This window comes from Argopecten irradians, chromosome 13 (genome assembly GCF_041381155.1).
Source record: "Argopecten irradians isolate NY chromosome 13, Ai_NY, whole genome shotgun sequence".
Taxonomy (NCBI): domain Eukaryota; kingdom Metazoa; phylum Mollusca; class Bivalvia; order Pectinida; family Pectinidae; genus Argopecten; species Argopecten irradians.
In genome coordinates, this window is record NC_091146.1 from 30,171,162 (window position 1) to 30,295,612 (window position 124,451).

The following is a 124,451-nucleotide window of genomic DNA, read 5'->3' on the forward strand; positions in this document are numbered from 1 at the left end:
CCTATACCGGCTTCCCTGTTCAATATTTAAATTATAGTGAACAAATCATTTATACTGCAGATATTCTTGCATATGGATTAGCATTAATTGTATTTATGATTAAAGTAAAATTGTAAAAGTGAATTTATCATAACAATATGTCCTATAAAGAAACGCCCTTTGAAGTATCTCGTATTGTACATATTGGAAGATTAGTTCTTTCCTATAAGACATCGTGTTAAAATCTATTCTCAATAATTTTATAAATAACTTTATCATCTACTGTCGTATTATTCCAGAGATATGTTAATCCTAATTTATTTAATTCCCCTCGTATATTTAAAATCCAACTGTCATCAGAGCGTATTCTGTCTTCGTAGCAAGCTCTTAATACACAGTTATTTGAGTTACGAATTTTAAGCCAGTATTTAATTATACGTAATTTTCTTAATGTTGACAATGGCAATCTTTCGAGTTCACAATATACTAAATTATTACAAGTGCTCTTTTTTACCCCTAGTATTTTTTTACAAAAATTTAAATGAACCTTTTCTATATCTAAGACTCAAAAGTGCCCATTATGTGGGAGTATGAATTGATCCTCGGTACTTCGCACCTCGGTCAATCCATTCTCCGAGGTAATGGACACTTTTTTGGCTTCTCTCCATAACATAGAAGATATGTTAACGTTACCTATCCCACTCAGGCTGGCGATATTGACGATACTTTTATCTTATGATAAATGTAATCTAAATGTTTTTGTAAATAGAGGTTTACGTATAATGCTTCCAAAACATGTGTAGAAGAACAAGGAAAATACACATTCCCGTCGAGAACCCCGACCAGGAATCGAATCCGGTCCTCCGGCGTGGAAATCTACGGCTCTACCGACTGAGCCAAAGAAGCATGCTCCGTCAGCTGAGTGACAGAGATGTACAAGTCACACCGACCCGCTCCTTTTACACTACGACCCCCTCCGGTTTTTTCCTTGAGATTACGGTAAATCTCAACCCGAGACTCTTTAACCACCTACCATGGGTTATTTAGTTGGGCGCCAATTTTGTAACGGGAGAGGAGGAAAATGTAGCGGCCAGGCTGGGATTCGAACCCGGGACCCTCTGAACACTAGCCGAGTGCTCTACCGACTGAGCTATAGCTACCTGGTCACCGATGACCGACCCAGTCCAATCCCGCTACACGATGCATTGTTATAGTTTTCTATTCTAAAGAATCGGAAAAACCTGTTTTTAGGCAAGGATCCACACGCAACAAGGAGTTTGAAGTGGTAAAATTGTTGAAAGAGTCGGAACATACGACACGAATGTTCTTGAGAAATTTCCGTTAACAAAATATAAATAAAGCCTGAGTAGTCCTCAGAAATTGGAAAATTGATACATTCATCAAATTGAAGAAGACGCATTTGCTTCTCGTTTTTAGATTGACGCTTAAATCCGTAATTCGAAAAACCCTCATTCAAAGGTGTTTGAAGGTAATGTCTAATTAGTTTCGCTCTTAATCCCACTTCCGTGCAGTATATTATTGCGCTCCGGAGGTTATGAGTTTATCATTGAAGTTTTCGAAATAATTGTAGTCGCTCGGATGACGCCCGTCGCGAAATCGATTGAAAACTTGTGGAAAAAAAACCTCGGGGTCGTTGTTTTTTCTCATAGCGTTTGAGACAAATGAGAACCCAAAAAATCGTTGAAAAACTGGAAACAATTAAGCGCACTTTTTTCAAACACCGACCCGTTGGAAAATGGACCTCGTTGAAAGGTGACCAGTGGGGACCCCATAAGAACTCGTTTTTTATTATTATTTACGTAACCAAACTTTCCCGATGACTGGCCTCAGTCGACTATCTGTCTATCTTGCTTTGGAAAAAATGAATGATTCAAAATTTCCTAATGTCTTTCATTTTTTATCGAAAGCCAAGATTGATTTTTTTGTACATTTTTATCGTTTTTTTTTTGCGGATATGTAATGAGAAAATAAGTGCGAGAAATGAGCAAAAAAAACGATGTTCGGAAAAATAGCATAGGTCTGGGTTTGGGTGGTTTATTATGTCGCTTATAATGTCCTATTAACTGTCAGGGTCATTTTCAGGATGTGCCAGGTTCATGAAGGTAGGGGAAAGCCAGAATACCTGGAGAGAAAAAAAACAACACTACACCACACCACACACCACACAACAATACCACAACACACAACAACACCACAACACACAACAACATCATAACGACAACGGACAACACATCAACACACAACACAACATCATACAACAACACAACATAAAAATACAACAACAAACAATATCACATACACAACAAAACTTACAATAACACACAACAACACGACACAAAACAACACACAACACCACCACCACAACACACAACAACAATGCAATACCCAATGACACAACAACACCATACCACAACACATCAACATACAACACAACATCATAACAAAAACACAACAAAACATTATACAACAACACAGCACACAACAACACCACAACACACAACACAAACAATACACAACACAACACAACAAAACCACAACACACAACAACAACGCAATACACAATGACACAACACAACACATCAACATACAACACAACATCATAAAGCAAAACAACAGCACAACTCAACATCACACAGCACAACAAAACATCACACAACACAAAATACGACAACACCACACAAACACACATCGCACAATTCAATAAAACACAAACAACACATGACACAACAACATACCAAAACACACAACACAACACCACACAACACTACAACACCTCACTACACAATATTAAACACCACAAAACCCAACAACACACTACAACACATCACACAAAAACAACATACAACCCAACAATACACAACACTAACAATAAATTAAATGAGGTATTTTGTTACGATGATAACATTTTATACAAAATTTCAATTCGAGAATTGTTTGCGCAACAGCTATATATGTGTTTGTACTAAGGTCATTTTTCAACAGACATCCATTGAGACTTTGTATTTGCCAAGGTCACTTTTTCAACGGTCATTTTTTCAACAGTACCTGCTGTTGAGAGAATTGACCCTAGACGCTGTCAATTTTCAAAGGCAAGGTTCAATTTTCAACGCCATTTCGGGTGTCCGTTTTCAATGTTGAAAAATGATCCGAGGTCAATTATCAACATGTCCATTTTCAACGTTACACCGGCTTGAAATAATTCAACATTTTAGTGCCAAAGTCATTCAGGGGTTTCCTTTAAGAACTAGATCGGACATGGCACTTGGTATGTTGGGCCTTATTTCTTTGAAGGCAAAAGTCGAACAGTCTAAACTTCATTTTTTTGGTGCGATGTGTCGTCTGAGATCTTCGGCTTCTGCTGTTAAGGTTATACCAGAACACCTCGGTGTTCATAAAAGTACTAAAGGTGTCATTAACGACATCTGGGTTATCATCTTTAAGTACGACCTAGAAGAAATCTCGAACATATTTCTCGAAGACGGATTTTTCCCTTCCAAATAGTCTTGGAAATTGTTTGTTAAAAATGCTATTTATTGGAAAGAACAATTTGAATGGCATGTGCGCCTTAGCAATTGTGATAATTTTAGTCGATTTAAATGTTTGCATGGATCACTTCGTCCGTCGTCTCTTAGTTTCTTTGGAAACGCTTATCTTCTTTTCATGCTAATATTTGCAGTAGAGTATACGTAGCAGGTCTGTGGTTGTTAAGCCCACGTTGTAAGCTGTTTTGTGAGAAAGATAATGTGATATCTCATGATGCTTTAGCCCATTGCATACTTGATTGTAAAAATTATGATCTATTTGATCTACGTGATGAATTTGTGTCCTATTAGGGTACATTGTACATCCCTAATTATATACAGGAACTATTACCGGATGATGGGTATTCTATAAGATTTGCTTACGTTTGTTGTTGCTTTTCTGTGAAAGCTGCTGAATTCGCGTTTCAGTAAATATGTGTACATTTTTACATTTATATCATTATGTCTTTGAAGATGTCAGATTTTATTTAATCATTTTTTCTTGTTGATGTATTGAATCTTTTATCCCTCTATTATATATGTTTTCCTCTCAATTTTCTTATAATAATTTCTTTTTGTAATTTTTTGTTTTAAAGTTTTGTATATTAAACTCTTCATTTATGGAGAAATAAAGAAGAAGAAGAAGAAGGAAACACAAGCATTAGTGAAAATGTTGAATAATAAACATGTAATGGAACAAAAATGTCACACAGCGTAGTTAACAGGAGATCCCAGAGGGATCTTGGCACCCACCAAAGAGTGATTATGATTAAAGTTTGGATTTATTTTTTTCTGTTTTACCCTCCAACATGAATATTGATACTGAATTCACACAGGGAACCTTCACATAAAGTCTGCAACACATTTGTATTGTCAAATTCAATATGGCTACTGTCCAACATCTGTTTTGGTTTGTTCCTTCAGTGTTTTTCTAGGAAATATCAGTAACAAAGTTTAACTATCAAATCCATGATGGTGGCCTGTCAGCCTTCTAAAATGATCCTACACAGGTAATAATTCACAATTTGTTACACACTAAGTACTTTAGTTTTTGTTTTACATCCAGTTTGCTACTTCTGCATGTTTACTATGGACAGGTAAGGCTGCAGTGGAGGAGAAGGGAGAAAGTGATGGTCCCAATGGAAATAAAATCATCCAGGAGAGAGCATTTATCAATTCCCTGATGTGAGTTCTACCATTTGTACCATTTTAAACCCTGGGCCTCCCCACATTGTGATCAGTTACATTATCTAAAACAGTAGTTACAATAAGTGAATTGTTGTTGGACAGATGTGGAATGATAATCCAGTATGCTGGGTTATGTAACTGGACCAATTAGAGAGCTACACAACCAGACCTATGACTAGTAACTATAGTAACTATCCCTTATTGTCTCTAAATTATAATTTAGAGGAGGAGGCCAGGGCTACAGGTAACATCTGAACCAATAGCAATAATCTATTGGGTATATGATTCTACTCTTGGAGCTACATGTCAATATGGCAATCTTCACAAATAAGTTCATAATAATGCTTTGTTTGAAGAATCTTCCAATATGACCAAATTGAATCTGAGCACCACAAATATGATAGGTCGCACATAATTGACGACTACAGATACGTCCGAGATTAACGACAATGTCCAGTTGTGGTCATATCTTTTTTGTGGCCAAACACTGATTGACCACCTCCAAAAGATGACTGTTTTCTAAGGCAGCTGTCACTCTCTCTTTATCTGCTAGCTGTTTATTAACTGAAACAGAAAATTAAAATAAGTCATATAAATCATTACAAATATAGGTACCCATAAAATCTTTCCTTTGTTAGAAACTAGAATCAGAATTATCATAGTCACGAGAACAAAACTGTAAAACTTCACTCATCCCAGGTATATTATAAACAGAGAGTGGGTAGGTGTGTAGGGACAGCCTTATACTATTAAAGGGACATAACCAACAACAAATGAATGGTCTAAACAACAATTTCCATTATGTTCCATCAACATTTTGGAAATCTCTTAAGTTAAAAAAAAATTCAAACATTACTCATAAGAAGAACAAAACGGGCACAGGATTTTGAGCTTGGATTTATCTACATAACAATAAAACATGTTTATAACAAACGCCCCGCTTACAACAAATTCATGGTTCAGTAACTTTGGTTCCCCATCAATATTCCTATAAGATGTCTGTACTATATGTAAAACAAACTATGCATATATTGAAGTTATTCTGATTGTCCCCAGACTTTCTTTACATCTGTGTCTTACTGTAACAATCCTACCTGCTTCCTCTGATGCATGACTGCCAGGTGTAATCGTCACATCAACCTTAAACAGAAAGATTCTTAGTTTTATAACTTATATAATTTACCATACATCATTAATCATTCACATCAATATAAGTCAATGTGCTTTATTTGTATATCGTGTCACTTCATCAGTGAAAGATAGGATTGAGTTATAAACAATTTATTGCAATATCATATATCATATAATTGTGTTCATTTATTTACTGTTTTATGTTCTTTTAACAGACAGGATCTTTTAAAATGTGCCAGGTTTAAATGGAGGAAAGTAGGAGTACCCAGAGAAAAAACACTGACCTATATAATAGTTAGTACCTGGACTGCTCCATATGAGATGCAAATTCGAAACCAAAAGGTCAAGGGCTTTTGTCTATTAACTAATTAATAAGAGGGGGAGGGGTTTTAACATACTTATGAAACTTAATAAGAAAGTAAGGAATTGATTTTTTCCTGTGAATCTGAATAAGTAAATATGTAGGAATCATTTGTCTGTAAAATTAACAAAGACAGAATTTCTTATTCCAATAAACTTCTGTACCTTGAATCGTGATGGTAAAGCACGAAGGAGTTTCACCCTGATAGACAGACCAATCAGTGTTGCCATACTGCAGTGTGGAATTGTGGGAGTAAACTCTATCTGGACGAGATTGTTTTCATCGTCAACCTACAAAACAATATAGTCCTATAGTCTACTCTCTGGAATAGATTGATCAGATCTTCTATCTACATTAATATAAAGATCTCTTGATTATAATGCTACTTTATTAAAAAAAATACTCAAAATCATAGTAATTGTTATAGCATTGTTCATATGGGCTGGTTTGGTAAAAGTATGACTGTAGCCTAGAAAACTAACATACATAAAAATAATGAAACATCTTTTATGTCAAAAACATGTCACTAAGTGAATAACAAGATCCTGACAGCCACCACTGATGAAAGCTGGATCCTTTCTCTGCTTTTCTCTTCTTTACTTTTTCATTAAACCTTTGATAACATACTAAATACTAATAATTTTTTTCAATTTCTGCTTTTCCACCAATAAGGACCAAAAAGAACTCATATGTGCAATAATGAGAACTATCCCTTAGGTATTCTGTGAGAAAGATGCCTGCAATGCTTTCCTAGAAATATGGTAGCAATTATAAACCATCAAAATCCGACACAAACTTGCAATAAAACCTTACCAATAGTACTGTATTATACTATTTCGGCCCAAAATGTCTCTTGGAATTCTCAAATTTCCTTGTTTTCTCTATCAAATTGATTGCACATACTCAAAACAACACATATAATCCTATATCAATGTAGATTAAGTCAGTTGTTACAATAGCAGTATTTTAACACTGGCGTCAAAGTCTTAAAAGGCATTGAACAGCATGCACACACTCTTCTATCGAACAGACTGAATGTGCATCGACAATAAAAATATCTAACAACTGTTTTATTGTTAATTACAGCTGAACTTTGTCAATCCATACTTATTACTTATATTACTGAGAAACATTATTTGATCCAGTTTTAGAAACAATTTGAATGTCTCACCAGATCTTTCAAGAAGCACTCACTATAATAGTTTTTTTTTTTTCAAATTTCACCCTGGTCCCGTTGACATCATGTAAACAAAGTTTGACAGTACGATAGTAGACAACATCCTTCATGTAAGCTAAAAAAAAACTTTATCTCTCACCTTTACTTTGGAGTTTTCCACAACATTTAGCTCTTCTAAAGTCAGGGGGTGCTCTGGATCATTGATGTTTCGAATCATGTCTAGAAGGAAAACAAAACATTACAACAACTCAAAATGACCACATATGTACACTGATTAAAGGATAATAGACAGCACAGCTCAAACAGCCCACTTTCATTTATTTATCTATATCTTAAGATAGTAAAATACTGATTGACTGGTTTACACACACAATTAAATGAAAACTAATTATCCACATAAATAAAATCTATAACCTGTATGTGATCAAGATGCCAGGATTATCTCAGTCGAGGGCAAGATTTTGTAACATAATCCAAACTGAGGTATTATAATTTGGGATGGGACAAAATCTTAGTCGAGACTGAGATAACCTGATCTCAATCACATACATAATTAATTTTTAGATATATCTAGCTGTAAAATAAAACCCCATTTTTATTTGTGTTCAGAGTGTAAGAGTATCCTGTCTGGCGCTCTCAAGAAAGCTAATTGTAAAAAGATAATTGCTTGTGTAATATATGGTCCTACAAGTAGGGTGTTAGAATTGTACTTGCAGGTACCCCTATTTTGTTACACAAATGCAGGATTCTGTGAAATGAAAATGGAAAAAGTTGTTTTAAAAATTGTATCAAATAAGGGCATCATAATTTTCAGATAGCCATATAACTGATTGAAGACTTTGTATTTTTGTGTATGAACTATTGAATTCTATTATCTCCCTTTGTTAGAAAGTGACAATTTATTAGAATGAATATACGTACCTGGCCTACTATACCTTTCGGCCGGGTACGAATTGGTACCTATGTGTGGTAGTGGATCATAAGACGTCAAATTCATAATTTGTAGACTTTCCGTATAGTTTTCCTTCGAAAGGACCATCATATATATGTGAGAAAAATATTTCTCGCTGTGAATTTGATATTTGATATGGTTCAGTTTTATTGCCTCGTGGGTAAGTGATATCAAACAAGTAAGATAAAATACATACAGACATTTTAATAATGGTTTGCACAAGCATTTCTTTGCTCCATTAGCAGCAATACATGTAGGCACCAATTGTAGCTCTAAAGTTGACACCATTATTGGAATAAAAGTTTTTTGAGCTACAATATTGCAGCTAACAATTTATGTGCTCTTCATAGACTAGAGTGTATAACCATCAGGGAAATTTAGTGCAAATGTCATGGTTGATTGACTTTTATCTGCATTCTATTTTTAGCCCCATAGTAAGCAATAGAGGTGATTTTGTTTGTGACTTTTACAAACATTTAGATAATGAAATTTGTTTCCATTTGAGTAATAATGTGGAAAGTTGTATTAGTGATGATGTCATGTAAAAATCATCACACCCTTTTTTCAAAACAACTTCATCATTTTTCATTTCACAGCATACTGCATTTGTTTAACAAAATTATCCCTCAAATATAGGATTGTTACTCAAATGCAGGACTATCCTGGCAATGTCCCCAAACTGTTAAAGTAAAATTGTAAAAGTCATTTTTCAAGTATAAATTCTGACTGACCTACAGTTTTTGATACAGGCTTGTGAGGGCTTTGTCAAGGCTTGTCTGAAAGCAATGTAATATCACCTTGTCTGTCTTTAATTAATAAACGAACAACTAGGAACAACCAGTCAAACTGTATAATCACAGGAGTTTGATGTTCTGTCAATAACATATATATAGTATAAATATGGTCAAGTGCCCTAAATTCGTCAGGGACCTGTTTTCGTCATGTTTACAATTTTGCTTATATCTCATGAACTATCGCGTGATTTCATAAAGAGTGTCGTCTGCCAAAGCAGATTTGATCAAGGAAGATTTGTCTTGCTTAAAAAAGATTGTGTGCTATAACCAAGTGATTTTATAAAAAACGATGTAGCAATATACCCCAAAATGAAGGTATTTTCTTAAGTCCATTTTCAATGAAATTTTAAAACCCTGCCATCAACGTTTGACTGTCCATGTGCACTGATCAGCAGAATGTCAACAAAGTACCGGAAATCACATGTCTGATCATGTGATTCGTAGCTCAGATTTTGGGTTATTACAAATTATTTTGGCGATTCAACTTACCCGAAATTTTTGGTGCGGTAACTGTTGAAAACATAACGTTATTTTATGTAAACAGAGGTTGTTGACCACTTTAAGGACAAAATATTATATATTTGTGTTTGAATAAAAATGGTACTTTTATATTTATCTTGCTGCGGTTTGTCGATATACGGTAGATTTGATAACCCCTGGACTAATATTGGTCTTTATATTCTTAATGCGTATTTGAGCAAATACAACTATATACAATATTCATGCTATATAATAGGGAACCCCAAACCTGGAATGAAATTCATTTGTGGCCAAAATTTTGTTTTTTATATTGTAGATAGGGGCATATTTCTGTATATTTATTCTAAAGCATTGATACTTATATAGGTCTATATTATTGACAAGAAAGTCAAAAATCCTTGTGGTATAATCGTATAAAGGACACCTGATGTTTGTGTCAGTGGTTTCCAAATGCACTTACATTTTTACGATATATTCTAAAATTTATACACACTTCAAATTTATACTAGTAGGTCTTTATTATTGACAGAACGTCAAACTCCTGTGGTATAATCGAAAAAGGACCTGATGTTGTGTCAAGTGGTTACAGAACGTCAAACTCCCTGTGGTATAATCGAAAACGGCCCTGATGTTGTGTCAGTGGTTTCCTAATGCACTTACATTATTCGATCATTCTAAAATTTACAACACATCATATTTACCGAATACTTCTCTGTCATCAAACTTGTCCACTATATCGTCATCTTCCTTCGTCTGGGGTGACATGTCTTTCCTTAGTTGGCCTCATAAACAGTCGGATTCGCATTGTCTAACGTGCCAGTCATTTTTTTCAACCGGAAGTGGTACAGGAAGTTATACTTGTGGTTTCATATAAAATTCCTTGCGTTAACAATAAGGTAATTTATATTAATATAAATAATAAGTAAAGCCTATTTAGCCTTGTATACAAGCTTATATATTTCATTTTAACTGATTCATATTAACAAAAACTCGTATAATTCTCTGTACTCTTCCAATTAAGAGGTGTAACTCACATGGAAATCGTTTCGTTTTATTATATTACGAAATGTAATATTGGATAAACTCGCGGGAAACAAAGTGAAAGTAGGTACGATACTATCTATGACTGAGGATCTTACAGTGCATGCTTTTTAACAACCTCCTGGGGCACATACTACCTTATCCTCTAAATGGTTCCAGTCAATGACTGTACGCACAAAGAAGGCTCACAGGTGTGTGGTCGTTACCGTGAGGGGTTTTGAATTTCTCGGTGACATTTTTTTTTTTGTGATGAGATTATTTTGTAATACTTCGCTTTAATTTTTCTTTTGGGTCGTTTGTTTTTGTAGCTACTCATCTATGGGGTATGTTGGCCCGGTAACGCCACACTCTCCTCCACACACTTAATATAGGGATGGCCTCTGATGTTCACAGTTTCAGTGTCTGAAGCTGATGATATTTTATCAGATCTCGTGCATTCTTCTGCTGCATCTAAAAAGAATTAAAAAACATGTTAGGACACAAAGCCAAAATACCTAGTCATTACAATATCATTCAAACATGATAATGGGAAATCCCATATATCCTACCATCTGTGGAAAAAAGCCTATTTCCATCCTGGGCTTGTCTCTGTAGAAACCTCAAGTTCGCTTTAACCACCTATGTTAAAGACCAGGCCTATCACGACCCTGTGTTAAACCAATCTCTAGAGTTCGTTTTGCTCAGTATGGGACCCTTGAAATAATCATAGGGACATCCAGTAAAATAGGAAATGGTACAAAGTTAAGAGCAGCAAGATTTGTCACAAACAAACAGAAGAAACAGCCGTCCAAGTATTGGTGGACATGATATATTTACATAAAATTAAAACTGGCACGACTCTCTAGAACACAGTAATAGGAAAGGGACTTGTTGGCGACTCACATACTCCTACAATGTAAGAGGTTTATATGCAAGACGAGACACTTTGGAAAACATTACATCGTGTCTAACCTCTAACTTTCCGTTAGGCCTATTAAACCTGATGCAGAGTGGTTAACGATTTTCAAATTTTGGATTGTGACAATATAAATCGTATTAAATCATATTTAATATGTCATCAAAGTCAAATACCTACCTCCTTTTACATAAATCCAACATTCTCTTTTGACAAGAATCAGGCCGTAAACATCCAATCTAAAACAATATATTACAACTCACTAACGTAAACTTGTCATAACCCAGACAAAACTTCATGATGAAAAGCGATCCGCCCGGTAAACAGAAAAAAAAAAAACGAATTGCAAAGTCCCCAAAATGCTTGATCTGCCTTTACTTCTTACTTGTATTCTGCCCGCTTGAATTCACGTTCCCCGTTTTTTTTGTAGTAACCAGGCCGGCCATATTTAAAACTAGGGTCAAAATGTTACGGAAGGGATTCGATCATATTATAATCTGCTTAAAAATGAGAGTCGTACAGTCAGCAAAATAACGTCCTGACAAAAAAACCAGGCTGACCAGTCGACTCTCATGTTATGGGAGATTAGCGACTAAACCAGGGCCTATCATTTTTTTTTTTTTTTAAAATAACACATGATAAAATAAACATTAGAAAAGAATACTCGTTCCTCCATTACGCAAACACAAGACATGCACATCCGTACACATATCAGACTTCCTCATGCAGAACAAACTAAACACGTAAATAATCCATTTTTTCCTAGAACCATAACAGACTGGAATTCCTTACAACCACAAATTCTCTCAAAACCCTTCAACTACAGCATCAAATCAGCAATCATTTTCTGCCTATTAAACTTCTTTTTTTTTTTTAAACTCACTCCCAATTTGGACATAAACTCTCAGCTTGATGAAGGTGGTCAATAATAAATATTGATGTAGAATGTAGATGCATCCTCCCTCCCTTGCATTGTAAGTTGTTGATAATGATCTGGCTGCCAGTCTTTGTATTCTTAGGGTCCCAAATTATTGCACTATACTCTAGAATTAAGTGTAAGAAGAACAGTGGGAAAATACACATTCCTGTCCGAGTGCCGGCCGACCAGGAATTGAACGCCCTGGTCCTCCGGCCGTGGAAATCTACGGCCTCTACTGACTGAACCAAAGACAGCATGCTCCGTCAGCTAGCTGAGTGACAGAGACCATTATTTAAACGCTTAATTTACAAGTACACAACACGTAACATACCGACCCGCTCCTTTTACCGAAGCACACAAGGTAAAAAATATGTTATTTTGTATGCAGGTAGTTGGGCTGTGTTTCAGGTTCCTTGGTTTCAGGAAAGCCACAATATGTTGAGATAGTTTTTTATTGCCAATTTTTGATACAACGCGACTAAGCATTTGTATTAATGCTAATCGGTTTATTATTGATGATGTAGGATCTGCAATAGCGACTTGCACCTTACAATGACATCTAGTGGTGACCTCTTGTTGTTATATGAGTGTCCCATTTCAAATCTTCCGAAATAGTAAGACCAAGATATAGAATGTTTTATTTTATTTGCTCCATGATTTTTCTTTTTTATGTTCATGATGTAGCATTTTTTTTGCATTAAATTCCATTCCCCCAATTAATTGTTTGCCCATTTAAACCAGATCATGTAGGTAATCTTGTAATTAATTGATACAGTTGGTAGTAGACTAATGGTTACACATTGTGCACACGGTGTGAAACTACGACGTGGACACGGAGTGCACGAGATTTAGACTACAGGTAGACACGGAGTGCACGTGAGGTTTAGACTACAGGTAGACATGGAGTGCAACAAAGATTTAGACTACAGGTAGACACGGAGTGCACAAGATTTTTCGACTACAGGTAGCACAGCGGAGTGCACAAGATTTTCGACTTACAGGTAGACACGGAGTGCTACTATGTGTGAACACGGTGTCCACTACAGTTGGACATCGTGTGTCCAGATAATATGTCCACTACATTCTGACCACAGACAGACTAGTATGTATGTGATTACAGAGATAGTCCTATATGGAACTAAATGGAAATATTTATTGCGATCAGAAACATACTATTTATTGCAACATAAAATTGCCATTAATTACTGAAAAATCAATCGTACTGTAATGTTTATTTGAATTGATACATTTAAAAAGTATAAATGTTTCAGATACATATCATCATACAATTTAATTTAATATAAGGATGTTTGAGTAGAAGTTTATAAAATGCAAATTAACTGCAATAGCAAATTAACTGCAGCATAGCAAATTAACTGCATGCTTACAAGGTTTCACTAGTGAATATAAAACTAACGAAATTTCCTCGTTTTTGGTAGTTTTTAAACCAACAACTCTGAGTTTTTCAGCGTGTCACGATTATATTCAGAGTGGTGAGGTTATAATTCAGTATGGTCAGGTTATATTCAGAATTGTAAACCGAAAAACTCAGCGCTTTATTTTATTCAGAGTGAAGACCGAAAAACTCAGAGTGGAAGATTAAATTCAGCGTTTGTGTCAGATTAAACTCAGCTATGTTCGGTCCTTATACATGTTTTCAGTATGAAAAAATCGTAATCTCATCCAGCGTGTGCCGAATATAGTCAGCGTGTCAGATTAAACTCCAGCATGGTTCGGTTATAATTCAGAGGGAAGATCGAAAACTCAGAGTGGAAGATTATATTCAGCGTGTCAGATTAAATCAGCAATGTTCAATTACTTTCAGTGTGAAAATCGTAAACTCAGTGTCCGATTATATTCATCGTGTTCTGTTAAATTCAGAGTTGTCCGGTTCATTAATGTTTCATAAATGTGTTTTTTCCTATATAAAACTAAAGTAAACTTGACCCCCTCCCCAGTGGGAAACATGAGACCCCCAGGGTCCTATTATTCACAAGTTTTGTTAAAGGACTTTAAAGACCTTTTCCATCTATGCAGAGTATTTGATTCAACCAGTTCCAGAATTTCAGAAGAAGATTTTTGGCGAGGGTCACCTCGCCATTGTGATCGTGGTTGCAAAATTCTCAACACAGTCAATTTCCTCAATATGATTGGCTTAGAAATTGCTCGCAGATACTAGCGCTCCCTAGCGGCAGTGTATTCAACAACTTTGATTTTACCGGGAATTTTAAATAGCAAATTTTGAATATGAAAGTTACTGAAATAAGCATATCTGTAACGTTGAAATAGGAATAGTATATTACGGCTTTTCATATCCTTACTATATACACTATCCAAAAGATCTTCTGTTTGAAAATTTTCACACCTGATTGTTTACAAAGTATCTAGACTTTTCGTCCCCAAAATGGTCGTTTACAATGAATGAAGACGTTTCGTCCCAAAAATGCTTCGCTCCGAAGCTGGTTCCCCCCCAGACGTTTACTCCCTATTAGAGACGGTTATTCCGCAACGGAAAAAAATGAAATCAATATTTCACCTCGAACATCAAAATTGATACCATAATGAATTTTGTAAATTGAAATCAAATTTGTCTCGGAGCAAATACATTCCATGGCGAAATGGAGATGCATTTATCACGGCTGTGTTATGGCACATGGCCTTACTACAATGGAAGAAAGACAACTCTAACAAAATTTTGGACAAAAAACTTTGGTCTACTGATAAAATAGCACGTGACAGACGGTGTACATTTTGTAAATGTACCCAAGGTGGCATAATCTTGAAACTAAAGGCAGTTAATAAGGTATGAATATTAACCACATGCCATAATTATCGATAATTTCATAAGCACATGTAAAAGCACGTTCAGAGATTACCACTAAACCATACTTTTAAAACATTTTAGTTATTTTCACCGCAGGAGCTTGATGTTCTGATCATATACATACAGCATATTCATTAAACTAGATAATACGAAGTAAAAATTTTTGGCCGAATGACATAAATCATAGTATGGAAATGTTCATATAACTGCGAAGTGTATAATTTTTGAACTACTAGATCGACGAAAATGTCAATTTCTTATTTTTCATAATTCTTTCCTGATCGTAAAACCTCCGTAAAACAGCACTTAAAAAAGCTGTTATCAATTGTAAAAATGTAGAGAAAAACTGTTAATTGTGATTAGCAATTTATCTGAGTTATATTTTTACCAACAAGCATCAGAGATTAGCAATCAAAACTTACATAAACATATTCCCGACTCTCACTTGCATTGTGTGATCACTCTAGCGGAACTAATATCTCTACCACCTGGCACAGTCTTACAAATGCAATCGTCGACGAAAAAGCCCAACATGATCACTGTTTTTTAGTGCGATTTACATCATAGGGTGTGAGCAATGTAATTTCAGTAATTACTCTGTTAATACATTTATTGTTTCCTTATGTTTTACAGAATGTCAGCATGCATGTATCACTTTTTCAACTGGAATCAGTCTAGGAGAAGAATTGTGTGAACAAAAAGAAGTAATTTTCAACTGTGGAAGCTTAATATATGTAATCATTTTCAATCCGAAAATAATTACTATCATCATCTTCAAATTCCTTATTTGTGAATTTAACTGTAATATGATTTAAGCATATACCTGATATTTGTTTATATTCTTTGACATGTACATGCTTTGAAATGAAATGAATAAATAAAAGATTATTTAAATTTAAAACACAATATGACATTAGCTGTTTTATATTTTTTGTCAAAAACATATTAAGCTTAATTATCGTTCATAACACACTAATCATCACCTTCGAGACAATTTAATGAAAATCAATTAAACATTAATTTGTATAACACAGGTGCTTCTTATGTTTTCCCCGCCTTGACTATCAATGTTCCCTGATCACTCTGAAAGTATGATTTTTACCTTTTTTTTTCGGTCACCACATGAACTGCCTTTAAATCAATCACACCAATGAGACATACATTTACTACATTCATTATAACACTGTAAGGCAATTCATGCAAGATCAGCGAACATTGTTGATTTACCTTGAATATCTACATGCACAGTATGGTACCATATGTAACAGGAGAGGAGAAAATGTAGCGGCAAGACCGGGATTCGATCCCGGAAACTCTCCGAACACTAGCTTATCATGAGTGCTCTACCGACTGAACTACCTGGTCATCGATAATCGACCCAGTCCAGTCCCGCTACACTCCTCCCTCCTTTTTTGAATACATACGAGACCCTTTCAAACACCACAGCCGTTGGTTTATTTAGTTGGATGCCAATTCTGTAACAGGAGAGAAGAAAATGTAGCTCTTCCGACTGAGCTACCTGATCACCGATAATCAACCCAGTCTGATCCCGCTACAAATATTTATCTGGTTATTTTATCTCCCTTCCTATTTTCAATCTACCTTTATGACATAGAATCTTACCTGGTGGAAAAGAATATTTTGTCTTACAAATCTTGACAAATTATGCACACTGTGATTGTTGGAAGCTAAACTACGTATCCGCTAGCTGATTGCTGTTGATTGTTAATGATCTCTAAAACACACTAATTACTTATTGTGCCAATTTAAGTAAATATATTCTTCTCTTTTCAAATATTTCTGATTACTATTCATGTGTAATATCTTAAACATTGACATGTGCAAGGAGAACGGCGGTCCAGAACCGCCGATGTTTTGGACATCTGCTAGATATTTCAGTTTCAGGTTACGGTGGCCAATAAAAGAAAACAAACACAATGCAGTTTTTCATATGTTATTTCTTCTAAATACAACATTTTTTGTGCAAGTTGTCAAGCATTTATGGGGAATATTTTGCATTGAAATTGTCACCTTCATACATCGGTTTTGGGACTCCCTGGACATTGTTTTCCCCCATTTTTTTGATGCGCTAAATATACTGATAGTAGATTTTTTAAGCATTTTCAGCCCTAAAAAGTACCTGCACAAATTATACCAGTTTTTACGGTATATGATATTGGAATATATCCCAAACTTTTTATCATATTATTTGCCAATAACACTGTTATGATATCAGAAATATCTGATGGTCTACAACAAATGTTATGAATTTTAACAATATTGCATAACGTGGAAAATTAGAGCTTAATATCAGAAAGATAAAAATTGTGATATTCTCAAGACGTAAATCGGTACAACAACACCAGTTGATGTTATGGAATACAGAATTAGATTTATAAGAATTGTTTACATATCTAGGTACAGAAAATAATGTTAATGGTAGCGTTTTTAAAGAAAAGAAAAAAACCTGCTGAACAAACAATTAAATCGGTGTTTGCTATTTATAAGAAATAAAGGAATGCATCTCTTCCTGTTCATCTTAAACTGAAAATATTTGATTCACTTGTAATGACAGTTTTATTTTACTCATCAGAGGTATGGGGGATTTGAAAATAAAAAGTGTAGAAAAAATCATTTGTAATTTTGTAAAACAATCCTGAAGTTAAGAAAGTGTACAAACAATTTCATGGTCTATGGTGAGCTAACAAGTTATCCGGTTTGAATTGAAGTTCGGATACAATGTATATCAATCAACTTGCTGTTTTACAAAAGAATAATTACAAAACTTGTAAAAGTAGATCAATTCACCAATTTATTCAAAAGTCACATGGTGATATTGACAAGTCTTCTAGAGGACAGATATTCTATATCTAAAACATTTTGACATAGAAAAGTTTGCCTCTTGTCTTTCTCTGCTGCAAAACAATACTTGTTAACTGATACTGTACGTGTCCCAGGAACTTGATGACAATAGTCATTAAGAATGGATATTTTCATTAACATCAAATTAACAAGGAAAATGCTAAAGGTGTTATAAAATCATTTGACATATAACATCATAGGAAATATTAGAATGGGCTTCCAAGATTTTAGTATGTGTCTCTTATTTTACACCTTGGTGTCCAAGGAATCCTCAAAAGTCCAAACTGGAAGGAACACCAGCCAAACTTATTTCTTATTGAACAAAACTACAGTAGTATTGACCTTAGAAATATATTCCTCCTATCCTCGAGACCGAGCCATTTAGTACTTCCAGTACTTTGATTAAGGTTTCTCATGTCCTTTTTGTGTATCTATCATGAAAACTAAATTTCTGTCTGTTTTCAATACGGAACTAAGTGTAAAGTGTAAACAAAGTGTCATAATCGCTTAACCTAGTTGTAATCGCTGTAAACCTTGATGGTAACCGCCACTAAGACCTTTTCTTTACCTGGTTATAGCTAAATAATTTGAGGCAGTCACTATGAACTCAACAGTTAGATTTAGGGTTAGCACTAAAATCAGTCCTATTGATTTCTAAACTTTTATTTCTTAGTGGTGCGATTTTTGTGCCGTCAGCATAGGCTGCTAGTGTCACTGTATATCTTTTGTTTTTCATGTCCCGTACTATACACCCTAACTTCCTTTTCTCCCTTTAGTTCCAGTGTTGATTTCCCTGGTATGTCAAACCACACCGGAGTTTCATCCATGTTTGCAATATGCATGTCGGGATACTCTCGAAGCCGCCGCATCCTGATTACAAATTAAAAAAAACTGTCAATACGGTTATCAATTAATGACACGGCTATCAATTAATGACACGGCATGTTGGGCGACGTGTGTTGATCTCCTAAATGAAATATTATGTCTTTTTTGAATTTTGCGAACCATCCATATGAAGCTTTGAAGGACTGACTCCCGTTTGCTTTGTGCATTCGTAAGGCCTCAAACCGTAGCGCTTTCCGGTGACCCGGATACCTGCCTCTCTTCGGTCGGTTAGCCATTTCATTAAGTTTTTGTCTATATCTTCATAATGAACATGCCTTCCACCTCCCTTGCAACGCTTAGATCTTTTAGTCAGAGTTTTTAAATTATCTTTTTTTTGGCACCAGTCCCGCACTCGTTTCCTGTCAACGTGAAACACCTTCGCGGCAGCATGTTTGCGAAACCGACTACCTTTAGTTTAAAGGCAACGTCATAATTTCGCTTAAAATTAGCTCCCGACATGCTGATTACAAGGTAGGGAAACCGACTACCTTTAGTTTAAAGGCAACGTCATAATTTCGCTTAAAATTAGCTCCCGACATGCTGATTACAAGGTAGGGATGTGTTTGGAATTAAACTGACTAATGCTAGATTTTATTTCACAATTTTTGTGACGTAATGCAAGTGGTGAGAGAACACGTTTGACATAACCTAATTACCCGAGTACTGCAGACGTCTAGCCAGAAATTGACACGATTCACACACAAGAACAGGTTACCGGAGTGCAAATGACAACAATGTTCATGCTAACATCGAGGCCATGTAATGTCTTTGTTTGTTTGTTTAACAATGTTTCAAATATGACCCACAAGAACAGGTTACCGGAGTGCAAATGACAACAATGTTCATGCTAACATCGAGGCCATGTAATAGTCTTTGTTTGTTTGTTTAACAATGTTTCAAATATGACCCTACAACATTGATGGCTGTGTGTGAAATGGTATGTGACCTGACGAACTTATGAGTCGGAAATTTTGTGTTCTATTAAACGCCCCCTTTGAAAAATTTCACGCCCCCGGGGCGTTTATTGGAATGAATACGGTACTCCATCTTAGTTTACCGGTGTGGTATATACTCCATCTAAGTGTACCGGTGTGGTATATACTCAATCTATGTGTACTGGTGTGGTATATACTCCATCTTAGTGTACCGGTGTGGTATATACTCAATCTATGTGTACCGGTGTGGTATATACTCCATTTTAGTGTACCTGTGTGATAAATACTCCATCTTAGTGTACCGGTGTTGTATATACTCCATCTTAGTGTACCGGTGTGGTATATACTCCATCTATGTGTACCGGTGTGGTATATACTCCATCTTAGTGTACCGGTGTGGTATATACTCCATCTTAGTGTACCGGTGTTGTATATACTCCATCTTAGTGTACCGTTGTGGTATATACTCCATCTATGAGTATATAGCTCCATCTTAGTTGTACCTGGAGTGTGGTGCTTCAACTCCATCTATGTGTACATAGTGTGGTATATACTACCATCATAGTGTACCGGTGTGGTAGAATACTCCAACTATAAGTGTACAGATGTGGTATATTACTCCATCTATGTGTACAGGTGTGGTACATACTCCATCTATATGTACAGGTGTGGTATATACTCCATCTATGTGTACAGGTGTGGTATATACTCCATCATAGTGTACCGGTGTGGTATATACTCCATCATAGTGTACCGGTGTGGTATATACTCCATCTATGTGTACCTGTGTTGTATATACTCCATCTAAGCGTACTGGTGTGGTATATACTCCATCTATAGATCATCCATAGATCAAAATTCATAATCGAATGAAAATAACCAAATCAGGTTGAAATTTCCATCTAATATAGATCATGATAATAAAGCTTTAGTAACTAGGAAACAAAAATCAACATCTAATATTCCATATATACTTTTTATTAGATAGAAATTATGCATACATTCAAATATACTCCCCCCCACACACACACATCCATCCCCCCCCCCACCTTCCCCCACCCCACCACCCACACCACCCCCCCCCCACACACACACACCAGCGTTTTACATAGATAAATCAATTCTTCATTACTCGGATCTTGTCCTTAATTTGCTGACATGTGTACTTCATCCTGATGTTAATGGGTGCCTTTTCTCTAATACACTGTATCGGAAGGCACAGACCAATTTAGCCATATGCCTTCCTCAGTTCTTCTTCCTGTCCCGCGGACCACCCCGCACGCCTACTGCTTACTGTAACTGAAACAAAGGTAATGGAACTTATTTTTTCTTTCTAGATGTATAAACCGTATTCTATTCTGTGAATTTATTCTGGAAATTGAGCTGGATATGACATAGAATAATAGACAATGGAAAATTGAATCCAGATACATCAGTAAGTGGCATAGTGATTCATAGCACTATAAAAAGCTCAGCAGTTTGGAGATATACAAAAGACACAACATGAATATACCGCAGTCTCCCAAAACAATACATAGCATACAAGGGCGTCCTTACATGAAAAGCTTGTCGTTAATCAATCAAACAAACAAACAAAAAAATCTTCTTTGCCGGGCAGTTTGAAACACCAACAAGGAAGCTGTCATCCTGTAGTTTCTGCATCTGCTTCATCATCCTCTTCATCCTCATTAAGAGGCCTCTTGACAAAGGATGATAAGCGTAATGTCCATGAATCATCAGGATGATCATCTTTCACCTTCTCAACAAGATTTTCTTGGTCGATGAAGCTATGGATAGTTTTCCGTCACTAATAATAGATAAGTTTTCGGATATCTTCCTTGCTAGGAAAGAACCTTCGGTTGATTATCAGGGAAAAGCTCAGTCCTCACAAAGTGTTTAATATGACGTTGCATTTCCCTGGCATTGAAAATCCCCTCATCAACAAGAACTGTTACAGAACAGAATATGCGTATAGGAGGGTTGTATACCCAATTATGGGTATGGTAGAGGGGAATATTTGGTTGTATCTGGTGTGGTATTGGTATCTGAAACCAAGCAGGGGATAGCACCCATAATGTAATGGTAGCATCCTATTAGGGTGGGGATTCAAAATTGTACAAATGATGGGGCTGACCCCCCGGGGGCCTGAAGGGTGGGGTCAATTTGTATATTTCCATATAAACGACTTCTTCTCTGAAACGCATGATATAGCACTCATAAGGTGGGGAATCAAACTTGAACAAATGATGGGGTAACCCCCGGGGTCCTGAGGGGCGGGGTCAATTTGGCTATTTCCATATATATGACGTCTTCTCTGCAACTAAGCATGTGATAGCACCCATAATGCAATGGTAGCATCCTATTAGGGTGGGGATTCAAAATTATGCAAATGATAGGGCTGACCCCCGGGGGCCTGAAGGGCGGGGTCAAAAAATGGTCAATTTGGCTATTTCCATATAACCAATTTATTCTCTGCAACTAAACATGGGATTACGCTCATAATGCAATGGTAGCATCCTTATAGGATTTGAAATTGTACCAATGATATGGCTGACCCCCGGGGCCTTAGAAGGCAATAGAAGCGGGATCAAAAAGGTCAATTAGGCTACTATTTTCTTATAAATTACTTCCTCTCTGAACCTATGTATTTAAGATAGCATATTTGTATAGTATCAATAGCATCGTTATATGGTTATGATTAAACTTTTATGGTTAAACTTTTGGAGTCAATTTTCCAAATTTTTCTAATTGTCAGAGTCTGTGATGATTACTAAAAAAAACAGTTGAGCGATACAGGCCTCTTGTTCAATGTCCTGCCATTGTTGTAAAAGTCGTATGACAAGTATGATGTCCAAGTAGGGTGAAATGGTGTAATGTCCAATCTGATTAAAACACAAATCCTTATTATCACTACGTTGATAAGAGGATCTGACAACATTCCTTTAGAGGTCACATTCCGGTGACCTATAGAAATGGCCAATCAAATTGCTGCTGTCTGAATCTTGACTGGGGACGATATAGTTTGAATGTAGTGATTTCGCTCAAATAGCACAATTAAGCTAAATGTATATATGTCATGGGACAAAATGGAGTTATCAATTGACATAACAATGTGTAGAAATGAAGGACAGGTGGCAAAAAGGTCATCCGAACATTCCCTTATGGGATGTTGTCAGTTCATCTATTGAATTAATCAGATAGTGATATTTCGGACACTTCAACACTCGATTTGCTGCATACTTATCTGCCCTGCAGGTAGGGTATTAGTTAGTTGACCTTATTGGATGATCGTGAAAGGCGACTAAAATTAGGATATTATCTTTTTTCTTCGTAACTGACTTTATCTTTCCTAATGCCTCCCTTGGCACCGCCTCACTTTTGGCCTTTTCACACACTCTACACACTGCATACATGGGAGGCCGTCCTTACATGATCCTGGCTGTTAAATTATCAAACAAAAGTAGAATGGGAGTGCCTGTATTTCTTATGGGTTTTGATGTCATGTCCCAGATATCTAGCAAGCATTTGCAGTCATATCCAGGATCCATTCTGAATAAAATACAGATCCTTATAACCTCTCTGTTAAATATAGGATCTGAGAACATCCCATAAAGGGTCACGTGTACTCCAGATCACATACATTTTCTACACATTGCTACGTCAATTGATAATTTTGTTCGAGTATACATATACATTAAGCTTTGGGCGAGATCACTACGTACACGAGAACAATTCGGACAGCTTTTTTCAAACTATTTAGTCCCCAGTCAAGATTCTGACAGTGCCAATTTGATTGGCCATTTCCAAAGATCATCTTGCCGTGACCCCTAATGAGATGTTGTCAGATAACGTAGTGATAATAAGGGTCTGTATTATAATATACAGGGAGTAGGACGACTGGTTCACCTGTTGTCAGTATAATGTGACCGGGTGGGGTGTGTTGATTGGTGTCTTCGGCGGCATGCTTCAGTGATATAGCACTATAAAAAGGGCAACGGTTCCACTATACAAGAAGACACAACACGAACATACTGCAGTCTCCCAAAACACGCACCTCGCACAACATACATGCAACACACCGCATACACGGGAGGCTGTCCTTACATGACCATAGCTGTTAGGAATGAACACATAAGGCTAATGATTTTCGGCGAAAATAATTTGCCAACCTGATCATCACGTATCCTTGTAGGGATACACAAAAAGTGAACTTATGCATCTCACATTCTCAGTGTCTGCATTGTCATCATCTTCTAAACAAACAACACAAGATTTGTTTTTTTAGACTTCTTTTTTGATTGCAGCCTTCTCGTTTTGTTTCAACTCGCGTTCTTTCTTTCCTCTTCTGTTTCTGCTGTTTTTCAACTCTCTCTTGGCTTTTTTCCTCTACAATTGCATCTGACGTAAGTAATCTATATACTAAATTTAGGATCTTATCTTTTCTCTTCTTCCTAACCGACTTTACCTTTCCTAATGCCTCCCTTGGCACCTCCTCACTTTTGGCCATGAGTTGAGCGTTCGCCCCTGTGAGGAAGGCTCTGGGTTCTTTCCCCTAGCCGAGACACACCAAAGTCTATAAAAGTGGTAGTTTCTGCTCCTGCTTAGCGCTCAGCATACAGGGAGTGGGAAGACTGGTTCGCCCGTTGTCAGTATAATGTGACCGGGTGGAGTGTGTTGCTGTGTCCTCGGCGGCATGCTTCAGTGATATAGCACTATAAAAAGGGCAAAAGTTCCACTATACAAGAAGACACTACATGAATATACCGCAGTCTCCCAAAACACTCACCTCGCACAACATTCACACAACACACCGCATACATGGGAGGCCGTCCTTACATGACCCTGGCTGTTAATAGGACGTTAATTAATCAAACAAACAAGTAAAGCAATAGACAGGTCAGAAGATCTAAACTGATTGACTGTTGTGACGTCAACTCAGCTAAAGTCGCCAGAGGGACAGTCTGTGAGCTAGCCAGAGCAACATCAACGGGTACAGATCTGCCGATTGCTGCTGCTGGTACAGCATTTGAATTAAATGAAAAATGCCACATGCACGAAAACCACTCATAACGCTTTGCATGGAAAGGTGTGACAAATAATTCCGGCCACACTGACTAAGAAATTGTATTTGTGGGCGAAGCAGACATGAAATTTGTACATACGCTGTTGTACGCCTTAAACAAAGGGCCAAAATAAATTCTACCTAAAGACAATACATGAACATTTTCAGTTTTGGGTCTCTCGGCCCTGCAGGTAAGGTCTTAGACGGCATGTTTCAGTGATATAGACCTATAAAAAGGGCAACAGTTCCTACTATACAAGGAGACACAACACGAACTTACCGCAGTCACACTACATACACGCAATACACAGCATACATGGGAGGCCGTCCTTAAATGACCATAGTTAATAGGACGTTAATTAATCAAACAAACAATCATATATACCACAGTTCACTCTGAAACAGTACATAGATAACATAGAAGTTCCTAGCAAACACAAGATAGTCTTACTTGGGTCAATACCATGAAATCACAGGAAATGGCTAACTAGTAAGGTCTTAAATTTCACACCTTTGAAGTGTGATAGTTGGTTTTGTGGAAAGCTGATAACAAGAAGTAAAAAAAATGTAGATATTAACTTTTTGGTTGTTTGTGTGTGACTAAATTTTAGTTAAATAACATGAATTCTTGTTGGCGCTATGATATATTACGTTTAAGAAATTTACCCACCTTTAGATTCTCATTCTAAACTGCTGGCTTGCTACTTGCGTTTCCTCCACATTGCTTCTGCCATGTAGGTTGAAACTTCCTTCTGCCCACTATACAAGAAGTAGGTTGTCTCCCAAAAAACCTCGCACAACATACACGCAACACACCACACATACATGACCATATGTCACGTTAATTAATCAAACAAACAAACAAACTTACATACTTCTCAAATGTTATTGCTGAGTAGGCATAATAAATGTTCCAAACCTTGTTTCTGAAAATATTGTGAAAGAAAAAAAAAAAGAAAATTTCTATTTGATATTTTATCTTTTTTTTCTTCCTAATACTTTCTAACGTCTCCCTTGACACCACCTCAAGTGTCCGGAATTGCTCCTGGTCAGGCCATGCGAAATACAGGACATTTTGGTCCAGTTATCTGTCAATTTACTGCTGTGAAAATTGAATTGATATCATCGCCCGTGGTCAGTATAATGTGACCAGGTGGGATGTGTTGCTTGGTGTCTTCGGCGGCATGCTTCAGTGATATAGTGAAAACCTCGCACAGCATACACGCAAAACACCGCATACATGGGAGGCCGCCCTAACATGACCATAGCTGTTAACAGGACGTTAAACAAACAAATCATCGGATCGTCCTCTCTATAAAGCGTAACATTGACATGATGACTGCTGGAAGTGTAAAAACATTGTGCATGAGTTTTCTCATGTGTTTTAGCGAATATTATATATTATCCTATTCAACTCTTTTTATTTAAATCAATATTTACAATATGTGTTTTAGTTTTTACTTGAATTTTTCTTATCACTTAGATACACTATTCGTTTATATCTTGATATCAATGCCTGCCTTGTAGTTTGGCCCTAAATGACCTTTAAATGAAGTTGTCGATGGGCCGTAAAACTCAAACAAACAAACGAAAGATTGAAGGCGAGTGAATTCCTCAACTTCCTGGCATTACGACAGGCTCACTCTAAGGGATTCAAACAACTTTGTTTGTTCTCCTTTTAAAACAATATTGATATTGATAGTCATTATATTTCTCACGAGTAATTCTGGGAAAGTGGCCATATCAACAAAGGTCACAAGGTATTCCAATGATAACTTATGTTGGTAACTGAGTACGCATCCTTTTTGCTGTCTCCCAAATTTAGTCTGGACTTTTTCTGATATGTTTACTGTTACTGTGTTAAACATAATATTCATATCACTGAAATGATCGAACACTGCACTGTTGGAAATCAGACGGTAGGGGGTTTTACAGGGTGGATTTGATTCCTCTTGTTGCACGATGAGGGATCTCCCGATCAAGGCCGTAAACAACAAATTCATCTGCTTTGCTTCCATGAAGTTTTTCTCCGCTTGGAATATGACATGCCTATGGAAGCGAAGTCCAGGTGTGTACAGATCGTAAGTGATAGGAACCCCTGGAGTATCAAGGATGGTTTATCTTTTGAAATTCATTCGAAAATAGGAAATCTAGATTAAAATATTCTCTGACCCTTTTGATATAATTGATATCACTATTACAGTACTAAAATCTTATTAAAATACAGATCCTCATAACCATTCTGTTTAATATAGGATCTGACAAAAATTCATAGGGGGTCACGTCCAGATGATCTTTAACACCCTGACCCTTTTGATATAATTGATATCACTATTACAGTACTCAATCTGATTAAAATACAGATCCTTATAACCACTCCGTTTAATAGAGGATCTGACAAAAATTCATAGGGGGTCACGTCCAGACGACTTAATAGCACGTGGAACTCGTACCAAATCGATTTTCTACACCTTGATACAATTGAAAACGATATTTCGTCTCACAATTAGCTTTGTTGTGCTCTTTGGGCGAGATGACTACGTAAACCTAAATAATTCGGACAGTACAAGTAGTAGTAATCAGATTGGCCAAAACCGAAGGATATATTGGGAACGCTCGTCAGATCGCTGGTGTAGTATGTAGGTCTACTTACGGTAGCCATATTTGTTTACCTTCACTCCAGCCTCTGTTTGCCTCTTTTTTGGTATCTCATTAAAATTCACGAACGTTTCATTAAGATCAGTCTGTCTATATGTTGAGGCAAACTGGGTAATAGCTTGGATAGTCCATAATAGAGTTCCGGTCTTTTTGAAGCTTTAGCATTTTCCATTTTCTGACATACCCTATCTATCACATTGCAACACTGGCTCTCTGCTACAGTTAGCATGGGTACACTTTAGTCTGTATTTGATAATGCCTCGTCATTTATTTTTACTTGTTAATATCAGTTCCAACTCGGTCACCAGCTGGAGGGAAGCAAATTTAGCATATGCTAATAGGGTAGTGTGCATAAAACCTGAAGTCCTGCGGTATGTTAATATATTCAACCAAACCTGCCTGGATTTTCTATTACTTAATTGTGACAGAATTGGAAAGATGAGTTTGAGGATTTACACTTCAAAAATGAAATGACCTAATTCTTTGGAGTAGGCCATATGCTGTTGTGTTATTTTCGTCGAATAATGTTCAATGTGCTTAGGATTGGTATTAAATCCTCGTAGGCAGGTTTAAAGGACATTTCAAATGTATCCAACTTATTTCCTGGGGTTTTTTTCAGACATCAAAATATTCTCGTGTTATTCTCCCAATATCACTTTCAAATGAGTTTTCGCAATTGGCTTCACGTCTTCGGGTTTGCTCCCAGCATACTTTTGTGGAATGATCGACCTTAATATATTGGATTTCTCTGTTATTATCCCAGTCACCAGTTGTGTTCCCCAAGTAGAATAACACGGGTCCTCTGCGATACAGAAACCTATCACGCTATTGGCATCCATAGCAAACGTGTTGTTACCTATATCAAAATCACTAAATTAGGCACACCATGTAATGAGTTTATTTAACTGATCACATGTTACTGTATGTGATGCAGGTTAATAATCGACCTCCCAAGACATGTTATTAATTATACGTTGGTTTGAATTCCTATAAACATACCATAATGATACACTTTAAATATAAATAGCTAAATTAGTTTACTGTGTAAATGTCTCAAATTGTTCAATCATAAATTAATTTTGCTTACAAAAACGAAAGATATGCAGGTATCATATATAGTAAAAGTTTAATCTTAAATTGGTATGCAATATATAAAATAACTATAGTCTGATGTAAACCACGGTTATTATGGAAAATTCAAAATAGCTGCTTTCATATTTTTGCAATACCATTTTGCGTGGTCGCGAAATTAACCCCATATGCGTCCAGGATATCAAGTCCGTAACCCCCGTAATTTCCAATACTGAAAACTAGGTAACTAAGCTATTTGCTCTTTTAGATATTTATTGTCTCTTTCACCTTTTCTTTATATAATCGATGGAATCGTCCTAGTAACCTGTCGTGGAAGGAGCTGTAGAATTGTGACTCGTACGTTATAATTGTTACTACACATGGATAGGAACATAAGCAAGCCTAGAACAACAGCATCATCGCTTTCAGTGGAGTCAATGTCATTGTCCCCCACATATTCAATTAAATGGGCTCCCCTGTGTTCCGCTATTGTAAATCGAAAGCGAATCAAATCTTGTCCAACTCGACTACCGCAAATACCCAAAAAGAACACTGGCGAGCCGTTAGATATATCAGAGTCAGTAAGTTTGCATACATATTTCTCAAAGCTGAACATTATGATAAGTGTAGAAATGTTATCTGGGAGGGCAGGTGATAATGTTGACCATCTATAGAAAGGGGAGGATCTTTTGTTTTAGTTTGTACGTGCCTTTGTCTTATCTTGATATTTAAGATGAAATCATTATTTACCTTCTATTTGGATCCCCTGGCCGGGATACACCAAAGTCTATAAAAGTGGTAGTTTCTGCTCCTGCTTAGCGCTCATTAATCAAACAAACATGGCCCTGCAGGTAGGGCGTAAGAATTGTACCTGCTGCCCCTATTGCATGATCGTAAAAGGCGACTAAATTTAGGATCTTATCTTTTCTCTCCTTCCTAACTGACTTTATCCTTCCTAATGCCTCCCATGGCACCGCCTCACTTTTGGCCTTGAGTTGAGCGTTCGCCCCTGTGAGGAAGGCTCTAGGTTATGTCCCCTGGCCGAGACACACCAAAGTCTATAAAAATGGTAGTTTCTGCTCCTGCATAGCGCTCAGCATACAGGGAATGGGACGACTGGTTCGCCCGTTGTCAGTATAATGTGACCGGGTGGGGTGTGTTGCTTGGTGTCTTCGGCGGCATGCTTCAGTGATATAGCACTATAAAAAGGGCAAAAGTTCCACTATACAAGAAGACAATACATGAATATACCGCAGTCTCCCAAAACACGCACCTCGCACAACATACACGCAACACACAGCATACATGGGAGGCCGTCCTTACATGACCATAGCTGTTAATAGGACGTTAATTAAACAAACACCAAGCAACACACTCCACCCGGTCACATTATACTGACAACGGGCTAAGCAGCAGCAGAAACTACCACTTTTATAGACTTTGGCGTGTCTCGGCCAGGGGACAGAACCCAGAGCCTTCCTCACAGGGGCGAGCGCTAAACCAAAGGCAAAAGTGAGGTGGTGTCAAGGGAGACTCTAGGAAGAACAAAGTAATATAGGGAGAAAGAAAATATAAGATCCTAAATTTAGTCGCCTTTTACGATCATGCAATAGGGGCAGCAGGTACAATTCTAACGCCCTACCTGCAGGGCCTCTTCGTTCAAGTTCAAGTGAAAGTACGTTAGACAAAATGGAGAAGACATTCAAATTGTTGAGTTTCCGGGTTAGAAACACAAACTTGTTGTTCTTCAAAACAAATTCTTGGAATACAGTTTCTACCATAGAGATTCTGTAGTAAATTGTGAGAAAGTTTAATGAAATTTTGACAGTGAAATTATTCATGAATATTGCAAGTTAAAAGATTGTCAAGTGAATTGACTTATTATATTATTAATGTCATATAATTAAACATTGCTTGTATCATGATGTCTGTGTGACAGATGCACAATGAAGCAATATCTGAGAGAAAAGACTCCATCAAAACATTTTGAATTTCACTGGATGAAATTGAATAAGAATGATTAGCTATACACTCTGATTTCTTATTTCCATAATACAAAACAAAATCTGTTAAACAAATCCTTCATTACTTTTAATTGTATACAATTAAAAAAAAAACGTCACTGTTTTGTTTCTGCTGAAAAGTCCATTAAAACGAAAGAATGGAGAATGTTATCAATACAATACAATCCACCTTGTTCTTTTATGGCATTCAGGTAGCATTCCTCAATGATGAAGGAAGTAAAAAAAAATCAACATCGGGCACTGGGATCTTTGGAAAATTTGGTGTAAATGTAATGAAAAAACAATTATGTTTTTGTTTGTATTATATGGTTAGGTGGCTAATATAATCTTTCACCTTCCTTGGGGTGAGACAAGAGAGTATCAATTCTTATTTTTAAGTTGTCAAACATGAGGCTTTGCCGAGTGTTTCACAGCTTCAGAATCATATACCAAGGGTTGGGATTTCTTGTATTACCATAGCTGTTAATAGGACGTTAAAGGGACAATTCGGTCTAAGAGTACATTAAAACTTGCACATATTTCGGAAACAAACCAGTTCTAATGGAAATTAGATTAGTTGTTTTTACTGTGATATGCCAGAAAAGCCCACTGTAGTCAATTGTATGTGAAATGTTCAATCGCCATTACACATAGTCTTGTATGCCGAACCCTGACCCTTGCCTGTAAAACAGATTTTTTTTATCTAGAACTAATCAAATCGCTCTTACCGTTGTGTTGACATTATATGATGCATGCTCTTGTCTAAAAATAATTTTATCAACTCCTCAGTGCTTATGTATTGCATTTGTTTAACGTGCGTGACTTTGGCTCTGGTAAGGGTACAGCGTACATGTTGTACTTGCTTAATCGTATTGATCAACGATTTGGAATTTCAATGGTATTAATCAAAATACTAAACAATGTTGTGGAATTTGTCACTATTTCTTGTCATAAGTTTCATAAGGAACGTAGAACAATACATTTATGTCACATTTTGCTTCATGGTTATGTAACTAATTAGCCTCACTGAATTGTCCCTTTAATTAATCAAATAAACAAACAAAAAATGTATCACCACAAAAGATTGAATCATTCTTTTTTTCCTCCTATATGAGCACATGAAAATATCTCATAAAGCTTGTCTTTATCCTAGAACCTAGAGTAAGATAAACAAAAAATATATCAACACGCACCACTGGATATGCTAGAACACCAAAGTATGTTACACACCAAAGCTTATCAAAGTGTCTGCTGAACGTAACTTATTTTAGGGAAAATAATTATATATAATGTCAAAATCTCGAGATCATAAGTAAATGAAAGTCTACTTACTGTAACAGATTCATGTACAACTGCAGAAGTTACTTCTTAGTCCTCATCAACTTTCCTTTTGCGTCGAGAAACCTCTTCTATATCATGGGGGACGCCCTTTTAGGGTTCTATTCCTTTTTCCTTTTAGAAGAGGAATTTTGGTGAAGTCATAATTTCCTTCATCGTGGTGTTTAATGTTTTTAAGTAAGTTAGGTGTTCTTAATGTTGGCTGAATTACAAGTAAGATATACATGTAATATCAAATGTGACTTTTTGACAATACGTGGAAAAGGACTGGTTCGCCCATTGTCAGTATAATATGACCGGATGGGGTGTGTTGCTTGGTGTCTTCGGTGGCATGTTTCAGTGATATAGCACTATCAAAAGGGCAACAGTTCCACTATACCAGGAGACACAACATGAACATGCCGCAGCCTTCCAAAACACACACCGCTCTTCACACACGCTACTAACTGCATACAGGGGAGGCCGTCCTTACATGACCCTGGCTGTTAATACGACGTTAATATAATCAAACAAACAAATTATAAATGTAAGTCGTTTTCACTGTACGACAACGCCAAACACGTTTCCCATGACATTTTACGACATCACTTGCCCAGTTCACAATTAAGATAGAAATGCCGTTTGATGCAATTTTATTCAATGAACGCAAACCGGAGTTTACGTTAATAACTATGGTGTTGTGATTGGCATGGAATTGGGCATTTTCATCGTCAGTATGTCTTATTTCTGAGGTTCAACATGCCGTTGTGACCGGGTGGGGTGTGTTACGTGGTGTCTTCGGCGGCATGCTTCAGTGATAAAGACAACCGTTCCATTATACAAGAAGACACAACATGAATATACCGCAGTCTCCCGAAACGAGCATCTCGCACAACATACACGCAACACAGCATACATGGGAGGCCGTCCTTACATGATCGTAGCTGTAAATTAGTCCAGTAAAAATTCGAAAAATAGAGGCCTAACCTCCGAATAATTGCAACAGAATTTGTTTTCTAGATCTGCTTTTTGGGTTGGAGGGTGTTAGTATTTTACCATGAAAAAAGTTCGGAAGTCGTGTTTTCAAAACCCGAAAAATATGAAAATATAAAGAAATCACACTTTTGACCACTTTTAAAGTACAATATCTGCTATTTTTGCAATACTTGAAATATGGAATCGAGTATACAGTAAGACAAACATTAGGTTAGTACAAATAAGTTGAAATGATACAATAATTCCAGTCAATCAAAGAAATAAAAAATAAGAAAACGGCTCAAAACCTTTTGAATTTAGCTAGCATTACCGTTTTTGTTCTTTTTAGATGCAAATATTTATAAAAACTTACCCTGAACAATATCAGTTTATGTTTTATGTCTATGTTTTTATCTTAATAATCCAGTAAAAGCACATTTGGCTGTTACAAGGACATAATTATGTAATTTTCATGTTTTTCCCTGTGTTGATTTCAACTTATGTTTGTGGCAATATGTGCTGTCCTTATAACGTTCTTGCCATACAGTAACTTTCTAGTATCTAATGCTAACCATGTAAGTTTATAATTGGCTTCAAATTTAGCAAATTATGCAAATATCCTTATTTTTCTGATTTTTTGGGGGTCAAGAAAAACACTTTCCCAAATTTTTATTTCTGGCGACTTTTTTTCTGGTATAAAACAAAGTCAGATCTGTATGAAAAACAAAGAAAAAATTATTTTGCAATTATTTTGGGGTAACACCCTATCTTTACTGGACTAAATAGGACGTTAATAAATCAAACAAACAAACCTTACACGACCATAGCTGTTAATAGGACGTTAATTAATCAAACAAACAAACCTTACACGACCATAGCTGTTAATAGGACGTTAATTAATCAAACAAACAAACCTTACACGACCATAGCTGTTAATAGGACTTTAATTAATCAAACAAACAAACCTTACACGACCATAGCTGTTAATAGGACTTTAATTAATCAAACAAACAAACCTTACACGACCATAGCAGTTAATAGGACGTTAATTAATCAAACAAACAAACCTTACATGACCATAGCTTTAATAGGACTTTAATTAAAACAAACAAACCTTACACGACCATAGCAGTTTAATAGGACTTTAATTAATTAATAGGTCGTTAATTAATAACGACATATGCTGTTAAAAGGGTTAATTAATCCAAACAAACCTTACACGACCATTAGTTGGTTAATAGGACGTTAATTAATCAAACAAACAACCTTACACGACCATAGCATGTTAATAGGACTTTAATTAATCAAACAAACAACCTTACACGCCCGTTAATAGACTTTAATTAATCAAACACACAAACCTTACACTTCGACCATAGTCAGTTAGCACATAGGGCAATAGTTAATACAAGAAGACACAACACGAACAACCGCATCAAACAAACAAACCTTACACACCATAGCTGTTAATAGGACTATTAATCAACAAACAAACCATAGACCTTAATTAATCAAACAAACAACCTTACAGTTAATAGGACGTTAATTAATCAAACAAACTTACACACCTTAGGACTTTAATTAATAACAAACAAACCTTACACGACCATAGCAGTTAATAGGACGTTAATTAATCAAACAATCATAGATAACACAGTTCACTTTGAAACAGTACATAGATAACATAGAAGTTCCTAGCAAACACAATATAGTCTTACTTGGGTCAATACCATGAAATCACAGGAAATGGCTAACTAATCGTCAGGTCCAAATCCCTTCGCTGTCGAAGAGTATGATATGTGCACGGGTAGCGTCGAGCGTCTTCTGTAGGTCTCTGTCTATCTCGGAGATGTTGAGGCCCGCATCCTCATACAGTCGTCTGGATATTGGGTCGACCTCGCATCCAGACAGGGAGTTGGATAAATAACATCGCAGGAACGCTGCGATAAGGTTGGCTGGCTCCACACTCCGACATGTCTCGCTGACCCAGTCGATAATGTGTTGTCTCTTCGGTTGTATGTAGTTCCCCCTCGTGTTTCTCTCGGCATTCTCAAACCACCGCTATTTGAAAACCTTGTTCACATGAGTGTCTATGGGCTGAATGAGTCCAGTGAAACCTGAAAATAGAAATGGTACATTAGAAATGACAAACACAAACAAAAAGTTTGTTTGATTAATTTACGTCCTATGAACAGTTATGGTCATGTAAGGACGGCCTCCCACGTATGCAGTGTGTAACATGCCTGTTTTCGGAGACTGCGGAATATTCATGTTGTGTCTTCTATAGTGGAACTGTTGACCTTTTTATAGTGCTATATCACTGAAGCATGCTGCCGAAGACACCAAGCAACACACTCCACCCAGTCACATTATACTGACAACGGGCGAACCAGTCGTCCCACTCCCTGTATGCTGAGCGCTGAGCAGGAACGGAAACTACCACTTTTATAGACTTTGGTGTGTCTCGGCCTGGGGACAGAACCCAGAGCCTTCCTCACAGGGGCGAACGCGCAACTAAATGCCAAAAGTGAGGCGGTGCCAAGGGAGGCATTAGGAAGAATAGAAAAAATTTAGTCGCCTTTTACGATCATGCAATAGGGGCAGCAGGTACACTTCTAACGCCCTACCCTGCAGCGTCATCCATTTTACACACTCCGATAAATAAATAAATATTGCGTCATTTACCTTTGACCAATCAGTATTCGAGGAGTAAAAAATGAGTTCAGATATTTACATTTCACACTGTAAACAAAGGTGAAATTGATACGAATACAAACTTCCAATAATTCGCGCTACCTAGTCTACCAGCCCTTCGTTATTTGTTACATTGTATACGAATTTTATCTTGTTTCATTGATTATTATTCCAGAGCCATCCTCACATGGGCGAACGCTAAACTTAAGGCCAAAAGAAGTCAGTTAGGAAGAAAAGATAACATCCTACATTTAGTCACCTTGTACAATCATGCAATGAAACAATACATAACATATACACAGTCACATATGCTTAGCTACATATGTATCGGGGAAATATTCAGGACAAGTAGATTTTAGAGGAGCACTTGTCTGATGGACGACCACATTTCACATTTGAGTCAGTGTTATAGACATTATCTGCTGCACCTACAGATCCTTATTATCACTACGTTTGATAAGAGGATCTGAGAAAATCTCATTAGGGGTCATGTCCAGGTGACCTTTGAAAATGGCCAATCAAATTGCTACTTGCAAAATTTTGACAGTTGAATTTCAGGGACGAAATAGTTTTGAAAGAACTGTCAAAGTTATTTTGGTTTACGTAGTCACCTCGCCCAAAGAGCACAATAAAGCTAATTGTTTATATATACTGGGACGAAATTTCGTTTTCAATGGATGTGACAGGTGTAGAAAAAGTATCCTTTATGAAGACCACGTGGTATAAAGGTCATCTGGACGTGACCTCCTATGGGATATTGTCAGATCCTTTATATAACGGAGTGGTCATAAGGATCTGTATTTTAATCAGATTGAGTGTTATAGACATTATCTGCTGCACCTAGCTGTTGGACAGGGTTTGGCTGTTGATGATGTGGCTGCTGTTATTGTTTGGGGGGGGGGGGGACTGATGTGATATGAAGGCACCAGACAAAGAGAACAAATATCACACATATTCAATAATTGAATCTGTCCCTTACCTTTGAGAGTGTGACAACAAAATCAAAACCCGAGGGTAATCTATGAAAGTCCATTGGCATTACTGAAATAGCCTGAAAGTTGTTATTTCATTGTCACTACCTCATAGGCAGTGGTTCATTCTTTTTCTTAAAATATACAAAAGAAAAATATGAAAAAATATATAGCCTTAAAAAGTATTTTCACGTGGTTCCGAAATCAACTGCACACATACCAAAATCGTTCAAAGTGGTTTCGATGATATATGGCGGAAGTGGTTTCGATGAAGCGGGGCATTGTTGGAATGTGGACACTGAAATAACAAGCAAACAAGAGTTTGGCTTCTGACATGCTCAATTATGTATAATGGAAATCTGTATCAATCTATCTTAAGATTAGTTTTTTCTTGAATTTCTTAATTTATTCACCCATTCAGACACATTTGAACTCTAATTCAATGCCTGCCTAGAAGTGCTCATGATGATTATCCACTGGTCACTGCGTTAATTGCCAGCAACCCCTATGATAATTTAACTTGGCTGTCCTGTATCATCCTGCTGTTGAGCTAAGCTTGGAGATCTTGCTCAAACAGAGAAATGTTGATTATTCATTAACTCATAATTCAAAACAATAAAACGTCTCTTTGTCGATAGCCCGACATATTAACATAAGTGTTCCACCAAAGAGTCGCGAGTTTGAATCCCATGTCAGGTACACACTGTATCGATTTGTTTGTTGGCTGTTTTTCTCTGTGTACTCCGGTATTTCTCCAAGTTTAACCTGGCTCACCCTCAAATGACCCTCACCAAACCAAACTTTATCTTCTGTACACAGTATGTAGACCAAGTGGTCCTTAACCAAGTTTCAAAATCAAACAGAAAACAGTTAATGTAATATAATCTGAAAAAAACTTCTTTGATATAAAAATAGAAATATAAGTCCCATGATGAAAGAGACATTGTTACCTATGTGAACCTGTGTTCCACATGTATATATAAAACCATCAGCGTTCAGCACACAGCGAGTGGGACGACTGGTTCGCCCGTTGTCAGTATAATGTGACCGGGTGGGGTGTGTTGCTTGGTGTCTTCGGCGGCATGCTTCAGTGATATAGCACTATAAAAAGGGAAATAGTTCCACTATACAAGAAGACACAACACGAACATAACGCAGTCTCCCAGTGCACTCACCTCGCACAACATACACGCAACACACCGCATACATGGGAGGCCGTCCTTACATGACCATAGCTGTTAATAGGACGTTAATAAATCAAACAAACAAACAAACAAAAAAACCATCAGTTTTGTTTTAACATGTAGCATCAGATACATTTTTAATTTACCTTCAAGATGTATCCATTTATCGATTGCAATTGTATTGAGAGGCTATGTCTGGGTTGTTGGACTGCCAATGAGTAAGTATAGTTAAACATTAATTATAAAAACATCTTCAAACCCAGTGAAATATCTTACAAAATATCTTGTTTTTGATTAATTGATAAAATATTCAGAATCAAATTTTATTTTGCTATCCTTAACATATCAGGATGGAACTGAATTTTTGCACTTAAAATTTCTGGTTCTGGGTTCTGTTTGTTTGTTTGATTAATTAACGTCCTATTAACAGCTATCGTCATGTAAGGACGGCCTCCTGCCGCCGAGACACACCAAAGTCTATAAAAGTGGTAGTTTCTGCTCCTGGTTATCGTTCAGCATACAGGGAGTTGGACGACTTGTTGGGGTGTGTTGCTTGGTGTCTTCGGCGCCATGCTTCAGTGATATAGCACTATAAAAAGGGCTACAGTTCCACTATACAAGAAGACACTACATGAATATACCGCAGTCTCCCAAAACACGCACCTCGCACAACATACGTGCAACACACTGCATACATGGGAGGCCGTCCTTACATGACCATGGCTGTTAATAGGACGTTAATTAATCAAACAAACAAATTAGTTTTGGAAATTCCTTTGCAGCTGAAGTTTTAATTAGTAATCATCTTTTTTGGTGGTAATTTCTTTCGCAGAATACTATACACTGGCAAGGATTTTGGGTTTCAATGGTTTTGCTCACGAGGTATGTCTTGGAACACCCACAATTTCATCTCCTTCTTATTCTAGTTTGAAATGCCCGGGTGTTCTTTTGTCATATTTTGCGTGTGCTAAGCAACACTCACACGGAAACCATACAACATCATTTGTTGGAGCATCATATTTGCACTATCCGTTTAAGCCTCTCAAAAATGCCGATTTCATTGTGGGTTTTATAACAAGCTTAAATGTCTGTCCACTTATTGCCATGTAAGCACTGTCAGTGTCCATCTCGCAATAGTCATAGTCTCCACGTATTTGTCCATAAAGTCATGGTAAAATTGGAGCATTCGTAATATTGCGTATTACAACATGAAGAAACCCAGCTGGATCATTCGTGATTTTGCGTGTTGCAATATGAAGAAACCCAGCTTGAAAAGTAGATTTGATTCTTTGACATCTCTACTTCATAGTACTCGGATTCTTTATCTAAACATGTGAGATTCCTTAATTGTTTGCTATTTGGCATAACGAGAGTCCCTATCTCCCATGCGCCTCGCGTGACTCGCATCCTCCACAACCTCGGAAAATGGACTATCGGAGCTATATTCCACCGCTTGATATATTTTACTCACGCGCATGCCATGATCTAAATACCATTTAAGTAATGTAGACGAGTGTAAAATTTGTTCTAATTTGTAACCTCCAACCAACAGTGTCCTCGGTTTCTCTGACAAACTACCTGCATGTGACAGCCGATTACTTCCTATGGAACCTCTGTTGTACAAAACAATGGGCTCATTTCCGAAAAATATTGTATCTAACTTCTTGTGATCATTGTTCCGGAACTTCTTTATCCACTTCAACCACCATCCCATAAAACTCACTGGTACGTTAGCCCACATGGCCTGTAAAATTGTGGCTGTCTCGATTTGATGAAATTGACTCATTCCATATCTTGACGTTTCATTTCACAGAAATCACACTCCCAAATTTCTACCACTTTGTATCCACGTGATTGAAGAAATGATGTCGTTTCTTCTGTTCTTTTATATTTTTTCTCTTTTCTTCTTCCATTTTTCAGTGAAGATATTTTTCGTTAGTGGACAATTGTGATGTCATGGAAATAACACCCATGAAACTGAAAGACGGTGTTTTTTTTTCCCAAAAAAATAATATTTGGCCGTCAAAAAAATAATATTTGGCCGAAAGTTAGAATCTTTCTCTCTATGAATGTAAGGGCCCATGGGCATTGACTGACCTAACGCCCACAGATAGATTGTGTTCGCATCACATCCAACGATTTTACGGCATGGCTTCTGCAGATTTTCGCGAATGAAAGTTTCGCCAACCTTACTATATCGATTAAAGATTATTGACGGTCTACCTACGATTTTGTTTCTAACTGTTTGAACAAACGGCTCCTCGTCCTGTTTATTAAAAAGCGAAAATGTGGTACTCGCTTTTCTTCCCGATGCAAATAACATTTGCCGCACAATACCAGGTACGGACATGGTTTCTTTGAAAATGTCTAAGCCCTTATCAAAATAAAAAGTTTGTAGTTTTGTAGGTCCAACGTCTTAATTCTTGTAGAAAATCTCAGAATGTTTCCATTTGTCGCTCCTGCCATATTTCTGGAAAAAAGAGTATTCTTCCAGTGAAAAAAAAAAAACTAACTTTTTTTTAAAACGCTATAGAACTGTTGATGAGCTGGGAGAGCTTTTTTCGGCCAGTTTTTTCTCGCAGTCGAACCACTCCTAAGGGAAATATCCCTTCTGTTCCTGTACTCCGTAAGCCTTGAGAAACTTGGCGTATGATGAGCCAGGGGCAAGGTAATTCGAAACATCCAGGAATGTTAAAGTGTTTGTACTCAAACAGCTGTAGGCATTACATTTTTTCACCGTGAATGGTCTCATTGCGGAGTCGTGTTGACCTAGATATAAGGCTATTTTCCGTTTTACTATATTAAGATCATATTTTGAGGAATTGAAGATGAGAACTGGAGTCTGTTGACAATATCCCAAAGTCTTACCGAGTAAGTCTCCATAAATATTTTTCATGACGATCTCTTCTTTATAACATGCTATAATTTTCCCTCGAAGCTTTGAATTAGCTTCGGCAAATAATTTTACTTTTGATGAAATATTTTCCAATTGTTGATCAAGTTATCTAGGTTTGTGTCGATGAAGCACTTTGGTTTGTTGAAATCTGGAACATTTGAAGATATACTGGCACGTGCCCTCGCCCACGTCAGCTTCCCAGTATTTTTATTCGAGGTGTCCGGTTTTATAATCGTCTTGAGGTCGTAGACTATAAACCAGGGAAAATGTCGTCGTTCCACCGGCAAAACAATGTCATATACTTCCAATTTGTCAAAGAGAGGGTCTCTCATTTTATAACAACCACCTGGACGATGAGTTTTGGTTATCTGGGAACACGTCCGCTGATGACGCAGGCATTTAAAAGAAGATGAAAAAAGTTTTTCACATGTTTCACACTGAAACTTTTTGGAGTAGGCCCGAATATTGGTAATGTACGAAAGGTGGTTTTCAAAAAGATTTAAATTCATAATGTCAGAGAAACGACAGGTACGTCGTCTATTTTGAAAATATTTATTCCGATATTAAAACAATGCTCAAATTCTGAAATTTCGTTTAGATTCACTCTCGTATAATTTGATAAATCAACCAAAGTAAAATCTCCTAAATCCGTTTCTTTTTGATGCGCAGTCCATTTCTTGTAGTACTGTCGAACAGACATTTCCATTTTCTGTTGTCCTTTGTGGATTGCGAAGCATCTGAATAAACACAAATTGTCACTATATGGTGTTCCGTTCTGTTTATGTTCTCTAAAGCTCTAATGATGCGGTTTTCGCTGCTATATTGTGTCAAAATAGTGTTGCCAGCACCAAGAGGAAAGTTTGTTCTATATATAAATATATATACATTAGTAATAAAAAATGGTTTCCACATACTACATATATATTCCTTTGTCTTTTCTTTCTCGTCCATAGCCTCTATAAACTTGAGGTCCTGTGTAGTTATCGGTTCCTCAAATGCCACCATGTTATCGATGATGTTGTCAACGATGACAGAATCTTCTTAAGACTCTAAATCTTCTATTCTAGTTTGAATACAAGGTAAATGTAAAATGTCCAAGTGTTAAGCCCATTCCATGCGTTCCTCTACTTTAGCAAACATTCTGTTCCTGTACTCCGTAAGCCTTGAGAAACTTGGCGTATGATGAGCCAGGGGCAAGGTAATTCGAAACATCCAGGAATGTTTAAGTGTTTGTACTCAAACAGCTGTAGGCATTACATTTTTTCACCGTGAATGGTCTCATTGCGGAGTCGTGTTGACCTAGATATAAGGCTATTTTCCGTTTTACTATATTAAGATCATATTTTGAGGAATTGAAGATGAGAACTGGAGTCTGTTGACAATATCCCAAAGTCTTACCGAGTAAGTCTCCATGAATATTTTTCATGACGATCTCTTCTTTATAACATGCTATAATTTTCCCTCGAAGCTTTGAATTAGCTTCGGCAAATAATTTTACTTTTGATGAAATATTTTCCAATTGTTGATCAAGTTATCTAGGTTTGTGTCGATGAAGCACTTTGGTTTGTTGAAATCTGGAACATTTGAAGATATACTGGCACGTGCTCTCGTCCACGTCAGCTTCCCAGTATTTTTATTCGAGGTGTCCGGTTTTAGCATCGCCTTGAGGTCGTAGACTATAAACCAAGGAAAATGTCGTCGTTCCACCGGCAAAACAATGTCATATACTTCCAATTTGTCAAAGAGAGGGTCTCTCATTTTATAACAACCACCTGGACGATGAGTTTTGGTTATCTAGGAACACTTCCGCTGATGACGTAGGCATTTGAAAGAAGATGAAAAAAAGTTTTTCACATTTTTGGAGTAGGCCCGAATATTGTTAATGTATGAAAGATGGTTTTAAAAAAGATTTAACTTCATAATGTCAGAAAAACGACAGGTACGTCTATTTTGAAAATATTTATTCCGATATTAAAACAATGCTCAAATTCTGAAATTTCGTTTAGATTCACTCTCGTATAATTTGATAAATCAACCAAAGTAAAATCTCCTAAATCCGTTTCTTTTTGATGCGCAGTCCATTTCTTGTAGTACTGTCGAACAGACATTTCCATTTTCTGTTGTCCTTTGTGGATTGCGAAGCATCTGAATAAACACAAATTGTCACTATATGGTGTTCCGTTCTGTTTATGTTCTCTAAAGCTCTAATGATACGGTTTTCGCTGCTATATTGTGTCAAAATAGTGTTGCCAGCACCAAGAGGAAAGTTTGTTCTATATATAAATATATATACATTAGTAATAAAAAATGGTTTCCACTTACTATTCTCTCTTTGACGGAGCATATATTCCACCAAGTCCAAAATTTCCAAACGTAGGAGGAGTTTTCGAATTATATCCCTCCTTTTGTTAATAAAAAGAGGCTGATCAAATAGAGTTTCGTTTCCATATGGACGAAAATAACGGTACTCTCCTGTTTCTACATTCCTGAGAATTAGTCCAAAGGAAAAGTTTATCCGAAAAGATTGTTCCTCACGTTCGTAAATTTCTTCTATTCTCCCCAATAGTTGGTTGATGCTGAAATCGGGTCCGAGCGGAACGTTGAATGTTGATGATGCTATCCCCGGCTTGTTGGTTTCCAGAATTAAGGGAGAGTTCACATCATACGCCTCCCGAAATGCCTCATCTATATCTCCTCCCTGTCTCCACGGAGCTTGCTCCTCTGTAAAGGGGACGTTTTGAATGGATATCCCGGAGCCCTCCTGTTTATGACGCATTTGATGTTTGTAAAGGGTTTTTTCTGTCGGGTAGTTATCGTTGCATATTGTACACTTAAATGTCTTATTAAATGACGTCTCTCGCTGATCACGTGAATGCCCTCGGGTTGGTTCGAATGTTGTCTCGGGTGGGGATGTTTCGTCCAGACGCCTCCTTTTTGTCGGCTGTTCTTTTTCAACGGAGTGGACATGGAAATGCTGTTGTAAATTTTTAATTGTCGTGAATGAAGCCTTGCATTGATTACACTCAAATGATCGCAGTTTCAATGATGGACCGGTACATTTGGTCTGGTGTCGAATCTTGTTGAAATTGGATGGGAAACTTTTTTCACATTTGTTACATTGAAAGGTGTTTTTTCTGGTGAATAGACTGTATATGTCTGTTTAGGTTTCCTTTCTTATAAAACACTCTCGAACTTTCACCACATCTATATTCCTTTGACTTTGCTTTCTCGTCCATAGCCTCTATAAACTTGAGATCCTGTGTAGTTATCGGTTTCTCAAATGCCACCATGTTATCGATGATGTTGTCAACGATGACAAAATCTTCTTAAGACTCAAAATATTCTATTCTAGTTTGAATACAAAGGAAATGTAAAATGTCCAAGTGTGAAGCCCATTCCACGAGTTCCTCTACATTAGCAAACATTAGGCAATAGCCATAATTACTTCGTTCATATCGGACATAATGAAATGTTTTAGATCTGTACTCAACAAATGTCAGGGTTAGAATGATTGTTTGTTTGTTTGATTGAATGATTGTCGCGAAACGAATCTTACATCGTGGAAAGCAATTATTTCCGTTTAAATATTTGCCAGACAAACGTAAATAGTCTGTTTATCTTTCTTTAAGAATAATAATGGTCACACTTCTCTCCGCCTGTGTCATTTGCTACGCGGATTCACACAGTTTGCAAAATTTTTTTCATATCCCGATAAAATTAAAAAATAGTGACATCAATGCTTAAATATGATTAAAATTCATCAATATACACGAAATGCATTGAATGTAATATTCAAATTCAACAATTTTTAAACAGTTTTTTCGCATCTCTTTACATTCAGGATGAGTTCATTCTGCTGGCCATGAAAATCGCTACATCTCATCGGGGAGCTATCAGTCTGTAGCCTCTCCAATTTTATTGTCAGAAGCTATATTTCAAAGTTTGCCGTTTCCAGATGCAAAATCTTTGCCCCGAGTTTGTAGAACTTGCTTCTCAAACCTATGGCATCTTTCTACTTCGCCGGCATTCTTGCAATTCTTCCTTTCTGACATCACCATCCCAAAAACCATCATCATCATCTTGTCAGTCATTGTTAATGAGTGTTTACACAGTGTCCGCTTCAGAGTGGTCACTTTGATAGAAGAGGCGCCGAAGGGGTTTCACTGAACCGTATTTAAAAATATTTATAGACATAGGTAAATCCCATTCTAATTTTATTCTTATTAACATCGTTTTAAAAAATACACATGTCAAATGCTATACATTGGCTAACCTTTATTCGATGAAAATACGTTAAAGGATATAATTTTTCCCGTGGTGAACCCCATAGAAGTTTGGGTGACCATCGTCTATTAGCGGCGGGTTCAATCGGGGGCCCCCCGAAGGGGATAATATATGTAATTGTATAAAAATAACTTATCGTGCTAAGTTTTTCGTATATACAAATGCAACTTTTGTTTGTATATAACATTTAAAGAGATATATGTGTTGCATTACAGTTTTGTAAAGAGTTAATGAATTATGAATATATATTGTAACTGTTATCGAAATCGTAATGGTTCCTTAGCTCAAGATGAGTACAATTCCTTTTGTGTTTTCTCAGACTTGCACACAATTTTGTTTTCCTTGAGTTTATTCCATTGATTTTTGTCCACTATGTTTACTGATGCTCCACTGTCGACGTTAACATCAACAAATTGTTCATCAACTTTGATTTTAACTACATCTGTAGATTTGGCATGACTGTTTACTTGAAATGCATGTACCTCACCTTCTTTATCAGTCTGTGCATGGGGTGTTGGTCCAACTGCATGTACCCTTCCGTGTCCCTTGTTCATGCTTCCAGATTTTCCATATTTGTGTTGATATCCTCTCTCTTCGTTAGAGTTAGTTCCCTTGGACTTGTTCTGCTAAAATTGGTTTCGCTTTCGTTTTACACCTCGCTGTGTAATGTCCAATATTGTCGCATTAATATTCTTTACACTCCTACTCCTTGCTTGGCATTGGAAATCCTTGCCTATGTGACCTGTGTAACCACATCTAAATCATTCAGGGCCATTTGCTGTACGCGATTTATCTCGACTGGTTGTAACACTGTGAACCGATGAACTAATGTTTACACAATTCTCTTCGCCTTTTACGATCATGCAATAGGGGGCAACAGGTGCAATTATAACGCCCTAGCTGGCAGGTTATGACCTAAGTCGTACCACACAGAGCCACCGTGCAACCTGTTTTTGCCCCTCCTGTGTTGCTGATGCAGACTGTTTTCTCCCCACTCATGCCATTTGTTGAGTTGGTGATGAGTCGAAACGTACAATTATCTGATCCATGTTGGCGGTGCTGTACGTAGTATAGTCATCGCGGCGTCGTAGGACCTCGATACTGTCGAGGAAAGCTGTGATCTTCGGCAGGGAGCTTCTGGCAGTCATTAGTCTCTCTGCGGATGAATCATTGCTTCTATTGTCGAAGCCACCCATCTGACGCCATTACGTTCTCTACCCGGAGCTTACTTGCGAGTTCTTTGCCCTTGGCATTGAGTTGATAGTTTGCGACGGCTCGTCCCTCAATCACTGGTTCGCCCGTTGTCAGTATAATGTGACCAGGTGGGGTGTGTTGCTTGGTGTCTTCGGCGGCATGCTTCAGTGATATAGCACTATAAAAAGGGCAACAGTTCCACTAAACAAGAAGACACAATAAGAATATACCGCAGTCTCCCAAAACACGCACCTCGCACAACATACACGCAACACACCACATACATGGGAGGCCGTCCTTACATGACCATAGCTGTTAATAGGACGTTAATTAATCAAACAAACAAAATGACTGTATATCGTTTGCATGAAGGAGGCATGATGATTAGATGACGTATAATTGAATTTAGATTCTTACCTTCTATTTAACGACACAAAACATCTTGGATTGAAAGTATCTCATTACGTCAAGGCTACGCCGTACACTGGACCAAATAGAAAGGGTCATTAAAAGTAAGTGTACATAATTTGTTGACGTGATTTTATATCCGCGACTGAAAAAAAATTTCTCAACCCAGCTTCTAGAAAAGAAGAATGGGGGATTGGTCAAACGTGGCATTGATATTTAATCGGATAATTAGACAGATCGACAATGCATATCGTCATAAACATCTGGAAATTATGTGTGAGGTAATTGTTTGTTTGGTAATAGACTTTCTGGATCCACATTTAGTCATTTCAATCTGAGTAAAATACAAATCCTATAACCACTCCGTTCAATACGTAGTGCTCATAAAGGATCCGTATTTTAATCAGATTGGAGGAATTTTATACCATTTCCATATTTAGGCTGGAGTACTTGGAATAAAATTCATACATAATTCATTTGGATAGATCTAGAATATACAGGCTTGTTTAACACTAGATTGATTTTGTCGTTTTGATCGGCTATTTTTAAGTCATTTTCTAATGTGAAGGTTCAAATTTAAAGTTTGCGTCAAAACTTTACAATTAAAATACAAAAAAGACATTTAAAAATAAATCTGCATATGGCGAAATTTGAACCGACTTTGCAATGTTCTTTCTGTATCAGCACTCATGTGACCGTCGATGAAACTAATCTAAACCACAAAAATTCATACGGCATAAGTCTATGAGCCCTGCAAGGCCTCTTTATAGGCAGAATTCCTAACTGACATTAAATGCCTCCCTTGAATAAAAATTCCAGTAGTTGCGCCTCACTGTCCTTTTTGGCCTTGAGTGCTCGAGCGTCTGATTGGGGTGCGCCCCTATCTACCGAGCACGTTATAGAGGAAGGCTCTATGTCGCTATGGGTTCTGTGCCAGAATCCCTGGCCGAGCTTTTCGACAACACCAAAGTCTGAAAGCATAAAATCTTCTAGACGATGGAGTTTCAGAAATCCCAATGCATTCCGATCTGCACTGCAGAATTTCAAACAGGGACGTGGGATCGGCGATCTTTGCATGGTTCGTACCCCGTTGTCATTAGTATTTAATCTACAGTGACCAAAAGGAATGTGGATCAATGTGGGGGGACGTGTGTTGCTTCAGGTGTCTTCGGGAAGCATTGCATCAGCGCTGACCACTCAGTGGATATAGTTCTCCACTATAAAAAGAAATATAAACCAAAATCTTTTAATCCGGGTATTTCCCAGACAGTTCAGATTAGACAGAAGACATACACCGACATCAATCCTCAATTGATTCGATATACCGCAAGTCTCACAAAAACGGAGAGACTCCGCAGTTGTTCAATACACGGCTCGACACACACCACATACAATACATGGGAGGCGTCCTTACATGACCGTGTGCTGTTAGTAGGACGTTAATTAATCATCAAACAACAGTTATCCTAGTGTGTTTTAACAATGTCTGTGTACAATCGTCTGTTTCCAGTATACTCGATTTTCAATTGTTTGAATTTGTATTAGGCTGATTTACCTTAATGTTTGATGTCAATGGAATGCTTTAGATTCGTTGATCCATGAAATAAACCGCTTTAATAATTTAAATGTCCCTGACTTGAATAGCGGCATATTGTTGCACTACTGCACAATAACGTAAACACCTGACAGGGGTAAATTAAAACTTCCTGGTCTACACAATTGTACTACTCGACTGGAATCATAGCCATGTAAAATCGATGGTTCTCATTATGGGATGTATTCCATATGGAACGAGTATTAGTAGGATAAACTAAAACCCTATAGATACTCTTCCTTTCGTACAGTTCATTGATTTATGTCTTCAATTATGTACGACTTCGACAATAGCAACAATATACCTGCCTTTGGGGAGGTAAGTCATTACATTTATATCTTCAAATATGTACGATTTCGATAATAGCGATCTGATTAAAATACAGATCCTTATTATCACTACGTTAGATAAGACGGAGTGGTTATTAAGGATCTGTATTTCATGACCCCTAATGGGAAGGATAATCAGATTGGATTTCGATAATAGTGACAATTATCAATACATTTGTATATGCTATTGAATTTTCTTTTACGTACTACACCAATCTGATTAAATACTGATACTTATTATTATAAAGTTTGATGTTCGGATGACCTTTATACTACCGGTAGTTTATAAATAAAAGCCACTGAGGAGATAAAATATGCAGCGTCAAAATGCTGTTCAGCGATCTATAGTGTTATATAGTCTACACATACTTAATGAGCCAGACGACTGGCTTTTGTGACTATATCACCTGGGGTCCAATCTCACTGAGCCGACACTATCAAGAAGTCAGGGTTTCAATACAATACAATACATGTATAATCAGAGGTAACAAAGACATGTGCACGTACAAGGTTAAGCAGCATATCAATGATAAGATCTGTTAAAAAAACACAAGAAGAGCCATTTTGTCCCACCGTGTGCGAAATCCTGGACGTGACGTTTGAAGTTTTCCCGAGGAACACCAACCAGTTTATCAAAGTGTGAAAAAACTAACTTTGTTTATACAATAGCGTATCCCCTGCTTTGAGCGTTTTATTGCACTCCCGAAATAGGACTTAATGCAGCTGGAGTGGGGACATCAAACATCGGTTTGTTCCTCTTTCTCCCACTTTTTCAGAGATCAAAGGGAATCATACAAACACTGGGGAACAATGGTACACCAACTAGTCTGTTCTGATAAAGTACTGACTTACAGGTAGATTTTGACCTGTAATTTTACAAATAGTCATAATTCTATTTAAATGTTAATATACCTATTCTGCATTTTATTCCCATTTCAAATGTTTCATGATATTTTTTCACTCAATACTTCTTAAAATGTTAAATGTAGAGAAAACATTATCGTTAAGAGATAATTAAATTAAACTTTAAAACATTTAGATTATATCCAAACATAAGGAAACTTTAAAGCACTACACTTCGTCCATTAATGAGAGATTATCCAATTAAAGTTAAACTTAATATATGTCACAACAAAAAGAAACGTAAAGCACTACACTTGCCTGGGCAATAAACTGTTAGACTAGCGGGTTACATTTGATGATCCTATCTTGGCATGAAAACTTGTGTAGTTCAGGTGTAACTGGGTCGGACAGGTGTAGAAAGTTTCATCACAGAGGAGAGGAGTATGTGGTGTCTTAGGTGACATGCTTTAGTGATATACCACTATAAAAAGCCAAGAGCTCCACTAAACAAGAAGACAAAACACAAATATACCTCAGTCTCCCAAAACACACACCCACACTTCATACACGCAACAGTCGTGAGTTCGCAGTTTGGTAACCTCTTCTTCGTAGACCCTTGGTATGGGTTTCACCTCCACGCAGCGGATACGGATGTTCTCCATAATTTCCAGGGCGATGATCTTGGCGTGGTCCTGAGGATGGTTGTGGGGGTGACGGCCATTTGCAGTAGGGATGTTGTTGCGGGTGCTCAGTGTGGTGGGGCAATCGGGTATGGTGCATCTCAAGTAGGTGCGTTCTCCTCTGTTGTTCTTCACACAGTAGATGTAACCATTATAAGCAATGTTCTGTCTTCCAAATTTCACACTATATGTCTTGATTATTGATTTTGATTACTGATTCTTCACTCATCAATTAAGAAGTCAGTCGATGGACCCAAGCCATCAGGTGTTAATTAACATATGTAGCAGTGAGAGCAAGCCAAATTAAGTCTGAATAATCAAATAATTCAATCCTATAATTTAATTCTCTATTATGTATTAATTCAAAACTATGTATATTAGTATATATTTTGTATATATTTTTTTTTTATTTTCTGATTTAAAATTCAAAACTATAAGACCTTTCCTTATATATAGTATAACTGTCTTCTATAGACTTAGCTGTTGCAAATGGTATATGATATGTAAATATTGTTTAAATAATGATAAAATTAGATAACTTTAAACATTGTGTAAAATCCAGGTAATGTGGGAAAACACAGGTAAAATCCAGGTAATGTGGGAAAACACAGGTAAAATCCATGTAAGGGATATGTGAAGCAGACTGTAACTGTTGTCACAACATAACTGCCCCTATGTTATTATAAAAAAAGTGGAGAAAGATGGGAGTAACAAGAACACACCGATAAAACTATACCTTCCTAATAATAATACACGTATGGGTACGGGTAATTATCAACGTTTACATAATAATTGGTAAGCACTCTACGGTGTGATTGTAAATATACACGTGTGTTTAAGAGCTTAGTTCCATTCGAGTGACCACACAGTACAGGTGAGTGTCTTCTCGGCGAATTTAAATGCCAAAACCTACGTTGGTCGCATCTCATGTTTCATTTTATTCGATATATGATTTGTGTTATACGTAATGCCCATTTATTATACTTTCAGTGCTCTCTAATTAAGACTAATTACAAAAGGAATCTACACAGCAAAACAAAGTTAATACAAATGTTTTAATGGTAATATCCACCGTTAATAATCATGTCGCAGGTCTATAAATTATATTATAATCCGTTACATACCATGAACTGTAGGCCTTCTGTTGAGCGCTCAGGTAGGCTATGGGTTTTGTCCCCTGGCAGCCGAGACACACCTAAAGCATCATCAGGGAGAAGGGCGACTGATTCTCCAGTTGTCGGTTTAATGTTAAAGGGTGGAGTGTGTTGCTTGGTGTCTTCGACAGCATGTTTCAGTGATATAACACTTTAAAAAATAAGAGTTCCACTATAGAGGAAAACTATACCTCAGTTTCCCAAAACACGCAACATACAGCATACATTTGAGACTGGTATCCAATGTATATATGATCTTACATAAGTATTTATTTCATGAGATTTTATGAACGATTCTAAGACGTTTTTATTTTTGCGAGACTTGGCAAGAAGAGTTTCATAAAATCTCGTATGAAATGAACACAAATTTCAGATACTTTTATCACATAACAACAAATACCTACAAAACAAAGAATTTCAAGTCAAAATGTATTCCGAAAATTTAGCAGAGGCCGCCATTTAGTCCCGCCATCATAATAGTCCTGACGTCACGTCATTTTTCCTGACGTCATTTTCTTGTTTCTGTCTGACATCACAATAGATTTTCAGCCAATGAAAATCGCTTCAGGTTATATTATACTAGTGACATACGCAAAAATATTACACGTGCGAAATCACTGAATATCAGGCTGCTAATGTGATATATATATATATATTATTCATAAATATTAATTGATATTTTATACAGGACATACGAGATGCCATTGATAACGGAGACATTGTGAGGCTAAGACGGACCCTGGACAATGGAGCAGATATCAACATGCATTTCGGAAAGGTAGATGCTATATTATTTTCTAGGATAAAAAGAAACATCCCCAAAAATGTTTTACCTGTTCTATATCAACTTCTATCCTAAGATTGACTTATAATGAGATAAGCACTGTATAATATATATAGTAATAATCCGAAATAAAAGGCAAAATAAATTCAAAGTAAAACCAAAAATCATTTCTATGGAATATATATTCAGCCACTGTAGGACTTTCTATCAGTCCAAAATAACATTATCACAACGTGTTCTTCTACATGTTTGTTTACATCTACTGTCTATGATTGACTTACTGTGGAAATTAAAAAAAAACGCCCACGATGTTTTGCATTAGTACTCCATTATAGTTTTGTAATATTTTCATTTGTAAAAATGCTTACTATTGGCTAATGATAAACCTTAAAGATGCTCCACCGCTGACAAATGGTATTTTTTCACTATCAAAAACAGGAGAAAGATGATTTAGTATTTGTCTTCAGTTACAAAAGTTACTTACTTTACACCATTACCACCGTTAAAAACTTTGAGCTTCTAATTTTAATTCAAGTTAAAAATACTTAATTGCATCCCGAAAAAATTCCGTGGCACTATATCCTATATGGAATGAAGTACTGATAGCACATGCACCAAAGGCGAAATAAATTGTTATATTATATTTTGTTTTAATTATGCATATATATACACGATTAAACACCAATTATTGTTCAAATGAAGAATATCATTTATGCTCTGTCGGCGATGGAGCATCTTTAAGGCGAAATGTTTGTTTTCGTTTTTGTTTTGTAAGGACGGCCTCCCATGTATGCGGTGTGTTGCGTGTATGTTGTGCGAGGTGCGTGTTTTGGGAGACTGCGGTATATTCATGTTGTGTCCTCTTGTATAGTGGAACTGTTGCCCTTTTTATAGTGCTATATCACTGAAGCATGCCGCCGAAGACACCAAGCAACACACTCCACCCGGTCACATTATACTGACAACGGGCGAACCAGTCGTCCCACTCCTTGTATGCTGAGCGCTAAGCAGGAGCAGAAACTACCACTTTTATAGACTCTGGTGTGTCTCGGCCAGGGGACAGAACCCAGAGCCTTCCTCACAGGAGGCGAAATGTAGTAGTCAATCAGGTTTGTAATAAAGAAATAGCTGGATAATCCGTGAATTAGCGTTGCTGATGTCGCACACATCAGGGCCTCTTTGTTTACACTTGTTCGTCAACTGATAGATGTTGCTAGGCCAATGGATAATCATCTTATAATTTTGCTACCAGTGAACCGGAGGGGAATATTGTGTTGGTCTCCGTCTATCTGTATGTTGGTTTACAGACGATTAACCGTGAACTACTTAGACGTTACATAATTGGGCATTATTATATCACACAGTTCGGGATTGAGGTCAAAAAGGTCAACTACAGCGCTTCCTGTCACTATAATTGATGTTTTCTATCGTTTTGTTTATCACAATGGTGTATATGATTCTACTAAATAAAGTAGAGCGGTTTTATTTTGGAAAATAAGACTTATATTAGGATAGCACTGCCAAACCGGTAATAAAACAACATGTACTAAACAGCCCCATGTTGTCGGTTTGTTTGTTTGTTTGATTAATTAACGCCCTATTAACAGCTAAGGTCATGAAAGGACGGCCTCCCATGTATGCGGTGTGTTGCGTGTATGTGTGCGAGGTGCGTGTTTACGTGTTGTATACATGTATCTATATATCTAATATGCATTGTTGTCGAAACTGAATATTTGAACAATATTTATTAAATATATTGCATGTAGAACATTTATTTTCATGGTGTTAAAACATAATTGGACTTATTATATAATTATATTGCTTAAAAACTATTCCGAAAGTATTTAGAGTTTTTAACTATACTACTATTATTCCGATACTGCCCTGCAGGTAGAGCGTAAGAATTGTGCCTGCTTCCCCTATTGCATGATCGCAAAAGTGACTAAATTCAGGATCTTATATTTTCTTTCTTCTTACATTACTTTCATCTTGCTAACGTTTCCCTTGATACCACCTCACGTTTGGCCTTCTGTTGAGCGCTCGCCTCTGTAAGGAAGACTTTGACTTTCGTCCCTTGGCCGAGACACACCGTAGTCTATAAAAGTGGTAGTTTAATCAAACTAACAAACACTATTCCAATATCATATCATTTCAGTATAAGGCAACACCGATACACTTCGCCAGCAAAAAGCAAAACCTGGAAATCGTGGAAGAGTTATTTAAAAGAGGTGCTAACATCAATGGTACAGATGGCGTAAGTTCACAGTCATTAATATCCTTTGTAAATATATTTTGAAACTAACGGTAAATGTATTTAAGAACTAATGAATAGCTTTGTAAATGTATTTAAGAACTAATGAATAGCTTTTTAAATGTATTTAAGAACTAAAGAATAGCTTTGTAAATGTATTTGAGAACTAATGAACAGCTTTGTAAATGAAGTTCACGGCGTCATTTCTTTCTTTAATACAAAATATTACAAGATACACCCTATTGTTTTAACCATTCACTTTTACTAAGATACTATTAAAGGGATTAGACATCATACAATGCCTGTATAACTCATTAATAGTTTAAAACACACAAAAAACAAAAAGTCATCTAATATCAAATGAAGGGAGAAATATGATCAGCATTTTAAATAGATAATTGATGAGAGCAAAAGACAATAAATATTTCATTACTCTTTTATCAAGTGTAAGTCGTGAACGCAGTAAAGTTACACTATTTTCAGTCATAAATATAATTTGCAACAATAATTGTATTCTCAAAGACATAAAGGTCATAGACAGCCCGTCATATTAAATAGTCTATCCATTGAATAGTTTGCCGAGTTTCTTTTTTAGGTAGTTTTTTTTTAAAGATTTCAATGTTTTTTATTTTCAAAAATGAAATCCATAGTGGAGTCTAAATTAATAGATGAAACACAGGTGTTCGTTTCTAATATAAGTATAAGAATAATACTGGGTCAAGGTCTATAACTCGGCCGGCCATATAACACTACCCAATTTCAGAAAAAGTATGATTATTAACCAACCGTATAGGATATAATAATAGGAATACTCTCAATCGACAGCCAGATAATTTATCTTTATTTTGGTATATGATACAATATATATCATGGTAAATGCCGTATAAATGTCACTAGGTATCCAAAAACATCGGAAAACAGCCAGATTTCAACTGGTCGGACACCGTGGTGTCCTCCGATGAACACGCCAGGGCTCTAATGGGTAGCTCAAAAACCCACTGCATGTCAACACTTCAGCGTCATAAGAATGAAAGTTTGGTAGAAAACAAACTTACCGGTTAGTAAATCCCTGGAAAAATACCATCCATTTGCCTAACGTAGCCCTTTGAAATTTCCGATTGAAAAAAAATTATGTCTCTAGCCGCCATGTAAGTATGTGTGCAGTAGATTTGTTTTGTCGGCGTTGATTGGCTCTCGAAAATTAATTGACCAATCAACGCCGAGAAAACAAATGTACTACACACATATCAACATGACGGCTAGAGACATAATTTTTTCAATCGGAAATTTCAAAAGGCTGTATTGCGCAAATGGATGGTACATAGATAAACACTAACATACCGGTAAGTTTGTGTTTTACCAAACTTTAATTCCTATGAAGCTGAAGTGTTGACATGCAGTGGTTTTTGAACTACCCATTAGAGCCCTAGCGTGTTTATCGGAGGACACCACAGTGTCCGACCAGTTGAAATCTGGCTGTTTTCCGATGTTTCTGGATACCTAGTGACATTTATACGGCATGATATATATTGTATCATATACCAAATTAAAGATAAATTATCTGGCTGTCGATTGAGAGTATTTCTATTATTATATCCTATACGGTTGGATAATAATCATACTTTTTTCTGAAATTGGGTAGTGTTATATGGCCGGCCGAGTTATAGACCTTGACCCTGTAGTGTATATTATACTTATATTAGAAACGCAACACTGTGGATGAATGGTAAGGAATAAACAACTAGATATCTGTACTGTTTAGAACATTAAAGTGCTGCGTTAAACTACATTCCTAAACACTTAATGTGTCCAGTATGAAATACTCCTCGGCTACAGATGTACGATTCAGCCACTGTCACTCTTTACTCCCTTCCGGGACTACTTGCAAGGGGAGCTGGTTATTACGCCGCTTGGTGTATTTGTAATAAATACATTCCATTTACTTCTCCAGAACTTTTAACTGTGAATTTATACTTTGATGTACGTTCTCGTTCCATTAACGTGTTTTTATTATTCCTATTGATATTGCATAAAGATACTATTGCTCTTACGCTGTTTCAATAAATTTGACACTGATAATATCAATTTTCAGACGTCCGGCTAGTGCACAGTTCGCCATGTCTCGTGGCACGTGGTGTACATACTTGTTTCATGTGTCCATGCTTGAAAACGCCTTTCTGGGGTACATTTTATAATGTGTTTTTTTTTATTCTGTTTCTCTTACGCAAGGCTGTGTAATATTATAAATATTTATTCATCAAATGCGGTCTATGGTCACAGGGTTTAGTAAGCGATAGTGCAACATACACATAGGACCTAGGATGATGGGGAAAAAAATTAATATGTGATCGGTACTAAAAGTTATCCGTTTTATCACTTTCTTTTATTGACTAATAAACCTTATCTGCATTGTATTGTTCCGGAGTTTCCAAAGTCGCACAGATGCTTAGAATATCCTGACCGATGCATGAAGTTTACACAAAACAAATGCGTTTAGCACTTTTTATTGTTATTGTTGTTATTTTTAGAAGATTGTCGCTGACAAGTATATTTTAGTATATGTTTTTGAAAGGTTGGTGTCACTAAATCATGGCGAAATTTATTAAACGGTATAAGATACTGACTTCCGGTATCGCGTGCGCAGTTGTAATCTGCGCATAGCGTATGTACACAGACTCTACACCCGACAAGGAAAATTAAAGTGCGAGTACGCTCGCACTAATTAAACATGTATCTCTCTTTTACACCAGATCAATGACCGACCATTGCACGAATCGGTCCGTTTTGGATCTCAACATATTTTAACATTTCTCCTGGAGAATGGAGCGGATCCTAACGTCCAAAATAGTGTTAGTATTCTCGTTAACTTCAATAAGTCAATCATGCTATTAAGAATAAATTTTATTTGTTGATTACAAACACATTTCTTGATAAAGGGGATCTCTTCGATCATTTTGACGAATTGGGAATGCTACGTCGTTATAACCGTCATGTTGATTGATCGATCTACTATCAGTTTACATGCATATGAACTGCTAAAATAAATGTTCTCATTTAATGGAGGGAAGTAATCAATATTGACAAGCAGATTTATTCATTTCCACGTAGTATGAAGATACTCCGTTGCTATACTGCTTTGATACAACGAGATTTAGAGCAAAGGGATGGACGAAAAAAGCCATGACTCTGATGAGGCACGGAGCAAGGAAAGATATCAAGAATATGGTACGTGTTTTCTTTGGCGGCATGATTCAGGAAGAAAGTTCTACGAAAGGGCAAAATGACAACTATTATTAAAAAGTGAACAGAAATATACTACAGTCTCTCAAAACATAATATACATTCATACACGCATTATATTTGTCTAATCTGTTAACATTATGTTAAGGGTATAGCTCCAAACGGTGGCGTAGTGATGCGATCTTACTTAAACTATAGTTAACATGACCTCTATGGTTGCCCAATCAGCGTGTCGCATAACAGCTAACAGTACTAGTACGTCCCGAGGTATTCCGATTCTAGGCAAGGGGTCATGTTGAGGTGACCCCGAAAGGGTGGTTTTTAAAGTTATATGTGCCGTATTTTTCATACTCACGAATCAAGATGAGCTTTAAATATGTTATTCAGCACCAAAAATTACTAACTTTTTGAAAATTACAGTGCTTTCAATGCATAGGTTTTAATTTTACATGTACAAATAAGAACTGAAATTGCCAAAATTCATTTATTTACATCAATAGTGAAGTGGAATGAGTACATACGGTGAGACCATGAAGTCAAATTGTGGTCTACAATTTCATTACACATTTTTACAATGTTTTTAGTAATTGTAAAGTGACTTCTGCAGGTTATGTTTTCATTTAAACATATTTAAGGCATAAAAACAACAATTCTACACTACTAACGTTTATAAGTCATCTGAAACCATTTGAATGATTTTTACAGCTTTATTCATCAAACCTTATGGTTTTTAATACATTAATGATGAAAAAATAGCATGTCAAAATTAACGCCCAGTTACGGCACATGTAACTTTAAATCTTGTATTTGATCGTAACGTCTACCAAAGGTAGGTAGTTGAGCGGAATTACAAATTACAAATCTAATTTTAACTAGATTACTTAGAATTTGTAAATGAATTTCAAGAACCGTTAGAATTATTAACTCACCTGGCTTATGTCATGGCGCGGCGTCCGTCCGTCTGTTTGTCCGTCAACATTTCCTTTAAATCGCTACTAGTCATAGAGTTCTGCATGGATTGTAACCACATTTGGCCAAAAACATCCTTGGGGGAGGGGGAACAGAACTTGTATAAATTTTGGCTCTGGTCCCCCGGGGGCAGGAGGGGCGGGGCGTAATAGGGGAAATAGAGGTAAATCCTTTAAATCGCTACTAGTCATAGAGTTCTGCATGGATTGTTACCAAATTTGGCCACAAACATCCTTGGGGGAGGGGGAACAGAACTTTTATAAATTTTGGCTCTGACCCCCCGGGGGCAGGAGGGGCGGGGCCAAATAGGGGAAATAAAGGTAAATCCGTTAAATCGCTACTTGTCCTAGAGTTCTGCATGGAATGTAACCAAATTTGGCCACAAACATCCTTTTTGGAAGGGGAACAGAACTTGTATACATTTTGGCTCTGGCCCTCCGGGGGCAGGACGGGTGGGGCCCAATAGGGGAAATAGAGGTAAATCCTATAAATCGCTACTTGTCCTAGAGTTTTGCTTGGATTGTGACCAAATTTGGTCATAAACACCCTTGGGGGAAGGGGAATAGAACTTGTATAAATTTTGGCTCTGGTCCCCCGGGGGCAGGAGGGGCGGGGCGCAATAGGGGAAATAAAGGTAAATCCGTTAAATCTCTACTAGTCATAGAGTTCTGCAGGGAATGTAACCAAATTTGGCCACAAACATCCTTTTTGGAAGGGGAACAGAACTTGTATACATTCTGGCTCCGGGGGCAGGACAAGTGGGGCCCAATAGGGGAAATAGAGGTAAATCCTATAAATCGCTACTTGTCCTAGAGTTTTGCTTGGATTGTGACCAAATTTGGTCATAAACACCCTTAGGGGAAGGGGAATAGAACTTGTATAAATTTTGGCTCTGACCCCCTGGGCGCAGGAGGGGTGGGGCCCAATAGGGGATTTAGAGTTTAATATTAAAATTACTTCAGAAAAGAAACAATGAACCTGTATTCAGAACATTACTTGGCATTACAAACCAGGTGAGCGATACAGGCCCTCTGGGCCTCTTGTTTTCTTGTATGTTGTCATTTCGCCCAAGGACAAAAAATAAACTAAAATTGTGTATGTAGACTATATCGTTCCCAGTTTGAACTCTGACGTAATGTAGTATAACGGTCAAAGGGCTTAATCGCCTGATGCGATATTGTCGGATCACCTGTCACATCAATTGAAAACGATATTTCGTCCCAGTATACATAAACAATTAGCTTTATTGTGCTCTTTGGGCGAGATGACTACCTAAACCAGAATAATTTTGACAGTTTTTAGCTCACCTGGCCCGAAGGGCCGGTGAGCTTATGTCATGGCGCGGCGTCCGTCGTCCGTCCGTCCGTCGTCCGTCCGTCCGTCAACATTTCCTTTAAATCGCTACTAGTCATAGAGTTCTGCATGGATTGTAACCAAATTTGGCCAGAAACATCCTTGGGGGAAGGGGAACAGAACTTGTATAAATTTTGGCTCTGACCCCCATGGGGCAGGAGGGGCAGGGCCCAATAGGGGTAATAGAGGTAAAACCTATAAATCGCTACTTGTCCTAGAGTTCTGCATGGATTGTAACCAAATTTGGCCAGAAACATCCTTGGGGGAAGGGGAACAGAACTTGTATAAATTTTGGCTCTGACCCCCTGGGGGCAGGAGGAGCGGGGCCCAATAGGGGTAATAGAGGTAAATCCTATAAATCGCTACTTGTCCTAGAATTCTGCATGGATTGTAACCAAATTTGGCCAGAAACATCCTTGGGGGAAGGGGAACAGAACTTGTATAAATTTTGGTTCTGACCCCCAGGGGGGCAAGATGGGCGGGGCCCAATAGGGGTAATAGAGGTAAATCCTATAAATCGCTACTTGTCCTAGAGTTCTGCATGGATTGTAACCAAATTTGGCCAGAAACATCCTTGGGGGAAGGGGAACAGAACTTGTATAAATTTTGGCCCTGACCCCCTTGGGGCAGGAGGGGCGGGGCCCAATAGGGGTAATAGAGGTAAATCCTATAAATCGATACTTGTCATAGAGTTCTGCATGGATTGTTACCAAATTTGGCCAGAAACATCCTTGGGGGAAGGGGAACAGAGAACTTGTATAAATTTTGGCTCTGACCCCCAGGGGGCAGGAGGGGCGGGGCCCAATAGGGGTAATAGAGGTAAATCCTATAAATCGCTACTTGTCCTAGAGTTCTGCATGGGTTGTAACCAAATTTGGCCAGAAACATCCTTGGGGGAAGGGGAACAGAACTTGTATAAATTTTGGCCCTGACCCCCTTGGGGCAGGAGGGGCGGGGCCCAATAGGGGTAATAGAGGTAAATCCTATAAATCGCTACTTGTCCTAGAGTTCTGCATGGATTGTAACCAAATTTGGCCAGAAACATCCTTGGGGGAAGGGGAACAGAACTTGTATAAATTTTGGCTCTGATCCCCCGTGGGCAGGAAGGGCGGGGCCCAATAGGGGAAATAGAGGTAAATCCTAAAAAATTCTACTTGTCTTAGAATTTTGCATGGATTGTAACCAAATTTGGCCAGAAATATTCTTGGGGTTAACAGAATTTGTATAAATTTTGGCTTTGACCCCCCCTGGAGGAGAAAGAGTGGGGCCCAATAGGGGAATTAGAGGTAAATATCCAAATTTCTTCAGAAAAGAAACAATGAACTGATATTCAGAACATTACTTGGCATTACAAACCAGGTGAGCGATACAGGCCCTCTGGGCCTCTTGTTTTAAAACTATTTCGTCCCTGAAATTCACTGTCAAAATTTTGAAAGTAGCAATTTGATTGGCCATTTCCAAAGGTCACCTGGACATGACCCCTAATGGGATTTTCTCAGATCCTCTTATCAAACGTAGTGATAATAAGGATCTGTATTTTAATCAGATTGTCAGACCCTCTTTTCATGGTCTTCTTTTAAATTCGATTGATAATAATCCCAAAAACATATTATATGTTTCTATCAGCATAGCAAAATGGCATTGGATCACTTGCAATCGTTTCTAAATGCTATTCGGAACGGCAAAAATATCGAAAAAGAGATCCGGAACTCGGAGGACCTGGCTGAAGCCTATCACTTGTATGACGTTCTTAGTGAGGTAAGTATCAAAACTTGCGGTTTTGATATTTAGAATAATTCATTCAAACTTTTCATTTATAATGTAAAATGGCAATATTCTTGAAGACCTGCTACTTTTTCATAATAATAACATTAACAATTTATAATAATATACAAGAATTTATGTCGATGACCTCAGATGAGGTCAAAACACCAAAAATATGCAAGAGTCCCTATGCACACAACGTTCGAAATCTGCTAAAGAAACCTTAAAGTGCTCCATCGCCAACAACTGGTATTTTTTCTCATATTTTACGCCATTACCACCATTGAAAAATTTGAGCTTCTAATTCTTCAAGATAAAAATATTAAAAATAATTAATTGCATCCCGAAAAAAAATCAGGGCACTATGTCCTTTATAGAATGAAGTACTGATTGAGTATGCATCTAAAGCAATATGAATTATTTCATATTATTTTTGGTTTACTTACACGCATATATATATATATACACACCAATTATTGTCAAAATTAACAGTATTGTTTATGCTGTCGGCAATGAAGCATCTTTAATTCTACACACAAACTGTTAAAATTTAATAATACAATTAAACATTCATGAAATCATATCTTATGAATTTACGCTTAAAGGAACAAGGGCAAGGAAAGAAGTTGTTACAATATGTTATACAGTCTCTGAAACACAAGCAGGACCACCCACCAATGTGTCATGGACGGAACATGAAGGAAATGTGTGAAACCGCTCTATCTATTTTAGAGGAACGGGTAAATATTCATTTTTGTAGAAAATAGTTATTTTCATTTCACCGCTTTGATATCCAAACAATTTTGAATGTGATCAAAATTCAGATATTAAAGCTGACAATGCAAGTTAAAATTATTAAAATGATTTTTTTTTAAATAAGTATACTCGTTCTTCAAGAATTGTTTATGAGACATTCCCCGGTTGAGGACAGCCATTTTTGTTTTACATTCCGACGACTTACCGACCCCTATATAAAGCGCGTGAATGGACACACGTGCGCTCATTCATGTACCTTTACACCTAGCAGTCCACAGTATATATCACCAACAAATAGGTAAACAAAACCCTAACCTGTAAAACTATATGGGACTTTTTTTTAGCAAGAAAACATGTCAACTCCTCTTAGTTATCATTTAGATGTTTCTCAAAATAAAATTTCAACGCAAGTGAATAGAAATCCAAACAATAGTCCGTCCACATATCTCCACGTATATCATCGTACTCGATGCACTCAACTGACCATATACACGTGACTACGTACCTGACCCGAATGAGCGACAACTATCAAGGACACACGTGTCGTTGTACATGTACGTGTAAAACTTTGTGTATATTGAAGTGTTTTATTAGTTCGTATTGGACATATGTTGGGATATAGCCGACAACACATCCATCTATTACTTCAATGAAATGTTGTCAGGTGAGTGCAGTGTTTATTTTCAATTTGACATTGTTATTTGCAGTATCGGGGCATGTGTGTCTGAGACAAGACATTTTTAGAATGATACACGTGTGTCAAGCGTCACGTGCTTTATATAGGGGATTGGCCAGTGAAGGTTACTAAGCAGAGCAAAAGAAAAATGGCTGCCACTTCCTTAGATACCACACTGTCATAACTAGGGGATGTCTCAGAAACAATTTTTGAAAAAAATATTTCGTTAATATATTTTTTTAAAATTTAAATTGCATTGTCAGCTTTAAGTCTCTGCTGTGTGGAGGCCGTCCTTACATGACCATAGCTGTTAATAGGACGTTAATTAATCAAACAAACAAACAAACAAATTGCTGGACAGACGACGTAGAGAGACTGGTAAACTGTAAACCCAGAAACAAGGCTATAGTCCATATCTTTAAAACGTCTTTAGTCTATTTCATATATAGTCATGTAGCTGTAGTACATATCTATATTGATTTCTATAGCTACAGTCTCATTCAGTTAAGTATAACTTACACTCGTAGTATGTTTTCTAATTTTAAATATTGAATACATCTCTATCTTCGTTAATTTCTGTATCAACGGTGCGTAGGTGGACATTACTTGCGACCAATCCAGTCAATACAGTAAGGATATATTAATCAGCTTTAGAACAATTAAAAATAATGCATTTTTAGTTAGATTTCTATTGTTATGATGCACGATATCTCAGATGTGCTCAATTACTATGATCTTATATTAATATTCGCATATAAACGTTTTAGGATTGGAACCAGGCTTGGGAAAACTTACAAGGTAATATCAAATTTCCTTTGTTTTCAGAATATTTTATTGTAGTATTACAATTGGGATTGGCAACAGGCTATGCCTATATTAGCCCTCTCTCAGAATCAAATTTTCTTATAGGTCTCCCGCAATTAAATAAGCTACTATATTCTATTACTATTAATATGTGTCTATAATATATTAATTTGAAGTTTAACGAATGTCAAATATGTCTGGGATCATGGATACAAACCTAATACACAGCATAAAGCCCACTAACTGACTGAGTGTGACAGAGCTGTCATCTGTGACACCAGATGTCTACAAGCACAACCGGTACTATTTAAGGGGAAAACTCGGTCATGTGTATCCGTCAGGAAGTACATCTCAATATACCAAAATCAGTCGCTGATAGTTTGAATTATATGCTTCAAATATATATAATATATGGCATCACTCCACAAAAATTGAATCCTTTCAAAATAGTGAGTTTGGTTTTCTCACTAAACTGCATTCGTATGAAAACACTTTTTCGCCTGATTTACGGACTTCTGTATTAGTAACTTTTAGGATGTTATTTTGATTCAACACTTTGGTAACAAATTTAGTAAAATCATTCGTAATAGAGTATTCCGATTTTTAGCCCACCTGCCCGAATGGCTAGTGCATTCATCATGGTGCGTTGCCCGACATTGTTGTGTCACCATTTCCTTATAATCGCTATTTCTGCACCACAAAGGTCGAATTGCACTGTATAATTTCCAGACATAGCGATTGTCGAAACATGAGATCATCTTGGAGAAAATGAAATATATGTGCTTATCATACTACATGAGGTCAACTATCTCGCTCATTTATGTTAATAATGTACTCAAATACCTAAAACAGGTATTCAAAGATAATATTAGTTAAGTATAAGTACTAAAACGTGGATAGATTTTGATCAGATTTGGCCAGAAACATCCTCTCTGTGGAAGGAGTCACAGTTTGTATACAACTCGGTTCGGATTTCCCTGGGATATTTCGAAAAAAAAACGATGAACTTGTATCCAGAACATGACTTAGCATAACCAACCAATCGAGCGATACAGCCCTTCTAAGCCACTTTTATTTTCTCTCGATATATATGTTGATATCATTAAAAGTTAACCAGAGATAATGAATACCGTAAAAGTAGTACATGTATACTTTAAGCTCAAAACAAATTAATCAATTAACATGAAATTAGGGTTACCAATGAGACTTATAATGTGATGTAATGTAATAGCTAAAAAGAGTTTCCCATGGTTTGCTTTTAGATATTCCAAGTGAAATACGTCAACTTGGGACAGTCACGGAGGATGAATTTCTGCGTTCATTAAAGATGAAACGCACAAAGGCGAAATGTATTCGGTTGATGATTGTTGGAGATGTAGGTGTCGGCAAAACGTCACTCTGTTTGAACCTTATCAACGAAGAGAAACCAGCAGTCCCTACCGACGGCATAAACGTTTTTATTCAAAATTACACCGTGGATATGAAAACTGGAAAATGGCGAAGACTATCCGATAGTGACATTAACAAACTACCTACAAAGGTGTTGTCTACTGTATGTAGAGCTGAGGTGCCATCGGAAAGCGACAAAACAGAAACAATCACAAACAAGAGGGATGAGGACAGGAAAGATAACGATCAGGCCGACACGACCAAAAGGACAAGAGGAAAGAAGGGTAGTGCCAGACGGAAACAGAGGAAGAAAAAGGGTGAGAGTGATGATGGATCCTCGGTCATATACTCAAGAGAAACACCGGAAGATCAGACCCAAGGTAAGTGTAACGAAAAAATTCTAAAAAACGAACACACGAACACACGTTTATGCCATGAACTCATATTTCTCAAAACATATGAGAAAAAAGTTTTACGAGACAATTGACTTCCATCCATTTAAGGGTTTATTTCTGTTGCTAATGAACTCATATTTGGCGGCAGCTCAGTGACATAGCACAAAAGTTCCACTATATATGAGAAAAAAGTTTCATACGAGACAAATTGACTTACCGCTCGTCCATAAATTAAGGGTTAATCAAACAAACATTTTCTGTTGGTAAAGCATCAGATTCTTCATCTCCTTCATACAAAAGAAAAAGGAATGATTCGGAGAAAATGAAGAGCACACTTAGAGATGTAAATTGCGTAGACGTCCTCAAAGACGAGGAGGCTCTCCTTTCCATTTGGGATTTCGCTGGCGATGACGTTTATGAGGCGACTCATCATATCTTCATGAGTTCTGACGCTGTCTACATAATTGTTTTCAACGCAGATGATTGTCTTCAGGACAAAGCAAATCTAGGTTTGTTCATTTTTAATAAAGATGATATACAGCCATCAATTACTTTTTGCTATTAAGGCAATCTTGACTTGTGTTTTGTTTGTTAAAATCACAACAGCTTATAGCATAATAATAACATACCGAGTTTGCTGTCGATCTGATTAAAACAGATATGTATTCTATAATACAAAATTAAAGAGTGATCAATTACAATGTGCAACATGCAAGGAAATATGCAGAAATGAGGATTGTTTACAAAACCACGCTTGATTATGTTAACGATAACAGGCACTGTATTTAATTTTTTAAAGAATTATCTTATTGAGATTGTCTTTATTGGTTACACAGCACACCATCTTCTAACAGAAAAAGACGATTTACAAAATCGGGCAGGCTGGCAGATTGGGCAGAATCGGGGTACAAAAAAAAAGTCGTTAAAAGGATCATTCAATCCAAGAGTATATTAAAAGTTGCACATATTTCGGAAACAAACCAGTTCTAATAGAAATTAAATTAGTTGGTTTTACTGTGTTGTGCCAGAAAAGTCCACCTAGTGAAATGTATGTGAAATGTTCAAACTCGTGGTCGGATGCCTTTTATGCCGAACCCAGGCCCTTGCCAGTGTAGTAAAAGAATTTTTTTCGTCTAGAACTACTCAAATCGCTCTTACAGTAGTGTGTTTACCTTATTAGATGTATGTTCTTTTGTCTAATATTTCATGTTATATGTTTCATAAGGAATGTAGAACAATACATTTATGTCTTTTTGTTTCGTTGTTATGTAATATAATTAGCCCTGCTAAATTGTCCATTTAAAAGGATAATTTATATAAAATTAAAGTGTAGATATCAATATTATCAATTTGTTAACCTATTTTGACCACAAAGTATCAAAATCATATTTTTCATGCAGGTCGGACAGAAAATTACCGATAAGGATCGATCAATTTTATAACTGATAGACTAGCTAATCTAAATTCGAGAAGAAAAAAAAATCAAAACAATGAATTATATAGATATTTTCACAAAATCTATTTATTACTAATGGTGTAAAGTCAATTGCAATTTGCGGTTCGGATAAAGTGGACTCTACATATACTACTGTTAATAAGATTTGATAAGAATAACATTATTAGTATTAGTTAAGTAATTGATATATGTATGAACTGAAAAGGGACAATTTATCAATGTACATTGCGCTAGCTTAGATGAGTGTTAAATGATCTTAATGACGATTTACATGATCGAGCAGAAATAGACTTTTTAATGGTTTTTACTGATATATAGATTTTGTGTGAAACACTTAATTATTACCTCTATTACACGTTATTTTATACAACCAATACCATTATATATGAAATATGGCAAGAAGTTTAATGTACTAAACAAGGTAAAAGTAGCGTGGCTCAGTTAAAAAAAATACGGTATACAAATTTCGCCAGGATCATTTATTTTCTATGTTAATATATCAGTAATAATTAGTATTATTATTATATCTTTTACTCAATAGGTTCCATTATAGGTAGGCAGGATTTGACTTTATTTCGGCAGGATCAGACTCTAAAAAGGTAGCATTGGATCCTTAAAAGACAGGATCGGACCCTAAAAAGGCAGGATCGGACCCTAAAAAGGCAGGATAGGACACTTAAAAGTCAGGATCGGACTTTATTTCGGCAGGATCGGAATCAATTTGACAGACGGTTGTGTATTGAAAGATAGTGCAGAGTATGGAGAAACAAGAGAGAATGAATGTGGAGAGAAAGGGGAGGGGAAGTGTTGTGAGGTAAACATGAAAGATAAGAGACAGGCAGGGAGTGAGAAAGTGGAGAGAAATAGTGGAGATAGAGAGGAGACAAATGGGATAGCAATGGCGGAATGAATGAAAAAAAGGAGGTTGCAGGAAACGATGGAAGGGATATGGTGCAAAATTGGAGAGGGACGGCGGCTTGAAAGAGAACTGTGATAGCGAAGTGAAAAACAATGACGTCAGAATGGAGGAAAGCAAAGGAGAGAAGGGCAAAAGAAAAGAAAGAGGGAAATAAGAATGAGCTGAACTTTGGGAAACATGCAAAAGAGAAAAAGAAAAAAAAGTCTTTTGTGAGAAAGGGAAGTACTTGAGAGAAAGAGGGGAAAAATGTACAGAAAAGAGAAAGCGAAGGAAATGACGAAGACGGTGATGCATTTTAATGCATTTGAAGACAGCCGTGACTGGACAGAAATGTTTAAGGAAAGGGACATAAATGACAGTTTAGGCAGTAAGGATTGTAACTTAGTAGAAGAAACAAATTTCAAAAACGGACAAAAATATGACTATTGCATTTTCTAACGACTGTAGGGTTTGGATACTAACAGTCGGTATTCACCAAAAACGACGTATTCCATTATTGATGACGGACATGACTTGAAGAAACTGTTTACGCGAACGATTGACGGACAAAATATGTACTGTAAGGAAGCCGTTGCGAAAGGAACTCGTTCCTATACACCATTTGACCCCCAGCCACGGCCGGATGATTTGATATAGGTTCAAAGACAATATCGGACGTTAACACCTGACAATAGTTACAAAAAACGCGTGACATGGTCGGGATCACGGGGTAGAATCAATAGTAACAGACACTTAGCAGTTGTAGAATATTGCGGTATATATCCTGGACTGGTATCCCATGAGAACACGAAGACAGATACAAATGACTACGTATGGACGCCGACTGACGTTTTGGGCGAAATGAACGAACTGGTTAGAGACGGAAATTCCAGACCTAAAAAATCTATACCAAATTAACAATTGGCAACAGTTCCACTCTACAAGAAGACACAACATGAACATACCACAGTCTCCCAAAACACGCACCTCGCACAACATACATGCAACACACCGCATACATGGGAGGCCGTCCTTACATGACCATAGCTGTTAATAGGACGTTAATTAATAAAAAAAAAAACAATTAATCACGACGTATTGTCAGGTCCAAAATCATATAAACAAGAAAGAGACGCTAAACGACGACAGTAAATACGAAACCGACAAGATCAGACTGGACAGTTGACATGTGGACGAACAAACATTGTCGACAACATAATTCAACTTCAGAATTTTATAAAAGACAATCATCCATTTGTAAGATCCGTTATACATTTTTCAGGCAAAACTCCAGGTGTTGTCCTTTTACACAGACGAACACTTGACAGACAAAGAATTTATGTTGTGCTGGACGAACAGTTCTAAGGTTTGACAAGACTTTTTGTCTGTGCGATATACATGTGACGGCTTCATGCTCTAAACAGTTGACAGTGACGAAACAAGATACTATCGCCGAGCCCATGTTTATACATGACAGCAGTGACCACGAAAGCTACAGCAGCTTTTTCGCACACATTAGGTGTAAACTGACTGGTACTGACCTATCAAACTTAGTGATCGGGACTGATGACGAACGCACCATGGTTAAAGCTATCAACTGTGACGAATTTGAGACATGTCAATCTACAGCTCCAAATTTCTTGACATACTTCAAAAGACGTTTGGAGGACATTTTACAGACAAAGGTTAGTGAACCGCAACGACTATGTAACAACCAGAGACGTTTGGGTTAGGAAGACCACCGACGAACGCAATAGACATTTTCACAGATTCAGACGTTACTGGGACAGGTAAACCGAAAAACTGCTGTAAAAACGACATCGACTGAACGACAAAAGTAATAACTTTCCTAAAAAATATGCAAATACGATACGTGAAGTGATAGGTAGCGCGATAAGTAAACCGCCACCATTTCCTTACTATGGAATACCTAGAAATAGGTCGGGGCGGTGAACGACGACATAGTATAAAGTGTGCCAGGGACCGGCGAAAGATCGACAATTACGATACAGGACGTTATTAAGAGTCTGATCTTGCCTAAATAAAGTCTGATCCTGCCAAATGAAAGCCCGATCCTACCAAATTAAATGCAGACCTGGGCAATGCGATGGTATAAAACACAATTATTATCATTATATCATCGTAGCTGAGTCCTATCCTATCCTATCCGATTTCCAGCCAAAATAAAAAAAGAACAAAATTTCTACCTTTTTAGATTCTGATCCTGCCTTTTTCAAGTCCGATTCTGCCTTTTTAAAGTCCGATCCTGCCTTATAGTCCGGTGGCGTATGTCGGGTTTTGGGGGCTCCGTGTGCACTTCTTGATTAAGTTTTGACACCATATACCAAAATGTTCAGTAGGTCATCCTCTTTCGGCATAAGTTTTCGACCATGCGGTGAGGTCAAAGTAAGGGGTCAAAGGTCATATTGTCAAATATGCAATAATACCTCCTTTGGCATCCAAAACTTCAAGTTTAAAGGTAGATCACCTTTTAATTCCTATTATTTTAGCATTTAGTATGTTAATTAACAAGAATGCCTTTTGAAAATGTAATATAATAAAACATTGCTTTACCCCACCCCATCCCGCACAACAAAGAGTTCAGTCGCATATTGAATTGGCTTGACTGTCTGTCTGCTTGTCTGTCGAAGTGTCCCATTCTGCCTTTTTAGAGTCCGATCTATTCTTATTTGAGTCCGATCCTGCTTTATTAGAGTCCGAACCTGCCGAAATAAAGGCCGATCCTGCCTATAAAGGAAGCAAATTACATCTCACAAGTATTGTTCTGCTTAACTGTTATGGAACCTATTGGGTAAAAGACATGATAATTATATTAATTATTATTGACATATTAACGTAGAAAATAAAGTTCAAATAAATGATCCTGGCGACACGAAGTCAGTTTCTGGGCAAAGTGTTCATGTATATATAAATATCAACTTTTTGTATTCAAGCCACCTTACTTGTGCAGTACAATAACTTTTTCGTTATAGTCCATACATATTGGTTGTTTAACAATATGTTCAAATTGAACGTAAAATAAGCTTTTATAGAATATTTAACGGTAAAACTATATTATTTCTCTGATTTAGATGATGTATTTGTTTTAAAATTGACCGATCCTGCACTGTAAATTTCTTTTAGACTATGCGAGAAAAATACATATATATATATTTATATTTTATTTTTTTGGTCAAAATAGGTTAACAAATTTATAATATTGATATCTACACTTTAATTTAATACATTTGTATCATTTTAATGACTATTATGTACTCTGATCCTGCCCGACTCTGTCCGATTCTGCTCGATCCTGCAAGATCCTGCCCGATTCTATAAATCGGCTTTTCGGGTAGGAATATCTTTTTTCCCGCCATTTAGATTGTAACGGCAATTATGTATATGACAAAGTTTCCATATCGTGTATTTTTTTTACAAACTTATATTTATATAAATGATTTCTTTATTACAGAAAAACTGTACACGTGGCAAGATTTGATAAAGACCTATTCAACAGAACAATCGGAAACAACCACTTCCAAACTCACGCCACCGATAATACTCGTCGGCTCTCATTTGGACAAACTAGGAAACTCGGTATGTAATGTAAATTTAAATTGTTTATATCAACGATATGTTAAATGCTGATAGCTAAAGATAAAAGTGTTAATTGAAATCGTTCCGATAAAAACTTATCCGTTTTCTGTAGATGCGTGCACATTCCAATGCCGACTTCCGTTGTTGAGATTCGATATCAAATATTCCCGAAATAAAATTTAAAAAAGTAACTCAACTCATTTGCATATCAGTTAATCTAAAGATTTCAAAAAAAGTTTAAAAATACATGTAGATATTTTTTTTATTTTGAAAATGGACTAATTTGTGGTCTTGGCAGTGTTTGAATGATTAATTAAAATCCTATAAACAGTCAATCTGATTAAAATACATATCCTTATTATCACTACGTTTGATAACGGAGTGGTTATAAGGATCTGTATTTTAATCAGATTGATAAACAGTCAGGGTCATGGCACTGCAATGGCTATCGTTCGACAAAGAGAACACAAATCGCTAATTAAAATGTCACTTTTATATCTTTAAACTTTAATTCGTAAATTCAAACTTCTTTTGTGTGACATCATCGCCATTTTTTCGTAAATATCTATATGCGAGGGATACCCTCCTCAAATGACTTAGGGTGTTATGCAAAAGAGACCGTCCTCAAATGACCTAATGTGTTTTGAAGAATTTTCGCTAACCAACTAACCATTATGACAACCTTCTAAAACACAGAAAAATCTTATGGTGATTAAATCAGATAATTCGTCCATCATTCCAAACCGTTATCCACACCGACTAGGTGTACTGCTTGCAAAAATGTGAATAGGCGTCTCACGGCAAGGTATAAAACTAATGTTGTATTGTTTGTTTGCTTGTTTGATTATTTTAACGTCCTTTTAACAGCCTGTGTCTTGTAAGGACGGCCTCCCATGTATGCAGTGTGTAGCGTGTGTGAAGTGCAAGGTGCGTGTTTTGGGAGACTGCAGGATGTTCGTGTTGTTTCTTCTTGTATAGTGAGACTTTTGCCCTTTAAATATTGTTTGTTTGTTTGACTGATTGATTAACGTCCTATTAACAGCTATGGTCATGTAAGGACGGTCTCCCATGTATGTGGTGTGCTGTATATATGTTGTGCGATGTGCGTGTTTTGGGAGACTGCGGTATATTCATGTTGTGTCTTCTTATATTGTCTTCAGGAAAAAGAAAAGAAAGAAAGTAAAGACAAACTGTTTGATTCGATGGGAGGAATATCTAGCGATACCAATGTGTATCTCATAGACAACACAAACAAGGATGAGCCTGGTTTTCAACAAATAAGGGATCACATTGTCGAAGTTGCTAAACACCAGAAGAATTGGGACAAGATGATTCCAGCAACCTGGTTAAACCTCGATATAGATCTACGAAGTTTGAAACAACAAAAGCGATACATCGTCAAACTATCTGAGGTTATAGATATTGATTCAAGGAATGAAGTCTCTATTGGAGACTCGGATGAAATAAAGACTTTCTTGCGGTAAGATTACTGAATATAGATGCATGCTGTATACATATATGTCAATTATATTATATAATTAGTGATTTTTCTTAGCACAATATTAGCAGGATTTGTTTACCTGAAAAATATATTATTACCAGAAGTGGCAAGTTGTACACATGTTATCATACTCGCTGAAAACTTCACTGGTATGAATGTTTTCATTAACGTTTTAATCATAGTGGAAGGGTTAAACATCTTGATTTCTTTTTCGTCTGAGCGTACAAAGTAATGGCGCAATTAGTTTTGCCTTTTTTAGGTCATCTGACCCGAAGGGTCAGGATGACCTATTGTCATCATGCACCGTCCGTCGTCGTGCGCCGTGCGCCGTCCGCCGTCCGCCGTGCGCCGTGCGTAAACTTTTTATTCAAACGACTTCTTCTCAATAACCGGAAGGCCCAGGGTACTCATATTTGGCCTGTAGGTTGCTGGGATGGAGGGCTACCAAGTTTGTTCAAATGAATGACATTGACCTTCATTCAAGGTCACAGGGGTCAACAAGGCTAAAATCTTTAAACAACTTCTTCTCAAAAACCAGAAGGCCCAGGATACTGATATTTGGCCTGTAGGATGCTGGGATGAAGGGCTAACAAGTTTGTTCAAATAAATGACCTTGACCTTCATTCAAGGTCACAGGGGTCAAATAGGCTAAAATCCTTTAAACAACTTTTTGTGAATAACTAAGAGGCCTAGAGACCTGATATTAGGCCTGTGGTATGCTGGGATGAAGGGCTACCAAGTTTGTTCAAATAAATGACCTTGACCTTCATTCAAGGTCACGAGGGTCAAAAAGGCTTAAATCTTTAAACAACTTCTTCTCAAGAACCAGAAGGCCCAGGGTACTGATATTTGGCCTGTAGGATGCTGGGATGAAGGGCTACCAAGTTTGTTCAAATAAATGACCTTGACCTTCATTCAAGGTCACAGGGGTCAAATAGGCTAAAATCCTTTAAACAACTTCTTGTTTATAACTAAGAGGCCTAGAAACCTGATATTAGGCCTGTGGCATGCTAGGATGAAGGGCTACCAAGTTTGAGAAAATAAATGACCTTGACCTTCATTCATTGGTATCGGGTCAAATAGGCTAAAATCTTTAAACGACTTGGTAAAAACTTATTTTTTTAAAGCAACATACAATGGTCCCGTCTACTTTCAAACTACAAGTCCATCAAAGTGTTACATTCACACTGATACTGGTCCCCGATTGGTCAACCAATCAAAAACTTTTTTGCAAACTGATCGTTCGTCGCCGAACTGTGCGGAAATCAAATAGGCCATTGGCTAGGAGGGTCCCACATGCACACCCCCCCCCTCAAACCTCCGAACCAATATTTGTCTTAACCCTTAAGACCCACTGATCACAAATCAATATGTTAACATTGAATAAGTTGGGATGAACTTCCGGTTATGACGTCATTAAGATGGCCGCCATCTCAAATTTCACTAAAAAAACGAAAATTAGTCATAACATTGACATTTTTTAACCGAAGTAGACAAATGAGGTATCAAAATGACCACAACAGAACAATAAAAACATATCGGGACCAAATAATCCAATATATGTAGTGGTTTCTACGCAGGAAATTAAAACATCGGATTTAAATCTCAAAGTGGTGATTTTTCAGCAATTTTTTCATATTTTGCTTGACGCAGAAAAAATGTTTCCCAACAGCAAACTATTACTTCTGATCAGTTTTTTGACCACTTATCAATCAGTTTAAACAACAACAAAAACCAATTTTAACATTCCATAAGTTTCGGTTATTACGTCATCAAGATGGCCGCAATCTCGAATTTCACTAAAAAGTGAAAAATAGTCATAACATTGACATTTTTCAATTGAAGTAGACAAATGAGGTATCAAAATGACCACAATAGAACAAAAAAATACATGTCAGGACCAAATAATCCAATATATTTAGTGAATTGTACGCAGGAAATGAAAAAAAAATAAGATTTTAAGCGCAAAAATGGTGATTTTTCAGCAAATTTATCATATTTTTGCTTGACGCAGCGAAAATGTTTCCCAACACAACAAACTATCATTCGTAATCGGTTATTTGATCTCTTGTCAATCAGAATAAACAACAAAAATATTTTTAGAACTCCAAATCGCTGACACTACAGTTTCCTGATGTATTATAATTTCCTTAAATAGAACATTGACTAATGACGATTTATAAGTAAAAAAATAATGTTAAGTTGACAGAATATTTAGGTGGGACAAGGTAGGGTTTAACATAATCCATTTTCATGTTTGAAATTTTTGAGATTAGCAGCGTCTCAAAAATAATTATTACAGCACAACACCTACTGATAGCGTAACAAAGGGTAACTTAAGCTAATCCTGTGTTTCCCTTAATATCATCAACAGTTTCCAGAACGTTTGTGTCTTTGAAATTAAGCACATTGATTGTTTATTTCCTATGCATAACATAAGCAAAATGTCAAATGGTTACTACAGTGTCACATATTTCTTTCACTGGCTCTTAATGATAACCATTATCATTGTGCGTGCTTTCTCGCTTCACTGCTCTTTCCACTGATGAAGAGACTCGGCATATCTGGTAGCTGGTAGCCAAATCAGAGTAATCGAGATATCAGTATCAAATTCGTCGAACGCCAGAGCGTCGTCTTCAATGTCGATGAGCTGATGTGACACTACATTACCAGTGTTGTTCTAGCCTGTCATCTTTCATAACCCATCCATGGCCAGAGTTCATATCAGGAACAACAGATTAAGAGATGTGGGATTTCCCTCAGATTCTAACATATCGTATATGCTGTTTCAGACTTCTCCGGCATAATGGAAATTACACCAGATACACATTCTTCGAGTGGTGGAATTGGTTCTACTTAGCACAACATTCGTATAAAGTACCATGCATCAATCTTGTGAACTCTCGTGCGACCATAAACGGTACAGGTGATATCCTCGAGGTCATTAATGAGGTCATTAATGTTAAATGTTTTTCATTGGTCTGACTTTTCCCACTCCCTTGAAGGCGCTGGTTTGTGTCACATCTTGTGTATGCGTAAATTTACATGTAAGAGACCATTGAAGACTCTCCAGAAAAAAATTGTCTACAGTGCTTTCCAGACTTGGCAAATAGTGGAACTTCAGTGCAGACCTCATTTATGACCTCAAAGAATCCACCTGTGCCATCTATGGTCACTGAGGGTTCACAAGAATGAAGAATTGTGCTTCATACGAATTAAGGAGAACCAGCAGAACCTTTGCAGAATGTGGATCTGGTGTCTTTTCCGTCATGCCGGGAAAGTCTGGAACATCATATACGATATCTGAATCACTACATGTAGGTTGGAAAAAGGAAGAACTCCAACATCCCTGAAACCGATGTTTCTTATGTTAAGTCTGGCTATGGACGGTTGGCAAGTTAATTAGAACCATGATGGAAACCCGGTAATGTAATGTCACATCAGCTCATCAGCTCATCGCCATCGAAGACAAAGAACTACATTAACCATCTGACATTTCCTTACGTTATACACAGGAAATAACAATGGATGTGCTCATTCTAAAAGGCACAAAACGTTTGGGAAAGTGTCATGGTATTTACGGAATGACAGGCTCACACTAGATTTAATTTGTTACCATATAGCTATTAGTTGGCGTTTTGTTGTAATAATTCAGTTTGAGACGCTACTAGTCTACAAAATTTCGAACATGAAAATGGATTTCTTTGAAGTCCCACATAGATATCCATGACACAGCCAACTTTAAATTCAAATTTGTTAAGATCTAAATCGTTAATAGCCAATGTTATATTCAGGAAATTCTAAGACACCAGGAAACTGTAGTGTTGACGGCTTGGGAAAAAACCCATTACGCATCCGATGATGTTTTGTAAACCAAATGATGATATAACAATAATTCTCTTTTGCATTTCTATATATTTTTGTTATTGATTTTACTGTTTGACAAGAGAGCAAATAACTGAATAAATAATAATTTGTTGTTGGGAAACATTTTTTATTGCGTCAAGCCAAATATGAAACAAGAGGCCCAGAGGGCCTGTATCGCTCACCTGGTTTGCAATGCCAAATAATGTTTTGAATACAGCTTCATTGTTTCTTTCCTGAAAGGAATTTTAATATTAACCTCTAAATCCCCTATTGGGCCCCACCCCTCCTGCCCCCAGGGGGTCAGAGCCAAAATTTATACAAGTTCTGTTCACCTTCCCCAAAGGATGTTTATGGCCAAATTTGGTCAAAATCCAAGCAAAACGCTAGGACAAGTAGCGATTTATAGGATTTACCTTTATTTCCCCTATTGGGCCCCACCCGTTCTGCCCCGGGGGGCCAAAGCCAAAATTTATACAAGTTCTGTCCCCCTTCCCCCAAGGATGTTTCTGGCCAAATTTGGTTACCCATGCAAGCGATGTTTCCTGCCCCCGGAGGGTCAGAGCCAAAATTTATACAACTTCTGTTCTCTTACCCCAAGGATGTTTATGGCCAAATTTGGTTACAATCCATGTAGAACTCTAGGACAAGTACCGATTTATAGGATTTACCTATAATTCCCCTATAGGGCCCCGCCCCTCCTGCCCCCCGGGACCAGAGTCATAATTTATACAAACTCAGTTCTTATTCTCCCAAGAATATTTCTGGCCAAATTTGGTTACATTCCATGCAGAACTCTATGACTAGTAGCGATTTAAAGGATTTACCTCTATTTCCCCTTTTTGGCCCCACCCCTCCAACCCCCGAGGGGCCAGAGCCAAATTTTATACAAGTTCTGTTCCCCTTCCCCCAAGGATGTTTCTGGCCAAATTTGGTTACAATCCATGTAGAACTCTATGACTAGTAGCGATTTAAAGGATTTACCTCTATTTCCCCTATTGGGCCCCACCCCTCCTGCCCCCGGGGGGTCAGAGCCAAAATTTATACAAGTTGTGTTCCCCTTCCTCCAAGGATGTTTGTAGCCAAATTTGGTTACAATTCATGTTGAACTCTATGACTAGTAGCGATTTAAAGGATTTACCTCTATTTCCCCTATTGGGCCTCGCCCCTCCTGCCCCTGGGGGATCAGAGCCAAAATTTATACAAGTTCTGTTCCCCCTCCCCCAAGGATGTTTGTGGCCAAATTTGGTTACCTTCCATTCAGAACTCTATGACTAGTAGCAATTTAAAGGATTTACCTCTATTTCCCCTATTGGGCCCCGCCCCTCCTGCCCCTGGGGGATCAGAGCCAAAATTTATACAAGTTCTGTTCCCCCTCCCCCAAGGATGTTTGTGGCCAAATTTGGTTACAATCCATGCAGAACTCTAAGACAAGTAGCGATTTATAGGATTTACCTCTATTTCCCCTATTGGGCCCCGCCCCTCCTGCCCCTGGGGGACCAGAGCCAAAATTTATATAAGTTCTGTTCCCCCTCCCCCAAGGATGCTTGTGGCCAAATTTGGTTACAATCCATGCAGAACTCTATGACTAGTAGCGATTTAAAGGAAATGTTGACGGACAGACGGACGACGGACGGACGGACGGACGGACGACGGACGACGGACGACGGACGCCGCGCCATGACATAAGCTCACCGGCCCTTCGGGCCAGGTGAGCTAAAAATTGCTGAAAATTTACCATTTTTGAGCTTAAAATCTGATTTTTTCGATTCCTGCGTACAATTCACTATACATATGTATATATATTGAATAAGTTGGTCCTGATATGTATTTGCTGTTCTCTTGTGGTCATTTTGATACCTCATTTGTCTACTTCGGTTGAAAAATGTCAATGTTATGACTATTTTTCAATAATTCAATGTTGCTTGTTACGAGCATTTCCATTGGCTTAAAAATTTACTTTATCAGCCCATAAAGGAAAAAATGACGTCGCCGTTTGTAACGTCGCTTCTGATTGGCTGAGATGACGGCGTAATAATTTCATAGACAAAAGAGTCCCAAAATGAATTTTAAATGTTGAAGAGATTATCTTTAGTAAATTGAATTATAAGGATTAATTTGAATAGATTTTTTATGTTATGGAGATATAACATAAAAATCTGAGTGTACTCTCATCATAAACCGCTTCGCGGTTTATTTAGAGTACACTCAGATTTTTGTGTTATATCTCCATAACATAAAAATCTATTCAAGTTAATCCTTAATTTTTAGTGAAATTCGAGATGGCGGCCATCTTGATGACGTCATAACTGGAAGTTCATCCCATCTTATGCATAATCGGTCTGACCGTCTAATTTCGCACAACTAAGGTTCTCCCGGCTAAATTCGTAGAATTCTAAATCTATATTTACATGTACCTACTTTTGGTTTCAAATAAATGATTTATTTTTTGAAATAAAAGTAGTGTTTTATTATTATATCATAATAAAATTGATTAATATCGCATCATATAATAGTAAATACGTTCGTTTTTGTTGTAATTTCAGTCAACAACTAACAACAAAAAATATGTTGTCAATATGTGGTCATAATACAATAACAAATTAAAGCAATCATAGCGAAATCATCCTCGATACTCTACAGGGGTTCCGATCAGATACGAAGGCAGCCTACAACTCTGTAACATACTGTATGCCGAAGCCATTTTCTAGAATGCAAACACACACACACCCTCACCATCACACACACACACACCACGTAAATCATGTTTACCGCTAATTGTATGATTTTTACCGATTTTTGTGTAAATTCTGCAATCTTCTAGGTGTTTCCGGAGTTATCGTTCTTGTACACATAGTGTAGAACTGATTTTCCGGAACTCAAAATTCCTTTTGGTTAAAAATTAGACAATGCGAGGGAGATGTACCGGAAGTAGCGACAAAGGGATGCTGAACTCTGCTGGAAAGTTTACTTTTTGTTGTGGCAGTTTTGTTGTGGCGGTGTTTCTCGGTACATGATCGAAGTGTTGGGTAAGATATTTATTTGGCTTTTTGATCTCTTTTGTTTAGACTTTGAAAGCAGAAGTAACTAACTGGCGAAGTGTACAGTTAGTACATGTGTTGTGATACGACTGTAACCGTCACGTCTCAACTAGACTGGCCACCAGACCCTAAGTTGTTGATAAGACTTTCTCAGCAGAATTCTTTACTAGATTATCTCCCCCTAGTTAATCAGTGCATGTAGTAGAGACAAAAATAATCAAGCCAAATTTTAGTGATTTTTTTAATATTCTAGAGACAGGTGGCCAGTCTACGTCTCAACATTAAAGCTCGACAACGTAACACGACCGTATAAACCAGGTCGGGGGGAATCACAAACTTACTTATTATACGTAAACTAGTCCAATAAGAGTATGAGTATGGATTTGTTACTAAAAATAGCCTAAATCATATACACACATAGACAAATAGCTGCCACCAATGACTTATTCAAACATCCTCCCGGTGGCTACAGTACAAAGCACTAATTAGAGGCACATATCCTAAAACTAATCCAATAATATTAGATCTCGATATTGAGAAAATTCTGATGTGCAATATCGAGATCTAATGCCCGAACCCTATACGAGTCTTCGCAAGTTCCGCCCTCGAATTAGAGCGGAACTTTGACGCTTAATTACCAAGTGAAAAACTTACCAGAATGTCAAAAAAACATGTATAGCGTGAATCAGTAGTTATCCATGAACACATCCTGGTATAAGAATATGTATGACATAACATTAATCCACGGAATAATCACACATTTAAGAGCTGACCCATAGCATCGCTGTATAATCTAGGTTAATTCCTATTCAAATTTTCGTCACTTCCGGTTTATCAAATTATAGTACGGTGTATAAAATGGAAAGATAATATTAATAGTGGTAACCAAGGTTGTTTATATGCACGAAAACAAGTATTTTTTGGCGAGGATCACCTCGCCATTGTGATAGTGGTTGCAAAATTCTCTTTCAGTCAATTTCCTCAATTTGATTGGCTTAGAACTTGCTCGCAGATACTAGCGCTCCTAACGGCAGTGTATTCAACAACTTTGATTTTAACGGGAATTTTAAATAGCAAATTTTGAATATGAAAGTTACTGAAATAAGAGTATCTGTAATGTTGAAATAGGAGAAGTAGATAACTGCTTTCATATCCTTACCATATACACTATCCAAATGATCTTAGGTTGGAAAATTTTCACTTGAATTGTTTACAATGTATCTAGACTTTCCGTCCCGAAAATGTTGTTAACAATGCATGAAGACGTTTCGTCCCGAAAATGCTTCGCTTCGCCCCACGCGTTTTGCCCCTACTAGTGACAATTATCCCGCAACGGAAAAAATGAAATCAATGTTTCACCTCAAACATAAAATTTTTTACAATAATGATTTTTGTAATTTGAATCATATTAGTTCGGGAGCAAATAAATCTCAGGACGAAATGGAGATTTGTTTATCACGGCTGCGCTATGCCACATGTACGTGTAAATCCACAATGGAAGAAAGACAACTCTAAGAAAATTTAGGATAAACTTTGTAAACTGATCAAATAGCGCGTGAGAGACGATGAACATTTTCTAAATGTCCAAGCTGGCGTAATCTTCCAACTTACGGCAGTTAATAAGGTATGAATATATTTACCACATCCATAATTATCGATAATTTTATAAGCACATGTATACATTATCAGATTATATATACATATTAAAGCACGTATAGAGGTTGTCACTAAAAACATTTTAGCCACTTTCATCACATGTAGGCCTACAGGAGCTTGACGTTCTGATAATATATATAACGTATTTTTGGTCCGAATGACAAAAATCATACATAAAATGTTCGTATAACTCGAAGTGAGATTTTTTTGGACTACTTCATTTGTAGATCGATGAAAATGCCGATTTCTTTTTCATAATTCTTCCGTAGAACGGCACTTAAAAAGCTGTTTCAATCTACAACAAACGTGGAGAAAACGGTTAAATGTTTAGCAATTATCCTGAGTTATATTTTATCAACAATCATCAGAGATTAGTAATTAAAACTTACATAAACATACTCCTGATTCTCACTTGCATTTTATGTGTGATCACTCGAGCGGAACTAATCTCTACCACCTGGCACAGTCTTACAAAGGGGTGTTCTCTTAACGCCAACATATTTATCAACAACAGGTAGGTGTTGTTTTAGGAAACAATAGGAAGGCAATTATATACTGTTTCATATAAGCTGTCTTTATTTTCACCTGTAAAGTCACTTGAGATTTACCTGTATTTCAATCAGTATCATAGGTAACATTGGTGGGTTTTGGATAAAAATTCCTTCATTACGTATTATATACAACGTAAATTATTAATCAAAGATAATCGGTGCTTTAATATGCTAAGAATTAATATGGAGCTACATGTGGATTATTAAGAACGATGCATTTTGAGTTCCAGGTGAAATATTTTTTTACAAATCATATCTCAATTTTATCAGAAAAACAGGTTTCTTGATCAGTGTATATTCTAATGTAACAGTATTCTGTTTTGACATAGGAGTTCCAGTAGGGCTACATTCTTAGCCAACTTTCATTTCTTGTGACCGTGCATAGTTGCGCATGATTTCTCTTATCGCATAGACGTACACCGTGAAGTATTTGGTTAGAAAATGAGTGGAGAAAAACAATATCACAAAAGTTTAAATTAATATTGTCGGAAATTTTGACCTGTTGATTATAGTTTAAGTTGGTAATCTATTGAAGCCGACACAAATACACATTATGATGTTTTATAAACATTGGTAATAATATATCATTGGGGTTTAATGCTCTATATGTATTTTTGATACAAAATATTTTTAGAAGTCACTTAATAATGTAAAAATACTAAATGAAATGAGATTGAAGACTGTTACTTAGGGTCTTAACCATATTCATTTTAATACACATTATAGATGTTAATGTTGCAATACTGGCAAAATTATTTCAAGTCCATATGTTGAAGGTCTTGTAATTCTCAAGATGTTGCAAACTTTTAGTGCTCAGAATACCGAATTAACAGTTTTCTAATTTTATCTGTTTAAAGATTATAGTACATATACCAATTTGTATCTAGTAACAATGTTTGACCGAAATTCAACCATAGGAAAGAAATTTATATGTTATTTCTAACATGCACAAAAATATATAATTTTACTGCGCTGTTAACGGACAACAGTTTAATTATTGGGTGCTCTTTTGCTATAATGATATACAAATGTACATGTACATTTACATTATAATGTAACATCACGCTGATCTAGAAATACCATCTTAGGATAAGAAAGCAGGAAAATTATATAATTATGATAAATGATGCATCCTAATGCAACTTTCAAAATATATTGTATGTTCTGTTAACTTAAAAAGGTCAGTCAAGTACAAGTAAAATTTGGAAATCATATTTGACATAAATTCACTTACTCTTTGGTAGGTTATTAACGCAGATGTTACATGTACATGTACTATATATATGTATATAAGGTCACTTAACAGACATATATGGAAGACCTTGTGGAAATATATCACTTTTCAACAGGCAAAAGGCTTATATTATTTCAAACTTTTAATCAAATTAGTGTTACACTAAGTTGAAACTGGATAATTCCTTTTTGGATTTTTTCTTTGATATTACTGAATGGTAAAGTTACTGCCATGTGAAATAAGTTTCAAAGAATTTTGCTTGATTTTAGTATCAATCTATTGAAAATCTAATGAGATTTATACCAGAGACTTTAGATATATCAAGGAAATCTTTAAAATTCTTGAAATAAAATCATTGTGAATTTAATTTAATTTCATTCATAGATTCTATTGTTATATTTTCATAGATATTAACAGAAACATATATTATGTATATATGTATCTGATATTAAATATGAACACTTATTGAAATGAAAATTAATCAATATACACTTAGATAAGTATCCTGTGGCATTGGGTCTGCCTTTAGGAAAAAGACTATAACCACTGTCACAACAAACTACCCTACAGCTAAATCCAAAATGTTGGCATTCAGAGATACACCCCTTACAAATGCAATCACACAAAAGCCTACACGATCACTGTTTTTAGTGCGATTACATCTTTGAGTATGAACAATACTAGTTCTTTGAACTTTTTACTCGGCAAAATAAACTTATCACCGTGCCCATGCACACATGCATATGCATGTACTTATACTTCTGTGTGCACATTATCAGATACATTATATGACAACTGCTGTATTACAATCAATTTATGAAGGACAAAACTCCAAAGAACAGGAGGACTAAAGAACAACAGAAAATAAATTTCAATAATATTTACTCTAAACTGGTATTGTGATTTATAAAAAAAAAAGTTTAATTATATGATATTAGCCTTTTCGGTAATTACTCTGTTAATACATTTATTGTTTTCTTATGTTTTACAGAATGTCTACATGCAAGTATCATTTCAATTGGAACCAGTCCAGGAGAAAAAATGTGTGAACAAAATGAAAGAAATCATTTTCAACTGTGGTAGCTTAATACTGTAATAGTTTTTGATATGAAAATAATTACTATCATCATATTCAAATTCCATATATATAATACATTTAATGTTGTAAACATTTTTGATCCAAATAATTACCATCATTATCTTTATTCCATATATACAATACACATTAGTGTTGTGATTTGTGAATTTTACTTTAATATGCATATACTTAGTATTTGTTTATTTTCTATGACATCTACATGCTTGAAATAAAAAGAATAAATAAAACATTAAATTTATAACACATTATGACATTAGTTGTTAATATTTTTAGAAAACATATTAAGATTATTGTTAATAATACACTAATCATCATCTTCGGCATACTTTATTCAAAATAAATTAGAAATTAATTTGCATAACACAGGTTGTCTTATGTTTTCCCTCCTTGACTATCAATCTTCTCTGATCACTCTGAAAATGGTGATTTTACCTTTTTCGGTCGCCACATGAACTGCCTTAAATCAATTATATCCAATGCAATGAGACAACTGCATTTATTATAACGCTGTAAGGCAATTCTGCAAGATCAGCTTACATTGTTAATTTACATTGAACATATACATGCACAGTATGGTACCTTATTTATATCTCCTTTCCTGTTTTCAATATACCTTGATGACTTGGAATCTTATCTGGCGGAAAAAGAATGTTAATTGTCGGACAACTATTGACAAATTATTTACAGATAATATTGAAATGTATCCCAAACTTTTATCATTTTATATGGCGATGACACTGTTCTACAACAAATGTTAAACGGATTTGAATAATATTGCATTACATTATTGCATTACATGGAAATTATAATCTAATATATCAGAAAGATAAAAGTTGTAATATTCTCAAAACGTAAATTGGCCCAACAACACCAGTTTACGTTATGGGATATAGAATTATTTTGATAAGAAGGGTATATATATCTATGTATATTTTTAGGTCATCTGACCCGAAGGGTCAGGATGACCTATAGTCGTCATGTTTCGTCCGTCGTCGTGCGCCGTCCGCCATCCGCCATGCGTTAACTTTTCACATTTTGAACTTCTTCTCAAGTTTGACCAGTGGGATTGAGCTGAAACTTACCTGAAATGATCCTGAGATGGTCCCGACAAAGTGTTGTTATTTTTCGGGTTGATCCGAAATCCAAGATGGCCGCCACAGCCGCCATCTTGAAAACACATTTTGAACTTCTTCTCAAGTTCTACCGGTGCGATTTGGCTGAAACTTGCATGAAATGATCCTGACATGGTCCCGACAAAGTGTTGTTATTTTTCGGGTCGATCCGAAATCCAAGATGGCCGCCACAGCGGCCATCTTGAAAACACATTTTGAACTTCTTCTCAAGTTCTACCGGTGCGATTTGGCTGAAACTTGCATGAAATGATCCTGACATGGTCCCGACAAAGTGTTGTTATTTTTCGGGTCGATCCGAAATCCAAGATGGCCGCACATCCGCCATCTTGAAAACACATTTTGAACTTCTTCTCAAGTTCTACCGGTGCGATTTGGCTGAAACTTGCATGAAATGATCCTGACATGGTCCCGACAAAGTGTTGTTATTTTTCGGGTCGATCCGAAATCCAAGATGGCCGCCACACACGCCATCTTGAAAACACATTTTGAACTTCTTCTCAAGTTCTACCAGTGGGATTTGGCTGAAACTTGCATGAAATGATCCTGACATGGTCCCGACAAAGTGTTGTTATTTTTCGGGTCGATCCGAAATCCAAGATGGCCGTCACATCCGCCATCTTGAAAACACATTTTTGAAACTTCTTCTCAAGTTCTACCGGTGCGATTTGGCTGAAACTTGCATGAAATGATCCTGACATGGTCCCGACAAAGTGATGTTATTTTTCGGGTCGATCCGAAATCCAAGATGGCCGCCACAGCCGCCATCTTGAAAACACATTTTGAACTTCTTCTCAAGTTCTACCGGTGCAATTTGGCTGAAACTTGCATGAAATGATCCTGACATGGTCCCGACAAAGTGTTGTTATTTTTCGGGTCGATCCGAAATCCAAGATGGCCACCACAGCTGCCATCTTGAAAACACATTTTGAACTTCTTCTCAAGTTCTACCAATGGGATTTGGCTGAAACTTGCATGAAATGATCCTGACATGGTCCTGACAAAGTGTTGTTATTTTTTGGGTCAATCAGAAATCCAAGATGGCCGCCTCAGCCGCCATCTTGAAAACACATTTTGAACTTCTTCTCAAGTTCTACCGGTGCAATTTGGCTGAAACTTGCATGAAATGATCCTGAGATGGTCCTGACAAAGTGTTGTTATTTTTCGGGTCGATCGGAAATCCAAGATGGCCGTCACAGCCGCCATCTTGAAAACACATTTTGAACTTCTTCTCAAGTTCTACCGAAGGGATTTGGCTGAAACTTGCATGAAATGATCCTGACATGGTCTCGACAAAGTATTGTTACATCTGTGGTTGATCCCAAATCGAAGATGACTACCATGACACTATATCTAATTAATTTCCTATATGTTAAGGCCCTTGGGCCTCTTGTTTGAAATAAAATTTGTTGAAAGATATTGAAAACGATCCTGACATGATCCTGACAAAGTGACACCATATATAATTAATTTTACTATTGTCAAGGTAGTCAGATGACCGTTAAGGCCCTTTGGGCCTCTTGTTTAACATTAATGGTAGCGTTTTTAAAGAAAAGGAAAAAACTGCTGAACAAACAATTTAAATCAGTGTCTACTATTTTTAAGAAACAAAGGAATGTATCCCTTCCTGTTGATTTTAAACTGAAAATATTTTAGTCACTTGTAATGCCAGTTTTATTATACTCATCAGAAGTATGGGGATTTGAAAATACAAATATTGTAGAAAAAATCATTTGTAATTTCCTCAAGTTAAAAAAGTGTATAAAACAATTCATGGTTTATGGCGAGCTAACAAGATACCCAATTGATATTGGAATAAAATGTAGAATGATTACTTTTTGGCATAATGTATACTTAACATGAAAATAGACCCAGACGTTTTTAGCTCGCCTATTTGAAGAATAGGGGGAGCTAATGTTGTCACCCCCCGGCGTCGGCGTCAGCGTTGGCGTCCCATTTCACGTTAAAGTTTTTGAGCAAGCTTCTGTTTCGTCAATTGTTTAAGCTTAAGTCATCATAAATGTTTCTGATTTTATTTTCCTAATGTGTATGGATGCTGAACGTGATAATACAACCAATTTTGGGCCCTTTAGGGGTTTTTTGAGTCTGTTAATTTGTCATATTTCACGTTAAAGTTTTTGAGCAAGTTTCTATTTTGTCTATTGTTTAAGCTTAAGTCATCATAAATGTTTATGATTTTATTTTCCTAATGTGTATGGATGCTGAACGTGATAATACAACCAATTTGGGGCCCTTTATGTTTTTTTTTAGTCTGTTAATTTGTCATATTTCCATGTTTAAATAGTAAATACTTGAACAACAACTTCTTCTGAATAGGCGAGCTTTGCTGTTCTCCGACAGCTCTTGTTTAAATGGCTGTAAGATGTTTAAGATATTTTATCAGAGCTAGTTTAAATCATGTTTGGATATATCAATCAACTTGCTGTTTTACAAAAGACTAATTACAAAAACTTGTTAAAAGTAGACCAATTGACCAGTTTATTCAGAAATGGTATGACATATATTGATAAGTCTTCTTGAGGACTGACATATTCTATATTTAAGACATTTTGGCATAGAAAAAATATGCCTCTTGTCTGTCTCTGCTGCAAAACAATACTTGTTAACTGATACTTTGGTCCCAGAGGAACTTAATGAGAATAGCAATTCAGAATGGATATTTTAATTGACATCAAATTAACAAGGAAAAGGTTAAAGATGCTATAAAGTCATTTGGCATATAACACCATAGGAAATATTAGAATGGGCTCCTAAGAGTTTAGTATATGTTTCTTATTTAACACCTTGGTGTCCAAGGAATCCTCAAAAGTCCAAACTGGAAGGAACACTAGCAAACTTTATTTCTTATTGTCCAAAAAAATGTTGACTTTAGAAATATATCCTCCAATCATTGAGACCGAGCCATTTAGTACTTTCAGTACTTTGATTATTAGTTCTGATTGATTTTTGAAATATTTAAATAAATTAATGCATTTTAGTCGAAATACTGCAAAATATTTCATAGATAATGATACTTTTACTTTCCGTCACCATTCCGTAATTTGTAACAACCGAGTAAAAATGGCGACCGGGTAGACTTACAAATAGTGGTGGGGGTATAGAAATGTCTAAATTCGGTATAACAGTGCAATAGTGACGTTTTGAATTTTGGATTTAACATGATTTGGGATAATTCTTTCAGGATATAAAAGGTTAGTGTAAACACAACTTGAAATTTTGAATTTATATTGAGCCCATTTCTGCGCCGTGTGAATCCTGTCTCGATTGTTAGAGGTTAGACACGACGTAATGATCAAAAGTGTCTCGTCGTGCTATACCTCTAACATTGTTGGAGTAATCCTAAAACCAGAACTTGAAGACCTAAACCCCACTCCCTAGGCCTAAACTCTATCATATTTTTATGTTATAACTATAAACTAAAAAAAATAAATAACCACCTTTACAATCACTGTAAATAATTTCACTCCACACAATATAATCGATATCATCGTTATCAATTTAATACATACACAAGCTAATGGTTTTCCCCAACCTATAAATTCTAAAATATACTCGTCAGGTACCAATTCTCACCATTGCTTGTGTATCTGTATGATTTTTATGCAATTTTATGTCAATAAAGTCATCATCTGATAGAATATACTACCATGCTGATTTCAGACATCGCAAAAGTTGAAAAAAATGGCCGGACATTCGGACCGGCAATGACTGTGAGTAAAGCTGGACCAAACAAGATTTTGCTGGACCAAACATTAATGTGAATATTTGAAGGAAACATAACCTCCTGCTATTAGTGTCCAGGCAGCTGCTTACATGATTATCTTGTGCAGTTTGAATTCTACATTCCTTTTGCCAGGTTTACCTACATTATACTTTAGACTTCTAGTACTCAATAATTACCGGACCAGATTCAAAATAGGTGGTTCGCTCAATTTTTTTCCGGACATGTCCGTCGGAGCGGCACATTTCACGATGTCTGTGATTTCCAGGAAAATTATCTGAAAATTTGTGTGCGATCATACAAATATACATGTAATAGCGAAAATTGGTAGGAAAACTTGTATATTAGACATCAATCAGCGTTCATTCAGCGTGCAATGACATAAGTATTAGGTACCTTATATTAAAAATACAATTTCCATAGGTTCACGTTCATATTTCGTTATAGAATGAATAATCACTCCGTTCTCGGCAGGGTATAAATTCCACCCCATTACCAATAGCCAAGTGTTGCAAGCCCCGATGTGATCCACATCGGGCATTTTTAGGCTGATAAAAATATATTTTTTTCGGATAAAATCCTTATGTAACTGTATTGTTCTGGCAACAACTATGATCAATATTCAATTCACAAACCTTTAGATTATGATATAATGTTTCATAAAAAATTAGCGGTAAAATGCAAGGCAAACACAGCACACATGTAATGCTGTTTAAATACGCCGCCATGTGTGTTTTACCTGAGAAACAGTGACAAATGACCCACATACTCCACAAGTTAAAGTGAACAGTCGGGCAAGGATGGCTAAAGTCGGTAAAAATGGTGTAAATGTATCCAGTATAATTTCTTATGAAAAATGGAAAAATAAAATCTCTCGTCAAAATCTGTCTGCGTACGAAGAAATTAATTTAAAGTATGGGAATTCTAAAACGTCCTCCCGGCTCACTATGTCCGTGGTTACATTTCCACACAGCCTCACTTTTCTTTTCTTTACTTAAATGGTCCAGAACTGGGAAACTAAGCAGAACTTGACCTTCGTATTAATATGTGAGAGAACTTTTGGAAGGCCAATGAACCCATTTAGACTGGTTTTCTTTGCCCGACTATTCACTTTAAATGTTTTGAATAAACATTTTGAAACTGAACAAATTAATTATCATTTGGAATTTACCCAAAAAGAATTTTTTTAAATTCAAGTAAAAACATTATATTTCTGTCGTAAAAATATGTAGGTCGTTCCATATATGGTAATATTGCCATATGGAGCACAGGGCTTTCTAACGAGAAGCATCATAGCACCAAGGTGAATTTAAGGGGACAATTCAGTGAAGCTAATTCTGTTACATAACCACAAAGCTAAATACGACATAAAAGTATTGTTCTACATTTCTTATGAAAACATATACAAATGACAAATTTCACGACATTGTTAAGTATTTTGATTGATACAGTTGCAATTCCAATCGTTGATCAATACGATTATAAACAGGTACAACATATACGCTGCACCCATAGTCACGCAGGGTTAAATAAATGTAAATATATAACCACAAGGAGTTGATGAAATTATTTTTAGAACATTCATATGCATCGATATCTTATAAGGTAAACACACTACTGTAAGAGTGATATGAGTAGTTCTAGACAAAAATTTTCTTTACTACACTGGCAATGGCCAGGGTTCGGCATACAAGACATCCCGAAACACTATATATGTGACGGCGACTGACAAAATGGGCCCAATGAGGAAAAAATCACATTTTCATTTTTTCACATTTTTATTTACTTCATGGTGTGTAAATCACGTTTACAAAATATTAAAGCCGTAGGATAAAGCATTTAAGAGCTATGCGACTTTGAATGAGGCACCATGTAGATTCATTAATGACAAAATTAGCGACGTCAAATCATCACGTCATGGACATCGACGTCATGTCACAAGGCTGCAATGACGTTACATAAAACATACAGGGTGCATATGACTATTAGGTTTTGACTGGTCTTTAAACACCTGTAATTTATATTAAAAAGTTTAGCTCGATCATTTGGTGTGTTACATGAAACTACACCGGTACATTGTCCCGTTCTATCAAAATACAAGATATCTGTGACACGTACATGTAACAATCTAATTCTACGATGTGACGGGGGTGAAACACTGCGTTGCTATGTGTAACAAAATATTTTCGCGTGTTAATTTTAGTTCATGGTTTGGAATTTTAAATGTTTTCGTTGGTTAGAGGATATTCATGGTTCGACAATGATACCATTAATAAATCTGAAATCACTAGGATTGATTGCACTTTTAGCTCACTTTATAAATAAAATTGGCTTCTGGTCCCCGGGGGGCAGGAGGGTCAATACGTGAGATTGAACGATAGAGTAAATTTCTTTAAATCGCTACTAGTCATAGATTTTGCATGGATTGTAACATATTTTCCCACAAACATCCTTGGGTACATAAGGGCACTTTTTAAATTTTTGGCTCTGACAGATGGGGCAGGAGCCTTTCTGATATGGCCATTTGTTAGGGGAAAAAAGGTTAAATCCTAAAAAACATTTTCTATTGTACTGAAATCCTAGAGTTCATGCATGGAATTTAAACCCTTCATTTGGCCAAGTTGTCATCCTACTTTGGAAGGTCACTCAGAAACTTGTGATTTATGCATTTTGGGCTCTGATCGGTAAACTCCGGGGGGAGGAGGGGGGGGCCAATAGGGGAAATAGAGGTAAATCCTCAAGATATATCCTTGTAAAGTTCGCTCAACTATGTCCTGGAATAGAAACTTGTATAAATTTTGGCTCCATTCTGGTCCAAACGGCGGGCAGGAGGGGCGGGCGCAATAGGGTGAAATAGAGGTAAATCCTTTAAATCGCTACTAGTCATAGAGTTCGCATGGATTGTAACCAAATTTGGCCACAAACATTCTTGGGGGAAGGGGAACAGAACTTGTATAAATTTTGGCTCTGACCCCGGACGGGGCTGGAGGGGCGGGGCCAAATATGGGAAATAAAGGTAAATCCGTTAAATCGCTACTAGTCATAGAGTTCCGCATGTAAAATTGTAACCCAAAATTTGGCAACAAACATTTTGAAAAGCATAAAGAACTTGTATAAATTTTGGCAAGTGCTTATGGTATTGACACACCCCCTGGGATAACCAAATGTCAGGCTTAACAGGACAATTCACTAAGGGGTGGTAAATACCAAGAAGGGATATAGATTAAAAATGAATTAAAATTCCTTTATGAAAAGATAACAAATAAAAACTTGACTAAAATTCAGAACATTTTTAACTAAAATCATTACAACCCAGAATTCACGATAGTTTCATTTCACCCTCGTTGATCAATATGATGTTGTCAATTGCCCGCCATGATACAAGCCAAAATCAAACTAAAACTATTGACACTACTTGAATTCGTTTCCTTCCCATTTTGAACTTTTGTACAATGAAATAAATTCCAGAATTTGTACGTAATGTAGAATAACGGATTTTCAAAGGGCTTAATCGCCTGATGCGATATTGTCGGATCACCTGTCACATCAATTCAAAACGATATTTCGTCCCAGTATACATAAACAATTAGCTTTATTGTGCTCTTTGGGCGAGATGACTAACCTAAACCAGAATAATTTTGACAGTATTTTTTAGCTCACCTAGCCCGAAGGGCCGGTGAGCTTATGTCATGGCGCGGCGTCCGTCCGTCCGTCAACATTTCCTTTAAATCGCTACTAGTCATAGAGTTCTGCATGGATTGTAACCAAATTTGGCCAGAAACATCCTTGGGGGAAGGGGAACAGAACTTGTATAAATTTTGGCTCTGACCCCCATGGGCAGGGGCCCCAATAGGGGTAATAGAGGTAAAACCTATAAATCGCTACTTGTCCTAGAGTTCTGCATGGATTGTAACCAAATTTGGCCAGAAACATCCTTGGGGGAAGGGGAACAGAACTTGTATAAATTTTGGCTCTGACCCCCTGGGGGCAGGAGGAGCGGGGCCCAATAGGGGTAATAGAGGTAAATCCCTATAAATCGCTACTTGTCCTAGAATTCTGCATGGATTGTAACCAAAATTGGCCAGAAACATCCTTGGGGGAAGGGGAACAGAACTTGTATAAATTTTGGCTCTGACCCCCAGGGGGCAAGATGGGCGGGGCCCAATAGGGGTAATAGAGGTAAATCCTATAAATCGCTACTTGTCCTAGAGTTCTGCATGGATTGTAACCAAATTTGGCCAGAAACATCCTTGGGGGAAGGGGAACAGAACTTGTATAAATTTTGGCTCTGACCCCCTTGGGGTAGGAGGGGCGGGGCCCAATAGGGGTAATAGAGGTAAATCCTATAAATCGCTACTTGTCATAGAGTTCTGCATGGATTGTTACCAAATTTGGCCAGAAACATCCTTGGGGGAAGGGGAACAGAACCTGTATAAATTTTGGCTCTGACCCCCAGGGGGCAGGAGGGGCGGGGCCCAATAGGGGTAATAGAGGTAAATCCTATAAATCGCTACTTGTCCTAGAGTTCTGCATGGATTGTAACCAAATTTGGCAAGAAACATCCTTGGGGGAAGGGGAACAGAACTTGTATAAATTTTGGCTCTGACCCCTCGGGGGCAGGAGGGGCGGGGCCCAATAGGGGTAATAGAGGTAAATCCTATAAATCGCTACTTGTCCTAGAGTTCTGCATGGATTGTAACCAAATTTGGCCAGAAACATCCTTGGGGGAAGAGGAACAGAACTTGTATATAATTTTGGCTCTGACCCCCTTGGGGCAGGAGGGGCGGGGCCCAATAGGGGTAATAGAGGTAAATCGTATAAATTGCTACTTGTCCTAGAGTTCTGCATGGATTGTAACCAAATTTGGCAACAAACATCCTTGGGGGAAGGGGAACAGAACTTGTATAAATTTCTGCTCTGATCCCCCGTGGGCAGGAGGGATGGGGCCCAATTGGGGAAATAGAGGTAAATCCTATAAATTGCTACTTGTCCTAGAGTTCTGCATGGATTGTAACCAAATTTGGCCAGAAACATCCTTGGGGGAAGGGGAACAGAACTTGTATAAATTTTGGCATTGCCCCCCCCCCCCCCCCCCCCCCCCCCCCCGGGGGCAGGAAGGGCGGGGCCCAATAGGGGAAATAGAGGTAAATCCTAAAAAATTCTACTTGTCTTAGAATTTTGCATTGATTGTAACCAAATTTGGCTAGAAATATTCTTGGGGTTAACAGAATTTGTATAAATTTTGGCTTTGACCCCCCCTGGAGGAGAAAGAGTGGGGCCCAATAGGGGAATTAGAGGTAAATATCCAAATTTCTTCAGAAAAGAAACAATGAACTTATATTCAGAACATTACTTGGCATTACAAACCAGGTGAGCGATACAGGCCCTCTGGGCCTCTTGTTTTAAAACTATTTCGTCCCTGAAATTCACTGTCAAAATTTTGAAAGTAGCAATTTGATTGGCCATTTCCAAAGGTCACCTGGACATGACCCCTAATGGGATTTTCTCAGATCCTCTTATCAAACGTAGTGATAATAAGGATCTGTATTTTAATCAGATTGTCAGACCCTCTTTTCATGGTCTTCTTTTAAATTCGATTGATAATAATCCCAAAAACATATTTTATGTCTCTATCAGCATAGTAAAATGGCATTGGATCACTTGCAATCGTTTCTAAATGCTATTCGGAACGGCAAAAATATCGAAAAAGAGATCCGGAACTCGGAGGACCTGGCTGAAGCCTATCACTTGTATGACGTTCTTAGTGAGGTAAGTATCAAAACTTGCGGTTTTGATATTTAGAATAATTCATTCAAACTTTTCATTTATAATGTAAAATGGCAATATTCTTGAAGACCCGCTACTTTTTCATAATAATAACATTAACAATTTATCATAATATACAAGAATTTATGTCGATGACCTCAGATGAGGTCAACACACCAAAAATATGCAAGAGTCCCTATGCACACAACGTTCGAAATCTGCTAAAGAAACCTTAAAGTGCTCCATCGCCAACAACTGGTATTTTTTCTCATATTTTACGCCATTACCACCATTGAAAAATTTGAGCTTCTAATTCTTCAAGATAAAAATATTAAAAATAATTAATTGCATCCCGAAAAAAAAATCAGGGCACTATGTCCTTTATAGAATGAAGTACTGATTGAGTATGCATCTAAAGCAATATGAATTATTTCATATTATTTTTGGTTTACTTACACGCATATATATATATATACACACCAATTATTGTCAAAATTAACAGTATTGTTTATGCTGTCGGCAATGAAGCATCTTTAATTCTACACACAAACTGTTAAAATTTAATAATACAATTAAACATTCATGAAATCATATCTTATGAATTTACGCTTAAAGGAACAAGGGCAAGGAAAGAAGTTGTTACAATATGTTATACAGTCTCTGAAACACAAGCAGGACCACCCACCAATGTGTCATGGACGGAACATGAAGGAAATGTGTGAAACCGCTCTATCTATTTTAGAGGAACGGGTAAATATTCATTTTTGTAGAAAATAGTTATTTTCATTTCACCGCTTTGATATCCAAACAATTTTGAATGTGATCGAAATTCAGATATTAAAGCTGACAATGCAAGTTAAAATTATTAAAATGATTTTTTTTTTTTTAAATAAGTATACTCGTTCTTCAAGAATTGTTTATGAGACATTCCCCGGTTGAGGACAGCCATTTTTGTTTTACATTCCGACGACTTACCGACCCCTATATAAAGCGCGTGAATGGACACACGAGCGCTCATTCATGTACCTTTACACCTAGCAGTCCACAGTATATATCACCAACAAATAGGTAAACAAAACCCTAACCTGTAAAACTATATGGGACTTTTTTTAGCAAGAAAACATGTCAACTCCTCTTAGTTATCATTTAGATGTTTCTCAAAATAAAATTTCAACGCAAGTGAATAGAAATCCAAACAATAGTCCGTCCACATATCTCCACGTATATCATCGTACTCGATGCACTCAACTGCCCATATACACGTGACTACGTACCTGACCCGAATGAGCGACAACTATCAAGGACACACACGTGTCGTTGTACATGTACGTGTAAAACTTTGTGTATATTGAAGTGTTTTATTAGTTCGTATTGGACATATGTTGGGATATAGCCGACAACACATCCATCTATTACTTCAATGAAATGTTGTCAGGTGAGTGCAGTGTTTATTTTCAATTTGACATTGTTATTTGCAGTATCGGGGCATGTGCTGAGACAAGATATTTTTAGAATGATACACGTGTGTCAAGCGTCACGTGCTTTATATAGGGGATTGGCCAGTGAAGGTTACTAAGCAGAGCAAAAGAAAAATGGCTGCCACTTCCTTAGATACCACACTGTCATAACTAGGGGATGTCTCAGAAACAATTTTTGAAAAAAAATATTTCGTTAATATATTTTTTTAAAATTTAAATTGCATTGTCAGCTTTAAGTCTCTGCTGTGTGGAGGCCGTCCTTACATGACCATAGCAGTTAATAGGACGTTAATTAATCAAACAAACAAATTGCTGGACAGACGACGTAGAGAGACTGGTAAACTGTAAACCCAGAAACAAGGCTATAGTCCATATCTTTAAAACGTCTTTAGTCTATTTCATATATAGTCATGTAGCTGTAGTACATATCTATATTGATTTCTATAGCTACAGTCTCATTCAGTTAAGTATAACTTACACTCGTAGTATGTTTTCTAATTTTAAATATTGAATACATCTGTATCTTCGTTAATTTCTGTATGAACGGTGCGTAGGTGGACATTACTTGCGACCAATCCAGTCAATACAGTAAGGATATATTAATCAGCTTTAGAACAATTAAAAATAATGCATTTTTAGTTAGATTTCTATTGTTATGATGCACGATATCTCAGATGTGCTCCATTACTATGATCTTATATTAATATTCGCATATAAACGTTTTAGGATTGGAACCAGGCTTGGGAAAACTTACAAGGTAATATCAAATTTCCTTTGTTTTCAGAATATTTTATTGTAGTATTACAATTGGGATTGGCAACAGGCTATGCCTATATTAGCCCTCTCTCAGAATCAAATTTTCTTATAGGTCTCCCGCAATTAAATAAGCTACTATATTCTATTACTATTAATATGTGTCTATAATATATTAATTTGAAGTTTAACGAATGTCAAATATGTCTGGGATCATGGATACAAACCTAATACACAGCATAAAGGCCACTAACTGACTGAGTGTGACAGAGCTGTCATCTGTGACACCAGATGTCTACAAGCACAACCGGTACTATTTAAGGGGAAAACTCGGTCATGTGTATCCGTCAGGAAGTACATCTCAATATACCAAAATCAGTCGCTGATAGTTTGAATTATATGCTTCAAATATATATAATATATGGCATCACTCCACAAAAATTGAATCCTTTCAAAATAGTGAGTTTGGTTTTCTCACTAAACTGCATTCGTATGAAAACACTTTTTCGCCTGATTTACGGACTTCTGTATTAGTAACTTTTAGGATGTTATTTTGATTCAACACTTTGGTAACAAATTTAGTAAAATCATTCGTAATAGAGTATTCCGATTTTTAGCCCACCTGCCCGAATGGCTAGTGCATTCATCATGGTGCGTTGCCCGACATTGTTGTGTCACCATTTCCTTATAATCGCTATTTCTGCACCACAAAGGTCGAATTGCACTGTATAATTTCCAGACATAGCGATTGTCGAAACATGAGATCATCTTGGAGAAAATGAAATATATGTGCTTATCATACTACATGAGGTCAACTATCTCGCTCATTTATGTTAATAATGTACTAGAATACCTTAAACAGGTATTCAAAGATAATATTAGTTAAGTATAAGTACTAAAACGTGGATAGATTTTGATCAGATTTGGCCAGAAACATCCTCTCTGTGGAAGGAGTCACAGTTTGTATACAACTTGGTTCTGATTTCCCTGGGGTATTTAAAAAAAAAACAATGAACTTGTATCCAGAACATGACTTAGCATAACCAACCAATCGAGCGATACAGCCCATCTAAGCCACTTTTATTTTCTCTCGATATATATGTTGATATCATTAAAAGTTAACCAGAGATAATGAATACCGTAAAAGTAGTATACTTTAAGCTCAAAACAGATTAACCAATTAGAGTTTCCAATGAGACTTACAATTTTATGTAATGTAATAGATAAAAAACAGTTTCCCATGGTTTGCTTTTAGATATTCCAAGTGAAATACGTCAACTTGGCACAGTCACGGAGGATGAATTTCTGCGTTCATTAAAGATAAAACACACAAAGGCGAAATGTATTCGGTTGATGATTGTTGGAGATGTAGGTGTCGGCAAAACGTCACTCTGTTTGAACCTTATCAACGAAGAGAAGCCGGCTGTCCCGACGGACGGCATAAACGTTTTTATTCAAAATTATACCGTTGATATGAAAACTGGAAAATGGCGAAGATTATCCGATAGTGACATTAACAAACTACCTACAATGGTGTTATCTACTGTATGTAGAGCTGAGGTGACAACGGAAAGTGACAAAACAGAAACAATCACAAACAAGAAGGACGAGGACAGGAAAGATAACGATCGGGCCGACACGACCAAAAGGATAAAAGGAAAGAAGGGTAGTGCCAGACGGAAACAGAAGAAGAAAAAGGGTGAGAGTGATGATGGATCCTCGGTCATATACTCAAGAGTAACACCGGAAGATCAGACCCAAGGTAAGTGTAACGAAAGAATTCTCAATCGAACACACGAACATATGTTTTTCCTCCATTTTCGTTTATGCTATGAACTCATATTTCTCAAAATCTATATGAGAAAAAAGTTTCATACGAGACAATTGACTTCTCATCCATAAATCAAGGGTTTATTTCTGTTGGTAAAGCATCAGATTCTTCATCTCCTTCATACAAAAGAAAAAGGAATGATTCGGAGAAAATGAAGAGTACACTTAGAGATGTAAATTGCGTAGACGTCCTCAAAGACGATGAGGCTCTCCTTTCCATTTGGGATTTCGCTGGCGATGACGTTTATGAGGCGACTCATCATATCTTCATGAGTTCTGACGCTGTCTACATAATTGTTTTCAACGCAGATGATTTTCTTCAGGACAAAGCAAATCTAGGTTTGTTCATTTTTAATTAAGATGATATACAGACATCAATTACTTTTTGCTATTAAGGCAATCTTGACTTGTGTTTTGTTTGTTAAAATCACAACAACTTATAGCATAATAATAACATACCGAGTTTGCTGTCGATCTGATTAAAACAGATATGTATTCTATAATACAAAATTAAAGAGTGATCAATTACAATGTGCGACATGCAAGGAAATATGCAGAAATGAGGATTGTTTACATTTTTGTTTGTTTGTTTGATTAATTAACGTCCTATTAACAGCTATGGTCATGTAAGGACGGCCTCCCATGTATGCGGTGTGTTGTGTTTACAAAACCACGCTTGATTATGTAACGATAACAGGCACTGTTTTGAATTTTTTAAAGAATTATCTTATTGAGATTGTCTTTATTGGTTACACAGCACACCATCTTCTAACAGAAAAAGACGATTTACAAAATCGGGCAGGACTGGGCAGATTCGGACAGGATCGGGGTACAAAAAAAGTCGTTAAAAGGATCATTCAATCCAAGAGTATATTAAAAGTTGCACATATTTCGGAAACAAACCAGTTCTAATAGAAATTAAATTAGTTGGTTTTACTGTGATGTGCCAGAAACGTCCACTGTAGTGAAATGTATGTGAAATGTTCAAACTCGTGGTCGGATGCCTTGTATGCCGAACCCAGGCCCTTGCCAGTGTAGTAAAAGAATTTTTTTCGTCTAGAACTACTCAAATCGCTCTTACAGTAGTGAGTTTACCTTATTAGATGCATGTTCTTTTGTCTAATATTTCATGTTATATGTTTCATAAGGAATGTAGAACAATACATTTATGTCTTTTTGTTTCGTTGTTATGTAATATAATTAGCCCTGCTAAATTGTCCATTTAAAAGGATAATTTATATAAAATTAAAGTGTAGATATCAATATTATCAATTTGTTAACCTATTTTGACCACAAAGTATCAAAATCATATTTTTCATGCAGGTCGGACAGAAAATTACCGATAAGGATCGATCAATTTTATAACTGATAGACTAGCTAATCTAAATTCGAGAAGAAAAAAAAATCAAAACAATGAATTATATAGATATTTTCACAAAATCTATTTATTACTAATGGTGTAAAGTCAATTGCAATTTGCGGTTCGGATAAAGTGGACTCTACATATACTACTGTTAATAAGATTTGATAAGAATAACATTATTAGTATTAGTTAAGTAATTGATATATGTATGAACTGAAAAGGGAAAATTTATCAATGTACATTGCGCTAGCTTAGATGAGTGTTAAATGATCTAAATGACGATTAACATGATCGAGCAGAAATAGACTTTTTAATGGTTTTTACTGATATATAGATTTTGTGTGAAACACTTAATTATTACCTCTATTACACGTTATTTTATACAACCAATACCATTATATATGAAATATGGCAAGAAGTTTAATGTACTAAACAAGGTAAAAGTTGCGTGGCTCAGTTAAAATAAATACGGTATACAAATTTCGCCAGGATCATTTATTTTCTATGTTAATATATCAGTAATAATTAGTATTATTATTATATCTTTTACTCAATAGGTTCCATTATAGGTAGGCAGGATTTGACTTTATTTCGGCAGGATCAGACTCTAAAAAGGTAGCATCGGATCCTTAAAAGTCAGGATCGGACACTAAAAAGGCAGGATCGGACCCTAAAAAGGCAGGATAGGACACTTAAAAGTCAGGATCGGACTTTATTTCGGCAGGATCGGACTCTGTAAACTTTAACACTTCTATACTTTTACCAACAAGAGAACCTGACGGTATCAATTTAACAGACGGTTGTGTATTGAAAGATAGTGCAGAGTATGGAGAAACAAGAGAGAATGAATGTGGAGAGAAAGGGGAGGGGAGTGTTGTGAGGTAAACATGAAAGATAAGAGACAGGCAGGGAGGGAGAAAGTGGAGAGAGATAGTGGAGATAGAGATGAGAGCAATGGGACAGCAATGGCGGAATGAATGAAAAAAACGGGAGGTTGCAGGAAACGATGGAAGGGATATGGTGCAAAATTGGAGAGGGACGGCGGCTTGAAAGAGAAGCGTGATAGCGAAGTGAAAAACATTGACGTCAAAATGGAGGGAATCAAAGGAGAGAAGGGCAAAAGAAAAGAAAGAGGGAAATAAGAATGAGCTGAACTTTGGGACAGAAATGTTTAAGGAAAGGTACATAAATGACAGTTTAGGCAGTGAGGATTGTGACTTAGTAGAAGAAAGGGATGACGAGGTTAGCATAAATGACATTGAGGATAACGAGACGGAAGGTGATGTTGACGGTAGTCCGCAGGCTGCCACTCAGGCTGACATAGGTGTTTAAACAGGAGGACAGTTAGATGACGGCACATTCCTTGATTACCCGACTGTGGTTGACTTACTGCTGAATTCGACAGATTACTCAGTGCCACCAGGTACCAAACAAAATGTATACTTCGTACTTGACAATCAGAACAAATTTCAAAAACGGACAAAAATATGACTATTGCATTTTCTAACGACTGTGGGGTTTTGGATACTAACAGTGGGTGTTCACCAAAAACGACGTATTACATTACTGATGACATGACTTGAAGAAACTGTTTACGCGAACGATTGACGGACAAAAGATGTATTGTAAGGAAAGCCTTTTGAAAGGAATTCGTTCCTATACACCATTTGACCCCCAGCCACGACCGGATGATATGATAGAGGTTCAAAGACAATATAGGACGTTAAAAACTGTCAATAGTTACAAAAAAAGCGTGACATGGTCGGGATCACGGGGTAGAATGAATAGTAACAGACACTTATAATTAGCAGTTGTAGAATATTGCGGTATATATCCTGGACTGGTATCCCATGAGAACAAGAAGACATATACAAAAGACTACGTACGGACGCCGACTGACGTTTTTGGGCGAAATGAACGAACTGGTTAGAGACAGAAATTCCAGACCTAAAAAATCTACACCAAATTAACAATTGGCAACAGTTCCACTATACAAGAAGGCACAACATGAACATACCACAGTCTCACAAAACACGCACCTCGCACAACATACATGCAACACACCGCATACATGGGAGGCCGTCCTTACATGACCATAGCTGTTAATAGGACGTTAATTAAAGATGCTCCACCGCTGACAAATGGTATTTGTTCACTATCAAAAACAGTAGCAGACGATTCAGTATTTTTCTTCAGTTACAAAAGTTACTAACTTTAAACCATTACCACCATTGAAAAATTTGAGCTTCTAATTTTATTTCAAGTTAAAATTACAAAAAATAATTAATTGCATCCCGAAAAAAATTCTGTGACACTATATTCTATATGGAATGAAGTACTGATTGCCCATGCACCAAAGGCAAAAATATATTATTTTGTATCATTTGTGTGTTAATTTGACATATATATACATGATTAAACACCAATTATTGTTCAAATAATGAATATCATTTATGCTCTGTCGGCGGTGGAGCATCTTTAATAAAAAAACAAACAAACAATTAATCACGACGTATTGTCAGGTCCAAAATCATATAAACAAGTAAGAGACGCTAAACGACGACAGTAAATACGAAACTGACAAGACCAGACTGGACAGATGACATACGGACGAACAAACATTGTCGACAACATAATTCAACTTCAGAATTCGATAAAAGACAATCATCCATTTGTAAGATCCGTAATACATTTTTCAGGCAAAACTCCAGGTGTTGTCCATTACACAGACGAACACTTGACAGACAAAGAATTTATGTTGTTCTGGACGAACAGTTCTAAGGTTTGACAAGACTTTTTGTCTGTGTGATATGCATGTGACGGCTTCATGTTTTAAACATTTGACAGTGACGTGACAAGATACTTTCGCCCCGCCTTTATTCTTGGGGCCCATGTTTATACAGGATCAGACTCTAAAAAGGCAGGATAGGACACTAAAAAGTCAGGATCGGACTTTATTTCGGCAGGATAGGACTCTATAAACTTTAACACTTCTATACTTTTACCAACAAGAGAACCTGACAGTATCAATATGACAGACGGCTGTGTATTGAAAGACAGTGCAGAGTATGGAGAAACAAGAGAAAATGAATGTGGAGAGAAAGGGAAGGGGGAGTGTTGTGAGGTAAACATGAAAGATAAGAGACAGGCAGGGAGTGAGAAAGTGGAGAGAGATAGTGGAGATAGAGATGAGAGCAATGGGACAGCAATGGCGGAATGAATGAAAAAAAACGGGAGGTTGCAGGAAACGATGGAAGGGATATGGTGCAAAATTGGAGAGGGACGGCGGCTTGAAAGAGAAGCGTGATAGCGAAGTGAAAAACATTGACGTCAAAATGGAGGGAATCAAAGGAGAGAAGGGCAAAAGAAAAGAAAGAGGGAAATAAGAATGAGCTGAACTTTGGGAAACATGCAAAAGAAAAAGAGAAAGTCTGTTGTGAGAAAGTGAAGTACTTGAGAGAAAGAGAGGGAAAATGTACAGAAAAGAGAAAGCGAAGGAAATGACGAAGACGGTGATGCGTTTAATGCATTTGAAGACAGCCGTGACTGGACAGAAATGTTTAAGGAAAGGGACATAAATGACAGTTTAGGCAGTAAGGATTGTGACTAAGTAGAAGAAAGGGATGACGAGGTTAGCATAAATGACATTGAGGATAACGAGACGGAAGGTGAAGTTGACGGTGGTCCGCAGGCTGACACGCAGGCTGACATAGGTGTTTAAACAGGACAGTTAGATGAAGGCACATTCCTTGATACCCCGACTGTGGTTGACTTACTACTGAATTCGGCAGATTACATTGACTCGGTGCCACCAGGTACCAAACAAAATGTATACTTCGTAATTGACAATCAGAACAAATTTCAAAAACGGACAAAAATATGACTATTGCATTTTCTAACGACTGTGGGGTTTTGGATACTAAAAGTGTGTGTTCACCAAAAAACGACGTATTCCATTACTGATGACGGACATGACTTGAAGAAACTGTTTACGCGAACGATTGACGGACAAAAGATGAACTGTAAGGAAACCGTTCCGAAAGGAATTTGTTCCTATACACCATTTGACCCCAAGCCACGACCGGATGATTAAATAGAGGTTCAAAGACAATATCGGACGATAAAAACTGACAATAGTTACAAAAAACGCGTGACATGGTCGGGATCACGGGGTAGAATGAATAGTAACAGACACTTAGCAGTTGTAGAATATTGCGGTATATATCCTGGACTGGTATCCCATGAGAACATGAAGACAGATACAAATGACTACCTACGGACGCCGACTGACGTTTTGGGCGGAATGAACAAACTGGTTAGAGGATGGAAATTCCAGACCTAAAAAATCTACACCAAATTAACAATTAATCACGACGTATTGCCAGGTCCAAAATCATATAAACAAGTAAGAGACGCTAAACGACGACAGTAAATGCGAAACTGACAAGACCAGACTGGACAGTTGACATGTGGACGAACAAACATTGTCGACAACATAATTCAACTTCAGAATTTTATAAAAGACAATCATCCATTTGTAAGATCCGTTATACATTTTTCAGGCAAAACTCCAGGTGTTGTCCTTTTAAACAGACGAACACTTGACAGACAAAGAATTTATGTTGTTCTGGACGAACAGTTCTAAGGTTTGACAAGACTTTTTGTCTGTGCGATATACATGTGACGGCTTCATGCTCTAAACAGTTGACAGTGACGAAACAAGATACTATCGCCGAGCCCATGTTTATACATGACAGCAGTGACCACGAAAGCTACAGCAGCTTTTTCGCACACATTAGGTGTAAACTGACTGGTACTGACCTATCAAACTTCGTGATTGGGACTGATGAAGAACGGGCCATGGTTAAAGCCATCAACTGTGACGAATTTGAGACATGTCAATCTACAGCTCCAAATTTCTTTACATACTTCAAAAGACGTTTGGAGGACATTTTACAGACAAAGGTTAGTGAACCGCAACGACTAGGTAACAACCAGAGACGTTTGGGTTAGGAAGACCAACGACGAACACAATAGACATTTTCACAGATTCAGGTGTTACCGGGACAGGCAAACCGAAAAATTGCTGAAAAAACGACATAGACTGAACGACAAAAAAGTAATAACTTTCCTGAAAAAATATACAATTACCACACGTGACATGATAAGTAGCTCGATAAGTAAACCGTCACCATTTCCTTACTATGGAATACCTAGAAATAGGTCAGGGCGGTGAACTTATCACACTGACGAACGACGACATAGTATAAAGTGTATCAGGGACGGGCGAAAGATCGACAATTACGATATATGACGTTATTAAGAGTCCGATCTTGCCTAAATAAAGCCCGATCCTGCCAAATTAAACCTCGATCCTACCAAATTAAATGCAGACCATGATTATTATCATTATATCATCGTAGCAGATGGCTTTCATTTTATTTTGTATGAAATGTAAATAAAATTTGCTTTCACTTCTACAAACTTCTACAAACAACAGAGTCCAGCCTATCCGATCTCCAGCCAAAATAAAAAAAAAGAACAAAATTGAGTAAGACCATTTAAGGGTCCGTCCCTACGTTTTTAGATTCCGATCCTGCCTTTTTAGAGTCCAATCCTAACTTTTTAAAGTCCAAACCTTCCTTTTTAAAGTCAGATCAGAGATATTGAAACGCATATAGAAATGCTTAGGATTACATGGGTGAAAAGACTATTTGACACAAAAAATACTTTTTCGAACTGGACAATAATACCTAAACTCTATTATGATAAATTTGGTAACAATTCACTAATATTCAGAATGAATATCAAATCACTTAAAAAGATACATAATATTGAAGAGGTCCCAGCTTTTTATAAAAAAAATACTACAGTCTTGGATTAAATTTAGATCACAAGAGCGAAATGCTTTACCAACATACGTGCATAATGAGATAATATGGGGTAACTCCAGCATTACTTACGAGGGTAAATCTATTATTTTTAAAAATTGGATCAACAGTAATATAATACAAATAAAAGATTTATTTGATGAAACTGGGAAAAATTAATGACGCTAGCATCTATGAAAAACTAGTTTGCAAAGCAAACTGGATTGCAGAACTTGTCAAATTAAAAAAATCAATACCGAAAACATGGATAGAAAAAATGAAAACACAAGTAAGAACAGAGCCAAGTAAAAATAAAGATGAAATTCAAGTATTGAATGGACATACAAACAAATTCTTATATAAAACCTTACTTAATCATAAAATAGAAAAACCAAACCTATTAGAAAAATGGAGATATCATTTTCCGATGTGATATCAATGAGTTCTGTGAAATTTTGAAATTTAATTTAAAAAATTTACATGACAATTCATTAAAAATTTTCAAATGGAAATTGATTCATAATATAATTCCAACTAGAAAAAATCTGAAAAGGTGGAGAATAGAAAATTCGGAATTGTGTCCATATTGTAATAAGGTGGACGACAACACACATTTTTTCATGTGGAAATGTTTTGGAATAAACTGACAATGAATCTTTATAAAATAGGAATATTTATAAATGTACGATCTCTGAAATATATAGTTTTGGGTTATTATCCGGAAAATAAGATGTGTAAACAATTTAATTTTTTGCTTGCACTTGCAAGATACACAATATATAAATCTTACTATGTCAGTGACAAAAGGCAAAAACGTCTTGACATATATAGTATGTTTATAGCAGACTTGACATTTTATTCTAAGAATTTCAGTCAACTTGGTCTATTATAATTAGCATACATTGTGATACAAAGTAATAATTTAATTGTTCAGCTGCAATTTTGAATATCCACTTGATATACACCGATCTTCGTCTGTAGTATCAACAACACTAACTTTCTTTAGAAAATAAAATCCCAATGGCAATGGATCACTTGAAATAACACAAACAGCATCGACATAGCTTCAACAGGCACTTTTTAGAATAAATCCAACTGTTGCTGAAAGAAATAATAGCAAATCAAAATAATTATAGTGTCAATTACATTTAATTTTAAACTGAATATAATTTTGTATTATTTCATATGAACTACATTTAGTTGCATGTATGACAATGTGTAAAAATCACTGTGAAGTACTTTTGTTTACATTAATTGGTATAAACTGTACAGGAACTTTGGATATTGACCTAGAAATTATTTAAATAACAATTTACCGGTAGTTTGTAACTTTGTATCTTAGACTGCTGGAGTATGAAAGATTTATTTACATGTATAGAGCAGCCAGGGCTAGAGTGTAAGCTTACTAGACTCCCAGGACCCTGTGCTAGAAATGGTAATAACAATACAAAAATGTATTTGGAAAAATGGTCTTTTTTATAATAATATAAATTAAGCAGTTCACTTACCTGAAATAGTAGACAACTGTTTATCTTTACCACCAAAGTGTAGACTATAGCTAGCTTAAGTGGACCACGTGTAGACGCCAACATGTGGATACCGTACATGTGTTTCGCGTGAAATTACTGACTTCCGGGTGGTATTAAGAGTTACCTCCCTTGATATAAGGTATCACGACATAAATCTGTAGGTTCTAGGCCTAGCTATGTATGAAAGTGGGGATGATGAATGGATCTCCTCCTGTGTGAGGACACTACATGTATCATGATAACATGCCTATTATGAATAAACTTTTATGTTAAAAAAAAAAAAAAAAAAAAAAAAAGATCCTGCCTTATAGTCCGGTGGCTTATGTCGGGTTTTGGGGGTTCCGTGGCCACTTCTTGATGAAATTTGACACTATATACCAAAATGTTCAGTAAGTCATCCTCTTTCGGCAAAATATTTTGACCATGCAGTGAGGTCAAAGTAAGGGGTCAAAGGTCATATGGTCAAATATGCAATAATACCTCCTTTGGCAGCCAGAACTTCAAGTTTTAATGTATATCACCTTTTAGTTCCTATTATTTTAGCATTTAGTATGCTAATTACGTATAGCAGAATGTTTTATAATACTTTTAGAAAAATACTTTGGTTGATTTTTTTGGTGTTTGTTTGGTTGATTTTTTTGGTGATATTTTGACAAACAAACACCAAAAATACAACTATGGTCATTTTAGGGAAAACTTAAAGGGCAAGTTAAATAACAGTCTTGATCTTAGCTATACACATAAATAGTTAATGAGTAGTATTAAATCAGTATTTTCCCCAACATGGTTTTTAAATGTTTTTATGTTAATTTGGACACATTGAAAAACTTCAGAAATATCAAGAATGTTTTTGTTTGTTTGTTTGAATAATTAACGTCCTATTAACAGCCTTTTGAAAATGTAATATAGTAAAACATTGCTATTCCCCACCCCATCCCGCGCAACAAAGAGTTCAGTGGCAAGAGGGGGGTTGATTATATTGAATTGGTTTGCCTGTCTGTCTGCTTGTCTGTTTTAGAGTCCGATACTGCCTTTTTAGAGTCCGATCTATTCTTATTTGAGTCCGATCCTGCCTTATTAGAGGCCGATCCTGACGAAATAAAGGCCGATCCTACCTATAAAGGAAGCACATTACATCTTACAAGTATTGTTCTGCTTAACTGTTATGGAACCTATTGAGTAAAAAAAATGATCATTATATTAATTATTGTTGACATATCAATAAAGTTCAAATAAATGATCCTGGCGACACGAAGTCAGTTTCTCAGCAAATTTGTGTCCATATTGTCCAAATTGAACGTAAAATAAGTGTTTATAGAATATTTAACGGTAAAACTGTTTCTGCCCGATCCTTTAAATCGTCGTTTTGGATCATTTGACTGTTTTCTAAGCTAGCGCAATATACATATAAATTTCTTCTCTTTTTAGTTCATACATATATCAATTAGTTAAATTAATAATAAACGAATATAATTATTCCCATTAAACAAATTAGAACATGATTTATATAAATGTTAGTAGGAAAGACCTATCCTGCCAAGCCGTCAAGTCCGAACTCTGATCTTTGCGCGATTATTATATTTAGTGGATTTTGTGGAAAAACCTATGTATTTCACATTTCTCTATGAAGACCATAGTCATTTAAAACTGTTTCGAATATTATTTCTCTGATTTAGATTACAGAAGTTGTATCTATTTGTTCTAAAATTGACCAATCCTGCACTGTAAATTTCTTTTAGACCATGCGAGAAAAATACATATATATATTTTTTTTAAATTTTTTTTTTTGGTCAAAATAGGTTAAAAATTTATAATATTGATATTTACACTTTAATTTAATACATATTTATCATTTTAATGACTATTTTGTACTCTGATCCTGCTAGATTGTGTCCGATTCTGCTCGATCCTGCCAGATTCTGCCCGATTCTATAAATCGTCTTTTCGGGTAGGAACATCTTTTTCCCGCCATTTAGATTGTAACGGCAATTATGTATATGATATATATGATTTCTTTATTACAGAAAAACTGTACACGTGGCAAGATTTGATAAAGACCTATTCAACAGAACAATCGGAAACAACCACTTCCAAACTCACGCCACCGATAATACTCGTCGGCTCTCATTTGGACAAACTAGGAAACTCGGTATGTAATGTATGTATATATCAACGATATGTTAAATACTGATAGCTAAAGATAAAAGGGTTAATTGAAATCGTTCCGGTAAAAAACTGTTATCCATTTCCTGTAAATGCGTGCACATTCCAATGCCGACTTCCGTTTTTGAGATTCAATATCAAATATTCGCGAAATAAAATAAAAAACAAGTAACTCAACTCATTTGCATATCAGTAAATCTAAAGATTTCAAAAAAAAAAAAATAAGAATACATGTAGATATTTTTTTTATTCTGAAAATGGACGAATTTGTGGTCTTGACAGTGTTTGTTTGTTTGTTTGTTTTAATGATTAATCAACGTCCTATAAACAGCCAGGGTCATGACACTGTAATGGCTATTGTGCGCCTGGGGTAGCGTACGAAATCATATATTTAATTTGGTTATAATCGCACATCGCAAGATGTTTACCAAGTAAGAAAAAGAGAACAGAAATCGCTAATTAAAATATCACTATTATATTTTTGAACTTTAATTAGTAAATTCAAACTACTTTTGTCTGACTGACGTCATCGTCATTTATGGTATATATGCGAGGGATACCCTCCTCAAATAACTTAAGGTGTTATGCAAGAGAGGCCGTCCCCAATGACCTAATGTGTTTTGAAGAATTTTCGCTAACCAACTAACCATTACAACATTCTACAGACACAGAAAAAATCTTCTCATTGATTAAATCAGATAATCCGTCCATCATTGCCAACTGTTATCCACACCGACTAGGTGTACTGCTTGCAAAAATGTGAATAGGCGTCTCACAGCAAGGTATAAAACTAATGTTTGTTTGCTTGTTTGATTATTCTAACGTCCATAGCATAACAGCCAGGGTCATGTAAAGACGGCCTCCCATGTATGCAGTGTGTAGCGTGTGTGAAGTGCGAGGTGCGTATTTTGGGAGACCGCAGTATGTTCGTGTTGTTTCTTCTGGTATAGTAAGACTTTTGCCCTTTAAATATTGTCTTCAGGAAAAAGAAAAGAAAGAAAGTAAAGACAAACTGTTTGATTCGATGGAAGGAATATCTAGCGATACCAATGTGTATCTCGTAGACAACACAAACAAGGATGACCCTGGTTTTCAACAAATAAGGGATCACATTGTCGAAGTTGCTAAACACCAGAAGAATTGGGGCAAGATGATTCCAGCAACCTGGTTAAACCTCGATATAGATCTACGAAGTTTGAAACAACAAAAGCGATACATCGTCAAACTATCTGAAGTTATAGATATTGACTCAAGGAATGAAGTCTCTATTGGAGACGCGGATGAAATAAAGACTTTCTTGCGGTAAGATTACTAAAATATAGATGTATGCTGTATAAATATATGTCAATCATATTATATAATTAGTGATTTTTCTTAGCACAATATTAGCAGGATTTGTTTACCTGAAAAATATATTATTACCAGAAGTGGCAAGTTGTACACATGTTATCATACTCGCTGAAAACTTCACTGGTATGAATATTTTCATTAACGTTTTAATTATAGTGGAAGGGGTAAACATCTTGATTTCTTTTTCGTCTGAGCGTACAAAGTAATGGCGCAATTAGTTTTGCCTTTTATATTTGAAGGATAACTGGTTCATAGTATAATGTGACCAGTGGCAGAGTGTATATGTCATAATAATAATAATAATAAAATACAAGAAATCCGTGTCCTGGACAATAAAACATCAATCTGATTAAAATACAGTTCCTTCTTATCGCTACGTTTGATAAGAGGATCTGACAACATCCCATCAGGGGTTACGTTCTGGTGGCCTCTGCAAAATGGCCAATCTCATTGCTACTGCCAGAATCTTGACTGGGGACGATATACTTTGAAAAAGCTGTCCGAATTATTTTCCCGTACGTAGTCATCTCGCCAAAGTATACTGGGACGAAATGGCAATGTTTAGAAAATGAATTTGATCTGAAGTACACGTGGTAACACGATCATCCGAACGTGATCCCTGATGTTGTCAGATCCTCTTATCTAACGTAGTAATAATAAGGACCTGTATTTTAAAGATGCTCCACCGCCGAGAGAGCATAAATGATATTCATCATTTGAACAATAACAGGTGTTTAATCGTGTATATATATGCCTAATTAACACAAAAACATAATATAGAATAATGCATTTTGTCTTTAGTGCATGCGCAATCAGTACTTCCTTCTATATAGTATATAGTGCCACGGAATTTTTTCGGGATGCAATTAATTATTTTTCATATTTTTGACGTGAAATAAAATTAGAAGTTCAAACTTTCCAATGGTGATAGTAATGTAAAGTAAGTAACTTTTGTAACTGAAGAAAAATACTTAATCGTCTGCTCCTGTTTTTGATAGTGAAAAAATACCATTTGTCAGCGGTGGAGCATCTTTAAACAGATTGATAAAACATATAATGAATTTGTGGGACCAACGGAATTAATTCGTTATACACACGTTAAAGGCATATTATAGGATGCGGGGTAACCATAAATTGGATGTAAGTTTGTTCGGTATCACGTGTTTCACTGTCACCAAGGCAAAGTGAAGTAACTGACGGTATAACTGACACCAAAAACATGACCATTATGACGTCACTAATGTTGACGTGGTGACATCAACTGATCACCGTCAAAATAACTATTTCAATCGTCGTTGACTTACGATTTCCCTGGTCTAGCTAACATAGTGTTAATGCAGAGACCCCAAAATGAGTTGATAATGTAAAATATAAGCACTAAACTATCTTCCTATGGCATATATGGTCTATATAGATGCCAGAGCTTTGCAGACAATCATTTCGTAATACGCTAGCTGCAATCTGATTGAAATACAGATCCTTATAACCACTTCGTTCAATAGAGGCTTATCTAACGTAGTGATAATAAGGATATGTATTTTAATCAGATTGACGCTAGCTGCAAAGCTCTGGCATCTATATAGACAATAGATACCATAGGAAGTATTTTAATGCTTAAATATATATATATCTAATGTCATTGCAATGGTTACCTACCCTATTTTAGTTATGAAAAGGCACTAGAGCTTTATCAAATTCGGTGGACAAAATTCAAGGATAGTTGAAATATATATTTTTTAATTAAAAACGCTTTTTTGGATCAATGGAATTTGAAGTATGTGCAGTTGTCAGTTAAATGATTAAAAGATCTTTCTATAAATGTGATTATATATTTCCTATCTTATCATCTTAATAACAGGTACATGCATCTAACAGGGAACATATTGTTTTTCGAAAACAAAACAGAGGAGGATGCATATCACAGTGAGCCGTATATCGTCACTCATCCGCAACTGGTTGTGGAAGCATTTCGTTGTATCATCAAAGCAATGCGATTTGTAGATCAATACCATCAACGTCCTTTTTATGCCCACATGAGACAGTTTCATAAGACAGGAATTCTGACATTGACATTACTTCAAAACCTCTGGGAAAGACGATATCGTGAATATGAACACTTCCTCCTTGGAATCATGCAGCGCTTGCATCTTATTGTGGCAGTGAAGGACGAAAGAAAAGAACGTTTGTGGATAGTTCCAAGTATTCTTCCTTCAACAGAGGATACGCTCTTCCAGCCCATACTGGATGACACTGAGGCAGTTATATCCAAAACCCTGTGTTTTGTCTTCACAAGGAAACCTATTCCTGCGATATTCGATAAACTATTAGCAGTATGCATTTCACAAGGGAACGACCTTCAAGTCAAGAAGGATGAAGCGACAGGAAAACCTCTTATCCAAAGGGGGTCTGCATGCTTAATGATAAACCCCGAGTGTTCTCTGTTATTAAGCTGTAGAGGTGCCGTCGTGAGCTGTACTTTAGTCAATCATAACAAACAGAAAATTTCTAGAGGAAAATATGAATTTGCACGAAAACATATCATCGAGATGTTGCTGCAGATTTTTACACAGTTTCACCACAAAAACATTGAATATAAACTGTGTCTACATTGTCGGCATAGTATATGCAATGACCGATGTCCTGTTCCTATTGATGCTTTCGCAGAAGAAGAAAGGATACGGTGTTGTAAGAGACAGCACTCTCTTCACAGATCCGATGCAAAACTATGGATGGAACCAGAAAACAAAGTAACGACAATATTTTGATAATTTACCTACTGTCATTTATTTTAAGTCATTGCTGTGTTAATTTGACATAAAAACAAATTATTAGTAATTAATTATTATAAAAATGATAATACTAATCTATGCTCTGTCGCCGTTGGAATTTCTTTAAATATAGATCCATATTCCTATCCTTTTCATCTCTAATAATTAATTCAATGCGTTTTATTTGATTTTATATTTTATTTTTAAAACTTATTTCCAGAGTGACAACAAGTCAAGCACGGGTAAGTGGTTTAATCAACATTATTCAATACGTCAATAGTCGGGCAATGGAAGGCTAAAGTAGGTTAAATGGTATTAAGATACCCAGTATAATTTCTTATGAAATAGAAATACAAAAATTCCAATCAAAATCGATTTGCATGCGAAGAAATTTATATATGGCCCTAGGGGAACATACATGTGAAATTTGAGAACGGTCCCTTCAATACTTTCTGAGAAAAAGCTGGCACAAAGTTTGATTATTAAAATTCATGATGGTTACCTAGTGGCCATCTTGTAGACTTACAGGTCTCAAAATGCAATATGCACAACTAGGGCCTTAGAGAGACCTACATGTGAAATTTTAGAAAGATCCCTTAAAGATGCTCCGTCGCTGACAAATGGTATTTTTTCACTATTAAAAACTGGAGCAGACGATTTAGTATTTTTCTTTAGTTACAAAAGTTACTTACTTTACACCATTACCATCATTGAAAAGTTTGAGCTTAAAATCTTACTTCAAGTTAAAAATATGAAAAATAATTAATTGCATCCGAAAAAAATCCGTACCACTATATCCTATATGGAATGAACTACTGAATGCGCATGTACCAAAGCAAAATACATTTTTTTATATTATTTTTTGTGTTAATTAGACTTATGTACACGAGTAAACACCAATTATTGTTCAAATGATGAATATCATTTATGATCTGTCGGCGGTGGAGCATCTTTTTGAGAAAATAGCGGTAACAAGAATTGTTAACGGCCGGAAGGACAGACCACGGACGAAAAGCGATTTTCTTATGATGATGGGCTAAAACCTGATTTTACGGGTTGGGTGTTCGTGTCAAAGTATCTATCTTCAGAGGCATACTTCTGTGAGATAACACTATAAAAAGATCAGGATTGCATTATTTCGAAGAAAGACACACACGGAAAATTCTCCTTAAATGGTCCACGTTGTTCATAGAATGTTAACCACAATACCCCAAATTACACCAAACCAAAATATCCATCTTGACTGATACGTTTCTCTTAGGTATCTCTTGTAGTTATCCTTATTTTTTTTCAAAATGTATTCTAAATTACATTTCAAAATCCAAATATGTTCAAATTACATTTTGAAATGCAAATATATTCAAACTACATTTAATAATTCACTCAGGGCTAGTACTGTATAAAACAATATACCGATTGTTACGTTGTATGAAGTTGTATGGTCTGTGACTTGTTGTATTTTTGCCCTACAAAAAGTATTAAGAGTGTTCTACATATTTTTCTCCGTCTCTGCAAGTTTTAAACTTTTGATATTTACCGACTATTGTAAAGTTCGTATTTGCAAAGTTCATTTATAATATGTTCACGTTTAAAATAGCTCGGAAGTATCCGCACTGTTCCGATCTATTCAGATCTGTACGGGTTTTGCCGATATTGATCACGTGATCGGGAGGTTCCGATCTATACGGTATCGCCAATGTCGGTCACGTGATGGAATTCGGTTTTCCGATATTACCCGAAAGTTTGAAACATGGCGTTGACTGTAGCGGTTCTTTCAAAACGTGTGATATTTCATGCGATATTTACTGCTATGCCAATAGTATTTTGGTTCTTTCATGGATCTGAACCATCTTATTTAATCATCCATGCATATTCACACATTGTATGTTTTATAAGAGTTTGTGATGGTGACAATTACAAACAAGAGGCCCAGAGGGCCTGTATCGCTCACCTGGTTTGTAATGCCAAGTAATGTTCTGAATACAGGTTCATTGTTTCTTTTCTGAAGGAATTTTAATATTAACCTCTAAATCCCTTTAAGGCCCCACCCCTCGAGCTCCTGCCCCTAGGGGGTCAGAGCCAAAAATTATACAAGTTCTGTTTCCCTTCCCCCAAGGATGTTTGTTGCCAAATTTGGTCACAATCCAAGCAAAACTCTAGGACAAGTAGCGATTTATAGGATTTACCTCTTCCCCTATGGCCCCCCCCTGCCCTGGGGGGCCAGAGCCCCTTATATTGGGCCCCACCCGAACCCCCTTACCTCTATTTCCCCTTTTGGGCCCCACCCGCCCTGCCCCTGGGGGACCAGAGCCAAAACTTATACAAGATCTGTTCCCCTTCCCCCAAGGATGTTTGTGGCCAAATTTGGTTACAATCCATACAGAACTCTATGACAAGTAGCGATTTAAAGAATTTAACCTTCTATTTCCCCTTTTGGGCCCCGCCCTCCTGCCCCCCGGGACCAGAGCCAAAATGTATACAAGTTCTGTTCCCCTTCCTCCAAGGATGTTTGTGGCCAAATTTGGGTTACATTCCATTCACAACTCTATGACTAGTAGCGATTTAAAGGATTTACCTCTATTTCCCCTATTGGGCCCCGCCCCTCCTGCCCCTGGGGATCAGAGCCAAAATTTATACAAATTCTGTTCCCCTTCCCCCAAGGATGTTTGTGGCTGATTTTGGTTACAATCCATGCCAAACTCTAGGACAAGTAGCGATTTAAAGGATTTACCTCTATTTCCCCTATTGGGCCCGCCCCTCCTGCCCCCGGGGGGGTCAGAGCCAAAATTTATACGATCAGAGCCAATATTTATACAAGTTCTGTTCCCATTCCCCCAAGGATGTTTGTGGCCAAATTTGGGTACATTCCATTCACAACTCTATGACTAGTAGCGATTTAAAGGATTCACCTCTATTTCCCCTATTGGGCCCCGTCCCTCCTGCCCCTGGGTGATCAGAGCCAAAATTTATACAAGTACTGTTCCCCTTCCCCCAAGGATGTTTGTGGCTGATTTTGGTTACATTCCACGCCAAACTCTAGGACAAATAGCGATTTAAAGGATTTACCTCTATTTCCCCTATTGGGCCCCGCCCTCCTGCCCCCGGGGGATCAGAGCCAAAATTTATACGATCAGAGCCAATATTTATACAAGTTCTGTTCCCCTTCCCCCAAGGATGTTTGTGGCCAAATTTGGTTCCAATACATGCAGAACTCTATGACTAGTAGCGATTTAAAGGATTTACCTCTATTTCCCCTATTGTGCCCCGCCCGTCCTGCACCCGAGGGGCCAGAGCCAAAATTTATACAAGTTCTGTTCCCCTTCACCCAAGGATGTTTGTGGCCAAATTTGGTTCCAATCCATGCAGAACTCTATGACTAGTAGCGATTTAAAGGATTTACCTCTATTTCCGCTATTGGGCTCCGCCCCTCCTGTTAAAATTCCAGTAGTTGAACAAACTAAATTTCTTGGACTAATATTTGATTCGAAACTGTCCTTTGTTCCACATATCAAACATCTGAAGGATAAGTGCTCGAAGGCGCTGAACATTCTACGTGTTCTGTCCCATTCTGATTGGGGTGCAGACCGTGAAATGCTTCTGCGTATCTACCGGGCACTTATTAGATCAAAACTTGACTACGGCTCTATTGTCTATGGATCGGCTCGCAGCTCCTATATACAGATGCTTGACCCTATCCAGAATCAGGGACTGCGTCTGGCACTTGGAGCTTTTCGAACAACACCTGTGAAGAGTCTCCATGTGGAAGCTAATGAGCCATCTCTAGACGATCGACGAAAGAAATTATCCTTACAGTATGCTGCCCAACTGAAATCCAATCCCAAAAACCCCGCATTCGATCTTGTATTTAATCCACAACACCAGGACATATTCAGACAAAATCAAAAGCTCATACCAACATTTGGCATCAGAATTTCAAATTTTTTGCAAGAACTAAATATAAATTTCGACGCCATTGACGAGTACACCATATCGGATGTACCACCATGGCTCATTCAAACACCTGATATCAATTTATCTTTGCATGAGAGGGCAAAGTCCAGTGCATTACCCGAAGAACATAAATCCTCCTTTCGGGAGTGCATCAGAGCTTTCCCTGATCATGTTAAGATCTACACTGACGGTTCAAAAGATGGTGATAAAGTTGCGGCAGCATGCTGTACATCTAATCACTGTTCCTCTATCCGACTTCCAGATGTTGCCTCCATTTTCTCTGCGGAATCTTGTGCTATCGGTCTGGCTCTTGACCACATCGAAGAACACCGCATTGAAAAGGCAATCATCTGTTCAGACTCTCTTTCGGTTCTTCAGGCTTTGAAATCAAGATGTCCTAGAAATACTCTAATCCAAAATCTTTTAATCCGAACATTTCGATTATCTTCTAAAACTCAAATTACTTATCTCTGGATTCCCAGTCATGTGGGTATAAAGGGGAATGAACAGGCTGATAAAGCAGCTAAGACTGCTCTTCGCCTAGCACAAACAGATTTGAAACTACCATACACCGACATCAAACCTTCAATTCAGTCAGCCATCAAACACCATTGGCAACAAAGGTGGTCTACCGAAACAAACAATAAACTGTTTAAAATTCAACCTACACTTAATCCTAAACTGTCCAGTCGGAGAGACCGCAGAGAGGAAGTTGTTCTCTCTCGGCTCCGAACTGGACACACATATTTTACACATTCCTATCTATTGAGAGGGGAGGATCCTCCAACATGTCATGCATGTGATTCTCCTCTCACAGTGGAGCATATCTTAGTGCACTGTATTGATTTTAAGCACATACGAGATAAGCACTACGATGTCTCCGACATGTACACTTTGTTTCATGCCGTGAGACATAATAGTATTTTTAATTATCTCAAAGAAATTGGTATTTTAGATAAAATATGAACGTTTTTCTCATCATATCATCGTATCAACTCAACATTTCATCGTTTCATCAACATTTTGCATGAGTTTTCTCGTGTGTTTTAGCCAAAACTATTTTATCACATGCAAACCTTTTTTATCAAATAAACGTTTACAATCTGTGTTTTAATCCTTACTTGCCTTTTCTTACCCTGATCTTTTATCCTGATATTAATGCCTGACTTGTAGTTTGGCCCTAAATGACCTTAGTTGTCGATGGGCCGTAAAACTCAAACAAACAAACAAACAAACCGCCCCTCCTGCCCCCGGGGGGTCAGAGCCAAAATTTATACAAGTTCTGTTCCCCCTCCCCCAAGGATGTTTGTGGCCAAATTTGGTTACAATCCATGTAGAACTCTAGGACAAGTAGCGATTTATAGGAAATGTTGACGGACGGACGGACGGACGGACGACGGACGCCGCGCCATGACATAAGCTCACCTGGCCCGATGAGCCCTTCGGGTCAGGTGAGCTAAAAATATAACTTTAACTTGAATCCAAATGTGAAAACAGGAAACGTGTTATTTCGGTGGTAATATTATAGGGAGACGATGCCCAATCTTATCGTGTGTAATATTATAATACAATGATTAAAGATGTTACATTGGTGATGAATGGTATTTGTCTCTACCTAAAACAGGAGCAATTGATTTAGTATTTTTCTTCATTTACATAAGTTACTTACTTTACACCATTCCCACCATTGAAAAGTTTGAGCTTCTATCTCAATTGAAGACAAAAACAATAAAATTAATTAATTTCATACCGATGAATTTCAAAATTAAAAATGTTTTCTGTTCAGTTTGAATCACATGACCTTGAAATTAGTCATATTCTGTGTCTGAGATCATGCTCTTTAACCTCCAATTCAAAACACTTTGAAATTCATAAATTACGGTAAAATTTAAGTTAAAAAGTGAACGAAATGCCATATTCAGAGGGCTATATTCCCGCCAATTTCAAATTCATTACTTTGAAATTAAAACTCTGTACAGAGAATGTGCCAATGTCTATATTTGTAAACAATCAACACCTTACAATAAATGATAAAGCCGCTACGAGCTCAGAAATTATGTAAAAAAGATAAGGAAATGGAACAAATTGACATAATTGGGGAGCTATATTTCCGCTATTTTTTATATAGCCCCCTTAAACTCCATAACTTTTGAAGACAAAAGTTCATACAACATAGGCATGAAAAATCAACACTGTACATACAGGTTTAAAGGCGCTGAAACGCCTGTCGCAAGGACAAAATAAACTAAAATTTCGGTTTTTGATGTCCTATGTCTCCGTTATTTTGAATCATATGACCTTGAAATTTGTCATTTTATGTATCTGAGAGAATGTTCTTCCACATCCAATTCAAAACATTTCTCTTTGAATTTTCATGAATTACGGTAAAATTTACGTTAAATAATGATCGAAACGCCATATTCGGAGGGCAATATTTCCGCCATTTTCAAATTAATGTCTTTGAAATTAAAAACCTGTAGAGACAAAAGGCCAAAGTCTACATTTACAAAAAATCAAAATCCTACCTGAAATGATAAAGGCACTACGAGCTCACAAATTACGGAAAAAAATCAGGAAATGAAACAAATTACCATATTTGGAGAGCTATATTTCCGCCATTTTTCTATATCACCCCTTGAAATGTATAACTTTTGAAAACAAAAGTTCTTACAACACAGGTACGAAAAATGAAGACTGTACATACAGATTTAAAGGCGCTTAAACGTCTCGTGCAGGGACAAATATAAACTAAAATTTCGATTTTTGATGTCCTATATCTCCGCCATTTTGAATCATATGACCTTGAAATTGGTCATTTTATGTGTCTTAGAGCATGCTTTTTCACATCCATTTCAAAACAATTTTCTTTGAAATTTCAATTATAACGGTAAAATTTACGTTAAAAAATGAACGAAACGCCATATTCGGAGGTCTATATTTCCGCCATTTTCAGTGTTATGTCTTTGAAATTGAAACCCGATACAGATCACATGTTAAAGTCTACATTTACAAAAAAAATCAACACACTACATTAAATGATAAAGGCGCTACGAGCTCACAAATTACGGTGAAAATAAGGAAATGGAACAAATTGCAATATTTGGAGAGCTATATTTCCGCCATTTTTCTATATAACCCCTTTTAAAATGCAAGATAGATATGAAAAATCAACACTGTACATACAGGTTTAAAGGCGCTGAAACGTCTCGTGCAAGGACAGATTAAAATTTCGATTTTTGATGTCCAATATCTCCGCCATTTTGAATCATATGACCTTGAAATTGGTCATTTCATGTGCTTGAGAGCATGTTCTTTCATATGCGCTTTTCAAAACATTTCTATGGTAAAGTTCATTTTTGACCTTTGTTTGACCTCATTTGACCCTTTAGCGAACTCTTGACCTAGACATAATCTCTGATAACATGTGTAGTAAGAAAAAACGTTCAATATCGCGATCTACCTAAAAAACGAAATGTTCACGTTGAACAGCGTACGGTTATGTAGTTATGAAGGTTTAAAGTTTGGTCAAAAAAAAGTTGGTTTTTACGTCTGTGACCTTGACCTTGAACATTTTTGTAAAAAATCGAACGTACATTTCAAGATCTTATGTACGTTCATAACGTGTCCAAAGTTGAGCGTCGTAACCTATTCCGTTCGTGAGATATCCTGCTAACAAGATTTGTGGAAATAAGAAAAAAAAAGAAAAATAATAAGAAAAAAACATAACAATTACAATAGGGATTTCCATCCGTAAATGGAAATCCCTAATAATAAAAAGAAAAAACAGAACAATAGGGATTTCCATCCAAAACGGAAATCCCTAATAAAAAGAAAAAACAGAACAATAACAATAGGGATTTCCATCCAGAATGGAAATCCCTAATAATAACAAGAAGAAAAAACAGAACAATAACAATAGAGATTTCCATCCTGAATGGAAATCCCTAATAATAATAAGAAGAAGAAAAAACAGAACAATAACAATAGGGATTTCCATCCTGAATGGAAATCCCTAATTACTTACATAATATATAATAATAATAATAACAAGGACATAGTCATTCAGATCCCCCGCCAATGGAAATATCAAAACTGAAGTATGAAAAAAAAAAAACAGGAAAAAGGAAGTTGAGCTAAAGAAAGATGGAGTATAATTTAAGTAGAGCGGGGCTCAATCTGATTGAAATACAGATCCTTATTATCACTACGTTTGACAAGAGGATCTGACAATATCCCATAGGAGGTCACGTCCTGATGACCTTTATACCACGTGGTCTTCATATCATATACATTTTCTACACTTGTCACATCAATTAAACACGATATTTCGTCCCAGTATACGTATACAATTAGCTTTGTTGTGCTCTTCGGGCGAGATGACTACGTAAATCAAAATAAGTCTGACAGCTTTTTCAAACTAATTCGTCCCCAGAAATTCACTGTCAAAATTTTGCAAGTAGCAATTTGATTGGCCATTTCCAAAGGTCACCTGGACATGACCCCTAATGGGATTTTCTCAGATCCTCTTATCAAACGTAGTGATAATAAGGATCTGTATTTTAATCAGATTGAGCGGGGCAGCAATTGTTGAATCAGGTATACAGCCTTGACATTTATATTAGACTATATACACAAAGATGGGTGGAGTTTTGCAAAAAAAACATTTACCATTTACCATGATATTTTCAGCAATGTTTCCATGGTAACGGAAAAAGTGCAAAAAAAAGAAAACCTAAAAATAGCAAAAGGTACTACTAGACCATAAAAAGAATGTGTCTATGAAGTTTCGTGGAAATATCTCTGCTGCTTTTAGAGTTATGCTCCGGAAATGAACCTGCTACAAAAATATGATATTTTCAGCAATGTTTCTATGGTTACAGAAAAAAGCACAAAAAGAGAAAACCTAAAAATAGCAAAAGGCACTACTAGACCATAAGAACAATGTGTCTATGAAGTTTCATGGAAATATTTTTCTGCTGGTTTTAGAGTTGTGCTCCGGAAACGATCGATTCTTACACAAAAATCTGCCATTTTCAGCAATGTTTCTATGGTTACAGAAAAAAGCACAAAAAGAGAAAACCTAAAAATAGCAAAAGGCACTACTAGACCATAAGAACAATGTGTCTATGAAGTTTCATGGAAATATTTCTGCTGGTTTTAGAGTTGTGCTCCGGAAACGATCGATTCTTACACAAAAATCTGCCATTTTCAGCAATGTTTCCATGGTTACAGAAAACAGTACAATAAGTGAAAACCTTAAAATAGCAAAAGGCACTACTAGACCATAAGACTAATGTGCCTATGGAGTTCCGTGCATATATCTCAACCGGTTTTTCCAGTTATGCTGCGGAAACGAACCTAGTACATAAATATGACATTTTCAGCAATGTTTCCATGATTAAAGAAAAAAAAACACAAAAAGTGAAAACCTAAAAATAGCAAAAGGCACTACTAGACCATAAGAACATTGTGTCTATGACGTTTCATGGAAATATCTCTGCTGGTTTTAGAGTTGTGCTCCGGAAACGAACCTGGTACAAAAATATGATATGTTCAGCAATGTTTCCATGGTTACGGAAAAAGTGCAAAAAATGAAAACCTGAAAATAGCAAAAGGCACTACTAGACCATAAGAACAATGTGTCTATGAAGTTTCATGGAAATATCTCTGCTGGTTTTAGAGTTGTGCTCCGGAAACGATCGATTCTTACACAAAAATCTGCCATTTTCAGCAATGTTTCAATGGAACAATATCAATAAACATGATATTATTAGCACTAATATCGAGATTAATCAGGCACAGAAATCGATACCAGATAATAAGAATTTCCTGTAACAGTTGCGATAGGAAAATATTGTGATGTGAGTAAATAAATGTTTAATTTCTATATTTTGATTACCATTTCTAAATTTGATGATTTGATCCCGGACATTCCAGTGACGTCACTTTTTAGTCATCTATGAGCCCGGGTGATTCGACCTTGCAAGCTGGTGTTTTTGAAGGAATAAGCATTCATTTGTGGCATTATGGTTGCAATTTGCAGTCATATACGATGAGTTATAAAATCAGCTTGATTCGACTTTATCTTAGTTACGGAGTTATTGCCCTTTGTAATAATAATTATTGAACCTTGTAAACAGGATTATGTTAGTTAAAGGTAGGTTTCGCCCAACCAAATAAATATTAAAAATACCTCAA

General features: G+C 36.7%; 2 protein-coding genes across 3 annotated transcripts; one reads left to right on the forward strand and one right to left on the reverse strand.

Annotated features, from left to right (window-relative positions):
- Window positions 1–4,182: 4,182 nt before the first annotated feature.
- Window positions 4,183–10,428, reverse strand: LOC138305927 (cytosolic iron-sulfur assembly component 2B-like). Its single transcript, XM_069246222.1, is given in 7 exon segments — window positions 4,183–5,273; window positions 5,804–5,849; window positions 6,366–6,491; window positions 7,518–7,597; window positions 10,306–10,351; window positions 10,353–10,382; window positions 10,384–10,428. Coding segments are annotated over 7 exon segments (474 nt in total). The 3' UTR covers window positions 4,183–5,172.
- A 37,924-nt stretch (window positions 10,429–48,352) lies between these two features.
- On the forward strand, window positions 48,353–114,887 carry LOC138305442 (uncharacterized). 2 transcript variants are annotated; one of them, XM_069245671.1, is made up of 14 exons: window positions 48,353–48,594; window positions 51,971–52,060; window positions 54,222–54,320; window positions 57,068–57,166; window positions 57,426–57,542; window positions 95,070–95,201; window positions 95,814–95,948; window positions 97,403–97,433; window positions 98,685–99,191; window positions 99,359–99,598; window positions 110,046–110,170; window positions 111,167–111,486; window positions 113,393–114,281; window positions 114,523–114,887. In XM_069245671.1, the coding sequence occupies exons 1-14, from the start codon at window positions 48,538–48,540 to the stop codon at window positions 114,580–114,582; spliced, it is 2,901 nt and encodes a 966-aa protein (XP_069101772.1). In that variant the 5' UTR covers window positions 48,353–48,537; the 3' UTR covers window positions 114,583–114,887. The 2 variants fall into 2 exon arrangements, with proteins under 2 accessions (XP_069101772.1, XP_069101771.1); XM_069245670.1 differs by lacking the exons at window positions 95,070–95,201; window positions 95,814–95,948; window positions 97,403–97,433; ... (2 more) ...; window positions 110,046–110,170; window positions 111,167–111,486 and adding exons at window positions 61,506–61,637; window positions 62,249–62,383; window positions 63,843–63,873; ... (2 more) ...; window positions 71,490–71,614; window positions 72,775–73,094 and having other exon boundaries at window positions 114,523–114,882.
- Window positions 114,888–124,451: the final 9,564 nt, after the last annotated feature.

Excerpts from the sequence above, each read along its gene's own strand:
- LOC138305442 (XM_069245671.1), top strand. The coding sequence starts at position 48,538 with ATGTCTTCAATTATGTACGACTTCGACAATAGCAACAATATACCTGCC. Across the intron at positions 57,543-95,069 it reads GGAAAGATATCAAGAATATG|CATAGTAAAATGGCATTGGA; the intron begins GTACGTGTTTTC and ends TGTCTCTATCAG. Across the intron at positions 99,192-99,358 it reads ACCGGAAGATCAGACCCAAG|CATCAGATTCTTCATCTCCT; the intron begins GTAAGTGTAACG and ends CTGTTGGTAAAG.